The sequence below is a fragment of the Lathamus discolor genome, chromosome 3 (genome assembly GCF_037157495.1).
Source record: "Lathamus discolor isolate bLatDis1 chromosome 3, bLatDis1.hap1, whole genome shotgun sequence".
NCBI lineage: Eukaryota > Metazoa > Chordata > Aves > Psittaciformes > Psittacidae > Lathamus > Lathamus discolor.
This window is the reverse complement of record NC_088886.1, coordinates 60,416,611-60,538,506: the sequence shown is the minus strand read 5'-3', so window position 1 is coordinate 60,538,506 and position 121,896 is coordinate 60,416,611. Positions and strand designations below refer to the sequence as shown.

The window sequence follows — 121,896 nt, the reverse complement described above, 5'->3', positions numbered from 1 at the left end:
CAAAAATTAGATGAACATATAGAATAAATGATCTTGGCCTAGTTCTACAGCCTTGAACCTCCAGTGACAGCCTGTATGAAGCAATGCCTGCTTTCTCACAGGGACAGTTTGGGCTTTTAAGCTCTTCAGTGTATTTTCATCCATGAGACTGCCTCACTGCTAAGTTTTGAGGCTTCCTGGCATAGCAATTATACTGATCTGCAGTCTACATATGCAGATCTACAGACTACATATGCAGATCTACTTCTGTCTTAATACAGGGATTGCCTTTCACAGCTGAATGCAGAATACCAACATTAGCATTTGGTCCCATTCTCTCTCCCTCCAAAGGACACAGGTTCTTTGATGGCAGTTTTGTACATCTGTCTGATCCCTACAGACACATGGAAGAAGAATTTGTGAATCCCAGCACGGGATTTAACATTAAGAGACAAATAGCTTTGTGTGTGCAGAGCAGTGAAAGTTGGCAGCAGGCAATGCCTAAGGAGCCAAGAAAATAAACGTTTCATAGCTACCTGTTCTTCCCCTCCTCATTTGAAAGACTTTCAGAAACTTCAGATACTCTGCAGTGTGATCAGTTAAAAGTTCCAAATCCAGCATCTGAGAGAGAAAACATTTGAATGGCTTACATGCTTTTTCATCACTCAAATAGCTCGTGTTTTCTCTAGAGCCTGAGTGTCTCAAACCAAATCACTTAATAAGCTTATCATACATGACAACACATTTGAAACGCCCAACTGTCAAGAGTCTGTGGCTTAAGAGGTCTCTTTAAATCAATTTCTGCAACTACTTTCTTAATATCTAAGTAGAGGTGGAAGTTCAGAAACTGTTCTAGCCTTTCAAAGTCGTAGCACAGGCTAATAAAACTTGAATAAATCTGCTTATTATAGCTTTTACCCAGAGAGTAGCTACTCTATGCAGTAGCTCTGAAATTCTGGAGGCAAAACAGCTATGGCCAACTGCAAAGTGCTCAAGAGCCTGATGAAGATATGGGAAGTGGTGTTGATATTTTGAGATAATACTCCCTCTCTGTTTGCTCAGTAATGGACCTGTGCTGTTTTGCTGCTATGAAGCTCTCTGACCATTTGTGGTTATTGAAATTACCATAAAGTAACCAGAAGATGCTACAATATCATAAGCAAATTCTAGCTAAGGGAGGTGCACCTGGCACTCTTCCCTTTCCCTTCCTACAGCTCAAAGTATCCATGTTCCTTTGCCTGTTCCATGATACACTGCAGTGCAGAACAGCTGACCACCTCATCCCCAGATAGCTTTTTTAAAACCTACTTCTCCAAAATGACCTTGTGGTGGGTCCACACAGTGTCTGTCACTTACACTCTGAGCCAAAGATCAGATACTGTATAGGTATGTAATTCACATGGCACATGAACTGATTCTGCTTCCTTATAAAAAAATAAGCTAGAAAGAATCACTGACTGATTTAATATTGTTTCAGACATGCTCACTGTTACTGTCAGTTCTTGTCTTGAAAGAGTCCACATTTATCACACTCTCCCAACATTATCTTCGCTTTTTAAATTCATGTTCTCAGAAACTCTTCACTACCCTCATCTTAGCTGGGAAAGATGAGACAGTTGAGCCATGACACTTTGAAAAAGACCTAAATATTCTGGCACCCTTTTCCCCAGCACTCTTGACCGCTCAAACAAGTTGGTCATGGTGTAGAGAGTGATGGGGCTTGCTAACTGAAGCAGGAAGACTGCCTGAAGCATCTGAAGCATCTGAACAGCCTGGAGGCCTGTTCATATATTTTCCCCACAGCTAAAGGCAGAATTTTGCTTTTGGATGGCTTTGACATGTCTCTGATATTTACAAATCACTCTGTGTAGATTGGCTTCTGACTGTTCTAGTGCTCCTACTTCAATGCAATACATCATTTAAATGTATGATCTTGAGCTGAAAGAAATATCTGCCCTTTTTGTACCAGGAGAGCAGTGTGACTGAGAAATGTAAATGCAGGGAACTGCTCTTTACAGTGAGCACACACACAACCACCCCAGCACATTTCACAGGCATCTCTGCTTCTAATGGATCTGAGAAGTCTGGAGTGAAGGCACCTGGGGCATTTGGGGAGCCTATTCTACCAGCTCCTCCCGGTGGTGAAAAGGAAGTAGAGCACAACACAATTCGCTTTTAAAGTCTACATTTTGCTCTGAGGAGAATATAGTTCAACCCAATCTCCACAAGCTTTGCTGGACAGTATCTCAAACTGAGCTTCCCCTGCACCTGACAATTCTGACTGTAGCCTCAGACTAGCAAATAAAATGCTCAAGACAGACATTTGTAAAACCTCAAATATGCATTCCTCCATAACGTGTCAAATCTCCATCAGCAGAGGCACACGTAGCTCACTGTGGTGGTCTCTCTCCTTCACCTGTGATGCTACACATGGGATGGGACCACCCAGCCTGATCATTTACCTACTGAATGTTCTCTGCAGTATTTTGGAATGAGGATGGAAATGAAAATACTACAACTCTTGGATGTTGTGCTGCCCAAGGAATATCAAATTGGAAGAGGCTGTGCTGGAAGGTACCTTCTGCACTTGCAATAGATCCCTTCCATTTTCAAAAGACTACTTCAAAAGTACAGGATAGGCCCCCCTTCACCATGGCAATGAATATATTTAAGAGGTCTGCTGACAGAAGATCCTTCCACTGCAGGCAGAATCTTTGCAGCCAGCAAATTTAGCAGCAATGAAGTGACCACACTGTGCTCCACACATTTTTCCTACGCAAGATCATCCTTTCCATCTCTACAAAGAGCAGTTTTCTCTGCCAGCCATTCAGCCTCATGCTGCTGCAATGCAAAAGTGAAACTACTACTGAATGGAAGAGGTAGGTGATTTATGAGAGGTTTTTCTAAGAAAAAACAATAATCTAATTAAAAAGACCAGTGATGGATGTGTGGTTAAAGATATTCCCAAACTTAGCGTCCTTTAACTTTTCTTGGCTACCACATTTGGCAGCTAAACAACAAAAACAAACCCTTCATCCAGGCTAATGGCTTGAGTGGTCAAAAGCTAAAAAGCATCCACCACCTTTTCCATGGGACTAGCTCCCAGCATAGACCACAAAGGACTGCTCAGTCCAGCCCCACTCACTGGCTTGCAGTCCCAGGTCTCAGAGGCTGAAGAAGAACATGCACAGGGGAATGCTGCAATTAGCAGTAAAAGCAGCTCTTAGAGATGATGGTTCTCAGTGCATTTCACAGTAAATTTAGGAATCACTCTGATTTGAAACCACCAGCAGCCCCATCCACAGTACAAATAACACAAGAGCCTCTCTGCAACCCAGTATCTGAATTTGTTAGGAATCGATGCCATCCAGTTCTCATGGAAGTGACCTTAGAATGGGGTTACAGGTTTACAAGAAATTTTTTCTTTTGTGTAATTATAAAAGATTCCTATTACCTCAACATGCCATGCTTGCAAATGTCTTATCCCATTACTGAGGAGAGGGAAGAAATGCATTAGTAGTAAATCCATATGACAGCACATATAATAAGAGCCAACCTAGTCTTCATACCTGATACAATAATGTCTGTGCAGTCAGGGGAAACCGAACTACTTCATATTTGTGTCTTCCTTGCCTACTAGGGAAATGACTGACATGAATTATTTCCTACTGCACCTTAGTGTAGCTTTGCTGAAACTATTGGTGTTGCACCACTTTGAAGAAGCAATCCTTTTAGTTTAGAGGTGCTGACTTCAATAGTCTACTAAGGGTGCTGGGGCCTGCACTCACCCTTATTATAGCTTTGGTAGGGCCAGATGGAGAAAGAAAATAAGAAGAAAAGGAACGAGGTGAGGTAAGGAAGAAGATGATAGAAGGACATCTTTACTGTGATGCTATATTCATGATAAATAGATTCTCCTTAACAACAAGCTTGTAGTTTTGGTATTAACTCTTGCTCCACCTTCATGGCTCTGTGTACCGTCCTGTTAGCTAATAAAAGCTGGGGACAGTTATTCTAACCAAATGCCTTAAAAATGGAAAAAGGAGTTTGTAGCACTGACCACTAATTGCAGAAAGCATAGAGGTTGTGTGAAAGCTCTGTTCTTCATCACTGAGAGCAAGATCTTCTTAGCACTCACTGTTTCTGACACATTGCCATAAATTCTGCTGGCATTATGTACTTCAGAACTGTACTCAGCAGAGAAATAAGCAGGTCTTTCATGCCATCACAGGGGTATGCTAAATTTCCATAAGGATGTAGGGAAAGGTATTCCAAGCCAAGTATTTAAGAGTCTGGAAAAGACCAAGGTCTGTATAAGACTGAGAAACACCCTGTTCCATTTACCACAGTAGAGCAAAATTTCACAGCCAGTCTGGAGGGCTCTTCTGAGGGAAGGTACAGTATCTATTGTGGGACAGAAGATGCTGGAAACCTTAGGAGAGCAAAGCAAAACAAACACCACATTTACAACAGCTTCACAAAACATCAGACACATTGATAAATGCGGAAAGATGTCAACACTGCAGTAGGACCAGTAAGGTGAGGAAAAGGTGGGGTTTTTCCTTCAGACCTTTCCTATACCTTTCTTTATCTCTTCCTCACTGTTTTTCTACATAGGTTCATAATCCTGGGTTCATAATTCTGCTTGGCATTTCTGCATTCACCCCTGCCTCAGTGAGGGAGTAATTTCCTGCAGTCCTTGAGAGAAGGGAGGCAGCAACTCACCATCAGCATTTCCTCAAGTGTTCATTTAACAGAATAGAGAAATAGAAAGGGACTTCAAGCTATGCTGCTCCATAGGGAACAGTTTTCAGTGATGCCTTTTTTTTCTTCAAGAATGGAAATAGTAATAGTCTGTGGAAGGAAAATCAGGTGTTCCTCGATTCCTGTCTCCAGCAATGCAGCTTGACAATGCTTCTGCCTCAGTTTCCCCCTTATTCAGACTTTCTATCATCTTAAGAAGATGGTACTAAAGGCCCCAGACATCTGTATTCTGCCCATCCTGAGTTCTGGCCTTGGAAAGCTCTTTTATCCTCAACTGGATTAAAAGGTATAGGAAAAGGAAACAGACAACCTCTTAGCAACAAGGCTAAAGTAGGTGCTGGCCGTCAAACCAGTCAGTCATTTCCTGACAGCCCTACTTTGGTGGGAGGAGGGAAAGCTTCAGGAAAAGCAGGATTGCTTGGCCTTAAGTCCTGCCCAGCCTGCTGCTCTCCCCAGTCAGAGCTAAATTGGTTAGCTCCCCCATGAGGAAAGCTCTCCCTTCCTAGAGACTATGAACTGCTGTTCTCAAGAGCTATGTACAGCCTCAGCTGCCACACTAACTCTTTCATGTCCGTACTGTAATGTAAAATATGGCAAGTTTAATTGGTATTCCAAATAGAGTAGCATTACCAGATTATCCCCTGCTAAAGTCAGCAAAAGGGGAAACCACAAATTTATACAAGGATGTTGATCTGAAGGCAAAGCACTCTCAGAGTAATAACTGAAGAAACAGATGTCAGCTTGGACAAGTAGGACCAGGAGTGCAGCACAACTGTACTTCTTGCTAGGGTAAGGCAAATTGGGCAGATACTAAAAAAAAGATGGCAATTTATCTTAATTTGTGCAACACTTTCTGGTAAACTGGAAACATGCTGACTGAAGGTTTGTGTCCAACTTGAAGTGCACTCCTCATGCTGAGAGCGAGCAGATGGAGTAAGGGATAAAAAATGCAGAAAAACAACAACTTAAATCAGGTGGCACAAAACACTTCACTTGCTCCTGCTAAAAAGTGGCTGACTACATGTCAGAGGAGGCGCTTTATTTTTGGCAAGACAATTAAAAAAAGGCTTCCACCTGCACCCGTTTTGTACTTCACATCAGAGTATTTCCTCAGTCTCAGACTCATTTCCAGTTCTAAGTCCATTACTGCAGCCACTGACTCTGAGCTGAACTGAAGGTCTCAGGTATTAAGTTGTACCTACTGCCGCATTTCTACTAATGCTGGGCCTCTTTTTTGTAGACCAATTTCCACTTGATTTCAGAAACATCTGTCTGGAGCTTGAAGGCTGGCTGACTTTCAGCATGCCAGTTAGTGGTAGCCTGGCAGAGATACGTTTTATCATCCTAGTGAAATGGCATCCCTTCATTAAGACACTGGAAGAATTCTATGTGCCAACAAGAAAGGAAAAACAACAGAAAGAAATGGGATGGAAAGAGGAAGTAAAAAAGGAAAGAAAATTACAGCTGGCAGAGGAAAAAGAAGTTGCATTTTCCACATACCATCTGTGTTTTGCTACAAATGGAACTGTAAGTTCAAAGTCAATATCCCAAAGATTGAGGAAGGTGGTCAGAAGAGAATGAGTGCAACTAGAAGGACTTGATCATCACATCTTATCATCAGCAAACCTTCTCGTTCTAGTCACATCTTCATTTAAGGTTCTCTGAGGCACCCTGGAATAGCACCTCCTCCAGGGTTAATTCATTATAATCCAGTGACTACCAAACTCCCAAATTCAGAGCTTCAATTAATTAGATTATCCAGCCTATATCCAAGACTAAACCCTCCCACTGGCAATGATTAGAAAGCACAAACAAAATGCAATTGTTTAAATCTTACAGGAATATCATCCAGTTAGCACTGTAAGCTTTACTAAGAAAGTACTTCAACATGTTTAGAAGATTTTCTGGTACAATAGTTTGTAACAGCACCTCAAGGGCATCTGCTTACAGAGCTTAGTTTTAAACTTAATTACTAACTGGTCAAACTTCGCTTGACCTTCCAATGTAGTTAAGTTCCCACCAAAGAGCCCAACTCTGCCCTTAACAGTCAGGTATAACAAGAGAAAAATGGAGTAAATATTAATCCTGCTCCATTGTCATGCTACTGACTTTGCCTTCTTCTTGCATTAACCAAAACATGACCATTTTAAGGAACCTGAAACAAATCTCAAAATATGACCAGGGTATTCCTTTATATTCTTTGCATCATTAAAGTTGGCTGAGCCTTTCCTACATAAAACATTCTCTGTCCTGTATTATTCTGAAAATTTCAGAGTAACCTTATTCACTTAAAACTGTTTGTTGTTGAATTATAGAATCATCTAAGTTGGAAAAGACAAAACCAAGCTAAAGTTAATAGAGTCCAACCACTAACCCAGCACTGCCAAGTTCACCACTAAACCATGCCCCTAAGCATCACATCTACGCATCTTTTAAATACCTCCTCTGCTTCCCTAGGCCGCCTGTTCCAGTGCTTGACAACACTTTTGATGAAGACATTTTTCCTAATATCCAGTCTAAATCTCTCCTGATGCAATTTTAGGCCATGTCTTCTCACTATTCCTTGTTAACTGGAAGAAGAGACCTACCTCCATCTCATTACATGTTCCTTTCAGGTAGCTGTAGAGCAATAAGGCCCCCCCGAGCCTCCTCTTCTCCAGACTAAATACCCCAAGTTCCCTTAGCTAGTGCTCCAGGCCCTTCACCATAGTAGATCTGATGCTCTTCCATGATTTTTTACCATATGAAAAACATCATCAGTACATTGATATTTGAGCTTCCAAAAAACCTTTACACCAGAAACTCAAGTCATTAAGTTTGACAGGGTCCACAATATTAAAACAGACATTCCAAATGATATCATCTTTCACAGAGTCTGTCATTCATTATATTTATTTACTCATTCCGTCCAACTATTTTATTACCTGATGAATTTAGGACACAACTATCCTCAGCAAGGTCCAGACATGCCACCTATTAGCAGTTTCCATACTAGAGATGTGACAAGAAGAGGGTTAGCAATGTCACCTGCACTGGACGAGGACTCTACTGCTGAACTAACCCATGCCTATGGTTAAACAGATTTCCAGTTTACAAAAGTTTACTGAGAACCAACATACTAGGGAGAACTTCTGCTATTTCAGCTTCTTTATTCTCCTCTCTTACCAGAAGAACATGCAAGAAGTGTTTGAACATGCAAGAAGTGTTTTAACATGCAAGAAGTGTTTTAATACCCAACAGTCCATTTGCCACTTCCCTGTTTTTGTATTCCTGCATTTCATTGAAGTTATTTCAGCTCCTATGATTTCCATGTGCCACTAATAGCATAAGACATAATGGAAGGACTTTAGAAAGAGTACTTTGGTAAAACTGTCCACTATAATTGGGATTTAAAACTATTATGTCACAAAACAAGTAAATTTACAAAGAACATTTAGTTTTGCTCACAAATCATGCTTATGCCCCAAAGCCCTTCTGTGACAAGTGTCACAAAGTAATTGTACACCGGAAGAAAAATATGTGTTCAAGTACAGTAAAACTCCCAAGTATGCTTTTACAGGTACAATGAACTCTCAAGCCAGGGTATGCTAGGATAGAACTCCCAAATGCCTATCCAAGCTGATTAAAAGTTGCCTATACTGACAAAATATCCTATATACCGTGCTAAGAGGATAAATATTGCTGTCATATGTCCTTTGTACTAGCCCAGCTCATTCCATTTTAGCAAGCTAATTCCTATTTTCAAGATAAGCTTCAGCCAGGAAACAAGAACTGGAGCTTCTTTTGACCAACAGACTAAAAGTCAGAAAGAGAAGGAATCAAGGGCAAGCTGATCTTTCCAGCTTTACTATCTGATCTTCTCTCCCACCTAGATGGGACAATCTTTCTATCCATTACCTGCTGCTTGTTTCACTGCTGTTGGATACCCACATTCATTTTGCATCATAATTCTCATGCCACTAGATGTTCCTTATTCCTTGCTGCTAACCTCTTTCTCACAACAGTCTTTTGCTCTCATTTTTCCATTTTCCATTTCTTTTCAGCTGCCTACCCTTGCTTTGCAAAGTAGTTTGAAGGTAAACAAGTTTTTCTCCTAAAGTTGGAGAATTCCCCGAATACAAGCAATTTGGTCAATGTTAGCAATACACAGGACTCAAATCTTATGAATTCTACACAGAGAGGAGGAGGGAGGGAAGTGATTTTGGCTTCTTTCCCAATAACATAGGAAACATCCTGCTTCAGTACCTACAGTAATACTGTTAGCCTCTGCTGCTGGTTCAAGTAAGTGTGCAAGTGTAAATAAACAATTTACAGAGTTACTCTTTGGATATTATTGGGTAATTTGGGTAACTATGATAAAATATTAATAATACATGCTTGTATAAGCCTGCTGTATTCTTGAAATATCCTTGGAAATGTAATTTGTCTGTTTCCTTACATGCTCCAGTGAATATACTGAAAGTGACACATCTTTCAATATACCTGTCTTGTGTGTGTTCCACTTAAGATTTGCTGCCACCATTTACTTAAGCCCCTTAGCCTCGGGCACCAACAAGCAGGTCTCAATCCAGGGTGTAGAAATGCAGCAGTTTCTATCCTATCTCTCAGTACATCATCTCCTCGTGCTGCTATATATAGCTACAGCTACAAAGATTGGTGGAAATTATACTGTCAGCAGCACTAGAGCAGGGTAACCTGAGAGGACACTGGAAATGAGGTTAAGCTCCCTTTTAGGTTCAGCCACGTTAAAACAGCTTTGTTGGTTATTGTCTCGAAGTACCCCTACTCTAATTCTCTCCTAAAACTCTAGATTTCTTAAAATTCAGCTGCATCTCAAATCTCGACGCTCAAGGAAGGCGGGTCAGAGGCGCGCTCCTCCCGCAGCGCGCCAAGAGATGGCAGCAGAGAGCCCCATCGGGGGCCGTAAAAGCCCTCGGGCGCTTCGGCTTATTCTTTTCAGATCGATCTAAGAAGGTCTAAATGCGTTTTGAATTTAAAGCTAATAGGGGAAATAAAGTGATCTGGAAAAAAATCTCACCTCGGTCAGTGGCTTGTAAAGATACCGGCACTCACCCCTGGAATGATCCCCAAGGCTTTTCTCTTTTGTAATTTTTTTTTTAATCTGGCAAGACAGAACTATAGGAATAACCAGGACTAGCTCCTGCAGCAAGCAAAAAATCCTGAACATGCCATAACTGTACAAGGAACTGGGGACAAAATAGCTCCTCCAACACTGTGACTGTGGTCCTGCAGGTAAGAGATCCCTCAGTGCTGCAGCAAGCTCCCCAGCCCGACCATCTCTGCAGGCACAGATTCAGTGCACTCCCCTAATGTTAACACAGGTCCCACATTCCCCTGTTTTGGTTCCTGAATACATTTCTAGTCCTGTTTTTGTTGGGGTTTTTTTGTTTGGGGTTTTTTTTTTTTTTGTGTGTGTTTTTGCTTGGGAAAACAGTTAATTGCCCTGCTTTAATAAGGAAGTCTGATGACTTCTTTATTTTAGTTGCTCAGCAGCCAATAACATCTGTCACATCAAATCATGTGCTTCAGGTCGTTTCTCTCTCTGGATCACATTCACTGTTAGAGCCCATGGGAGGCTGTTCCCAAAATTTTCATTCACATCTTGACATGGTGCTTGTGCTCACATGTTTCCAGCTACAAGGTTTGAAAGGACCACTTGTCCAGTCTTCTACCTGCTTTGGGGTTGCGCACATGCTTCAAGAATTTGGGGAACAAACCCTCTCATTCCAAAGCGCAAAAATGAAGACACAAATGAAGAACTAGGAGGCAGCTTTTGCATGATCAGTTGCCTCCAAGCTCCTGAAGAATCATGTTTATGGAAAATACCCTTTTCTTACATCAGCTTTGGCAGCAGCTGATATAATGGAAAGATACCATGAATGGTATAAATGACATTAGGATATGGAATGTTTCTGCTGTTAAATTACTACTTGTACTTTCCTACACAGTATTGTGAGTTTATGCTCTGACTAAACAGCATGGTATCTCTGTGTTAGCATGGGCTCTTACTGCTCTGATAGCTGTACTTACAGCTATGTTAAGGAACACTTTTATTTGCTATTTAACACAAGAGGTAAAGAAGTAAGCTTTCTATCCTACTCTGCAGGGTCTCTGCAGTGATTTCCTATTCAGTTTCTGTATCACCTCACACAACAGGTTCCCAACATGGTTAAAAGCCAGGATCGACTTCTAATGGGCAAGATTTTTCAGGAGTCATTTCAAAAGTCGTCATGGAAGGGCCTGCTTCACTTATCAGTCTCCTAGACTGATGAATTCCCCGTGTATGCAACACAGGGTAAAGAATTGGGACCAACCCTAAGTAAGAGGCCAAATACGTTACAGAGTGGCTGGAAAGCTCTGAATACAAAAGAACAGTAGCTGAGGCCTTGAGAACTTTCAGCTTCACTAAAGGTCAAAGAAGATGAACATTAACCTGAAAAGCTGTATAAAACTATCAGTCCCACCATCTGAATCTCTACCCATTACCTCTAGACTTGTCCAACTTTGATATTGCAGGCTGTTTTTTCTTTGACGACACACAAATCTCCAGCTGTGTTGGTCTCCAATTCTGACTTGGGTAAAGTAAGGTGAACATCACTATTTATCCCTGCATAAAATAGATACGTACTTTCTCTACAGAGCTGGACTTCTACAGGACAACAGAAAGTGAGTTTGTGTTCTTTTGTTTCCAGGCCAGCATAAATAGTCTCTTCTTTTGAGAAGATCCAACAAAGGGTTAATTCTGTCATGCATTATTCTCATGAATTGGCAAGAGTGAGGCATGACAGACTGCAGAGGTTTCTTCAAGATGCAGATGAGGTGAATATTCTAGTTAAGATAGTACCACATACATTCTTTTCTAACAAGTTTCCCCTCGGGAACTGCAACCCCATTTAGACTTGTAGAGACTTGTCATCGAGACTTTGAAATCTTGTAAAAAGTTAACCTAAAAATAAGGCCTCAAGAGTCATGGATGTAAAAGTAATACAAAGTTAAGAGATGCAAAACCTGTAGAAATCAAGCTGCTACAATGCCAGAATAATTATCAGTCCTTTCTGCAAGTCTTTAAATGGATTATCAAGCACAGCTATTTTTCCTTCTATTACTATCTTCAGCAATCCATTAATATGCTTGACTTGCCCTCAAATATCAAATAAAGGCACTGTTTGATTTATGAGGATTAAAAATATCTTGATTAATGGTATTACTGGGGTTTCACAATAAATGTAACAGCATGTTGCTCAGGAATAAAAACCAGAACCTCATTCACACTTGCAGGTGAGAGTTAGTACAACCTTTTAGCCATCGGACTGGGCAAAGTGGTGAACTTCTGGAACAAACAGGTGAATCAAGGTCAAACCAATTAGCAGATAAGCTTTTATTTAAAAGGGAGCTTTAAAGATTCTTGTGAAAGGGAAGATAAAGCTTTTTCTGTCAGTTACTACAGTCTATTTGAGAGAGGTTTTCATCAAAAGGAACACTGCACTGAGGCTGGGTGGTGTGTACTGTCAGTTTCTACCCCTGGTAACACAAAAGAGGATTTGTTTCTTCATGCAACCCTACCAGGCCACTCTCCACAGCCCTAAAGGGACTGTTACTGTGTAGTAGGATCCTGGTAACTGGACAGAATAAGACTGAGAAGAGACACCGTAACGGCTGGAAACTTAAAGCTAACAGGAGTGTGGACAGATACACAAAGTTGTTCTTTATGAAAAAACACAAACCTTATCTTGTAGCAAAACATCACTGAGAGGTGTATGTACGCATAATTCAATTCATGCTTCCTACCCAGGAGAGCATTGTTGAGAAAGGTACAAGGACAAGAACTGCAAACCATTCTGCACAAACGGCTCACAGTTTCTCACAGCAAATTTGTGTTCTTAGCTTATGTCATGTAGCTTATGATGTAGCTCATTTCTTCTTTAGTGGATGTGCTTTGTTTGCTTTAATTACTTCCACAAATTGTCAAGATGTCAAATTTATTTTTCTAGCCTAGTTACTATAAATTCCTTTGTCTGAGGAATTGTTACAGAGGACTTTGCTTGTTTTGTTTATTTCTGAAACTTTATTGTTGGTTTATTCTGAAAAGCATTGATAGGAAAGCTTAAACACACCTGCAAGACAGTTAGCAGGAGAGCTTTACTTGTAATAAATGCCACAATATATTTAAAATTGAAAATTATCCAGCACACTCAGCAGCCATCCTTCAAAACTTGAAGGATAACCTACCTGAAAACCAGTTACCAACCTAAAACTTATGCAAATTGTAATCCTCTTTGAAAGAGGGATTTAGTAGCCTAAAGCTCTGTATTCCAATTCAGCAATTTCAGAGCGACATTCAAAGGGATTACATAGAAGAACTGAATTATGCTTAAGTGCTCTTAGGACCAGGTCACAAAACTTCACTGTACGTTTTGGGTTTCTGCAGAGACTGATCTATACTCAAGTTTTGGTTATTAGATCTTTCCAGGCTGACTTTCAGAACCATTGTTCTTTTCCACAGGAAAACAGTTTGAATTTTGGAGAATAATATGCAACTATTAAGAGGAAAACAATACATATTGTATGCGGTTTAAATTCACATTTTCACTTACCAGTGTCTCCCATCTTGTGCAGCATTCACACTTCAACATGCACAGCCTTCAGAGTGTCCTCTCTTCTTCCTATTAAGTGACCCAGAACAACAGATTGGTGATCAGCCTGACCCCTGACAAAAATTATCTTGAATCTGTTTCACAGTTTAGTAAAATCACTGCTTCAAAATTATTTCAATTGCATCTTTATCTTTTTAATAATTTCTCATCACAGAAAAAATGTTATTCAAAATATCACCTGAGCTATCCATACAACATTGCTCTCTCATGTCTGAAGATCAGGAACATGGCCAACAACAGCAAGGGCCAACAAAGCCCTTCCTTTGTCTACACTACACGCTTCCAAGTATTTTCACTGCATCTAAGCTTTCTATGGTTATGGAGATGGGAAAAAGAATTAGACTAGCATTGTTACCTCCCAGTTCCATCATGATTCTTGAAATACTTGGGAGATACTTCTTGATGTCAAGAGCTGGGGCATAATCAGACTACATTTTATTTTAGGTACATTTCCGGCATTTGTAGTTTTGGAGAAAAGCTTGAAGTTGTTCACAGGCAGAAAAATATTAGAGTCAGGCAAACAAATTCCCCATTTGGAATCATGAACTTTTAAAACAATCTTAAGATTTTTGCATTAGCTTTCCATGAAATGCAACAAGGACTGTGGTTGAGGATGGCTTTTGGAAAACACTAGGCCTTTGTCAATAATGGTTCCACAGTTGACATATACTCAAAAATTATAGTTGTCTCAGCTCTTTCCACTATAAGAAACCCTCAAAGTGCTTTCAAACATCACATTCAGCATCCCAACTGCACACCTGGAGTCTCAGCTGTCCTCACAAGAACTGCACTCACTCAGCTGCCTATCGTCATATCAGCAGTTTGTGATGCTAATTAAAAGTAAATTTAAATATCTCAAACTATTAACATTTCTGTTTTAAGAGGACGGTAATTCACTCTTATGCATTAATTGAGCATCTTGTCTGTCTGGGTTGTCTTTTTGAACTCTTTTTCCTCAACTATCTGGTCACTTGCAACAGTATCATGAGATATCACGCTACACGCTGGAAAGATTTTCACTGAATAGACAACAGCCTAATCTATTCCTTGCTCAATTTAAATACTATGACTAACTCATTGATAAATTCCCAACTAGAATATCATTAGAAAAGTAATAAAATGAGGAAAACCTATTTTATTTCATCCAGGTTCATTACAAAATATTCATCTTTTATTGATTCATACAGTACGTACAGCACCCTAAAAACTGGCCCTGTTAGAGACTGAGAAATGAAGGGAGTGGTGGTGTTCTCATGCTGCATGCAGTTTTTAGAAGGCCTGGGTCTCATGGCACAGTGAGAAAAGGCTAATGTGAAGTTCACCCTGCTATAGAAGCCTTGAAGTATCTCCACTGGCATAGTGAGATAGTTTTACATGTTTAGGTATCAGGATATTTCTCTGAAGCTCATGTGAAGGGTGCTGACACTTGAATGTAGAAGAACAGTAAATGCTTTTCCAGAATATGCTAGGATGGAATATATGCCAGCTGCAGAGTACCTCAGTTTGTGTCAGTACTGGAAGTTGGATTTGTCTTCACTTATGATCTGTATAACACTGACTTGCTCTCCTTTTAAAAGGAAATTACACTTGCAATATTTCATCCAGTTATTTCATCCAAATACTAACACATCGAAGTTGAAGTGATGACTTATTTTACTCTTAAACATGACAGACACACTGCAAATGCCTGTTGACGTGGTATAGACAAATCTCTACATATACACAGAATTTCATATTAATGCATTTTCAGTTTGTCCCGTTAAATGTTTGGATCTCAAATTGTACAGTCAAGAACAGGTGCTATCTTGGGAATCTAATGCAATAGCAGAATGGAACTGTTGGGAAAGTAACACTCTTCACATACTTCAGGATATTAAAAGTTTACCTCTACCTGCAATTCATTACAAAACAGCACTTCTTAAAAAGAAAAAGTAGAATATTTAATTATAATTCAATACCTTATCCCAGCTTAAGGCTACATGTATCGATGCTCCATTCAACAGTTTGTGCATTGAACAATACTACTGGTTTTCACAATTTTATATTTTGATTTTTTAAGGAATTAGAATGAATATTAGACCATGTGCACACAGGAATGGTCAAGAAGAGCACCAGAAATAGAATAGCAAAAGAGAGACAGAAAGAGTAGATGTGAATCAGCACCACCTATACCAGATACAAGAAACAACTGTGACACCCACAAGATTACACAGCAGATATTCACAGTGAAATTATAGAGAGAATCCAAGATGCACTAACTTTGATCTCCTTCAAAACAGTCTTGCTATAAGGTATTAAAAGGTTAATGATACAGAGATACAGCAGAAACTTAGTTGCTCTGTACAACAAGGACTGTTCACTGACATAATCTTTTACAGCCTAGGTTGCAGTAAAGCCAAGTATGCAGCTATACGTTACTTCCAAGCAAGACATTGTTTCTCATGTTTCTATCCAAATCAAGATTATTGGATTCCTGGAAAAGAAAGGAAACTGCAAAGAAGTACCACTCGCTTTTCTAATGAAGTACTTTATCTAGTAACTTTAAAAGGCCGTATAAGACTAATGATTCTTCTCACAGCAATCATATCTCAATCTGTTTTGGAAAAGGAAATGTTATTAACAGAAGTATCAAAAGGTGTGAATTACTTTCCAGACCATTGTACTGTTATCCCACTGTAACTCCCATTGACCACAAAGAGACTAACAAATTCCATGCTGCCTCTATTGTCTGCCCTTACTTTCACAACACATTTAGAAACCAGTTTCACCACCTCAACCTGGCGCAAGCTGGCAATACTTACAGTAATATTGTACCTCCCTAGCATTCTTTTTGTTCCTTATACTTCAATCTACAGGATATTTTTCTTGCACTCAAAAAAACAAATGACAAAAAGGAATAATTTCATAGTTTTGTTTTGGCTGAATTCCTGCTCTCACTAGCTATGCTGATTTTTCTTAACATTCCCCCCCGCCTTTTAAACAACAAAACATAACAATCTCAGTCTTTCCTGCCTTCCTTTCATCTTTTGCTTCCATTTTAGTTATGCTTAAATACTTCTAACTCCCAATCGGAAACTCATTATTTACCGTAAAGTCATATGAATGTCAATGAGCTTTAGATCAAACTTCTAATGTTAACAAAGCTATTTGAGAGCTAATAGTTTTGCTGCACTTCTTCAATTAAATGTCTATTTTTGCTGATTTAGAAAGTCAAGTGTTTTGTTAGTGCCATTGTCTCCATCCTGTTTAAGTGTCTATAAACCCATGCTTTTAGAGAAAAAAACCCCATGGAGACCCCAACACCAAATCCATAGACTTAAGTGAAAACTTTCACGATCACTTTAATAGGCTTTGGACAAAGGACTTAAAATTTGAGGAGCTCTGTTACGAACAGCTCTGTCCAGGGCAATCTGCCAACATAATCCAGATGTTAAAGAGGCTGCAGCCTGAGAAAACTAACCTCGCTTGTTGGCAAAGATGAGAACTGCCTCAAAGAAGGAAAATAGGAGTGCTTTGTACCTCTGCCCTTGCTTCTTATAGGAAAATGACAAATGGATGTCAGTATGGGGAAATCAGTTTGCCAACATGCAATTAATTAGTTTTATTTTTCATGTATTTGATGTACAATTTAAGTGTAATTTTCTCCCCATTTTGAAAGGCTCAGTAGACCAATGCTTATGTGTACACACTCAAAAATGCCACTCAAAATTATTTCCTATTTATATCTGATAGCAATGCACGACAACCATTAAGAAAAATCAATAGCATGTTTCCAACACTAATAAAGTGCAGGTATTTTCTGCTCAACAGCACTTTTTTGCCTTGAACATTACTTCAACTCACACCTATCTGGACTAGCCATAAACTTCAGCAGTCATGCACTGTTTGCTAGAGACAGTATATTATGACTGCCATCACTATGCTAGGGCCCTGTAAATGACGTAACTGGAAAGAATACCTGATTCAAAGTATTCCCTGAGGACAAGGAGGTGAGAGCAGAAACAGTTTGCTCATTTTACAGATGAGATGGAAATAATTTCCAGTTCAATGAGGCTTCATTTCTTTGTCCAGCACCTTAAAGAACCAGACGATTTCCTTGTAAAATCAGACTGGTGATTCCCTGCCTCCTTTAAGTTATCCTATTAAACTAATTTTGACACAACCTCACAGACATAGGGAATTTAGAGGCATTAGGTGATGACAATGGATACTATGCTATATATGACAAAATAAGCGTTCTTGGTACTTGAGTAACTGGTAGAAGCTCTGATGACGAAACCATAGGTTTTGTTGCCACATGGGAGTTGAAAGCCTGAACGCTTGTTGCCAAAACTATTTGCAACTAGAATTTCTGGCAACAGTGACATCCCTAGGGATATTTCAGTGTGAAAGTATATCTCTAGTTGAAGAGATGGATATGTGACAAGCAAATCACTTCATTACTCTGAAAACACAGTTTCATGCCAGTCATTTTAACACGTTAGCATGCAAGTTGCATTTGGCTTGCAAGGGTCTCATCAGCAAAGAAAAAGACATTCAGTGTGGGCACAGAATACTGGAAACTATTCACACTATTTGCACTATCACTGCCTTCCCTGATGTATTAGATATGCAAAGACAATTTTTTCTAGTTCAAATATGCTCGTCAGACTGGGTCTTCTTGACCCTTCACAGCCAAGAAAGGGGCTTTCGGCCCTTTTGCAGCAACGAAGCATTGAACTAGTCCAGTAGTTTAAAGCTGCCACAGAGAGTTTTTCTGTGGACATTTCCAGTCGGGTCTTTTCTCTTTTGAAAAGGAGGAAAAAAGGAGAAGCTAACATATGCTTCAAGCACATATCTTGTACTTAGCTGATGCAGTGCATTCTTGGGGAGTTCATTGGTAGAGCATTTCAGGGTAGTCCAACACTGGAGCTGCTTGTCATGATGTGGATAAAGTCAGATTTTCACTATTCTCCTCTGGTGAGACCCCATCTAGAGTCCTGCATCCAGCTCTGGAATCCTCAGTACAGGAAAGACAGGGACCAGGAGAGATTCCAAATCGGAGGGATGGAACACCTCTCCTACGAAGAAAAGCTGAGAGAGCTGGGGTTGTTCAGCCTAGAGAAGAGAAGACCCAGGGAAACCTTATTGCAACCTTTCAGTTCTTAAAATGGACCTATAAGATGAGAAGAGACTTTTCAGCAGGGCCTGTTGCAATCAGATGAAGGGTGATGGTTTTAAACTAAAAGAGGGGAGAGTCAGGCTCGATGTGAGAAACTTTTTACACTGAGGGTAGTGAGATCTTGGCACAGACTGCTCAGAGAGGTGGTGGATGTACCATCCCTGGAGACATTCAAGGCCAGGCTGGATGTGGCTCTGGGTAATCTAACCTAGTTGAAGATGTCCCTGTTCATTGCAGGGCATTAGACTAGATGAGCTTTGAAGGTCCCTTCCAACTATTCTAAGATTCACCGATGCAATTGGTAAAATAAAGGGTGACTTAGACGTTATTTAATGCAAAATTGACTAGTTATGTACATCACATGTTTTAAATATAACTGTTCCTTACCTTATGCTTGCTGGTGTTTTGTTCCAGAGTTTGCAGTATGGACAAAGAGTTTATCCTTTCTTTCTGGAAACTCCCAGTTAAAGTCCCCCTTTTGACATTTCCCTGCCTACTATAACAGCCTCACTTTGACCAGCATTTTTAATTTGTTATTTACCATGATAAATTACAATGAATTCATCATGGCCTTTAAAAGCATTAGGAAGTGCAGAATTATTTGAGCTACACGAATTCATACCCCAAACTAGTACCAAAACTTTAGTATTTGACAAAACTCCTGGCATATGGGCCTTTTCTGTAAAAAGAATACAAAGTCTTTAATGTCACCTTAATTATGACAAGTAATTGTTAGCTTTTTACTGCTTTTTACTACTTTTTACTGTTATTGATAACTCAGTTAATAAAGGTCTTATTTCTGAATGCCTCTTTTCATTTTTCCATCCATCTGGATAAAGCCAGAACCTTCAGAAAGGGTGGTAAACAAAAAAACAAGTGTAGTTTCTATCTCCTTCATAGGTACTCTGTCCCCATATATGGCTATATTAAACAAGATTTGTGTCTACTGAAAATATTTTTCAAAGCAAGGTTAAAACAAAACAGTTCATCTCTTAGAATGAAATGTATGTTACAGTTGCAGCAAAGCTCTTTGAGCACACTTTATTGCAGATTACTGTGCTTTTTGGGTGGTTGAAGGCATGAGACCATCGTAACACCCCTGAGGTAGCCCGTTATAGTGGAATAAGGCCCTGTTGTGTTTTAGGACTCAGATGAACCACAAAATTACCAAATTAACACTTCATTCACCTGGTTTTATTGAGCCTAAGCCATACCATATTTTACAATTCTAAAAGACTTGAGCTACTGCAGCTGAAGAGTAAATTATAAAACAGTAGTTTTATGAAGTTCCACCTTGGCTAAGAAAACATATCTTGGTTTTGCTAGCTATAAGATTTGCAGGCTATACAGTTTCATGAATTCAATGTCTGAAGTCAGTGGTGCCTGTTGAGGTAATTTAAGGATTCAGTGTGTAGAGAACAAATTCCCAAAACTGTTTCTGAAGCAGTGAGATGTCACCTTTATGCCTTTCCTTCCCTTTGTATATGAAACCATTGGCTCCTTCACAGCTAACCTTAAAATAGATAAAAGCCTGAAAACATAGTGAACAGCAGAATTTAATGCAAAATTTGAAAGTAGTATAATATGGAATAATCATTATAACTAGGAAAGCTAATAGTGCTAAATATGTTAAATCTGTATTTGGTACTACCTATTTTACCAAAGATTACATAGCTTGAAAGGATGAATTAACTTGTTAAAACCAGCAACAACTGCAAAATTGTCCACAAGTAAACAACACTTTTTAGGAGTATCTCAGTTTTACTTTAAAATTCATGGCCTAGTAGCGAGGACAAGCATTTAAGGAAGGCATCCTTTTTTCACCCTTATGCATATCACACTGAGTCAGGGTTTTAACTGCTACTAGTGGGTTTGCTCAGCTGGAAAATGTGTAATATATTACAAGGTTTATCTCAGTATTTCCATTTATGTTTAGACTCTTCACCTTACTTGAGTCACAAGTTTTGCTGTCAAGGGACAAAGTTGTATCTTGCCAGACACTCCTGTATATGGTTTATTCTCTTCAGGTAAAATTTTAAACAATTACTTGCTAGAACACTTTACTAATACACAGATACTTTTACATTCGTGCCTGGGTATTCATATTAAGCAGAATGACATGTCTTCCTATGAAGCATGGCACACTGGAAATGTGGCAACATATTGTACACGCTACTCAAAATTGGGACTGTCACTTTCCTAGTGTTCCCGAAGGAGTGAATGCCACTGTCCGAAGGCCAGGAATTACATTCTCCCCATGTATGCTATATAGACCCTCTTCCAAAGCATACCCTCCCCCCAAGGATTAGTTGTCTCCTTACACAACTACACAGAAGAAAGCATATATACTTTACAGTAAACACTAATTATGATGATTCTCAGGCAAACACTAGCTAAAGAGAGCAATTTCTCAGCTGAACAAGACTCTATGGAGCTGTGCTGTTACCAGCTGAAGTTTTAGCCTTGAATCCAGAAAGGGGCAAATCTGGAACAAAATATAAAGTGTCTTCATACAGATGTGGTCTACCTTTCAAATATTTACAATTCAGAAAACATTTCCTTTGTGTGCATAAACTCCATGAATAATGATTAACTTAAGTATTTTAAGTCTACTGCAGGATCAAGCAGGTGGTGGGGGGGGAGTGGTGGTGGTGTAGATAATTAATAACTGCAAGGACCTCTTGAAAAATGAAGGATTTTGTCTTTCAGCACAAGGTAAGCAATAATCTACCCTTGACAACAGCATATGCAAAAGTCAATTTTCCTCTGTGGCTAATAGTTACTACTGAGCAGAACATGTAAGGTCACTAGTTGAGTGCATTCAATCTCTGAGGTTTCATCCAGCCTTCGGGCCCTCCTCCTGCACACTAGCTAATTGAAAGATCAGACTGTTTCTCTCTGCAGTTCATTCAGATATGCATCCCTGATGCTCCAGCAGCACCACTGACCATTGGTACAAGTACAGCACAGTTGACACCACACCATTAACCATGCACCCTCAGTAACCACTCAACCTGCCAATGCCAGGTCTGGTGCCTGTATATCCCTGCTGACCTTCCCTGTTTCCTACATTCATGTCCAGTTGTGTCATACCCTACTCGAGAGGCTTTATCCTTTTCTTTTCAGTGTGCAGGCCAGAAAGATTTTTAGGTACGAGTTTTCTAAACTTAACAAAAATGTTGACCTAGAGAAGATTTTATCAACTTTGCCCTAATTGCTAGAAGGGAATAACTAGTGATTGAAATCACGTGCCTTATTAATATATAAATAAATTATGATAGCGGCCTTTCTATCTCTAGGAGCTTGGCTGAAAAACAGCTTGTCATGGCTGGGTGGCATTTACTTTTCTACCTGTCAATATTTGGAAGGTTTTATTACTTTGCAGTGCCCGGTTTAAAAAGGCTAATGGAAATATTAAAATGGAATTAATTTAACTAAAAACTGGTTCTGTGTATTATTCCCTTGGAAGTCACACTTATTGTGCTTTCCAAAGCAAACCTGTAGTGGAGAATTGGGTTATATTTAAGTTTATATGTTGTTCATTTACTTGCTCTCAGAAACCTTCATTTCCAAGCTGAGGCAAGCTGTGGTGTTTTACAATAACTATACCTGAAATATTTACACAGATGACAAGGTTACAAGTAGCCACAGGGCTCCTAGGTCCACTAATTTACCAAAAGTTCTACTTCGGGAGAAAAGCAATATTACAGTGGCAACTAATGGCCGATGCCAGTAACACTACTCCACTGTACTAAGTCAATACTACAAAGTTTCGCCAGTCTAACAATGATGGCTTGACATGGAAAATACACAGAATCACAGAATCACAGAATCCCAAGGGTTGGAAGGGACCTAAAAAGATCATCTAGTCCAACCCCCCTGCAAGAGCAGGGTAACCTACAGTACATCACACAGGAACTTGTCCAGGCGGGCCTTGAATATCTCCAGTGTAGGAGACTCCACAACCCCCCTGGGCAACCTGTTCCAGTGCTCTGTCACTCTTACAAGTAAAGAAGTTCTTCCTGATGTTAACGTGGAACTTCCTATGTTCCAGTTTACACCCATTGCCCCTTGTCCTATCACTGGATATCACTGAAAAAAGCCTAGCTCCATCATCCTGACACCTACCCTTCACATATTTGTAAACATTGATGAGGTCACCCCTCAGTCTCCTCTTCTCCAAGCTAAAGAGACCCAGCTCCCTCAGCCTCACATACCTCTAGCTGATACTGCAGTGTTTAACAAAACCCCATGTATCAACCTTTGTCAAAAGAGAACCCTCTTGTCAAGTTAGATTTGCTGCCTGCAGTGACAGCACAACTTTGTCACCTGTGGAATGGATGCAGCTTGCATTTCCTTTGAGGGACTCCATCATAGCTAGAATAGCTCCTGTTAAGGAGCCACCAGTAACAGGAATATTTCTATGCAATTTATGAAATAATTGTAGAATAAGGTAAGTAATTTCCCTTTACACTTGGCACCACATCATTTTGTAACTTTACACACTGCCTTCTTTTTTTCAAAAGAGTTTAATTAGTTACTTGCAATAAAAAAAAAAAAAATACACAACTCTCCATTTCCACTTTAAAAAGCAGAAAACAAAAGACCTAGGAAATGAAGCAAAACTGACAGCACTACAAGCATTGGCTGCTTGTCCTGGGTTCAGCAGTAGCAGTCAGTTTTTCTCCTTAGTAGCTGATGCAGCACTGTGTTTTGACTTTCAGTCTGGGAACAGCGCTGATAACACCGATTGTTTCTAGTTGTTGCTAAGTAATGTTTATTCTGGCCAAGGACTTTGCGAGTCTCATGCTCTGCCGGGGATGAGGGGAGGCCGGGAGGAAGCAGAGACAGGACACCTGACCCAAGCTAGCCAAAGAGGTGTTCCATACCACAGCATGTCATGCCCAGGGAGGTAACTGGGGTTACCCGGAAGGGTAAGGGCTCTCTTCCGGGGGGGGGGGGGGGGGTGTCGAACTCATTCAGCAAGTGGTATTGTATTCTCTTCCCTTGTTATTTTCTCTTACTATTATTATTGGTGGTAGCAGTTGTGATTTGTGTTATACCTTAGTTACTGGGCTGTTCTTATTTCAACCCACAGGAGTTACATTCTGTCGATTCTCCTCCCCATCCCTCTGGGAGTTGGGGGGGAAGGAAAGAAAGAGGGAGTAAGGGGGGAGAGTGAGTGAACAAGCTGTGTGGCTCGGTTTAAACCGTGACACTGCTGAAAGACAGCCTAACTCAAGAATCAGCAAAGAACCAGAAACTGGGAAACACAAAACATGATCTCATCTTCAAAGCAACAACTAACCTAGCCGGGAAAATGTAGGGACCTGTGGGAGGCAGACAAACATGCATCAGGTATCTGAAATAGATTTCCTGTTCCATACATACTCACACATAGAGGTGTGTCCCTAGTGGATCACATGGTTGTTACCAGCAAATCTCTTCTAGCTGTTATCACAGATGTGAAGTAGTTTCCATTGGGAGCGTAAGCAGAAACAAGTCAAACTAATAATGCACATGAATTTGAAGTTGCTTAATGGCCTTTCCCTTTTAGGCATCAGAATACACAGTAGGTGTTTTACAAGTACATTAAGAGAAGAGGGAGTGGGAAGACAGCATGGCCCAAATTTTGAGTTCACTCATCTTGCCCTTGCATTGCATCATCCACACAGTTAATTCCAATTCCCTGCCATTTAGATGCATTTCACTTGTTTTGTTACACACTCAGGCTCAGTCCTACTGAAAACACACCACACGTGTGTGAGTTTTTAAAATCTTGGAAAGATTCATGACAATTTCTCTCTCCCTTCCAATACCCGATATGAAATCTTAGTCACTTCTTCATTATGATCTTTGAAGATACCACTACCAGCATCTCAAAGTCTTCATTATCACTGCAAGGACCATCCTGCAACTACATAGATACATTATTAGTCCACAAGTGACAGATATAATCCATCTATTTCTAATTTAGTACAGAGAACCACCCAGGACATTCAAGTCACAGAACAGGAATGTGAATGAGGCCAAAGGCAGTTTATATTCTAACTTCTTTACCTGTTTGTTTTTTTTCAAATGCCAATACTTAAAATGTATCAAGAAGATCAATTGGAGTTGTAACTTCATACAGCTCTAAAGGACTGGTACTCCCTGGGCTACATTTTGCTGATTTCCAAGTGGTGGTAAAATCAGAGAGAAATTGAAATAGAACTTCTTGCATTTCTTAATCTGCTTTAACCTGCTTAACTAATGTGCTATTATTATAATTTCATAGATGGGAATATGGACACAGATTAACAGAGATTTATCCAAGGTTCTTTATCACCCACTGGTAAATCTGCCATTGAAACAGCTGTCGCTTTCTGTTGTTTTCTGACTACAGAGCCATGCAGTCTCTTGCCATCACTGTCTTCAATGGAACCCTTTCCACTCTTCCCTCTGAGCACCAGGCCAACAGACACGTGTACTGGAGGAATCCAAGCACCATGACTCATTCCAGAAGAGACTGAACAAAGAGGGTTTACTGGCTCATTATGAGATAACATGACTTTTTTTTTTTCTGGAGACAGTCTCAGTGCTATTACCTTATATGAGAATAAGGCAAAGCCAGTCATTTAGTCACAGGGTGAAGCAATCCTGAATCTTACAGATTTCAAATTGTGGCAAATACCAGTGATGACTTTGAAGACTATATCATGAGTCATCAATTTAACTAAGGCAAGAGAGTTCCAGAACTTGGATACAAGAAGCCAAGATGTTCGTCCCTATCTAAAAGCCTTAAACTTTAAATGCCTATTTGCAGTTTATAAGGTTAATAAGAAAACATGATCCTTAGTCTAATTCTGCTTGGCAATTGCTTGAAAAATATGCAATTCATAAAACAAATTAACATTTTAGCCATAAGCATCCTTGTGAGCAAGTCTCATTGTCAGCAGAATAGTATTAGCTGGGTAATCTGCCAAGACTGGGCTTATTAATGAAACATCAGTCTTGCTCTTAATTCCAGCTTTTTTTTTATACCTTGAATTGGTATGCAAAAGATCTCATGCCTGCACTGTTCAACATAAGACTCAACATTCAAGGCTACATAACACAATCACTCAGAAGCTAAACAAATTCACTTGACCTCAGAATGAAATGCAATGATTAGTGTTAGTTTTTGTCAACACTCTCCCTTGTGCATTTCCTGGCAGCATCAGCTTCTCCTGTCACTCACCTTTCTGGGATATTTGGTTGTCAGCCTACTTGCAGAAACACTTTGCCACAAGACTCAGCTATAACAGAAGGTTATCTCCAGAATTACACATGTAGCTCTAAGAGTAAAAACAAATCCTGGCACTCATATCTAGGACATCGGACTGACACATTACTAAAAGTTTTAACAGCACATAATGCTATACTGTTTGCAATTAAATGGTATTAAGATATGGTCACAGCAAAAGATGTAAAGATCTCAATCATGTTACCAGTGAGCCATACCTCCTCCATTTAGCTGAATACGTTGCACTGAACTGCAGACCTTAAAATTGATTTCACTTTAAGAAAATTCTGGTGCAAAAATAAATTTGTAAGTTTCATACATTTTGGGGGCAGGTAAGATTAATATTAACTGTAGGGCCTGTAAAAGTTGGTGAATTTGCTCCTGGAACTTAAAAGGTCTAGCTTGAAAGTGCATCCTGCTGATGATGTGTCTGCCTATGGTCCATACACTGCATCTTCTTCCAGGAACTATTCTAAATGTTTTTTCAGCATGCAGGTAACATCAGGGTTACATCATGGTGTTCATATTTCTGGGGAATTTGACTCTGCAGCTTATAGCCTGGAACACTTCCTCAAGCTTGTCATTACAAAACTCCAAGTCTCCCATCCTCTAATCACTATAAAGGAGATGGACTGACAGCAGCTCATTCTCATTCCCATGTGCTTTTCTGATCACCTGAAGTGCTGCTTATGCACTTCCGCTATCAAGTCGTCCTTATTCCTCTTATTGCTTTGCCTTCAAATTCAGAATCTTGTCACTGACACTGATGAGCCATCTCTTTGTTTGCCTGGCCATTCCTTGACAGGTATAATATCATTTGCACTTGTTCCTGACAGATGAAGGGGGGAAAAAAAAAGCCTGGTTAGTGCCCTTAAGAACTCATCAGTTTTGTTTTCTGTCTATGTGGTTGCAAGCAATGCCATTGTGTGCCCTTCCCTTTTCTTAGTACTGCGCCACAAAACTTTTTTTGACACTTCCATAGTGTCCTGGGTTCAGCAGTAGCAGTCATTTTCCTCCTTCCGAGTAGCTAGCGCAATGCTATATTTTCATTTTTTTGGCCTGGGAACAGTGCCAACATCACAAATGCTGATATTTTCAGTTGCTGCTCAAATGTTTGGTCTGGCCAAGGACTTCCTGAGCCTCATGCTCTGCCAAGGAGAAGGGAAAGCAGGGAGGAAGTAGAGACAGGACACTTGACCTAAACTAGCCAAAGAGGTATTCCATACCACAGCACATTATGCTCAGGATGTAACGGAGAGTTACCCGGAAGGGCTAGGGACTGCAGGGGTGGAGGAGGTATCGGTCGGTGCTCGGCTGGGGGGAGTGGGGTGACTTAGCGGTCGGCTGGTGTTGAGGTGTTGTATTCTTTCCTCTTGTTATTTCTTTTATCATTATTATTATTGGTGGTAGCAGTAGTGGTTTGTGTTACACTTTAGTTACTAAACTGTTCTTACCTCAACCCGTGGGAGTTGCATTCTTTTCTATTCTCCTCTCTGTCCCTCCGGGTGTAGGGGGAGCGCAAGAAGCGGGGGAGTGAGAGAGTGACTGTGTGATTTATGGATGACTTTTGTTTAAAGCACAACACATAGTTATCATCCCAGCCAAGGAAATATCAAGTGAACTTCACCTTCCAACTATCAAACCATTTTGGTGGACTGGAAGGGAGACGAGGAAGAATGAACAGAAGGCCAATGGAAGGACAACAGAGCAATAAGTGGGATTCTGTGGCAATCTCAGGCTGAGGCAGCACTGCAACATGTTGTAGTGGTTCAGGTACCAGATCAGATCATCTAATTCCAGGCAACTGAAGCAGAACCCTCTATGACAAAAAAAAAAAAAAAATAATCTCTGTACACTCATAAGAAAGTGAGCAAAGACTGAAGATAAAAAACAGTGGGCAAGGGATATTTACCTTATGAAACAATTTCAAGGAGTACTTGAAAATGTTATTGACATCAAGAGATATTCCATTTTTATACTCCAGAAACATAAAAACTATGATTAAAACCAGCTCCTGCATTAGTGGTAGAATACCTTCAGAACAGGTTAGTCTGGCATGGTGGTGAATGTCCTGAAATGCAGTTCTATTATAACTGAGGCTGGGACACTTGAAAGATGCTCTTTTGCATTAATTCCTTAAGCTATCACTTTTACCCTAGAAAACTGATTTCCTACAAGCCAAGATTTTGCTGTTTAACACATGAAAATGGGTAAAGCTGGAAAGACTATGAAGCACATGTGGGAGAAGCACAAACAGTGAACAACGTCAGAGGAACATGTTTACCCGTGTTTCTTCCAGGTCTACCTAAGCGCAAAATTTTAACATCTGTGCCAACAAATATTACCATACTTAAACCAGTAGAAGCCATTAGATATTCTTCATTAAGATACAAGTGTTCACAGATAAAAGCTAGGAAGTAAATCTGCCTTGTCATAATAATCATCTTTTCAATACTATCATTCACATTCAAGTTCTGAAAGTAGCATTACAGACATTCTATCCTACAAAGTTATTTGCGTGTCTAACAAATATTATCTTGACACACATGATCAAAAGCTAATCTCCACTTTCGACACTGATGCTATAAATCTCCCAAGACATTTGCAATGTACTCACCATCCATTCTGAGACACAAACTATATGTAGTCGAGCACATTAAGTGAAAACAAAAACCAAAAAAACCCCACAAACCAACCAGCCTTAACATGTGAATGAGGTGTCCTACATAACCAGTGTTTATTGACAAGAGGTTTTTCTAGAAGGGAGCCCAAATACCTGGAGACTCATGTACGCCCTTGAATTATACTTAGCCATCTTGCTTTGTTTACATACTTCAGATGTTGCCATTGAACTCTCCTCTGGCATGCAAGACATCTTGAAATTTGACCAAAGGCAAAGCAATGTGTGTACAGTTTGCAAAATGATTTAATTACTGTGCAGTTGGTTGGCAAGAGTAATGCTGAAAGCCAGACAACTAAGTTGTAATCACTTGTGTGTGTATGCAAGATTGTTTCAGTGAAAAGAAAATAAAATATGGTTGATGCAAATAGAAGACATTAAAAATGCTCAGACTACTGAAAACTGAGACCAGACTTTCTGAAGCTACTCAGGCAATGAACTGGTCATATATAATCGAGACCATCAATTTCCATCAAGTTCTAAATAGTTTTATTTTATTTTGTTATTTCACTTATGTCCTGAGTGAGTCTTGTGGTAGAACAGCTTATTGGTTTTGTTTGCTTTTTCCTACTTCTTTAAATAGAGAAACAAATGTCAGATTTTGATTTATGGTAAATAGTGGTGAGGAGGATGACTATGAGGATTTAATTGCTGCAAAAACTGGAGCATCAATTATTTGGGAAGATATTTCCTCATCTCATCAGCCATCTTATGTACTAATTACATTGATGCATTATTGGACAGGGAGAAATTTTCCAAGTCGTTTTAGGAATGCTAGAGGCACCTCGTAGAATCAGAAATGCAAACAGCTTGGTAGTTAACAGTATATCATTAAACGCAAAAGTGATGTTACAATACTGCCTGTGGGTTACTACAGACTCTTCTCCCCCCTTTCCACCCTTAAACTAGGTATATTAATGGCAATATATTAAGAACTCTTAAACACTTAACGTCAACATGCAGCTAGCTTGATCTTTAGAAAAGCTCCTTCAACGACATTCACTTGGTTAGCATATTTTACCTTGCATGCAGTGTTGACACTATCTCTCTGCTGTGTACTGCTTGCATATGGAATCACATGTCAAGTCACACATACAGCAACAGGCACACAGGCAGCAATTATTCTCTCCAGAGTTTAAAATAAATTAGCAAAGTCTGATTGAACTTGAAAAGAAAAATCCTAATCAAAATTATTCTATTATTATATGTTTATTATATTTATACATATATATATTTAATTTCTATTCAAGTAAGTGTACAAGCAGCCTGATACCGTGGTGATAAAACCCATGAAAATACTTACAAGTATCAGAACTCATTTAAAGTGTCTGGTAGAATAAAGGCCTGCACATTGTGGCAAGATGTAAGTAATTGCAAAACTGAATCTTCAATTTTCTGCATTCACCTAACTAATGGATTTCAAGTTTGACATGTTGGTCCCTCTTAACAAACCCCATCTTTCTAAAGTGTTCTTCTGAATCATATCACTACCACACAGAACCTCCCTGTAAATTATCACCATTGCAAGAACTTAATACATTTTAGAAGAAGTTATGACAGAAGAGTAAGCACTGTAAGTGGGTTTTTTCACTACTGTAGTTCTTGTAAAGAATAAAGCTCATTGAAAGCAGTTCCTTCTGTTAAGCTGTTAAGTCATAGATAGATCTTGCTAATGTTAAAATAGATGTAAAGCACAAGAAGTCCTCCACCCAGAACCAGACCGTACTTCTAGCACATTTCTGAAGTCTCCGTTTTAGGTGTATTGTGTGAGTTGTGATTCCTTAACCTACCCAATTTGATCCAAGTCGTGCTGCAATGTCCCATATGAGTACAGGCAATTATGCTTCAGCATTCACAGGATCAAGACCCTTCTTGGTACCAACAGAGTGACAGTGGCAATGGAGAACATCTACAGTGCCTAGCATCAATTACACAAGTTGGAACTTGCCATCTGCAGACTGATTTTTCTTGTAGCCACCGATTAATTCAGCTACATCCGTGGCCCAAAACGTATTTTGTACTAAAGTAGTGGTTTCCAGAACCATACCGTGCTGTTAACAGTGTAGTTCCAAGAAAATTCAAAACAGAATTGCTCACACAAACCATGTGTGTGAGCAAGACAAATGCTCTTACACTGTATGTAAACTACCAGGACTTTGTCCCCCATACCGTATGTGACTAGACATACAGTGGTCAAATTCAAACACTGTCTGCATGTTCCTCCCTAATCACACAAAGGTCTGGAAGAGTTACAAGAAGCAATTCCAGCTGTCTAAGTAGACATGACAAAGCCATTTTATTGACTTTCTGATTTTATTCACATTCTTTTTCATAAGGAAATACCAGCACCTGGCCAAATAAGACAAAACTATTGCATTAAATTCACTTTTCGTTGTGCAGTACACAGGGTCAGAAGCTACTACTAGAAGGAAAAAAGCCAAAAGAATAACTGCTTCCCAATGTCTGATCAGCACTACTGACTGGGGAGACCTTGCTACCAGAAAACTAGAGGTCTGCCTGGCTGCTTTAGCAGAGAAAAAGCAAACTGTACCTCAGAGGAAAGGTTCGTATGAGATTATACTGGCAATGGCCCCAGTGGAGAAAGAGTCTACCTGGCAGAAACAGTGCTTAGACAGTAAACTGTGATTTACAGACTGCTTGCTTAGGAATTACTGCTAAAATTTAGCACTGCAAGGGGAAAGGTAGCCTGCTGCTATGCTACTGTGGTCCCGTGTACTGTCTAATTTTGCCCATTTTAGCACAGCACACTGTCTAAAAAAGACTACATTACACAGAACTTACTTCCATCAAAAACTTCTTTGGCTGGCTAGAGAATGGCCCTCCTATGTTAGCTCTAAAGCAAGTGTCTATAACATGCTTAAGAATGTTGCTGAACAAATGCTTAAGAAAGAACTTCTATTACTCTTATTACCTTTATTATTAGGGCATGGAATTTACACATAAAATGGAAAATCAGTACGCACAGCACTGACATGGGTACTCATTAAAGAAATGGGCCTAAGCTGGTATCTTCCTTCATGCTCAGGTTTCTAAAGCCATTTCACAGTCCACAAATCACTGCTGGTATTTTGGCACTTCAGTGATCAGACTAAGAACAGACGACAGGACAGAAGAGGGGCAGGAAAAAAGATCAGGACTATTTATGGACAGGAAAGCATTTAATATTAATCAACAACATTGTTTTCCCTTTTCCCACTTGGTACAAAATAAAATGTTTGTTGAAATAACTCTTTTTGGCATGCCTTCTTTCTTTAGGGCACTAACACATTAGTTTCCCTTCAAAAAGCTGGATTTCTAATTGGAAGCCTTCCTCATGTTCTCTAACAGTAACCAAGAAAACAAGTAGCAGTCCCGGCCATAATCTCAGGGAACTAGGTTATAGAAAGTGATGACAACTTGCTGGAATAGAAGCTTTCAGCAAAAGGCAACATGCAAAATCATTCAGACTTCAGCAGCCAAACAAATGCATTTAACCCTGTCTGAGAAATTTGTACACTAGATACACGTTAATGGACTGATGCCTGGAACAGAACCCAAATACACTCCTTCTGCTTGAACCATAAAATAAATTACAAACAAACATTTCAAAGCAATAATAACATAGTAAGTCATAAAAGGCAAAGAATGTAATCATTCCATTCACAGTGGGGAGCACTGAACTAAAGCACTTTGGGATACTGCTTAGAAAGAACAATGCTGTTTCTTCTGAAGATGTTTTCTTGCATTGCTTAGAGTGTTAGTTTAATGAGGAATATACTTGTAGGAAACCACGTTAGTACTTAAACTCTTAATTTTTAAATACCTGGTTCTAGTTCAGGAAGAAGACAATCTATAAAGACAACCGAATGCCAGTGCTTAACTATAATTCTTAATAACATTTTTATAGGAGCTAACTTTGCATTTACTTTAAGATGAAAACAGTCAAGCCAGTACTGACAAACAGTGAATCCTGTAGCACAAGACACCCAAACTTTGAATACTTGTAATAATTTCTTGTTACTTATCTGTGCCACCTGATGCTTTGGGAAGAATTCAAGTAGCCAACTCCTACACCATTCCTTCTCTTCACTACTCTCTACCAAAGCTTTCTGAAAACCATTTTCCCATTTTTAACAAGTCACTGGTACCAAGAAAGTCAGTATTCCACAAGAAAGTTGGACTAAAGTTTAATTTATCGTTTCTTGATAGGGTTTGCTTATCAGGATTCCCATTTCAGCAACTTCTGCAGTTTATGGCGGCACACACAGTTCTGTATTGTAATAAACCACTCTTCACGGGTTTTAGGGGATATGGAGTTAAAGATTAGCCAGTAAATATTTTTACTGGTACTAGACATCTTTCAGTGCCACAAGACTGACAATTTGGCATAATCTTTTTTCTCCTGTCTGCCTGATTTTCATGGAGATTTTTAATTCACAGGGGAGTCACTTTTCATTAAATTAAGGGATAAACAGGAAAATTGGCTATTTTCATAGTGGTTTTTGTGTGTAGCACTTAGCATGCTTTAACCCATTCTGGCACTTGCTGAACCGAATTCCTCATCTACTGTGCTGCAGGCTAAACTGACCTGTCATTGGTCACAGAAACAAATACTGATTGATGCAGTAGTTTGGCTTTTTCATCAAGCTTTCACCAAGCCATACACAAGTGTGAACCTTCACCCAGTTCCCATGGGCAGTCTCACTGAAATAAAGGGAAGCAGGGCTGGTTTGAGACATAAGGGAACATATCTCAACAGTAAGTGATAGAATTTTTATAGTTTTATTTTATTTCTGATTGCTCAACAATCAGCCTGGAAAATGTTAAAGGCTTTTTCTAGTTACATAGATTTTAGTATGTTCTCTAGAATAGAAGAAGCCCCAGGCGAGCGGAACTGAAAGGAATTAAATAATGAATTGAAACACCTTTTAAAAGCTCCTTTATCAATGCAAGTGTTGATTCAGTTACTCCCACTAACCTATACAAATATGGACTATAGTCTATGATTCTATATATGGGTTAATATATTTTCTAAAACTTTTCTTCAGAACATGATACACTTACTTTTGAAAGTGACTCAGGAACTATACTTGAAGACAACACTGAAGTACTTTCTCCAGAGGATTCTCTTGACATCATGAACCTCCAGTTACTTGAACTCCTGCTCCTCTTGTGGAGCTCATGGCTCCAATTATTTATGACCCTCTACGCTTTTGAGTGGGACTCTACCAAAGGTGCTCTAATCTTTGCCTTTCTGTTCTTTCATACAGAACCTACAGACCACACATCTATCTTCCTAAATTTCCAGGCTTCCCCTTTAATCTCCCCCCGAGTTGTCCTCTTTCTTTTTATATATTCCCAAATGGATTTCTTTTAAGTAGTTCAGCCTCTTAAAGTTATACATGAGACCAAGCAAAAGGAATTACATTTACTTCCCTGAGTCAGTAATGCCTCATTTCCTGGGTATTGTTTAAAAACTCCTCTGCTTTAAGGATACACACATTAAAAGATTCTTAGAGGGATTTTTTGTGTAATATTTTGGGTTGAGTTGTTGCAGTATGAAGTTGTGGGAGAGCCTTCTGTGGTTTCTGAAGAAGCAGAAGGGTTTGGTAGGTATGGCTTATCTGTAATTCAGCTCCCTTGAGTTAACTGATTTGGATTCTCATAACGGATTTGGAAAGGCATGAAAATGAAGCTTTTAAAGCATCAGACATATTTTAATACTTACTGCTTTTCAGAAGAAATGCAGAGGTTTTAATTTTAAAGGTTATTTACCATAAATTTGTATCCGTAATTCTGGTGTAGAGAAGCATTACAATGGGGATACAGGAATGACCCACTGGTCTCTAAATCTAAAAGAAAATACATCAAAATACCATTTACCTTATGGAAGATACTGGATTACTACTAAATATAGCCATGGCTGAAGAATAAATAAGGGGAAAATAGTATTTTTAAAAAATATTTTTCTTATGGCTGATATTTTAGTCTATATTTTAGCTGTACTTCTATATGTTTGCCAAAAACTATTGATTTACTCAAATTCAATATAGTTAAACAGCTACAAGGAACAGAGTAGGCTACTCAACACACTACAGCCTTGAAGTTTTTTTTAACATTGAATAAGGATAACTTGTGATATTTACTGTGTTATTGGAGTATACATTAAGAGTGGTCTTTGTGGACTACAATAATCCTTTTTCTATTAACTATGTACCTTTGAAGTTCACTCTGGCATTTCTCATGCACCTGACAATATAGGGTCAGGCAAGGAGGAATCAACTTCATTAAAGAGTTATGAGAACTGCACAAATTGACCTTCAAAGCAGGGACAGGACAGTTATTCAATTCTTACAGCATTTGAGTTTCACATAGCTAATTTAAAGGAATACAGTTTTTCAGCATCAGTATGGCCTATACAAAAACATTTCTAGATGCTCTTATAACAAACATACCCTCTAGAACAGTCGAAGCTTCTTTCAATATGCCACTACCCTTCCGCCCTATCTGTTGCAAAAATCACTTTGCTCCTGCTTTTATGTCTCAACCCTCAAAAGCAGTAGTAAGCCTTGCAGCTCAAACATTAAGACCTTAATGTAGCTGCAATTAGAGTGCTGATGCTTTAACTGACAGGTCTATTACACAGCTGCAAAGGAGAGAAAACCAAAACCAGCATTTTAAGTTTCCAGGTGACACAGTAGGGTTTTCTCAATTATATAATAGACACTTGGAATTAACTTGCTTTGACCTTTGCACTGCAGAGCTATTATCTTCCTTAAAAAAAAAAAAAACTCAGCCAGACTTTAGAGCTGAAGTTTTTTAGCTACTTTTTTTCCTTCCCTAGTTTTTTTGTTTTGTTTTTTTTTGTTGTTGTTGTTGTTGTTTTGGTTTTTTGTCGGGTTTTTTGTTGTGTTTTTTTTTGTTAATCTGCTCAACCTGAATTGTTTTTACACTTGGGTTGAGCTATTTTCAAGACCGAGCTGGTTCTAAGTTTCTCTGGTATTAAATACTTAACTACTCTTCCCCAAGGCAGCCATAGAGCTTCTTTGTCTTTGAGCAGGCAGTTCTAACCAAAGGGAATCTTCCCCTTCTCATAAAAGCAAATGCATGCCTTTCGCACAGACCCTGCAGGAGGGAATTAAACTACACAGCCCCAGCAGCAGAGAACTGACATGTTGCTTCCTACGTGACAAAGCTTGCATAGAGGTCAGTGGAAATCTGTAAATCATCTCAAGAGCAAGGGTAAGCTGCTGTTCCTATTCAAGGGTCTCTTGGGTGGCTGACCTCCACCACTGTGGCTGCCAAGAGGGTAACAGAGAGGAAGAACAGAGAAGCTAGATCAGCCTAAAGAAACTTTGGCCAAGGAAGTGGAAATAGGAGCCACAAATTTCACAGGAACTTTCCCAAGCTTATAGCTAGAGGTCCCACACTGTGCTCGTTTTGCGTTCCAGAAAGTTTCTGTTCTGAATCAAACAATATCACTTTGCTTCATACAAGCATCTCATTAAATTTTCCAAAAGCCAGAAATTCCACTTCTCCATTTGGCATTGCTCTGACATTTCAGGGTCAACTTCACTTGCTGGAATCTGGTCTGACAGCAATAAGAGTTTTGCTATTTTAAATGCAGCAAGCTTCAAATATTTAATCCAGCTGAAAATATGCATGTAGGACAGATATCTTAACATCCAATTGAATAGTCAGTAGTCTGTAACCTGCAGGACTAGACACTTCACTACCAAAAAGTGGGAAGATTCACAGTTCCCCAGCAAGAAGTACTACACTGTGCTCAACCTGAAAAGAACTGAGAAGCTGTACTTTTTAGAAGTCATCTAACACAGCTCCTTCACAAAGGCAAGTGCCATCACTAAGATTTCTAGTTCTTAAGTTACGTTGCTTTCTGTAAGCCTAGCACAGATGAACTTAAATGTTCATCTTGTATAACCTAAGCCCATCCTACTGAAGTAGGGTAAGTTACACCATCTCACGATCTAACCTACATCACCAATAGCATTTCAGATGCAAAAGCAAACATGACCTCAAGAAGCATCCTAAAAAGTCTGTACACATATTTCACTTGAGGAACCTCACATAAGCCTAACTCAAGATGTTTTTCAGTTTGTTCTTAGCTAACTTAACCCAAATGACTAGCAAACCCCTTATACTGGACACAGTCACTGGGAGCTTGCATTAAACTACTGCCTTTTAAGTATAGTTCCTTGAAAGATTAAGTTTTCTTTGTGGGGTTACATCCTTTGAATTTAATACCTTGGTTAAAGTCTTCTCACGAAAGACCAGATCCCTTGACAGACATGTCTCAGTACATCCCACTTCAAAACTGTATCGGGTTCTACTGACTAGTGGAAAAAGCAGGAGAAAGAATAGAACAGACTTTTCAGCTGAAGAAGGTAAGTGTGAGCCTCCTGAATGATGTGAGAGCAAATAGGCTGGGAATGTAGTAAATCTGCTGTTGTTCAGCTAGGAGTTGAAGACTTACAATTGTGACTAAAAATAAACACTGTTTCCTGAGTCTGCTTTTTTAAATTCTAATTCACTAAGAAGATAGTTCGAAGAATGGAAGAAACTGGAAAATTAATACATCTCACAACAGTAGGTTTAAATAGGAAACATATTCACTCTTCTCCCTTTTCTCAAGCACAGGTAGACAGCAAATGTAGTTGCTTCATTGCATAGAATTACTGGGAACACTCCCCTACTAAGGATTCTCTATTTGTTACAAAAAAAAAAAAATAAATAAATAATATATCTTTCTTGACACTTAGTTGCCCAGGACAGATAGATGCAAGTATTTGCTTATTATGTTGGAATTGGTACATAAAGCATAATTTTCAATACTTCCAGGCAAACAGTATCCCATTTTAAGAATAAAGGATTTATGTGTACATAAACAGGCTGTTTGCTCAATGCCACCACCTTTTTTTTCTGCTTGGTAGTCCACTTCTTTGCAAGTAGATGAGCTCGGGTGATCTCCCTGTCTTTTGGGAATTGTGCTATGTAGTGAAGCGGCAACCAGCCATTCCATATGGTTTTCATCCCCTTCAGTCTAAAGGACCTTCTCTGGCCTATTGTGTGAACATTTGAAAGAACTGCAATAGAAACATGAAATGGTTTCAGATTTAAAGGGACCTTAAAACTCAACCAGTTCCAACCCCCTGTCATGGGCAGGGACACCTTCCACTAGAGCAGTGTAAGGGAAGGGGAAGAATTTGTTAAGAGCCATACAGACCACTATTTTTATTTTAACAATCCATATTGATTTCTTTTAGGTTCCACATAAGACAGTTATGATTATCCCATGACTTGTTTTTGGTCTGATCAGAAGAGCTCCTTGCCAGCCCTCCTGGTTCTCACTCTGTTTGGGTGGCCTCTATAGTCAAGTTCTGCTAACCCATGCATTCATAATAAATATTTAGGCTTTTCCTAGCTGCTTTATAGACAACTTTTCTTCAGTTAGTACAATCCTATAATACTTCTGAAAAATGTTTAACTGTGCCATTTTGCACATTACACATCAACTCAGCTTTCCCTGTTTCCTGATTATTCAGTAGTGTGCTTTATGTATAACAGTTATGGAGGCAACTTCACCGTCAGACATACCACAAACCAGGACTTGTGGCTACTTAATACCACAATGACCAGACATTACAAAAATCCCAAAACAGCCTGCAGCTCTTCCCCACATTTTCCATTACTTAACCAGATTATGTCCTGCATTCCCTGAGGCTAGACTGAACAAAGGTGAAAATACATGCTTGTCTGCATTTGCCACACTGTAAACCTTTAATCTCAGTAGCAGTGCTGAAGAAGCAGTAGCCCTGAAGCAACTCAGTATTACACAAGCAGCATGATATTCCTTCTGTATAAAAGAACTCTTCTGCAAGGCACAGACAATGGTAATAGATAATATGACTCAAATGCAAATTAGATTTTAGTACATTGCCTGATTCTAAGCAATGATGTATACCAAGATCTTAAATGGACAGAATATACATGCTTAGTTTATTTTCCAAATGCCACTTCATCCTGATTTTTTCCATCCTTAGAAGCCTGTTAAAGACACCAAGAGATGTATATTGGTGAAGACTGCTCTATGTAAGCTGCTCCCCAGTTGTCCTGATTTTTGGCTGTCTCCAGTTCAATAAGGCACCCCAACCTGTATCTAAAATGTGATTCTGATATCATCCCATCTGGATGACAAGATCAAGTATATCCTGGCAAAGTTTTTCAGTGATACCAAACTGAGTAGGGAGTGGACACTTTGGAAGGGAGAGCCACCCTGAAGGAAGTCCTGGATAGGCTGAAGAATAGGCTAAGAAGGTTCAACAGGGTTGAACATGATCAAGGTCAACAAGGACAAGTGTAAAGTCTTGCACTTGGGAAAAACTAATCCACGAGTGCAGGACAGGCTGAGATCTACACAGCTGGGGAGCAGCTCTGTGGAAAGCAACCTAGGGGTCCTGTTGAACAACTAGCTCAATATCAGTGAAAAACAAGCTGCAGCAGCAAAGAAAACCAACAGGATGCTGGGCTGCATCTGCAAGGACATCACCAGCAAAGATAAAGAAATCATTATGCCACTCTACCTGGTGCTTGTCAAGCCACACCTGTAATAAAGTTGGCCCCCATGCCACAAAAAAGATGTGGATAGGGTGGAGAGGGACCAGAAAAGGGCCACAATGATGATCAAAAGACTGCAAAGCCCACCATATGAGGAAAGGCTGAGAGAACTGGGTTTCTTCAGCCTGAAGGAAAGAAGGCTTAGGGGAGACCTAATCGCAATGTTCCAGTATTGAAAGGGTGGCTCGAAAGGAGACAAAGACTCCCTTTTTACAAGGAGTCACATGGAAAAGTCAAAGGGTGATAGGCACAGGTTACTCCTGAGGAGATTCTGAATGGACACAAGAGGAAAAATTTCCACAATGAGAACAACTGGCCATTGGAATATTCTCCCCAGGGAAGTGGTGGATTCCCCAACATTGGACACTTTGAAGATTCAGCTGGACAGGATGCTGTGCAGTTTTGTCTTTGATTCTTCAGGCACCTTCCAATCTGGTATTCTGTGTTTCTATGAAAGATGATGTTCCACCTTTCTATGAGTAGTATCTTGAATAAGCTTTCTAAAACATTTTTTGGGCTGTCAGCAGCCTTATACCTGTCATCCAGTGGCTCTACTGCTGTCAGTAGAGGAAGTGCATTGTTTAAACCAACTTCTTAAATCCCATGATCCATCTTTTATTCCAAAGTAGACTCAGAAAATTCAGTTAAGAACTGACTTCACAAAAGAACGCTGAAGACACTCTAACATGCTCTCTATTACCATGAATGAATCCAGTGTTGAAGGTTTTCAACTTCAATAGAAACTGTAGCCTTTCAATTCCAGTGAAGTTGATGGGAAATAGAAGCCCTGTGCAATGAATTGGACATGTCATAACCAAGCCCATATGTTCTGCTGGTAATACTTCAAAATCTAGGGTGAGCATGAGGCAAGTTTTTATTTATAGAAAGTCAATGCATTACCTAAGCAAGGCTTTTTCCCAGCTATATTCTTTGTGATTGTGTAGCAGGCTACCTTTAAGTGAAGGTTTAAGCATCAAAAAAGCCAATCAACTGTGAGAAAGTAAAGCCCTAATTTCCAGGCTGTTAAGGTAACATTCTAAAAATACCTATTTCCTTCGAAGTACTAGTAATAAGAAGATTTCCATGACCTTGTTCTTGTCAGCATGCTATTTAGAAATAAAATACTGATTTGCAAAGTGCCAGATAAACACAGCTGTGCACATGTGCTCACTTGATTGCAGGCTGCATGCACAGCTTTGTTTACATGGGCCAAATCAGCTTGCAATTGCACTTGGAATAGTGCCTCTCAAATCAGCAGTTTTGCAGGGTCTTTTGGCTAAAAACTGTACTGCAGACACATTTAGCATACTTAAGATGACCCTATGCAAGGCTACCTGTTGCATAACTGAGATTTGATGCCAGTTGGGGTCCGTTTATCATTAGGTTTCTGGCCCAGAAAGGTTCCCTTTCCCTATAGTGTCCAATACCAGGGTTTCCTTTCCTTTCTCCAGTATTCATCTTCTCAGAAAGGAAAAAGCTCAGCAGTCAAAGAATTATCTTACTAAGTTTACATACAGCTTCATATCCTACCTGAACTTCAAACTGTTTTAACAGGCTAAGTTTCATACACTTGTGCAGAAGAAACTCAGGGAAGATTAAGAATGTAGACAAAAAGCTAAATAAGCATGCTATATGCTTTAGAGCCAAAAAGTAATCAGAAAGCACAAGTGTTCAGTCTCTCTGCCTCATGCCAGCCGAGATCTGCACTAGTAGCAAGCTGCTTTTTCATTATTTAAAACATAGCCAGAATCTTTATGACAGCTAAGCTTTTCGTATGTAAAAAGTTTTCCCAGAGGGGCTGAATTCCATGGAAGAACACAAGAAATAATTGTGGGACACAATGCTACTTTACCAGGTATTTTTCTAGACTAGCCCTCTCTCTGTGGAAACCCCCTGGCAGCTCCCCAAAAAACGTAACTGAGTATGTCAGTTTGCTAAAACTGGTCCTTGTGTTTTTCTGTACCTGCCAAACTCCCAGATGCCACCAGGAAAGAAGAAAGGCCTTTCCTGGTACCATGTTTATAATCAAGCTGACAGAAGTCACAACATGCAGCAGCCCTGTGTTCTCTACATTTGAAGCCTTACAACAGGGATTTCAGTTAGTGCTGTTTGATTATCTCTTGTCAATCTCTTTGAAATCAACACAAATCAACAGGGATGTTCTAAATTTGGGAAGTGCTTCTTGCTATTCTGAAGTAACCTTTGGTTAAAAATGCACATTGCTCTGCTGCCTGAGTATAGTAAGTATAGTATAGTAAGACTTAAGCATAGTAAGACTTAAGTATAGTAAGACTTAAGCTTCAGTTTTAAATTTCTCCCTGCAGAGCTAGGATTTAACAGTTCCTAAGGAAAGATGAGTACTAAGGAAGTACATTCTTAATGGTGTGAAGGTACTCCTGTTCTTCCAGAAAGTGCAGTAGCAGCAGATATAGCCTAATGATAACAAAAGATTATCTTAGCCTGCCATTTAGAGGCAGTTTGACTCTAGAAGTCATAAATTAACAGGCTGAGAAGGCAATATTAGATGTATTTCCATGTAGAATTTAGAATCAGACATGTGATAGTTTTATATGTTTTAAGGTCAACATGAGCCAATAAATCTACCAATCTGCTGAAGCACAGATCATTAAGATTCTTACACCCATTCCTGCGTTCAGTGGAGGAATTCAGTACATTGAGCCAGTCATCAGTAGACTACCAAGTTTCCACCACAAGGAGAGAAAAAGGGAGGCCAAGGTTGGACAGTGTCCCAGGCAGTGTCTAAATAAGAATGTCCATATCTCTCCAGCAAGTTAGCTCTCCTTACATTTTTATAGGAGAGATCCTCCTACTTTAGTCTTGGGAAAAACTCCTTCCTGAGTGCAAGTTGAATTCAAGCCTTTGTCTTAAAAGAATCACAGAGACAAATCAAGAAGGCATGTAAGGAAGACTAATGTTATGATGCATTTTACTATGTGTAGGTCTTATAGTGTTTACCCATCTTCAAGATTGTTTCCAAGACAATGTACTTCAGCCCTTTAAGTAGAGGAAACCTTGGCTCCCTCATTCAGATGATTATCTAGCATTGCTGTATTATTTGCATAAATAGCTATCTTCTAGTTCTGTTTTACTCTGGGACCACAACAATTGTTCACAAGGGTTTGGAATTAAATGAAAACAGGTTTTACACAAGAATAAAATTGTACAAGACAATTGAATTTATCAGTCGGCAAGGAAAGAATTTACTAGTTGAACCATGATGTTCAAATGCTTCTTTTGAAGGTCTTTAAAGGTTAGGAACTCAGTTTCCAATCTGCTTGATAACTCTGGCAAAGTTATTAGGCTGACACAGATAAAAAATTTTGCTCCCCCAACTGCTGTTCCTACCTGCCTGTCAGCAAGTCTGCATTCAAAAACATATACACAAAACCAATTGCGTCCATAGAAAAGGGCGAGACCACAGCCTTTCTTAATACTGAATCTTAATTTTACATCATGCCTGCATTTGATAGTTTCTGTAAGATTACGCTCCTCACTGAACCATCTTCAGGAAGTTAGCACAAAAAGCTTGTATGTGCCATCAAAAGAGAAACAGATCCTTCAAGGTGTTTCAAATGAAAATATAGTAAATGAAGTTTTTTATATCCCTCCCCAAATTTCTACTTCCGAAAATTGTTTAACAACAGTTGTATCTATAATATGCAGGGCAGCTTGAGAGACTCTTTGATGTTTAGGAAAAAAGGTCTTCGCATAGAAGAAACTCCTACAAAGCTGGGCACCTGATCTCGGTAGATGAAGAAATGTATTGGCTTTATCTTCAAATTCCAGAGACATGAAGAACCCGAAAATGTAGTTTGATTGCTTCGTTTGGGGTTGGTTTTTTTTTCACTCCTAAAGAAAAGGTTATACAAAGGATTTCTTCCTGCAGTGGCCTACACAAGTGACTACCAAGAGCAGCTTCTTTCTTTGCTGTGGGTTTGTGGAAAACTGGCAGGGCCAAATGAGGCTTACTTTACCTGGTTAGCTTCCAGCTGTTTGGATACATTACTTTCCTAGTACTTCTCTTCCATGCACGCAACCAAAAGGCCTTTAAAGGTATCCAGAAACCGCCACTTGAATAAATAGGTCTCAGAGCCAGGGGGTGAGTACTCTGAAGGCAGGAGCAGTTTAATCAGCTCAAGCACAGGCACAGAATGAAGTTTGGCTGCTGTCCCTTTCACAGCTGCATGACCTTTCCTGCTCAGCCCTTCATCACAGAGCCTGGGAATGGAGAGAAACGTTATATTTGAGCAGAACACAATAGAACATTGTTACAGCTCCCATGAGGCAACAACATTTCAGAATATGCTATACCCACAGTCTGGGCAGACACTAATGCTGGCCAGTTGATTTGTTAGCATGCATTCTCAATTTAAGAGATTTTAGGTTAATAATTAGCAAAAATACAGATTTTGCAATTATGTGGCTGTCCTGGGTTCGACAGGCTTTAAACCACAACAGGGGCAGATCTCTCACTTTCCAACAGTCAGTCAGTGAGAGTTCAAACGAAAAATATTTATTTCTACCCAGGCTATTCATTAAACTGCAGAATTAAGTGAGGGCTGAAGTTACTAATAAAATAGCGAGTTTCCAAGATCTTTATTCAACCTGAGGCATAGAAGTTTAAGCCCCTCAGTTACTACTTCAGGAACTGTAAAATCATATATCAATTAAATAACAAACAGGTTCAGAACTCCCTCTCAGCTTGCAGTGCACAAAGGAAGCTGTGTTTGTGGCAGCTAGAAAAGCTATCATTTCTAGATTATTTGGAGCAAAAGCAGAAACCTATTGGTTTGGACAGAGGATCTCTGCCACATACTCTGATGAGATGTACACAGCGGATTACTGCAAGGTGACTCAGTAACCATCTAATTCAGAAATACTTTAATTATGCAGCAGTAATTACTGTAATATGCTAGTCCACTGGTTTTCCAAGTAGACAGGGTTTCAAATAAACAAGGCAACTCTGTTGCCTTCCTTCACGCTTCTCCTTCACAACATTTCAACCCTCTCAAGTTCATTACTCTGTCTCTAGAGGAAAGAGGGTGTAAGTATTGCTCACAGCATGTTCTAGAACAATCTAGCACACCAAAGTCAGCCATAAAGAGAATAAATTCTATAATTGATGTTACAAACCAAGACAAGAAGTACAAAGTAAAACAGACATGGCTGATTTGCTTTTATAGCAAGGTCAACTCTGGCTTTTAGACTGAACATATTCAGAAATCTGTTTCTACAAGAATGTTTAATAGTGCTATTTCTTTCTCACCAAGTTACTGTAAATACTGCACACTGGATTTGGAAACTTGAAATAACATGAACTCTAAAGTTCATTCACTGGACAAGGATCCATAACGAAGTTGCAAAAGCAGAGCCCCAGAGCCAAATATGTGGCTCCTGTGCCATGTAATTCAAATTGATAAAATTCTACTGGTCACTACTGGGATTGTAGCCTATTTAGTATAGTAGCCAGATTTTTAATGTTAAGTACTTTCAGATAAGAATCCTCCCAGACTGCCACGGAGTCCAATTTTATTAAAGCATTAATAAGGGACATTTCAGAAGATAGTCTGATTCAACTTGATTTATCTATAATTAGATTTTCCAAGCTGATCACACTATAGTTGAATTTACACTTTACAACCCTGTCATCACCAGAAATGAAGGGTCTTGATTTTTGCACTACTATATAAATCACTATCACCCAAAACCACACTCGGTACTTCACGCCATAATGTAAGACTATCCTAGGCAGCTGTACTCTTGCTGCACAATAATCTCATGCTACTCCAGTCAAACTTCTGTTGCCCATTTCTGGATATGAGTAAATTCATAATTCATTATTTTGTAAACTGCTGATCAAAATCTGGTTCACAGATCCCAAGTCAATATTCCATAAATGTCTGGCCAAACGCCTTTAATGTTTCCTTGTAGTTGGTTCTTAAACTGTTGATACACACTGGTACAATTCAGGCTGAATTGGAATATCAGGATCAGGAAAGAAATACCTGCTTTACTTGCTTAGCATGATCGAGGAACTGCATAATTCCTGGAAAAGTAGTTGCTGACTTCAAAGCTAGGGGGTGGTTCAGCTATGTAGCTCCTATTAACTTTGTGTCCCTTTGGGAAGATATTAAATCTCCATCCAGGACTTTGGCAGATAGTGGAGCAATATTGTTTCAAGATTAATTTATAAGTGGAATGCTGTGGAGTTTACTTTTGTAGCCCTTTTCTCTAACTGCTTCCAAACTTAGCCACTGTATACTTAGTTAAGGGTATGACAAAAAGTATGCAGCATGTAAAAAGATCAAATGGTTGCAGGTCTTCAGGTAGATCAGAGAAAAGCTGATATAGACTTGAAATTCCTTTTGCATCTAGACAATAAGCAGCCATCAAGAACTGACTCTACCCTCTTAATAATGAAAATTTCAGGAAATGCAGTGAGAGCGATCTGTGACAACGATTTGTACCCCGTTTAAGTAGGTTAAGGGCAAACAATAAATCTCCTTATAAATTCACACAAACTAATTCTCCTGTACCTCTACAGCTTGATCCATGCTGCAGTAGAGCTTAATCTGAGCCCAAAGGGAGAGAGCAGGCAACAACTCAGATACCCTACTGCTAAGAAACAGCTCTAAAACAATGTAAACTGGCAGACTAAAGCTTTTTAAAGGCATTACTGCTGCAAGTGATGTAGGCAGCATCCCTTTATGCCTTAATTTTCTGTGATTATCTTTTTCTGTGCTTCAGACAACTGGTGCACAGCTCAAAGCAGCCTGAGATCAGTGACATAAGGGCCACTGCAGATGAGCTCTGTTGCTCATCTCATCCAAGATCATCATCTTATCTGAGATGCTCTCTCACAGGCATCAGAAAAGGCCTGGAAAGTCATCTTCGTGTCTTTTAGCTATATACTTACTGAGTAGAGACAGCACTGCTTCATTTTCAAAATGGCTATATGATTGCCAGGGTGCAGCTTGCTGGAAGACATGGAAATGCTCAACTAGGGCTCTGACAGTACACAACCAGCATGCACTCCGAACCTCATGGGACAGACTGACTCTCATGTAAGCCTTCTCTGAATGGTATAACACACTTTCTTAACAGAAGATGAAGCTGAAAAACCCAGTAATGGCTATTTATTCAGTCATTTCAAGATATCCAATGTCCATTGCTTTTTTGATAGTCAAACTTACACTGAAAAAAAATTACAAAAAAATATTATGATTTGAGGGATGGAATGAAACATTTGTTTAAGTTTGTCAAGAGTCAATAACTGGTAATATAAATGACATCCAAAGCACATAGAAATTGCTCAGCCATGTTTGTTTTGAAGCTCAGTCAGCTAAACAGACAGTGAATTACATCAAAACTTGGTGTATTTCTGTTCCAAGGCCCTGAACAAATAAAGACCTCTGCTAACACATTTCTTTACTAACCTCTCAATTTCACAGGTCTCCACTTAGGTATCCCATTGCAAAAATGAAATCTCAACTGTCTTAAAATCCATTTCCTTTAAGGGAATGATACTGAGTCACAGCTGTAACACTAGATTCAATTAATCAGCATTTGCTGCCAGGACAAATGTCAAGACAGTTGATACTTAGATTTTCAGCTGTCTGTCCTCCAAGACTATTCAGTAGATAATAAACTTAATTACTTAAAATGCAATTATTCTCTAGAAGAAATGCACAAAATGAATCTGTACGTTGTGACTTACTTTACCCCTTGTTTTGTTACTGCTTGTAAGGATGAAGTATCATTGCAATAGTTGCACAGTGTGCACCTAGCATTTAAAAATATACCTATTCCTGTTAAGAAAATAACCAAGTACACTATGACAACTGTGCATCTGTTTTATTTAGCTTAAATATTTATTTAGACTTAATATTTTGCAAATGTGTATGCAAATCATTACATTTTGCTTCAGTGCTGTAAGGTCAGCTTGGACATCAAAACTGACCATATCACTAAAGAAGTACTAGAATAATTCATTTTAGCATCCCTCAGGAGTTAACAGGTACACAGATGCCAATAACACTATTCCCTAAATATAGCTTTCGCATCCTAAGCATAGTAGTTTAACAACCTAATTCAGGAGGCTATTTCAGACATGTTTTCAAGCATCCCCATTAACACTTCCCAAGTGTTAATGAATATTCCCAGCACTCAGCTGGGCACATCTATAACTGCTTCCCTGAAAAGAGGTCTACTCAGACAACTAGGGCAAAGCCAGCCAAGAAAAAAAGTCTTCAAAGGAAGTGCCATGTTTAACTCAGTATTTTAGGATTGATACTAAAACAAGGCTAAGTGTTGACACTTCACTATTGCTGCTAAAGGGCAAGTGGAAATCAGTTGTGAATATGCAGTTGTGAACATGACACTAACAGGTAAATTATGATAAATCTAAATCCTGATAGCACAAGGTCATAGTTAAAACTGGGGCTGTACTATTCAATACTGCCTACTCATGTGATAAGACAGCCTCTACTACATAATTTACACTTATTTCCTGCCTCAAAATAAAGGACAGAACCCATCTTACATTATCATTTCAAACTAAGGTAAACAGGACAGAGGACTGAAACAGCTGTTCTATGCAAGAAAAAGCAGGTCTTCAGATTTCGAGCATGATACAGCTGTAGAATGGGGTGGAGGAGAAGTGTCGTGATTTAAGCCCAGCCAGTAACTCAGAACCATGCAGGGGCTCACTCACTCACTCACAGTGCCCCGTCCCCACCCCGGGCTCCCAGAAGTATGGGGAGGAGAATAGAAAGAATGCAACTCCCACAGGTTGAGATAAGAAGAGCCCAGTAACTAAGGTATAACACAAATCACTACTGCTACCACCAATAATAATAATGATAAGGGAAATAACAAGGGGAGAGAACACAACTGCTCACTACCTGCCGACCGATACCCAGCCTGACCCGAGCAGTGATCTAACACTCCCAGGTAATTGCCCCCAGTTTATATACTGGGCATGACGTGCTGTGGTATGGAATACCTCTTAGGTTAGTTTGGGTCAGGTGTCCTCTCTCTGCTTCCTCCAGTCTTCTCCTCCTCCCTGGCAGAACATGAGACTCAGAAAGTCCTTGGTCAGAGTAAAAATTAATGAGCAGCAACTAAAAACATCGGTGTTATCAGCGCTGTTCCCAGGCCGAAAGTCAAAACCACAGCACTGCACCAGCTACTAAGAAGGAGAAAAATGACTGCTACTGCTGAACCCAGGACAAGGACTTATTTTTGAGCACTTCAAGTGACATGTCCATTTTGTTTTATTTGTTATAAAGCTAGTCTGAGGCTAGACACACTCAGAAGCCTCATCAGAGAGTTCAATGTCTGATCTGCATGCACCATATGGACCACTTTTTGACATTAAGCTTGCACAGATAAGCAAATGCTTCATTTCAAGTTGGAACATTTTCAGGATTCTTTTGCCTTAACAAATCTTTTATTAAGGTAAAGCCAAATTCCAGCAGCACTTGCTGCTTCATCTTGCTTTCAAAACTCCATTCTCATTTTTCCTGTTCTTACCCCTTCTCCTAACTTTGCATAATGTTAGGTGAAAGAGGGCTGGTGGAGAGAACTAATCTGTAAGTGTCTAGTTAAGGTATTTTAAGGTCCTGTTCGGCTAAATACCACAGTGAAGCTTGATCAGAACTTGACATCTAAGTAAATTCAGAATTTACATCTGCTCAATATCCATGTTAATCACTAGAATTCACCCCAGAATCCAACCCACAAAAAGGCCTCCTCTCCTCTCAATTGAAAAGAGCAGCCTAGGAAAACAGAACAAGTAAGTTTGTGCAGGTAACTTCCATTAATTTTGGTTTTATAATTAAAGCTTTCTGGGAGACTTACGTATTATATACAGTTAAAAATAAATAAGAGCCTCCTGATATCATCTAGATATATGAAATATTCTAAACTGCTTCTACAGGCATCAAAAATAATCTCCAGTATCTCCAATGTTTAATAGTATCTTCAGAATTTAACTTGCACACAAGAACAGTCAGCAAATGAAAGGGTTTTGAGTAAATGACACACACCTAACTTGCCAGAATTAAAATCAAAGAAGCTCCTTTGCTATGAAGTTCTGCTATCAGATGGAGGAGTTTGCCTCTGCTTTTAAATTATTCTACCCCAGGAATGAAGTAGTGAAAAAAAAAAAGTCTCTCTAGTAAATAGCGTTGTTCATATTTTAGTCATAATCATAAATCCCTTCACAGAAAAACACTTCTGTAGTTCTCTTTATAGTTTCACTGCAAGGTAACATTTTAGCTCCCAAATAATACTTTAATCCAGTAACATCCATTTCTATTAAAGCAGTACTTAAATAAGTAGCAGTTCTCTCATTTATACCAATATAAATTACCAACTTCAGTAATCTTACATTACTAGATTGGCCAAGCTTTGCTTGGCCAATTCATTAGTTTTGTACCTTCTGGAATCATCTACACTTGTTTCAAAAGTGAATAGCATATTGTCCTATTAAAATCTCCACATTTTCTCTCCAATATCTTTTTACACATTTATATTCAGAAAGCTATGGAAGTATCAACTACGCGACACAAAATCCCAGGGGATAAGCCATCCTACTGATATATATTAAGCAGTATTTTGGCATGGCTGAATAGCTCATTGCCATTGCTGGATTCTTATCTGACTGACATTTCAAAACACATAGCTACCAGCCAGGTGCTAGGATACTGCATCATTTTAAATTAATAAATGGATTAAGAAGTGGTCCAAAGAAACATCCACATCATGCATGTATTTTAAGCTTCAACTCAGAGGACTCGTCATTAATCTTTCTACAATACCCAGTGCAGTATAAAAGAATTCTCAACAGATCAAAGTTTTTCTTGGATAATACTTAAATATGTAGCCCCCAACACTAGCCACCTTATCTGATTCCTCTAAATATGCTGAATACCCAGCAAATCACAGTGATTACACAGTGAAAAAGACACGGGTGCCAAAAGATTTTTAACTCTTTTTACCACTTACTTTCCCACCCTGGTATTATAACCAGAGATTTCATTCTTATTCTTAGAAACAAATCATCTGACCATATATACCTTCTCATTTAATCCTCTGTGAAAGTTCTAGGTCAAAACTTAGGTAAATACTCACCCAGTAGAAAACTAAGTTGCAATTTAATGCTATCTTGTCTGCATGACCAATCTCATACTGGAAACAAGATATGAAGACCCTCAAAATCACTAAAGTAAATTCTACCTACTGCTGTATGTGATGAGACAACACTGAATAGTAATAGCAATAGCTGTTCCCTTATTTCCTCCTGGGAAACTTTGCACAGGTCAGATTTCTGTAACAACTTTCACTGCAGATATGCTGTGTTATTTTCTGTACTTTAACATCATGCTGTCCATGTTTTTTTGTTTTTTAAGGGTTTTTTGTTGTTGTTGTTTGTGGGCTTTTGGGTTTTTTTGTTTGTTTTTTTTTTTTTTTTTTTACAATATGCACAGTAATCTTCATGTTTATTTCAGCTTTGCAATAAAATTATAAACATAGAGGCTACCAAATCCTGTAGGGTACAACTGTTAAACCTTTTAACACCATTTATGTATCAGACTTTTTTAGTTATACCCTTTAGTCTTCAAAAGCTCCCATCTCCCTAGAAACCACAATATCTAGTGTCAACCTTAAAAAGCATGATAACTTCTTATCTTCCCAAACATTCAGTACCAGACACAGTACTACTGCCTGTGGTTCAGCATCACCGTCTTACAGGAACTGCTTTTCTAATTCAACCTTCAGGCATAAGGTAATTTTTTGGGCTCATTATCATTGATTTTAGGTGCTTAAAGGAAAAATTACTCATGACTCCGATTCCCAGGTGCGTAAGGAAGAGGAAATAATTATGCTAGTAACAACAGTCTTGGCCAGTCCACTGCAACACCACCAGAAATGTGAACCAGTGTGCAAAGAGATAACTTTATGCATAAATATTTAAGGTGGTAGCTGCATCCCACTGTCCTTCAGTTTTTTCACTTTAACCAGTTAATCTGACTTAGGCAGTGACATACATATACTGATGCAACCTGTCTCATTACTACCACAACAACTTATCCCTGCTAAAGCTCTGTCATAGTAACTTTTTCGTGTTGTATGAAAGGAGAGAAGGTTAGCACTCCCCTTGATAAGGATGGAAGAGGCCCTTGTGGCCTATACAACACGCATACGGTTAAGGCACTGCCACCTACTTCGTGGCATCTAACCATGTTTTTTGAGGAGGCTCGGTGTCAGATTCAAACCGGCCATCAAGGGCCACTCTCGATCAGTTGCTGAGGTGAGTAGCTTGCGAGAGGACGCCTGCAACACCGGAGCGGAGAGGGGAGAGATCAGCGTCCAGGAGCCTCACCTCAGAGCGACAAGAGCCACTGAGGAGGGAGCCTCAAGTCCTCAACAGGACTTGCCCAGGACTCGGAAGCTCAGCTCCCGCGAGGGGCTGACTCACAGGGGGCGGAGCCAAGAGGAGTGGCACCAGCTGGGAGTGGCTAAAAAACCTTCCCAGGGAGCGCGGCGAACAGAGCCGGCAAACAGAGAGCGTCGAGGCAGAGGGTCGAGGCAGTTTGCGCGGCAGTTCGCGCGGGCAGGCGAGCGGGCAGGCGAGCGGGCAGGGAAGCGTTCCATCCGCCTCATCGAGAGGACTCGCCTGGAGTACAGGAGGGGGAAGGAGTGCTGAGAGACGTAGACAGATTGATTGACCAGATAGATCATGGTTACAACACGATCGAAAGCTGTAGTGAGTACTAATGTGGGTATCCAGACTGAGCCTTCCTGCAGACATGCAGCTGTGCAGGTCTCTGGCTGCAGCGAATGCCTGAGCCTGGCACTTGTATTGGAGGGAGCCAGTGACACTGCTTGTGTTCGCTGTGAGCAAATAAATGACCTGCTCAGGCAGGTGGCTGAACTGAGGGAGGAGGTAGAAAGGTTGAGAGCCATTAGAGAGTGTGAAAGTGAAATAGATTGGTGGAACCACACCCTAAGGCAAGGGCAGAGGGAAGTGGTTCAACAAGATATGGATCCCCTTCCCTCCTACCATCAGACAGAAGGAGAGAGCTTAATGGACAAGGATGGATGGAGGGAGGTTCCTCCTCGGAGAGGTAAGCGAAAACCCTCACAATCCCTTCCTCCCTCCCAGTTGCCCTTGAATAACAGGTATGAGGTCTTGGAAATTCAGGGCCAGGTGAATGGAGATGGTGAGGCAAATCTATCTAGTGAGTCACCCAGGGCTAGTCACTCACCCACATGCCTCAGAACTTCCCCAACCAAGAAGAAAAGAAGAGTAATTGTGGTGGGTGACTCCCTTCTGAGGGGAACAGAAGGGCCCATTTGTCGACCGGATCCACCCCACAGGGAGGTCTGCTGCCTGCCTGGGGCTCGGATTAGAGATGTTAAAAAGAAGCTCTCTGAACTGGTGCAGCCGTCTGACTACTACCCACTGCTGGTTTTTCAGGTTGGCAGTGACGAAATTATTACGAGGAACGTAAGGGCAATGAAGAGAGACTACAGGGCCCTGGGACGGCTGGTTAAAGGGTCTGGAGCGCAAGTGGTGTTTGCCTCCATACCTGTTGCAAGCGAGGGTGAAGGGATATATAAGAAGACTCTGCAGGTTAATGTATGGCTACGTGACTGGTGCCAAAGGCAGGGGTTTGGGTTTTTCAGTCACGGGTTGCTGTATGGGACACCTGGTTTGCTGGTGACAGGCGGGATACACCAGTCCCAGAGAAAAAAAAGGGTTTTGGGGCAGGAGTTAGCAGGGCTTATTGACAGGGCTTTAAACTAGTTAGGAAGGGGGGAGGGGATTTAACTGGGCCTGTTGGGGACAAGCCCAAGAGGAACATGCTAGGGATTGAAGGGTGGCGGGCTAAGGAGGACTATCAATCTCTTGTTTCACTTGTGGGAAAGGATAGCTCTTTAGACCCTGTCCCGCAGGGGAAAAAGAGTACTAGGACTGGCTCCCTGAAATGCCTGTACACCAATGCACGCAGCATGGGGAATAAACAGGAGGAGTTAGAAGTCTGTGTGCGGGCTAAAGGTTATGATCTAGTGGCGATTACAGAGACATGGTGGGACAGTTCACATGACTGGAATGTGGTCATGGATGGCTATGTCCTTTTTAGGAAAGATAGGTCAGCGAAGCGAGGTGGTGGAGTTGCTCTTTACGTGAGAGAGCAACTAGAATGTATTGAGTTCTGTCCGGGGTCGGATGAGGAGCAAGTGGAATGTCTGTGGGTACGAATCAAGGGGCTGACTGGCACGGGTGATACAGTTGTGGGGGTCTATTACAGACCTCCTGATCAGCACGAAGGAGTTGATGAGGCTTTCTACAGGCAACTGGAAGTAGCCTCGCGATTACATGCCTTAGTCGTCGTGGGGGACTTTAATTACCCCGATATTTGCTGGAAGACTCACACAGCCAGTCATTCACAGTCTAGGAGGTTCCTCGAGTGCATTGATGATAATTTCTTAATGCAAATGGTGGACGTACCAACTAGGGGAGCAGCGCTGCTAGATTTAGTACTCGCCAACAAGGAGGGTTTGGTCGAAGTGGTGACGGTCAATGGCAGCCTTGGCTGCAGTGACCATGAGATGGTGGAGTTTAGGATCCTGTGTGGGAGGAATAGAATACCTAGCAAAGCCACAGTTCTGGATTTCCGAAGGGCCAACTTTGGCCTCTTCAGTCAACTGCTAAGGGAAGTCTCATGGGAAAGTGTACTAGGCGGTAAAGGGGCTCAAGATAGTTGGTTAGCATTCAAGGACCGCTTCTTCCAAGCTCAGGATCGGAGCGTCCCAATGAGTAGGAAGTCAAGTAAGGGATCTAGGAGACCGGCGTGGTTAAACAAGGAGCTGCTGGGCAAACTCAAGTGGAAAAGGAGAATCTATGGATTATGGAAGGAGGGGCTGGCCGCTTGGGAGGAATATAGGACAGTTGTTAGAGGATGTAGGGAGGCAATTAGGACAGCTAAGGCCTCCTTGGAACTCAATCTTGCTAGTCGGGTTAAAGACAATAGAAAGGGCTTCTTCAAATACATAGCAAATAAAACTAAAACAAGAGGCAATATAGGCCCACTGCTGAACGAAGTGGGTACCCTGGAGACAGAGGATATAAAGAAGGCAGAGGTGCTGAATGCCTTCTTTGCCTCTGTCTTTACTCCTGCAGACTCTCCCCGAGGGCCCCGGATTTCTATAGCCCCAGAAGGAGTCAGGACAAAGGAGGAGTTTGCTTTGGTAGATGAGGATTGGGTTAGGGATCAGCTATGCAAACTGGACATCTGTAAATCGATGGGTCTGGATGGAATGCACCCACGGGTGCTGAGGGAGCTGGCGGAGGTCATTGCTAGGCCACTTTCCATCATCTTTGGTAAGTCGTGGGAAACGGGCGAGGTGCCTGAGGATTGGCGGATGGCAAAGGTCACACCAATCTATAAGAAGGGCAAGAAGGAGGACCCGGGTAATTATAGACCGGTCAGCCTTACCTCCATCCCTGGAAAGATGATGGAACAACTTATTCTTGACTCCATCACTAGGCATATCAAGGATGAGGGGGTCATTAAGAACAGCCAACATGGTTTTATGAGGGGGAAGTCATGTATGACCAACCTTATAGCCTTCTATGAGGAAGTGACTAGGTGGAGGGATGATGGTAGAGCGGTAGATGTAGTTTTTCTTGATTTCAGTAAGGCATTTGATACTGTCTCCCACAGCATCCTCATAGATAAGCTGAGGAAGTGTGGGCTTGACGATCAAGTAGTGAGGTGGATCGAGAACTGGTTGAAAGGAAGAAGGCAGAGAGTTGTGGTCAATGGCGCAGAATCTAGCTGGAGGTCTGTGACTAGTGGAGTTCCTCAGGGGTCGGTGCTGGGACCGGTGCTGTTTAATATTTTCATCAATGACCTGGATGAGGGAACTGAGTGCACCCTCAGCAAGTTTGCTGATGACACAAAACTGGGAGGAGTGGCTGACACACCAGAGGACTGTGCTGCCATTCAGCGAGACCTGGACAGGCTGGAGAGTTGGGCGGGGAGAAACTGGATGAAATTTAACAAGGGCAAGTGTAGAGTCTTGCATCTGGGGAAGAACAACCCCATGTACCAGTACAGGTTGGGGGGTGACCTGCTGGAAAATAGTGAAGGGGAAAGGGACCTGGGGGTCCTGGTGGATAGGAGGATGACCATGAGCCAGCAATGTGCTCTTGTGGCCAAGAAGGCAAATGGCATCTTAGGGTGCATTAGAAAGGGAGTGGTTAGTAGGTCAAGAGAGGTTCTCCTCCCCCTCTACTCAGCCTTGGTGAGGCCGCATCTGGAATATTGCGTCCAGTTCTGGGCCCCTCTGTTCAAGAAGGACAGGGAATTGCTTGAAGGAGTCCAGCGCAGAGCCACAAAGATGATTAAGGGAGTGGAACATCTCCCTTATGAGGAGAGGCTGAGGGAGCTGGGTCTCTTTAGCTTGCAAAAGAGGAGACTGAGGGGTGACCTCATCAATGTTTACAAATATGTGAAGGGTAGGTGTCAGGATGATGGAGCTAGGCTTTTTTCAGTGATATCCAGTGATAGGACAAGGGGCAATGGGTGTAAACTGGAGCATAGGAAGTTCCACGTTAACATCAGGAAGAACTTCTTTACTGTAAGAGTGACAGAGCACTGGAACAGGCTGCCCAGGGGGGTTGTGGAGTCTCCTACACTGGAGATATTCAAGGCCCGCCTGGACAAGTTCCTGTGTGATGTACTGTAGGTTACCCTGCTCTTGCAGAGGGGTTGGACTAGATGATCTTTTTAGGTCCCTTCCAACCCTTGGGATTCTGTGATTCTGTGATTCCACTTTAGAAATCAACAATGCACATTTCCTTATCTTGTAATGAATGGAGTATATTGTGATTCACAGTCACAATGAAAATGCTGAGAAGATTTTAACCTGATCATTGCATCCAACTAGGCTACATTCATAACAAAACTAAAAAAGAGTTGAAAAAACACTTAGTCAGCTGCTCCCAGTGACAACAGCTGGTAACAACCCACTAGCATTTCTCTGGAAAGGAAGTAAAACCTAGGACATCATCACAGACAGTTTTCACCATCTGGTACTTCCCTCACATTGGCAGGAATATTTAGGTCTATATTTGAGGTAGTTTTGTAGCCCCCTTGAGCAGCTACAGAGAGAACCAAGTTCCAGAAGTCAGAACAGATCTGTCATGTTTTGGATCCACAGCTTGTTCCCTCAAGTCTGCATGAGCAGTTCCATAACTTAGACTCTACTCCATTAGCTCTTACTCTTTGTTCACCTTCTGTTTTCCTATCACCTGCATTTCCCACCTTTCCTCTGCAACACATTACAGGATTGACAAGTTTAGCCTCAGAAAAAACAAAAAAGCAAACCCCAGACTCAACCATATGCTCACGTACAGAAAACTCAGTTCAAACAGTTACATTTTGGCAAAGATCTTATCTTTAATTGTTCACAATAGGAAGTCTCAGCAGTAATAAGCAGCCTCAAGAATAGTAAGTACATCAGTAGTGCTGTGCATACACACGCATCTATTTTCATACTGTGCACAGACTTCCTGCACAATAGACTAATTTCAGTTTTCCCATGCTTCACAGCTTGGTTTTGATCAGTTACAGAAGTGAATAAAATACCTCTGTTGAATATTTGTCTGCTAGCTTATTTCATTTCAGTGGTTAAGGGGAATAGCATGTGTTTTCCTAGACAATGCTTTCAATCAAATTGCTTCTCAGTTGGTCTGACATCATCCAGAGTTAAGGTGTTTATAAAGAATAATGCATTAGGAAAGGTTATTTTTCACAGATACAATAAGGAAATAATTTTACCTCTATGAGCACTGTTTTAGTATCTTTGCACATAGGGTTGGCTTTTTCTCTGCTGCAAGATGACAGTACACACCTCATTTTTATCAGTCTGAAAATTTGTGGTTTGAAAACTACACACTCACGGTAAGCTTCTAAGAATTGACAGTAGAGGCTTCTAGTCATGGACCGCTATGCATGAAATCCTGTAACTCATAAAACCATTCCCCTAATGCAAATCATGGCTGTGCTTTCTCACTGCTTGAAACCCAGAACACAGATTTGGCCCTCCTGACTCTGAAGCATGCTCTAAAACCAGCTATTTTACTAGTGAAATAATTCATAAGCTGTTTTCAGACACCTCTGTGATAAAGACTTATTGTTATTATGAATGGGGAAACTCACATCATCACAGTTCAGTTTGATCCGAAACTGACACATTGACTGAAATGAAAAAAGATCAAACCCCACATTTCTCAGGTTGTGCTTAGCATTTTTATTCCTACCTGGTTTAGGATCTACTGATGAAGAGCTAGAGAGTCATAATGAGCATTTGACTTTGAACTTCTTTGAATTAAGCATGTTATTCAGACTGGCTTTTTGTCAGTGCAACACATTATAATAAGGAGCATTAGTGTATGCATACAGCAGAAGTTTTAAGCACTAGCTTGACAAAGAGCTCTTTGTTTTTTTCTGCCACAAACTGCAACCGGATGTGTGTCTTATTCACCAAAATGTGTAGAGTGATTGAATCAGGATTCCAAACTTGTTCAGATACAAACCCAGGGAAATGAGGATCTTGTTCATTCTCTGAACAGTCAGACATACTATTTATCAGCTGAAGCGTTACGTAACTACTACCCTAGAAAATGTATTTGAGGCAGGCAAAAAATGCAATACTTCAATATCAAAACAATCAAACCATTTAAGCAAGCAGAAATATCTTAGCCACAGAGGAATAAACTGTATAGAATAGAAAACAGCACCAAGCATGTAATACACTAGAAACCCTAATTTAGATGCTAATTAACCCAGATGAAAGAATCACAGGGTTAATGAAGCAACATATCCCTCCCACAATTTTATCTGTTAACAGGTGAGAAGAGAAAAATCTTACATTTGATCAAATTAACCACAAGCCACAGTGGGAAGTGCTGATAAACATTATTGGAAAGTGTTTAATTTTCTAGGCTAAGTAGGATGGATTTCACATTGAGATTACATCCATTTTTATTATTGAACATTGAAATATCAATGATCAAGAACACATGCACTTCAACAGTTATGCAATAAATGCTTCTCCTGAAGCACAGTTGTTAAATGAAAACATATATTTCTAATCAATTTAATTAGCACACAAGAAACTAAGTTTAAATTAAGCCCTTATTTCAAGCAGAGTGTGACCACTCTATACTTGTTACATCGCAGTTTTCTTTTTAATCTCTGTTCTCAGTTTTTCTGGTCATTGTCTCTGATATCACACCAGCTACCTGAAGAGCAATATCCTCTGCTTGGACTCAGACAACGTTTTTGTTGGTTAATTCTAAGAGAAGCCTATGTGTAGGCAAGATTCTTGGTTACACTGCGTTTATTCCTTGGGAACTGGAACAATTCCATAAAGTTAAGTTTCTTTTAACCTTCTTTATTGAGTTTGCAAGAACCATCAACAGCTGCTGCAACATCTGAAGACCCCACTGCCCTAAGAAGCCACTCTACAAACAGAAGCCTTTGTGCTGGGAACAGACCTTAGGCACATCTTTCCAGCTGACAAGTCTCCATTTTTACCAGCTGAGGATTACAAAGGTAAAGGAGCCAGGCAGAAAACCTTCCACACCTTAACAGCATCCAGTGGCAAAGCAATGTAAAAAAAAAAATTAACTAATTAGAATAACCGTTAGAAAATACCATTTTTAGAGGCATTTAGACCCAACTGATACCAGTGGTAATCAGGTACAACAATATTTTACTAAAATAAGGTCAAAAACCCAAGTTATTTTCTTCAGCTGTTTCATTCAAGTGATTCATCAAGAAAGAGCCCTGGCAGAGAATTCCAAACCCAACTCATGGTTGACAAACAGCACTGTTTTATCAGCACTGAAAGTCCCTAGAGAAAAAAAACCCACAACCAAATCCCATTAAGAACATGCAGAATGCTGCACAGGATTTTCAGATTAGTTGAATTCCACCATCTTAAGTGGTAACTACTGAATTTGGCCTATCCATACTTTACCAAATGACAAAGGCCTAGACTCAGGATGCTTTGGGGATTTAACAGGAAGTCAGAAAAAAAGAAAAGCAAAGCCAGTACAGTGTCTCCAGTGCAAAAGATAACTTAACAGAGGTGGGCCAAAGCCCCAGTTTTAAAAAAAGAAAAAAAAAGGTACACAGAGCCAGTAGTTCATTTTCCAAGTCTCATCCTACAGAAGAGTATAAAGTAGTATTTGTCCTTCTCTGGTTATAAATGCAAACATTCAAGAGGATATTTTTTACCTTCCTGCTATCCCATACCAAGGCAGCCAAGATACAGTAAAATAAATTTCCTTGGCTGAGATAAAACTGGCTCTCACTTGGCACTGCCAGAATTTACACAGCAGTATTTCCTTCAAATGTAAAAATCACTCTTTCATGCTAATTGGGATAAAATATCTCCTTTTTATCTTTCAGTCAGGCATGCTGGAGACATACAAGAAAAGGGATGCAAGGACATAATAGTTAAGCACCACATATGTTTCCAATGACTTGGTGAACTCTGAATGCAACTTCTAACAGAATATACAGGTTGGAAATTCAGCAGCATCCAATATGGACTTGCTCAGAATTAACCTCAGAATGTTGTACATAACTTAAAACTTAAAATTTAATGTTAAACTGTATTAAGTTACTTGTGCTTTTAAGATACTGTGCTAAATACACCATATAGTTGTAGAGCACTATTGCCTGTAACAGCAAATGCCAGACAGACACATAGCAGAAAGTCATAGTAAAATCTTTTAAAATTTCAGAGTTGGATCAGTAACTTGGTGTAGTCAAGTGACAAAGTTTTCAAGTGTTTTTCCAGTGTGGAGTTCTGGTGGCCACATCAGAGAAGCCATGCTGACAAAATGAAGTGTTCAGAATTCCAACGAGACAGGAACATCTACTTTACAGGAGAAGTAAAAACTAAGAATATTGTAAAGTTACTTTGCTGTGGTCCTAGGACAGAACCTGACTCATCTTGTTCACACTGAAAGAGCCAAAGTAAAGGTTAAGTATCCACCAGCCATAAAGTCCTAGAACCGTCTTCCTACAACAAACCCCACCTCTATCAATCCTTTCCTGTTGCACTTGCACAGCTCTACTAAATAAATTTCAAAAGGTTAAAAACTCACATTCCCATGATTTATTCACAAATGTTGTCACTTATTGTGCTCAACCTCTGCACATAGGGGAAGCTAAAATGATCTACGCTCACCACAAATATCCCTGTTACCACTTCAAAATTCAGACAGCTTTATTTCTTAATGACAAAGTAAGTTTGGGGAAAAATGTTTTAATTTCATGAAATTTATACTGTAACCCACCATTAACACTATTGTTTTGCAGCACAGCTGAATTTTGAATAATGCAGTTTCAATTTTTGACAGCCTAATTGTTCCATTATCTATGCATCCCCATTAAAATACTAACATTCTTGATGTTATTAAAAACATATGTGAATTATGTAATGGTTTTAATTTTGAAGACTTACTCTGACCTTTTTGTAAAGTCCAGCCAAGATACCCTTTCAGTTGTGGATTTTGAAAACACTGGCATCTGTAAATTTAGGTTCCATTAGATGAAGTATCACATTAGACTTTATCAAGACTTATTTAACACTATTGCATGTTTCTTAACCAATTCTAACATTATAATTTTTCTTTTATACCTTGTCAACACACACATGCTTAAGGATACATCTTGCACCCTGACATGGGCCAAGTCACAAACTAAGGCAAAGCCAGTCTTGTTTTCACATGGTTCTCTCTTCATACTGCAGGCTGGTAATGTAGTACTGCTTTCTTCACTCATACTTACAATCAGTCTATTAAAAGAGTAAAAGACAGAACTGAGAGACTTTAACTTCTGTATGAGTTGCCTGCAGTATAAAAATAGCCCAACCTAATTGAAGTTGCTCAGAAAGCTCAACAGTCCTTTTTATATACTGCTTCCCATTTTATTTTATTTTCCAAATCCGATAGATATTCTTCTAAGCTGTTTCTTCACCAGTCATTTATCTCAGTTGATTTAAGCCACAAAGTTCATTAGCATAACACCAGAAACTATAGTTTGGTTTCTTGTGCTATCTGCAAATACCATGCTCTGCAGGAACCAATCAATGTTTTCACTGCTGTCCAGTTGAATAGTTGGTTCGATAGTTTGACCTGAACTTAAATCCTAGATCTTTGCTGTCTCTATAGAACACTGTTATTTGAGAGAGTTCATGCTGCACCTATTGGTTCCCAAAGTGACTCAGATTAGTATCTTTACAGTCTAGTGCTCAAACTACTCCAAATTGTCACACTTAAACTCACTTACTTCAAAACAGCTAACGACACAAAAATCCCAAACTGAAAATCCTTATCCTTTTGACAAAAGCACAGGGTAGAGAGATAACTAACACCAGGGGCAAACAGAAAGTCAGGACAGACTAAATGTCTCTGTTCACAAACATTTATCTACCCATTTTATAGGGCTCAGTCACTTGACAGAGCTCTCCCATTAGCCAGCTATTTTAATGTTAACCAAATACTGAACTCCCTGCAAGTCAATAAAAGCTTCTATTGACTAAAAGATTCTGTCTATAAACACACACGATTATAGGACTTCTGTTATAAAAGTGACAGAGTAGAAAGAGAAACCAGCAGTTTATAGATATTTCTGGCATTAAATTAAAAATAGTAAGTAACCCTCTGGTATTACTGTTAGTAGCATCCGCACTTTCTAGAACAGTGTTCCCAGAATATAAGACAGTACTTAATTTTATATTCACTGGAATAAAGCTTATCTGGTATTAAAATATACAAAGGTACACAAGGTTGCACTTTGAAAACATTAGAAAGAAGTGGTCCTCAGGTTTTAGTGGCATCGAGTTGGCTCACCTAAACCTCTTTACAGATTATATTATATAACCAGATGCCTCAGATTAAAACCCCACTCCTCTGCTAGCAGCAAGATTCTGCACCTCTTGAAGTTTAACCTCTAAATACAAAATATAAGATACCAGTGAAGGGTCCTACCTCTACTTAACACGTAAGAAAGATGTAGAAAATCACATAGTCTCTAAGGTCATACAAGGCATGTCTGACAGACACAATACCCATTTATGTTCCATCAGTCACTTGTAAATTGCTTTCCAGTGTTTTTTTTATTTTACATTTCTGGTTCTTTAAGATGAAGTTTGACACATGGTGCTCCCGGGAAAGGATGGCTGCTGCTGCTGGAGTAGAACTTCAGCCCATTAGAAATTTGGGCACAGAACTAACCTCATGTTCCCCTCACTAGGTGCAAAACAATATCATCCTGTAATATAGCAAATATCATACAGACCTGATAATATGCTTCTCCTGACAAAGAAAGTTTGCAACAGAGCACAAAACGGAACCAATGCTTGCCAAACATCAGATAGTTTATTTTTAGCCAAGGGTGAACAAGACTTCTTTCCCTACCATAAAACCCCAAGACCACACACTCCAAACACACCCCCTATATCAGTACTGATTAAAGCAAAAGTTTTTCCCTGCACTTGAAAGAGTCTCTACAAATACACAAACCAGTCTCTCTTAAAAATAAAATAAAAATAAAAACAAAGGTATCCTTCTGTACTAAAGCACCCTTTCTGTGACATGAAATTAATAATTATCAGTAAGTATATCTGATTGTTTCAAGAAGCACAAGATATGTCAGCATGGTTACAAAACTGTAGAGAAGCATTGTCCCTTCAAGTTCTGTAGTCATTAGAAAACATCAGCATAGGGTGGAAATTTAACTATATGCTTTCACTTTATCTACTAATTTCACATTTATTTCTTTCCCAAAGCCACAGATATTCTGGACAGATCATTTTAAGAAATATTTTGCATATTTATAATGGATGTGAACCAACCTTAATAAAGGGGGGACAATAATTGGTGCTTTGCAGTACTAGACAGCATGAATCCTGACACAGAGAACGCAGAAGTCAATTGAGATTTAAAATCTAAGAGCAGTTTAATTCACTTAAGGCTTCTACATAACAGTTACTAATTCTTCATTTGCAATGTAAATTTCCATACCTGCTGAGAAGTTTTATAGATTCTATATGCCAGAACTACAATCAATATAACATTCTGTAATGCATTAGCAGTGAATCAGTTACTCTTCTTGCAAACATAATTCGTCAGGATCCTGACAGCTCCAAGCCACACAATGGATTCCATTAAAATAGAGGCTTATGTTTTTCTTCCTCAGAGCTCTCCAGATCTAGCCAAAACTGGCAACACCCCAACAATTACTCTTGCAGCCTAGGAATGCCTTATTCTTACCAATGAAATGGTCTGCTTTTCATAGAAGTGTCATAAATTATATGGATAATTAAACAATCCATCATGAATATTACATGTGCTAGAGAACCTTCAGTATGAATGTCATATTCTCAATTACATGAAGAACAAATCCTTTCTCTAGTGAAAGGAGTAACTTCTTACAATTTCACAAAACAGCTGCAGAATCTGGATTTAAAACCAAACACCACTAATGACTTAAGTATACAGTAACATCCTAATTTAAGCTTCATATTGTACACATAATATTTAATTTTGAGAAGCAACCTGTACTATGTAAATGAGGACACATTTGTTCACTTGTTCATCCTGGAGAAGACTCAGGGGAGATGTTATAGCAGCCTTCCAGTACCTAAAGGGGCCAATAAGAAATCTGAAGAGGTACTTTATACAAGGGCATGGAGTGACAGGATAAGGGGAAATGGCTTTAAACCAACAGAGAGGAGATTTAGACTAGATATTAGGAAAAAAACCCCTTTACTATGAGGGTGGTGAGGCCCTGGCACAGGTTGCCCAGAGAAGCTGTGGCTGCCCCATCCCTGGCACTGTTCAAGGCCAGGATGGACAGGGCTTTGAGCAATCTGGTCTAGTGGAAGGTGTCCCTGCCTGCAGCAGAGGGTTTCAACTGGATGACCTTTAAGGTTCCTTCTAATATTAACCATTCCATGATACTATGACTCTAGCAACCTAGAGACTAAGTTCAGAGTTCAGGCTGTTCTATAATGCAACTGGCTTCATCTTGGCTATAAAGGTAAAAACAAGCCAGGTATTCTGTGCATAACCCATGCATTAGCTCAACAAAAATTTCAGGTAGATAAAGAATTCTGTGCAGTTTAACACTTATTTAAAGCTTCTTCCTGGCCTCTACAATATCACATCATTTTTACAGCTAAACTTTCACAGGTCTAACACTCAGACTGGAGTATCTCTACTTCTTAACACACCTCCCCACATCTTTCACTGATAGATATGTCATCTCCCAACATTATCTCTAGCCTGCTGAAACTAAATTTTTTATAATCTAATATATAGCTAAATTCTTCTATAGCTAGTCATTATGTCTAGCTACAGAGTCTTTGGGATGCATTACACTTCAACTTGAGGCTGTTAAACTAGGGCCAGAAACCGCACCTGTCAGAGCACAGGTATGAAAATGCACCTGACAAAAAAGCCTGGCCAGAAGGGCCAGGCTGCAACTAGTTACTGCTTCCTCACTGCGAGATTTACAGCAGGCATATTCATATAAGTAAACTATACCAACCTAAATGTTTTGAAGACACGTAACCAGAAGATAGTTGTCTGGGTCAGGAAACATCAGGTGAATTTCTGTATCACTAGGTAGTGAAATCAGAATGGGATCCCTATGACCTTAAAAGGCCATAAAACACAGTCTTTAGTTCTTAAAAAAAAAAAAACCACCAACAACAAACCCAGATTTATTCATCTGCTAAGGTTGTGTTATCAGTGTTTCATACGGAGTCAATGAAGTTTAATGTCAAAAATATCTATATATAATAACTACAGAAGAACTACAGCTTTATATTCATGGTTACAAGTTTCATAATGAATCTTGAAAATTAATTTTGTAAGTTACACACATGATTAAAATAGCTCCAGTGCTATAATCATGATGAGATAATTAAAGTAATTAGAAATTACACCTACTTGAATGCTTAGTCAGTAAAAGCACTTTTAATCACAATCAAAACCTTTTCTTCCCTGAAGAAAGAACCTGTTTTCCATATTACAGCTTTTTTGTAAGCTCCTATTCATTTTCTTCAGACAGGGATCAGAATAAGCCTTGTCAGTGGCTGGAGGGAACAAATTAAGGATGATTTTACATAGATAAGGGGAAAAAAAGAAAAAAAAAATCAATATCCCATTCCTGGCACTCAGAACTCTCTTCAGCTGACCTTTTGTTCTCCAAACCTACTTTCCCTTCTTTCTCAGAAAAGACTTCTTTCCAGAATCATCTGTCTCTAACAAAGCATTTGTTTGTACATTTAGAAAAATGCTATCAATTTTATTATACTACAAGCCAGTTAAACCAAATTTATTTGCTCTGGTACTGTCAAAGACTACCTTAATACAGCTGTAAATGAACATCCTGAACACCTCTTTCTCAAGCATCATCTCCTTTTCTCATCAACATAACAAGCACGCATAGGGAGTACCATTAAGATTCTGATCTTTGGTGAAGTCTTAAAATCACAGAAAAAAACCGCAGCAACTACAATGGATTGGATGCAAGAGCAAACCAGACTTTAACAGAGTTCTCAGTGGGGAAAAAAGTGAATACTTCATGTTCTACTCTGAAAAAAAAGAAAAAAATATAAAAAAGAGAATCCTTTCCCGTTTTTCAATTTAGCTCTTAAGACATAAGCTTCTTGTCCCCCTTGACTTCTCTCCCCCCCCCTTTTTTTCTAATCACAAAAAAGAGTTTGCTAATACTTATACTGTACTTGCATATAGAGGCATCAGCCAAATCACAGCTTTTTTATACTTTGTAGAACCATCCTAGTCCAATATTTAATGAGCAGTTAAGAAAATATACAAGGGGTTATACACTGAGCCTAGCTCTACCACATCCCCAATTCAAAACCATCTCTTTTAGAAAGCTTAAAACTCTGCCAACATTTCTGTGAGTAAAAGCAAATGTCCAGAGAAAGCAGCACCCACCCACAAAGCCACATCAGCACCAGTTTGCTTTTTAATTGCCACAGATAGCTATGGGACTGTGAAGCTGGTTTCCAAGATTAGAATACTGTACTGTATTTGTCCTCCCACAAATCCATAAGAAAAGTCACCACTAAGCCATGCTAGGGTCAAACTGCCCAATCCTCTCAGGCTGGCCCTTGCTTATATCAATATATACTAATTCTTCAGCAAAAGTTTTCCAATAATCAGGACAGGCCCTGAAACAGCTCTACTTCTATCAAGGAACTCTCCCTTGCTTTTCATGAAATTTACAAGGAAAATGGGAAAGCTGCTTTAGCTTTCAGACAAGAGGACATCTGCTGTATGATCTTGCTGGGAAAACTGTTTGCAAGCATAGAATCCTTAAGTAGCTCAGACTTCAAATTAGATTTTGACAACATTACACAAGTTCTGACAGGAATTCTCAAATTATCAAATTATATTTTGCCACCTATTAGTGCCCTCACTTTAGAGGCCTTGACCAGGATCAAGACGGGCACTTATGCTGTCCTATAATATCTCATGGTTTTCTTTAATACTAAATTACAGATACCTTGGAGCTACAGAACTATATGTTAAGTAGTCACATACAAGACAGAGATCACATTGGAGGACCTGGTGGTTCTCTGACAGAATTAGTTAAAACGCTGAAGCAAATATTAGTGACGGCAGATACCTTAATACCCCAGGCTCAGCCAGTGAATATTTCAAAGTATTTTTCTTCAAAATTTCACACTTAAATGCCTAAAACCAGACCCTATATGTGCGCTTTCTAAGCATCTAAGGTTCTTACTAATAAAAGATTAACTCCAACAAATGCATTTTACATGACGTAGAACTCCTAAAAAAAAAAGCTGAAACACTCACTGAGGTTATACACCAATGGATTTGCAGTCTGAAGACAAGTGATTCAGAAGCTCAGATACCATAAAAGATATGAAGTCAGGCTCCTATTCCTGGTATTTTCTGAGTTTAAAATAATCATACCATATGTTCACACAGTAATGGACATATTCTCTACTTAAGGAAACTATTTTAAAGCAGATTTAATGCAGCTTAATATAGGTTCACCAAATCCAGTTTTAGCCTTTGTTTTTGTTTTTGTTTTTTAATCTAGAGAACCCTTTCTGAGAAATACCTTTACAGAGCAAGGCACTTACGACTAGCTTATTATAAACTACTCTAATTTCAATTGCATTGATGTTTCAACAGCTATGAACTTTCAAGCTGAATCTACCAATCTTCAAGTAAGTCAGGAGGTGTTTTTTTCTTCTTCCTAGACTTATGAATAACTTGATCAGCAAAATAGTAGGAAACCTTAACTTCGGGAAGAGTAGCATCAGGGTAGATTATATCAAAGTTCCTGTCTATTATAAAGCCACTGGATACAGCCTTTTACTTCTTCACCACTTTGGGGAAACATTGGTGACGCATAGACCTCTTCAATTCTCCCTTCTTTTCCCAACCACGCTGGCCTTTAGAAATCAAAATAAAATACAATTGCACAGAACACACTGCTTTTTACTCCCTGCAGTCTTATACTTTTATTCCTCATTGAGGGTTTTTTAATATTTTTTTTTGGTGCACAAGGCACGGCAGCCCAGCAATACATACAGAAATACCATCAAACTCAAAATTATGTATCACAGCAGTCACAAAAAAATGCTGTGAAGTTCTAGCTGCAGAGAATCATGGAGGTTATAGTAGTGAGGGCCTAACTAGGCTTGACTTAAAGCAGCTCTTGGTTATTTCTTTAGTTGTGCTGTGGTTGGATGCTAACTTACGAGATTACAAAAAGGCAAGTGAAAAGGAAATGAACAATTTATATACGAGTAAACAGTTATACCAAATAGAAATCTTCATTGAAGTGCTGCTGAAAGTGAGGTCTTTCGCTTATCCAGCTCTCTCTACTAATTTAGAGTTCAAGTTTGAGAATATAATCTTCCTATGTTTCCTTTTCCATGAATGGAAAAAGGGAAAGTTCTCCACAGGATTGCTTTGAACTAATCCCTGCCCCCCCCCCCCGCTTCTTCCCAGCAAGATTCTGCATTTCCCACTGCCTGAAAAGGGCAGATACACATTTTAACATCAGCTGCAAAATGCCAGAGATGAGTTCCAAAAAACAGTGCAGTTGAGGAGACAGACAATAGTCCCCAACTGTTTAGTCATGTACTGTTTGCTGCAGAACAAAGTGGCCATCAGTAAGAAGTCAGCATTTTCCAGACAACCTCTTCCACTCCCTATGTAAGGAATACTTTGATATTAGGATATCTATTTCAACAGAAGTCACTGTTAAGAGGGGTCACTTATTTCTCATGACATTACTTTATTATAAGCAGCATTGAATTTTAGAGTAGAAAACCACTACTGTAAGGCAGATCTCAATGAGAAATTGCACTTAATCATAATGAGGGCAGAATAATTCACACATTTTCCCTTCTACTTAGTTCAAATTCAAAAGAGGGCTGTTGTTTTCCACTCTGAAATAAATAGCCCAACAGGACTAAGCCGTACAGAACAAGCAAAGCAGTTCAGCTGACACTGCCAGAGTAACTTCAACTTCTAAAGTGCAGGGAATTCCAGTACTTAAAATCTTAAAACTTGAATATTAAATTAACTGCTTAATTGTAGGGGTAGGGAGGTACAGAAGAAATCAGCTTCATTATAACAAAGTAGTTACTATCTGGAAAACAAGAAAGACTTTCCCAGAACACAGGTCTAGAACAGTGCACTTCCGCCTTGGCCATCCAGACATATTAATTCCATCTCATTGCAATGACCAGATCAGACTCAAAGGTGCAATTGTTACAGTGTCATTTCATCCTACATGCTTCTGCAGTACCTTTCCAAAGGGCTCCCTTACCTTCTCCACTGGTGACAAAGATGTTTAAGCCAGGAGGACTCCAACCATAAAGTCAACAGGCCTGCTACAACTCATGCAAGATCCACGTAGGGTCTATTTCTATGAGTCTATGGACAGACGACTGCCATACATGCTCTCCTGGAAGACACTTTCTGTACTCCTTCCAGGCTTCCTGTACTATACCCATCAAGTGTATCTCCGATGTCAGAAACAATTACCTTTTGCAAATTTAATACTTGAAAAATACAACGAGAACTACTGAAAAGGGAACTTAACCTGATTAAGCTTACCTAACATTCCTGTGTAGCATGTTTAAATCTCAAAACCAATTAAGCTCTTGAGACATGTACATAATCTCAGATAGGTCCTGCTGTGTTGTTGCTTAAAAATAAGTGGAACATTCTAGGGAACACTCTAGCAAATAAATTTGATCCCTTTAAATGACAAGATCAAGGTGCGTGCATGGGGGAAACAGCATTTTGCCCAACTTGACAAAATCTTACCTAAACCAGTTCCAAGCTCTTATAACCATGCACCACCACAGGAAGCATAAGTGATTTGTCTGACACTCAATAAGGTTAGTCATGTTTTTTCAAAAGTGTTGTAACTACAACTTTATTACTGCCCCAGTACTTCTGCTTCAGTAATCAACACCACTGTGAAGCCAAAGGGAAACTGATTTCTCAAAGCTAGACCCAGTTTGGGGACAGTGCAGCAAAATCAAGAAGATGCTGTGCTCTTCCACACTTACTACACTCAAATCAGCCTTGTTCAGATACATAAACTTGTGTTATAAAGACTAAGTCAGTTAAGTTCAAATGCAGACTGTAATGTTTTAGTGTAACTTCCGCAGGTAAATTTCACAAGACAGAAATTACAAATAAAAATTTAATTCAAACCACCACACTAATAAACTGTAAAGTAATATCAATTTATGCATAAATACCTGTTTCATAACAAAAAAGATGTTTTCATAGTGCTTGCACTACAGACAATGATAGTGAGAAATCTCAAACCCACAACCACCACTATGTATAAGCCAAGTAGTAGGAACTGTGAGCAGAACAAAACTGGAGGATCTTTTCTATGTTCAGACCAACTTTCCCCATCAGGACACAAAGCCTGAAGGCTGCCATGACATCAAATCACACTGAATAGCCACAAACAAAAGATCATTTGAATTACAGATATAATTTCACAATTAAGATACAGCTACTAATAAGACAACAATAATATACAGCAAGCGATGAAAGAAACTTTGATATTAAATGGTATCTGCATTGTAAAAGGTCACTACCATATATCTGCATTAAGAAGGTAAACACAGAAAACACACCTGAGAAAGAAACTATTGTCAACTGCCGTTTTAATTACTCGTGCTCAGCAGAGAATGAAGAGAGACACAATCCATCGCTAGCTTGTGAGCAAAAGAACTACCTTATTTTCAATTAACTAACTTCTGCAACGCAGCCCCAGCACCCCTGGCAGGGTCGCATCTCACCTCAGGCTCTTACACCCACAGAAACAACGACACCAGGCTGAGGAGAAGATCCGAGCTGCCCTCAGGCCCTCAGGCCCTCAGGCCCTCCGGCGGGCGGACGCAGACGATCCCTCGAAGCCATCACCTCACAACCCTCACGCAACCACGTCTCCCCGCCCTTTCAAGGCACGTGCCGGCGGGGGCGGTTACGCTGAGCTCCTCAAGTCGCACGCACGCCCTCGCGAGATTGTTGGCGGTGTTTCCTTCTTGAATGCTGTGATGGCGCCCGGCGCCCCTCCTGGGCGCTGAGGTAAAGCGGCGCTGCGGGTGCGGTGCCGTGTGCGGCTCTCTCGGGTTCGCTCTGCGGCCTCGGGCGGTCCTTTGGTTGTTGTCCTGGGCTGTTGTTGTAGCAGTTATTGTTGTTATCCTGTAGCAGCTGGCTGTTGTCTGGCGGGTGAGGGGCCCATGTCTTCATGTAGGCCATGGCTGTGGAGCTGAAGCTGTTATGTAGCTCTGACTTTCTTTTTTTTGTGTGTGTTATGGCAGAGAAGTTGATGTGCTAAGGTAGTGTCAGCTACACTGGGGCCTCTGTTGAGTTATGGCTCAAAGCCTTGTGAGAGAGGGCAGGGGTTGGGTGTAGAGCAGTCTGTGGCCACAGGTGGATCTCCTGGCAGGCAGTGCTGTGGTTTAACTTGTGCTGGGGCTATGTGCAGTGTTCTCCTGCTTGGATGATGGGAGAGGGCTGGATAGTTCATACTTGCTGTGCCCTGAGCTTTCTTATTGTGGGTAGCGTAACAAGGAGCTGTGGCTGAAGCATTTGTTGATGCTTTCAGAATATGGTGTTGGATACTGTTTCACTAGAGTCTATACTGAAGCAGTCCAGTATTTTACACCTTAGCAATGTGAAACATTCTTACTTACTAGAAGTTTCTTTCCAGATGCACAAATGGAGTAGCAATGATTAAGTGCTACTGTTGCTTTAATTTATTTGCCAGTTTGAGTGTTAAGGCTGTACACGAACCAGAGTGCCTGAGCTTGTCTTGTTCAGATGATGAAGATGCTGTTGTGACTGTGTGGTTCAAAGGTTATGGAACTTGGTGTGGTTCCAATGCCCTCTGGAAAGGGAAGAAATAAAACCTCGAAGTGGTAATCGTAACCAAACCAGTGACAAGAATGTTTTCTTTAGCACTGATCTCAACTCCTTCAGGGCTTCAGGAAGGTTGGACAGTTTGCCGAGGAGCCGCTATTAAACATGTGAGCACATGGATTAAACCACAGTTGCTGCTGCATGATTTGAATGTATTCTAGTATACCACTCAAATAAAAGCTCTTCTAGATTTCCATGTAATGCTGTGGGTTTGTTTTCTGCTTTTCTTGTAACCAGTTGAGCTTTATAAAGCATGTTTATTATCCTACTGTGGTGGTGACTAGGAAGGTAGTGTACACATTTAATTCTTGGTCTTATAAAATGCTGCATTTTCTTGATCTAATAAATCATGTAGTTCACTGATTTATTCATTTGGCTACAGTTACATGTGCACATGAATAGTGTGTGAACCTGAAATCATGTCATGAGTTAATGCCCATATAAACATATTTTTGGGAAGCAGTAGAAAATGTTGACCACTGCTACTTTTCATTCTTTAAGGAGCAAGTGAACAGTTTTAGTGACAACAGTTGTGTGACTTAAATATCAGTGTTAAGGTATTCATATCAAATGATGTAGCTTTGCTTCTGTGAGCAATATGATAATTTAAATTAATGGCAGGGAGATCTTTATTCCCTCCAAAGCAAAATCCATAATAATCATACCTGGAGCTGTGCATCTTGTATATATTCTAGTTCAGGGATATTCTGCCTGGAAAACTGATGGCTATTGGTTTCTGCAGTGCAACTGCATACCTATGGCAAGTTCTAATTTTCCTAATGTGGAAATGTAAAGATAATAGGGTGTGCTCAGTGTGGTTAGAACTGTGTTCGGAATGCACAAATCATGGTCTAAAACAGATTAGGAAAAAAGGGTTGAAGATGTGTGTAGCACTGGAGGAAAAGGAGGGAAAAGGAAAGAGACTTTTTACAAAGGCAAGTAATGGAGCAAGGGCAAGGGGAAAGGTTTTAAGTTGAAAGAGGAGAGATTTAGATTAGACATTAGGAAAAAGCTCTTCCCTGTGAGAGTGGTGAGGCCATAGTACAGGGTGCCCAGAGAAGCTGCGGCTGCCCCATCCCTGGCAATGTTCAAGGCCAGCTTGGATGGGGCTTGGAGCGATGTGGTTTAGTGGAAGGTGTCCCTGCCCATGGCAGAGGATTGGAAAGAGGTGAGCTTCAGGTCCCTTCCAACCCAACCCAACCTATTCTATGAATCTGTGAAAAGTCTCCCATTTCTATGAGTGACATACATCTTGAGATTATCTGTGAGAGGAGAGTGAAAAAGATCAGTGTAAATCAGATAGGAGGAGAGTAGGGGCCAGACATAGGGTTGTGAGCTATATGAAATGAAGATGTAAGCTATGTTTTGGATTTTTTTGAATTATTGAAAGACTACAGAATGCGTAAATGACTACCAAATGTGTCAGGTGTGTATGGTACCTAGAAAGGAGGATATTTTCTATCTTCATTAAAATGCATTCATGCAACTTGAGAAACTCAGTCCTTTACTCTTAAATGTGCAGTTGTATAATCTTAACATACTCCAACTGGTCATTAGGTTGCATCCCTTTGAAAAATGTAGTTGTTGATTTGGACGTTTCAGCATGTAAAAAAATCTTGCAACAGCTATCACATGACATCTATTTGGAGCTGTTGGATGTCAAAGGATTTCTAGAACTGAATTATTCTGATGATATTTGGTCTGTGACTATATTATACTATCCTGTACCAGCAGTGGTTAAAAAAAATTAATTTGAGCACTACCTACAAATACAGAAAGCTAAAAAATTGAGCTTTTTCTAGGTATATTTTGTCCTGATTAAAATTAATAATTTCAGCTTAACATTTAATACAAGGGAAAAGTGCTTAAAGGACATTTGTTGTAGGGCTTTGGTATGAGTGAAGGGTTTCAGTAATGCATAAAGGAATTTCCTTTTATAATGTCACTTTATTAGCTGATTCACTGAAATGTGAGAATTAATGGCAATTCAGCTGCACAGTCATAATGGCCTAATCCATAATTTGTATGGGAGTTACTCTAATAATAATTAGGGAGAATTCATTTGTTATTAATGTGAGGGCAGTGAGCATGTCTTTAAAATAATAATCCAATTAACATGCATTAAGTGCCATTTTTATCGTTAGCCACAGCATGAATGGCTGCTGCTGTAATTTGGAAAGACTATTTTATAGCATCAGGTACCAGATCTCTAACAGCTATTGCCTGTTCAGCCTGGCCTATGTAGAGGATTGCCTCTAAGGCTGGCATCATAGTTTGAGGCTGGGCATGCATTCTGTAGAGATGCTGCCCTTTGTAATCTCCTGATTTGGTGCAAGTAAATGGTTTGCTGCCTTGCAATGGTTGGTGTTGAGCATCTGTATTTGTTATATGACAATGTTTACTATTTTTTGAAAGCTTGTGGTATGCCCTGTATATAAATGACTGATAACCTGAAATCCTGTATGTTTTAAAGCACAAGCCAATATATCGTATCAGATGTCAGAAGCTAAGTGTGCTAAACTGATGGCAGGAAGGAGGAACCAGCACTGTTGGCCTTTGTGGCAGCTTTCTGCAAGTTTCTGCAGTGTTTAATATGCCTCTTGAGAGGCCAGGAAAAGATACTTACATTGAAAGATCGTTTTGTTTCCCTGTGCATCAGACATACGAAGTATTGACCAGGGCAGGAGGGGGAGGGCAACTGGTGCATTAGAAACTTGGTATTGATAATTCTGTTAAGAAATTTGTACCCCACATTAATTAGAGCGAGTTCCTTGATACTGTGAGTGAAGAGGAGTTGTAAGAGGACTCTGCCCTCCCTCAAACAGGCTAGCTATGTAGGGACAAACTCAGGCAAGGAGAAGGTACATAACTCGTTTATATTTGTAACTTTGATATTTAGTGAATGTAGTTAAAAAACCCTACTGTTGTGCTGGGATTATAGGCTTTTCCTCATACTGTGTTTAATATAAGAAACATAAAAACATAGATTTTATTCTGTGTATTCCAAATAAATAAATCACAAAGGGAAGTTTTCTATGAAGGCAGTGAAATCAAAAGCCTGGGTTAGGAGTGTGTCCTGGTGAGCAGATAAGTTTGTTAGCCCCTAGGAGTAGCAAACATACACCTTTAATAGACTGCTCAGTGGGTGGCTGGGTAGGCAGTAAACCGTATCTTCCTATGAACTATTATTCTGTGTCAGGTTTGCTGAAATGATCCAAGTTCGAAGTTGGTTTTAATAAGAGTCTCCCCAGTCACTTAGGGGATTTGGACCTGGCTGTAGACTTGAGTACTGCACTTAATACTTAGGCTGGTTGCCTGAAGTAGGTGTGGACCCTTAAGGAAAAGGTGACTGGTGGTGGCTAGGAAAAGCATAACAGATAATTGATTCATCTGCAAGCAAGAACAAAATGACCTGTTGCCTTTTTTGTTGTTGCTGTTAACTGGCTGATCACATTAAATCCAATAGGAGCTTTTGGGTCAATCATTCAGTGAAATAATGATGTAAAAAGCAGGCATACAACTAGGTTTGCTGGCAGCCCTTTTCTGAGTACCATAGGTGACCACATTATTCAAAAGCCTGTTCTGTTGGTGTAACACTGTTAATTAGATGGGTAAGTTGCCATTATGCTACAGAATGTAGTTGAATTTCTGTTGCATTGTTCCTGATTCTGTTATTTATTTGAAGGGAGAAATACCTTTATTTAAAAGACAAGTCTTTAAAATGAGTTTTCTCTTTAGGAAATTATATTCTGTGGTAGTCATGAGAGCTACTGCAATGAACACTAGTGCTGCCTTATGTGTAGTTACGGATGCTTTCAGCTGCTGTTCAGGGAGGGAAGGTGTGATGTACGTTTTATGTTATGGTAGATAAGACTGTGTGGAGCAGTCATGTAGCTTGTACCTTAACTGAAGACAATCTTTTCTAAATCTAAATGCAAGTGAAAGATAAATGTTATGACCATTAAGATAATTCTAAGTTCTGTTCTGTCATACTCCTGTGACCAGATAGGGGCTGATTGCCTATGGATTTGGTTAGGACACCTATAGGCAAGAAGATTGTAGGTTGAAAAGTAGACAAGGGATGTTAACCTTCCTTTTGGGGGCTAGCAGAGCCTGTCAGGTGCTGCTTGTCCTGATGTTAAGTATGTGCTTTGAGGTAGTACCTTTACAGTGAAACTCAATTTCCCAGTGCCCTACAAACTCCTTGTATACTGGAGGAAGTGATACAGACTCAGGTGAGTTTGTACTGGGTGCCTTGCTAATAGTGTCTGAGCTGAGTTAGCTGTCCTGTAGCACTGATAGTATGATATGATGCATCCTAAATCAGTACTTACTACTTGTACTATTTTGAACTTAGTGTTTTGAATGGCTCAGGATTTTGTGCTAGAGTCAGCTCTCTTGGTTTGACAAGTGCTTGGGAAGCAAAGATGATTACAACTGTTGTTTGCAAGTATTTAAAGAATTACTGCATTTAAGGTCTAGTGCTTCCATGACTTCTGCAAGAGAAATGATAGTTCTTCGGTGTATTGCCATGTATGAACCACAAATAATGATAATTACCCTGGCTACTTTTCATTTCATAATGTCTGGTCAAACATGTTAATAAAGGAAATTTGACATGATTGTACTTAGTAATGTGCAAGGGCCAGCGACACTTCCATTCTGTGGTGTAGTGATTTTGATATAATCTGAAGGATTTTGTGTAAGAAGAGCTTGAACATAAACATGGGTTCTTAGGCTGAAGTGGCAAGTTAATGTGCCTGTAATATAGCAACAAGGTCTGTGAACAGCTTTTTCTGGCTGTATAGGACTTGTAAGAGGAAGGACCCTGGTAGTGAGGCGAAGTAACCATCCCAGAATTCTCCACTAGTACCCCAGGGTACTGCTTGAAATTGGTTATACAACTGCAGTGTGCCTAGGTATAAAAATTAAAACTTGCAGAAAAGCATCTCGGAAAATGGAGTGAAAAGGATGACAAGTTCTATACCGCTGACTTCTTACCTGCTATAGAGATTACATTTATGAACAGAATTCAGCTTTGTTAATAGGGCTGCCTGGCAGTGTTTTGAAGCCAAGTCAAATTTGGTAAGCCTTCTCAACACACTTTGTGCTGAAAAAACATGTTGAACTGTGAATGCTTCACCAAACTCTACATTGCATGAAGGCAGTATGATTACTGCTGAAGAAAGAAGACAATAACTGAACAATAAGAGTCAAGAGGAGAGGTGGTTGCCATGTGGACTCTGAAATGTTTGTAGATCTATGTGTCAAAGCACTTGAGTAGTGCAAAAACCTCAAAAATTGTGACTATTTTCATGTTTCTCGTTCAAAAGCTGGGTGGTGGTATCAAACTACTTTGTTGTCCTAGTGACAGTGTGGCTTTATTACCTGTTTCCTTCTGCCTTTTAGATTTGATAACAAAATAAAGAGGAGGCTTTTCTATTAGAACTACCTCATTTCTGGAGGAAAGTGCTTGAGAGAAGAAGTCCCTCTGCATCAATTGCATGCATGTTTTATTAGACTGAATAGGTACACAGTATTCTGCATAGCTGAGAGAGGTAAGAGCACTGTTCCTTCTGTTATATTTATCATAAATCTCTATAATGCTCCATTAATATTTTAGTGAAAATACTTTTGGTTCCTAGCTTATTAGTATTTGCTGTAGCAGAAGCAAGAACATCTTGGAAGTGTGTAGCACTCCTAGAGGATTTTTAAGTGAAAAAGTTATGAGGATATGCTGTTCTATAGTAACCACCCATAACACCTCCTCAAGCCATGTATTGACTAATTTGAAGCTAGGTCCTGATGTCCTTGCTAGAGATGAAGGGAAAATTGAGAAGGAAAATGGTAGATGTAGGCTTATGTTCTGCCCAGTGAGCCTTTGAAAATTGTGTGTAGCATCCAAAGTCAGAGCAAAGGTGAGTTTTTGAGCAGCCATCCATATCTACCTCCTATGGAAATGCATAGCTTTAAGGTGAGGCTATGGTGTCTTTGTGCCGATCTCTTGGGAAGCTTGTTTGTGAACCTCAGTTTTGACTGCTGGCTTTAACATAGGAACTAGGTTTCCATCTCTAGCCAGTTTATGGATGTTAAGTACAAGACAGCATTGCTTTAAGAATAATTCTGGTGATTCAGGCCAAGCTAGTTAGGACCAGTGTAAAAGACTAGCATCCTTCAACCTGCACATCAGGACTTAATGTGCAGAGGTGGTATTTAGGCAAAGTTATAAGTGGAAAAAAAAAATCATGTAAGCCTTTAATACTCACAACCTTTTATGGCAGTACATTTTAGTGAAGTTATAAGTGGTGTGCATAAGTGCTTTGTGAATTTTTAAACCTTTGTGACAATACAAAAAATGACAGGCATGCAGTAAAACTACGAAATCTAGTTTTGCCCTGTTGAAGCTGTTCATGGTGTGTTGTCGTATTCTTGTCTCCAGGTGATGTGTTCCTAGTCTATAATGCAGCATTATACAGGAATTAGTACATATCTTTCGTCGTTGTTGATTTTCTTGTACTCGATCAGTTATGATTGACCCATTTTGAAATAAGGAGAGCTGGGAGGACTCAATAAGATTTGTTCTATGAATTCATACAGGAAACATATGTGACTTAATTACCCATTGTTGTTTATTCCTTGCATCATTTTTCAGGTCACTTCTGAATACTTTTAATAATGCATGTTCCAACACAAGTCCATCTGGGATCACACTAGTCAACTTCTTTTATCATTGAAAATTGCTTTCCTTCCTGGTTTGTTGTTCATCTTTGAGATGGTTATTAATGCTTGAAGGCTGTTGCCTTTTATCTGCAGCAGCTATTATTATTTAAGAGCCTTTGAGGTATCTTGACACAACTCTTTGAAAATCTGAGTTTGCTTTTCCCCTTGTCCATGTGCTGTATGACTCCTTCAAAGAAACCCAATAAACTTTATTTCCTTAGGCAGAAATATGCCTCTTTGTCAAAGTTAGCTTCAGCAAGATATTGGATATAAAGCAGAATTATTGCACAAAGCTTTATAGAGTGTTATGTTAGCATTCAGACTAGGTGATGGGGTGGGGAATGTTACCCTTAGAACTAGGTAACTATCTGATCAAAGACTGTAGAAAAGCATCCAGAATTGAACTGATCCTCTTTGCTTTTATTCTTTAACATTATTATTTGCAGTTTGGCTCTGCTAGGAGCTTTACTTGGGCCATCTTGCTAGTCATAGCGTATGCTGTTTATTTCCATCTGTGAGGCAGCTGAATACTCTAGGGAGGGATTTTTTGTGGACTTCTCTGTAGTTACTTAGGTTCTTGTCATCTACTAGTTGCCTTGCTGTAAAGTTCCCAGGGTAGCCCCCAAAGAACTTCTGAGAAACACTATAATGAAGAAGAAACACTTGCATTCATAGTAGTATGTTGCATGCAAGCTGAATAATACCCAGAGTTAATTCAGAGAAAGCTATCTCAGGTGCTGTTACCAGAACATGGACCCATGGGTAGTAGTAGTAATAAATCTAACAAAAATCACTGCCTTTGACATACTGATGTTGTCAATCTAGCAGAGTTCCAAGACCTGAAAACTAATCACTCTTAGAAAACAGCACCTAGCTGTGTACCTAACCCTTTATGGCTTGCTGACTTAAGCTGTCTGCTGCAAACTGGATCTGGTCCTCCATAGCATTGGGCTTCAGTTGCAAGTTAAGATTCAGTCAAAATGTCTGGCTGTGTAAGACACCTGAATGCAGAAAATCAAGGCTTTTGAGGTTACTACAATTTGAAAATAACTCTGATTTATCCATATGTGTATTTTTATCTGTTTGTCAGTTTCTGGTGGTACTGATACATAGTATCAGTAGTATACGTAGCTCCTCATCAGATTTGTCATGCAGATAATGTCTTACTATTTTTGACATAATGCACTCTTTCCCTGGAGACTCCAAAGGCTGACTCTGTCCTTTTCTGCTTTGGGTTGGGAAAAACCCATTTTATGGTCAGATTCTCACTAGTTTATGTTAAGTCCTAAGCCACCTTCAGATTCTGAACCTGATCCTTCTTCTCTTAGAGTCAGTGGCCAGAGGACTGAGCTCACCTGCTTGATATATTCCTCAAATGTTCTGTCATATAACTGGCCAGGGCTCTGATCCCTTACTCATCTCATGAGGAGATACCACACTGTGATATCACTTTGTCATGTAAAAAAAAAAAATAAAAAAATAAAAAATGGGCTTCATCACATAACAGACAGCTGGATGCCCCAGTCTTTAAGGTCTTTCAGAGTAAAAAAAATGTCATGTTTGCCCAGTGTCACAAAAAGGAAGTATATTATTATTTCAGATAGAACTTTAGTTGAAAATTAAGTGATAATATTATACCTTCTGGCTAAGGAGGATTTCTTGTATGTGTGTTTTGCAATGAATATTGATATTGGCAGATGTTTATCTGCAGGAGAATTGATGAAATATTTTTCTAGAAGAAAAAACGTATTTGCTTACATGCAAGACCAGCATGTTCCTTTGCCCTTGGAGGCAATTAAGGAACCAACCTCTTTGATAAAGTGCTATTTTTGTCTTCCTTTGAATACTGCTTTTCATGCATTATACATGTTATTTTTTCTAAATGCTGTCAGCAGATACAGCCAGCGATTAACCTTAAGTACTTCCTATTTAAAGATAGCACCTGTAGTCATTCATTCAGTTTTGTGGGACAAAGGCCTTGGGTCACTTGCTGATGATAGCAGAGACCTGATCCTGTAATGGCATGTCAGCATTTTGCATCCTGATCTGATAGGAAGAGTCTAGCTCTATATATCTGTAATCTACTTTGGTAACCTCTTTGTACAATAAGAAGAGGAAGAAGGTACTTGTATACAGTGGACTGGATGAAGTGGTGTATGGACTAGATTTGCAGAGTGCCCTTAGCGGGCAAGGGAGAATGCTCCCAGATAATGTAGCATTATTATCACTGGACAGTGGAAGTATCTTCGTAGCCTAAATGTCTCCACAGACTAGGTGAGACCTATATAGAGGCCTTCTGTCCTGCTGTGTACGGCTGATAGGCTAACGTAGCTGGCTGAATCTATAAGATAGTAAAGTTTAGGTCACTTATTTAGGAAGATTTCTGTAGAGGGCGATATCCACATAACTGACTCTGTGGAGAGGATGATGGTAGAGAGAAGAAAGGGTGAACAGATAGGTAACTTGATCTGCCTGCGTGTTTGTTGCCTAGGTATTGAAAATACCTTTGGTGCCAATTAGAGTGATCTATTCAAATTTGTTCCCAGCATTCTGTTTTACCTTGTGTTAAGCGCATTCATGGTGTAGACTGGGAAGATGTTTAGCAATGCTGGCAGAATTGTGATTGACTGATGTAAATATTTCCTGCCAGTATATGCTGAATAGCTTACATTTGTCAAAGCAATCTATCCTGGTCTCTTCCTCTCTGGATCAGTACTAGGGCAGAGTCTGTACTTGCAGAAACTATCAGCTAGTCAGTTTGTGGGAACTCTATTATTCATGTGTCTCCTGAACTATATTTGCTGCTGTTTTGTTGAAAGTATGCTTCTGTATATTTAGAGGATAAAAAACCCCACCCAACTCTACTGTTATGATTTGCAACAGTTTCATATAATTCTGGTATTTAAAATTCTCTCTTGGTGCTCCTTTCAGCATTTGAGCAGTGTCTGCAGGGAGCTCGCTTTGTGGCTCTGTACCTGGCACCAGCTGGAGATTGACCCCACGATTAACAGACATCTTTTCACAAACGTTTTATTCCAAACTGCTTGTTGTAACAGTTTCAGAGTGGGACGAAACAATTTTGTCTCTACAGATACTGTGCCTATACATAGGAAATATGGACAGACCTTGAATGTGTTTTGGAATGGATGTTTTAGTAAATTCTTTACACTAGGTTTTTAGGCAGTATAACCTGAAAGTCCTAATAACTCAGATCAGAGCTTGCCTGCTTAAAGCTGTCTATAACTCATTTTCAGGGGAAACTCATTCTGAAGTGGCTGGTATCTCATTTCCAGGATAAAATGCTTTGAGTCTTCCCTGTACAAGGTGGGTGTTATTTGCATTCAGCGGTTGCCTTCACTTCCACGATTAACTTAAAATCAGTTCGTGTATATTGTGGACTTAGCAAACTCGGAGCATCCAAACTGAAGAAACAGTCCATAGTCCTGTGGTTCTCTGCCTCATGACTGTGTAGGAACTTCTGAGATCTTCCTGAGACCCTCAGACTTTAAGGACGGGCTGCAGCTAGCCTGTGTTCTGATCAAAGATTAGCAGGATAAGTCTGCGTCAAAAAGAATTGTCTGATGCTATTTGTACTATCACTGCTATGCAAGTGGGTGTGTAGTGGAAACAGTCTCCTTTGTCCCTGTTTATTATCTGCTACATTTTTGCTGCCAAACTGGGTGTATACTGTAATATCTGCATATGAGTTAGCAAAAAAATTGCAAGTTTCTTTAGGAAACTGTATTCCAAATGGTTATGGTCTAGATGGTGTTCTGCCTTCTCCTGAATTTGTTAAAATCTTAAGAGGAAAATTTAAAACCGCCTTGTCTTACAGTGGGAGTTGCTTTTCCTCAATAATGCATAGAGATGTAGCCAGCATTTCCAGATACTGGTAATAAATTAAATCAGAGAAGGGTATTGAGAAACCAAATCTTAAGAGCACATTTCCCCTACTTTTTCCTTCTTTTTGGGCTTAATTTCACTTGCAATTTTCTCTACCTCTTCTGCCCTTGCAGTGGTGCAGGGGTATGGATAATGGAGGAGTTGGCTGGCACTGGTTCTGTTAGACATAGGGTAAGGTTCTTGCAGCTTCTGACAGAAGCCACCACTGTGGCCCCTATTGCTTCTAAAACCTTACCATGCAAACCCAATACAAAAGGAATTCAAAGGTCACTGTCATCATGCCTCTGATGTTTTTTGAAATGCCATTATGCTTCCGGATGACAATGGTCCTGGTCATGGTCTATATCTGATAGAGAGCTAGGAATTAAGTATTGGACTAGTGCGTTGCAAGACAACTTAGCCTATGTGGAAAATGGCCAGATTGAGATCCTAAACTACAGGGCTAATTCCTTGCATATATAATGGGTGGGAATGCTTGTTTCCTTAGTGTGGCACAGCTACATGGGGCAGAGAGAGGGTCTAGTAATATGTTATTTTTTTTCTCTGTGAAACTGAGTTGAAACATGCGAAGCATTTAATAGGAACAGTGGAATTGGCTGTAGGCCTGAAGTCAGATTTATCTATTTCACTTGTGGAAAAAGCTTATTGATTGTGATAAGTTACTGATCTTAAATGAATTAAATAAGCATTTTCCCTGTTGCTGGAGAGCAATGATAATTATTTTCAGGACAGGAAAACTTGACCACGGACAGAAATTAGTGCTGTGTCACTAGCTGTTTATCTTCATCATGAATAATTATCAGGTTCTGTCTGCTTAGGAAAGAAGGCTGTTATTTTCTTCCCACTAGGTCCAACACAATGCGGTTCTCATGGTGTACCATGTCAGCCAGCACATCCTCCTATTCCACAGCACAAAGTGTTGCTGTTGTACTGCCCACTGCATGTGCCAGTTGGCTATGTAGTGAGACGGGGATACCCATGCTTGTGACGAAAGCAACATAGTTCAGCATCAGGGTTACTGTCACTACATATGGGCATATACTAAGGAATATCTCTTGGAGCTGTAGGCATAAATGTAAAGGAATTTGCTAAATGGGCCAAGTGATCCAGTGAATTGTTTGGAATAGGATCATGCAGTTCTTCAATGAAAAATTTGGAGCTTAGGAAAAGTTGCACTGAGTTTGAGGTTTTTTTGCTTCTAAATTGGAGGAGTCTAAGCAGTCAGTGTGATGTAGAACTTGGCTGAGAAGAAGCTGCTTGCTGAATCTAGGTGGTGCTCTTAGAGTGGAAAGAATTAGTATACTCTGTGATTCTCATCTTAAATATGGTATGTGAGTTTTGGTAGACTATTTCCTGGAGTTGAAGTAGAATAAGAGTAAGTGAGGAGAAGAGCTGTTAAGATTTTATAGAGGATAGATCCGATTATTGAAGAGAAGGCTGTCTTGTTTGGGATCATAGAATCATAGAATAGTTAGGGTTGGAAAGGACCTCAAGATCATCTAGTTCCAACCCCCCTGCCATGGGCAGGGACACCTCACACTAAACCATCCCACACAAGGCTTCATCCAACCTGGCCTTGAACACTGCCAGGGATGGAGCACTCACAACCTCCCTGGGCAACCCATTCCAGTGCCTCACCACCCTAACAGGAAAGAATTTCCTCCTTATATCCAATCTAAACTTCCCCTGTTCAAGTTTTAACCCGTTACCCCTTGTCCTGTCACTACAGTCCCTGATGAAGAGTCCCTCCCCAGCATCCTTGTAGGCCCCCTTCAGATACTGGAAGGCTGCTATTAGGTCCCCATGCAGCCTTCTCTTCTCCAGGCTGAACAGCCCCAACTTCCTCAGCCTGTCTTCATATGGGAGGTGCTCCAGTCCCCTGATCATCCTTGTGGCCCTCCTCTGGACTTGTTCCAGCAGTTCCATGTCCTTTTTATGTTGAGGACACCAGAACTGCACACAATATTCCAGGTGAGGTCTCCCAAGAGCAGAGTAGAGGGGCAGGATCACCTCCTTTGACCTGCTGGTCACACTCCTTTTGATGCAGCCCAGGATACGGTTGGCTTTCTGGGCTGCGAGCACACACTGCAGCCGGCTCATGTTCATTTTCTCATCGACCAGCACCCCCAAGTCCTTCTCTGCAGGGCCGCTCCAAATCTCTTCTTTGCCCAGTCTGTAGCTGTGCCTGGGATTGCTCCGACCCAGGTGTAGGACCTTGCACTTGTCATGATTGTTAGCTTAGTGAAATGAATGCCATGTTGTAGACTCTAAACTGCTAGGGCTAGCTCTGAGAATGGAAGAGGTGTAATGAAGGGAATTGGTAAGAGGTGGCCCAAGAGAACGTAGTTGCAAACAAATATAAAGACGCATCTTTTGCCAAGTTAGAAGACTCCTACCTGACAGTTGAATTTGGAACAATTTTTTCATTGTAAAGTTGCGTAAAAACAGCTGATTATAGTGTGGAATATTTAGAGAAGCAGCTATGCTGTGTGGTCACTTGAGAAAACAGAAATAGTATGATCCAGAGGGCTCTCATAGTACAATTTCCCTTTATCAGTGGCTCTTGGCTATGAGTTTTACATCATTAGTTTAAAAATTGTAGCTGTCTGTTGGCTGTATTACATTTACTGTTGCTGTATGAGCAGTAAACTAGAGGGAAGTTTAATGTATCTTCTAACAAGCATAATGTTTAAGATGTAGGATGACTGTCCCCCTTTTGTAGCCAGAGTCAATACATCTCTAATACTGCAGAAAAAGCTACTTGGGTAGTTCTGCTGTACTCATTATTATTCTTGTAAAAGAAAAAGCTTGCAAGTTTTTTGTTTCCTGTAAATTCTTTGCAGTGTAAGAGAAGCTAAGGAGAGGGTGAGCTTCTTCATCTTTTGCTTTCAGGATGCAATTAAGAGCCAGAGAAGGGTGGACTGATAAGAGTATTAGCCTGATTAGCCTGATGTTGTTGACTTGCTTTTGTGAGCGGGAGGAGCTGAAGCCCTGTAGAATCCCGGATCAAGCAACAGCTCTTCCTCTTACTGTAGGGTCTGCCAGATCCTTGAGCATGTTGATGCAGTAATAAAAGATATACTTGATTAACCCTTCCATGCCCAATTACTTTGTGAGTTTATGTGGTTGTCCTTGAGATCTAGGAAACACAGCAGTTCAAGCCTATTCTGTGTATGGTTTTAGTGGTTTTGGCCTCTTCTGCCGACTCAGGCTGCATAGAATTTACAAGCATCTTGCTATTCATTTCCTGTACAGGTAATAGAATTTAAATGTTCCCATGATCCATCATGGCTGTTGCAGAAATTATTCCTCTATTTAGATTCTCTTCCTTTGTTAATCGTTGAAATTGACTTATTTCATATGCTGTCAAATACAGATGCACTATATACCCTCTTTAGCAGTCTGTCAAGGATATTTTTCTAAAACAGCTCTGCTTTCAGTCTGTACACTCTGGTAGCTGTGTCAAAGCTTGCTGCAGAGCAACTAAAACCTGTGAAGGAGGTCAGAAATACAGGTGTAGCCTTAAGATTTCCTCATCACCATGTGCTTTTTTTCAACATCTAGGTCAAACTGTCTCCAGAATTATATTAACATCCTGTGCTTATACCCTGGCACCGTTCTTCAACTTTAATGACTGTTGAACCTGCCACCATTCTCAACTCTGCCTTGCTGTGACCCTAAATCACTGACTGTTAGGTGACTACACATGCATAACTTGCTGATCATTGAAATAATGTTTCCGGAGTCTCCTCTTTCTATTTCTCTTTCTCTTCTTCATTAGTTTTAGTAATTGTGCTCCTATAATATCTGCTCTTAGTCTTATCACTTGTCTTTTAGATAAGCTAGTCTGTTAGTAATATGTTAGGCTGAATGAGTAGAGCACCTTTGAGATCTTACCTGGATCAAAGCCATGGAACGCATTAACTCTTCTGCTTTGATCTCTGCCACATCAGTTCAAACAAGTTAATGAAATTATTTGGCTTTGTAGTCAGCAGCTATTATTGTGTAGTATAGTTTAAGCTTGTCCCAACAACATGTATGTTCACAACATAGAAAATTGCTTAGAAAGTAGCTCTGGCTTCTGCATATGTGAGAACTGTCCAGTATTTCATATTGCCCCCCTCATTCCACCAACCAGTTGATTAGTCCATCTTGTAGTCCAAAGAGCTTGTTACTTTGGTTTTCTTTTTCTGCAAGTACCTCTTCATTCATGACTTTCAGGCAAAATAATTACTCCAGCTGAAAGCTGGAGATGTTTTCATTTAGTGCGAAGCTTAGCTTAGCTTCAAGGAGAAATCTAAAGTTACCTGTGAGTAACCAGACACCATACACAAAAAGTTGCTCCTAGAATATGTATGCGATCCCTCAAGGACCAGTGTATTATGTGTCAGACTACGTGGCTCTGAAGCTGATTAATCTGCTGTGGTTCTGCCATAACTAGATGGGATGAGAAGGGCATCTTGATTAGATTATACATAAACTACAGCAACAAATAATCAAGGAACTGGGATTGCACAGTAGATCAGTGGAAGATGCTCATTTTTGCATCAGACCTTGCACAGAGCAACTTAGATAATGGTAGCAAATGTTCCTAAGGTCCATGTCATTTCTCCTCTTCTTTGGAAAGGTAAGCCTTAGTATGCTTGTTAGGTGTATTTCCCATGTTGCACACTGGTTATATGAAAGCCTGTTTAATATTGGAACATTTGGAAAATGCTGTGATTCATACATAGAGTTGTCTACTGCCATGCTCCTCTAGTTCTCTTCTAGGTATGCAGATCAAATCTTGAACAGATGTCCAAGGAGAGTGATCCTCACAACTGTCTGGGCTATAGGTAGGCCAGGAAAACCTATTTAGTTCCCTCTCTGTTCCTGCTACCATGAGCTAGATTAAGATATGTGAACTTCATTTTCACCTGTGGTGTTTTTGGCAGCAGCTGGAGCAGAGCTCAAATTGTGTTCAAGCATGTGCAAAATTCCATTATTAGCTGTCACATTACTAGTAACACTGCTGTGGAAAATCCAAAAGCAAATCTACTGTGCGACTTCTGTTAGGTCGGCTTCACAGCACAAGGTCTAGATTTCTTCCAGAAAGTACTTGCTACTTGAGGGATGATTCCGGAAACATACTGCACTGTGGTAATTGTATATGGTAAATTGTTTCTGATGCAGTGGACCTAACCAGCTATGCATCAGTGAAAAATCTCAAAAATGTACTTGTTTAGAGTGTTACTCTTTATGTGTATGGAATGTCATTGGGCTGGTTCAGGAGTGCTGTGCCACAGTAAGTAAATTTAGGTCTTCCTGCATAGAACGAAGCAAGGACTTTGAAACCATAGGGTATTTTGTCAAGCACATATCTGTCATGGGATCACTTAGCTTTTATTTAACAATGATTCTGTAAAGCCAGGTGTCTCTTAGGATAGTAGCCTTAGTGAATGTGGGCCTTTGCATGTGCTATTGTCAAGCAAGCACCCAAGCCATCTATGTCTGTCCAGTTAAGGGAAAACTTTGCAAAGTTCAGCTGAATTGTTGGAGCTCTGCACTCAGCACCATGCTGCAGGGTTTACCAGAAGTGGCAATTTCTCTTCCCCTAGCTTATGCTGGGTTGCTACTCCACAGAAGTAAGTCAAGGGTTCACAGCCCCTCCTTCTGTCTACTATTAAAATGGGTCATGTAAATAAAAAGCAGCCTTCAATGGACCTGTGACGATTCTTGTTACTGCTTGCATATGCTTGCTGGAGAAGTTTGTTAATTTGTACATGGGTAAAGTCAAAGTATTTTTTCTGCTTAAAAAAAAAAGGCCTAGGGACAGTGTGTATCATGATTTTTCTATTAACAGTAATTTGCTGGATAAAAGGCAATGTTGTTTGCAATTTCAAAAAATGCTTGTGATATTAAGTCTTCGTCAGCTTCCTCTTAGCAAAACCAGTCTCCTATAAATTCTCAGACCATTCTTTGTATGCAAAAACGTAATATTGACTGTAGTCCAGTTCCATATGCTGAGCTAATAAAGCTGTGTCAAAGGCAAGAGTTAATTTGTATAAATGGGTATCAATACAAGTGAATGATGTGATCTGCTGGGATCTGGCACTGTTCTATCACTCTAATCACAATTTTAGAATAATCACCTGTGCATTAATGCACTTTATTCCTTTATAGGAATACCTTCTCAGGGTATTAGTCCCTTCTTTATGCAGCTAGATAACGGTTGGAGGGTATAGTTTAAATGTGGAATGTAGCTGCTGCTGTTTGAAGTATCTGTTGATCTCTGATTCCTCCAAGGAGACCATATTGCTTTAAGGGTAACCTGTCTGGCTGAAGAAATGCAGCATTTTGATAACAGGGAAACATGCTACACATTCTCGGATCTAATTCTAGCTCTACCCTTCTGTTCCCATAAGATTTAGAAGTCAAAACTAGTTCAGACTTGATCTCTGCATGGGGAGAATTGGTTTTATTCTTTTCACTTCATCTGATTATGGTGTTTTAAGACTCCCTTTCTGATTATCTAGGAAAGCAGCAGCAAAGGGATAAAAACTGGAGTTAGATCTCTTACTTGCTTTAGTCTCTATTGCTATATTTTATATAAACAATTTCAGGGAAACAAATCTGAGAATTTGTGTAGAAATTGTTAACTATTGAGTTTTGGTCTGAAAACATGATTAGTGTTTCTAGTAAGTGTGCAGACCTTGGCTACTGGGAACTTGAGTGCAGCTGCCCATTAGGAATGCTGAAAATTAATTGAGAATGTTGCTCTGAAGGAGGCCACTTAAAACAGCTTCAGGTAATACATGTGCCAAAGGATATCAGTTTGTTGTTAGGGAAAGAACATGGGTAATCACTATCTTTGTAAGACAAAAATCATATTTTATTCCATGATTCTGCCTTTCCTTGTTACTAAGTAGGCAGTGATTTGACCCTGCAATGTCCGCTTCCTTGAGATCAGAGGCCAATAGCGTGGCGCTACTCACTGGTGTGAATTACGTTCTTCGTTGCTGAAGAGCCAGTTAGAGTGGCCAGTCATGTAGATGTAATGGCAAGGGGAGGCTTAGCCTTCTCTTGGTGTTCAGTGCCCTGCTGTGGCATGGTTATCAAAACTGATTGCCTGCAGGCCAACAGCAAGATACCAAGTACTGGACACATGTGAAGATTTTTAATAAGACAGTGTCTATAGCATTGCGATGTATCGGAGCAACAGCATCAGGGTTCTAAATGCTTCTCAATATTTATATAAGTAAATCTATGATAAATGGCTTAAAATGTGTGAATTAAGTCTTTCTCAGGGGATCTTTTATTGATTACCTGAGGAGAGTACTGAAGTCCTAGTTATTCCTATAACTACCTCGTTTACTTTTTAAAGAGAAACAGTTTTGTTAGTGATCTAAGCACTTACTGACAGTCAATGTAAGGCTACAAAGGACTGGTGAAACCATCTGAGGTGAGATGCATGAGAGAGTGAGCTGTTGAAAGAAAATAGTTAACAAGTAAGGATAAGTTGGAAAGATTTATGAGGGGAAAACTATGTAGTACAGTATGTGAGCATTCATCTGTAGCCTTGTTACAGAATTTGTCTTTGGGAGTTGCCTGCTTTAACAGTTAAGAGCTCTGCAACATTCTTTCAGGTTCTGCTCAATTAATGTTAACAAGCTGTTGTCAGCCTTCATGAGAAGACAGAGCAATGCCTGGAAGGCAGGCTTCTTCTGAGGAATTGTGTGTACATATTCTTCTAACTGCAAAACATGGGCAGCAGTAGTGAGTTTTTGTCTATCCCTTTCTCTGATCACTGAAGTCAAATTACCTGTGTTCCTTGGTTTACATCGTTAAAGTTTTAATTGTTTCGTTTCCCTCACCTTGAAACCAACATACACTGATGCATATCAACAGCCCTCATCAGAGCAGCAAGGTTATCCAACAGTACCAGGGGAGGAAAGAGAGGAAAGATGTAAAATAGGAGTGCCTGGTATGTGAAACCCCCGCTGTCCTAAAATACCTTGAAGTTTGAAGATAAAAATGGTAAAGTCAGAAACAGCATATGGGCAACTGATAGAACTGTAAGGGGTAGGCTGTTTATAAATATCAACTGGAAGAGAGATAAGTCAAGTCTAGAGGATATGACTTCACAGGCAAGCAGAGGCTGCTAGAGCTATCAAGTAGGCTTAGTCCCTCTTTTCCTCTACCCCTAATAATTCATTCCTCCTCTCCTACCTCTAAATGGCCTGTAATTGCTGGCCTGGGGATTTGGTGATAGAAAGGCACTTGAGAAAATAAGCAGAAACCACATTTTTTTAATTTACAAATAAATGAATAAACAGAGGTTGAATGCATTTCAGTTTGTCTTCAGTCTACAGCAATGATCCTCAGACATGGAACTATACATGAAAATGAAAGCATTTAATGTCCCATATAAATAGGCTGTTAGGACTTGTGTTTTGAAGCCGTATGGTAGGCTGTGTTTCTGCAACAGTAATGTATGTATGTGTGATTATATTCCTTCATCATTAAAATTGCAGAGTTTTACCTAGTACAGTATTCTTATTGCTGCTGCATTTTTAGCAAGCTTGAAGTTATAACACAGTCATGTTCTGACATGTAAATTGGATGTAATGTGAGTTGTCTTCTCACTAATGGTACGAAACTAATCTGAAACTTCTCAATGTGTGGAAGGGTAGGGGTTCCTGTATCTTGACTTTTGAGGAAGTTCTCAAAACTTCAGTTGTTTCTGAGATAGATGTTTAAGCAATTGTAAAACTGAATAGTGGTTTAGATTTTATCACTTCTTTACAATGCCTGTCCTACCTAGCATTTAATAAGTAGAACTTAATCAAATATTAATGGTAAAGTCCCATTTGATAAGTAGTAGCTGCACTCTGCCTTAAAAATGAGAGAGCATTTACTTTGACTAAACCCAGCCTATGAGTAACTGTTGCTGAAGACTAATCTCTTTCAAGGACTAATTAATGACTTAAGTTGGGCTTTTAGACTTGTTTATTTATTGCCCTTGCATGCCTTTATAGCTATATGGGAAAGGGGCTTTACTTTTGGAGATAAGTTTTCTGCTATAAACCTGCAAATTTTAGCTGCAGTTCTGTTTCACTATTGAATTTTGGTCTATTAGTGAATGGTAATTTTCATAATTTTGAACTTTCTTGATTAATGAAGCATTTGTCTGTTCACTGAGAGAAAAATGCAAGACAGTGAAGTAGGCCTGTTGCTCATAAAAAGAAATAAATCAGCTTTACTACTGTTAGGAAGAGTAGTGATAAATAGATAAAAGGTAATCTGTTAAGTTACTAAAACTGTCCTGCCAAAATGATTTCCAGATTCTGATGTTTCTTTGAATTACCTTCACCACTGAGCTCTAAGCAAAGCTCTGAAACAGCTTCAGGCTTTTTTTTGTGGTCTGGAAGTGGTCTGGAAACTCTTGCTGTAAATGAGGGGTTTCAGTTTTGTTATAATTAACCAAAGAAAGGCACAAAGACCAAACTTGCGTACAAACACAGAACAAAGCAATATGCCTGTCTTTCTAGGGGATGTTTTCTAGCTGACAAACAGGCCCATATATGTCAAAGTTTCAGTATCTTGGAGCTGCTGGGCTCTGACTTAAGATAAACAGGTACAGTTCTTTAAGAGTTGGACTTTGACTCAGGGCATATGGAGGTGGACGAGACTCTTGCTAATTGGCTTCTACCAGGTAATACTGTCCCAGTGAACTGTGAAACTGTTTCAAGTGAGGAGAAAAATTAATCTCTGCGACAAATATAGTTGCTGAAATTCACCAGTTTAATTTCTTTGCCTGTGTCACTGAGGATTTGCTCAATTATGCTGAAATTCAGTAACTTTTTATTTAAATCAAGAACAATGTTGCACTTGTTCAGTGCATGGAGAGGCATGGGAATTTTGCATTGCTGATTATGCCATCACAAGAAAGAAAAGTAGCAGGGCAAATGATTAGGATCTCCATGAGTTCCAAGAACATTACAGAAAGAGATGTATTGCACCTGAAATTTCTTCCCTTGTGTGACCATCACTAACAGTTTGAGGATTTGTGCATTGTGTGTTATTTGAATGTAGTGTGATGAGAGACAAATCACTTGTCTATGTGTGTTTTCTGCTGTGCTGCTTCTCAGCTTCTCTTTTTTTTTGCTACCACCTTGCCCCTTTCTTCTTTCACACAATCTGAGTGGAAATCAAGCTTAATGCTTGAATGTACTTCTTTGAATTAGCACTGCTTTCTGTCAATTGAGCAAAATGAAACAATATTTCTGTCAGTCAAACTGATGGACCAATTATGCTGCTTGTTCCCACTGTATTTGCTGCAGACTGCAGCATGCTTTCTCTGTGCCGTTGTTTTCTTAGATGCATGGAGGGGAGAGCTGGAATGCAAATCCTTCTCTGGGCTGCCTGTAAATCTCTGAGTGATTCTTCAGGGAATAGTTTTTAACACCTAAATTAGTTCTCTGCAGCAGCCTTTTTCTCCTGACTTCATGGAGTCTAACATCCTGGGTTATGGTGTAAAGGCTTCCTGCCCATGTAGTTTTTAAGATATTTCAAGAGTTTTAATGGGAAGTCCTCCAAACTGGAGAAGAGATTGCTTGAAGGTCAGGTTTTCTAGTAGTGCCATCTTTGTCTTAAGACCTGTGATTCTGGAATTAGAGGAGATCCAACTCGAGTTCTTAGAAATATCGTGTGACCTTGAGTAGGTATCTTAAGGCCAGTCCTCCAGTTACTTTGCATTGAAAGTAGTGAAGTTAATGAACAACAAGCTTTTCAAAATGCCATATTGAAGCTGCTGAGCTTGATACTGTGCTTTCAACAGTACCTAACTTAGTACAATTCATGCTTAACTGCAGTCTTTCCAATTTGATCCACTTCCTTCTGAGACAGTAATGCTGGCATGAGTTTGTACACTGTATCTTCCCAGTATCCTTGCTATGTAAATTTTTCCTTTGACTCAGATGTTCTCAGGAATCACCCTAAACTTACGAAGTAATACAATGATTAATAGAATACCTGGAGAAGGTGTGATGGAATTGTTTGGTCTTAGGGTGTTGAATGTCAGAACTAGGAGCATAAAATACCACTGGAGAGGAGGGTGTGTGTGTATATATATATATATATATATATATATATGAATATGTATCACTTCTATATTATGTTAGCTGAAGGCCCTGATTTGCAAATGAAATTTGGCAGGCAGACTCAGGGTCCTGTGCAAATATACTGCTTAAACAGAGGGGCTTTTCCATCCTGTTCAAAGCATTGGAATGGCAGAGCCATTTAAACAGCCATGTAGGTTATTTGCCTCAAAGTCTGTCCCTTAAAACTGGTATAACAGCACTTTTCTACCTCAGAGGGAATTGAGAGAGATACCCAATAAAAGATTAAGGGTCTTTTGACATGACAATATGAGATACCTATAATAACCTATCAAAAGTGCCTGTTGTTCTGGTGGGTTTGTTTGTTGTAGGTAAAATTGCTCCATAAACATGATGGTAAGGGAATAAAAGGAGTAAGTTCTCAGAACAGTTAAATATATTTCTCAATTTACACAAATTTGCACTAGAAGTAATTACATGTGATTGATTAAGGCCTTTTACCTCTATAGAGTAAACATGAAACATTCCAAAGGGATAATAAGAGTTGCTTATTTTTTGTGAACAGTTTATACTGCAACAACGAACAGACAACATACTTAAACATATATAGGAAGGAAAGAAACATCTGATTTTACAATTTTCTGTAGTTTGAGGATTTCTGACCACTTTATGCACAGCTCATAAAACTTCAGGTGTTTCTCAAGAAAGCAAGTTTGCATTTTCTTGCAGTTCAGTAGGTCTCAACAGCCTTCCAGCACTCTTAAACTAGAAGCAATTTTTTATGAGTAACAGTAGTGTTAAGAGTGCCTTAAGGCTCAAGCTGATGCTGGAGCTTCATGATGACCTGATTTTATTGGGACATTGTATATAGGCATGTTAAAAGACACAAATTGTGTCTTAAGAGCATGCCAGCTAAAAAGTGTGTGTGAGGAAGATAAAGATGTGAAAGTGGAGTGATTTGCCCAAGGTTAGGGAATTTATCAGTTGCTATGTCAAGCACAAACTTGACATTTCCTGAGTTCCAATCCAGAAATATCAATCTGATAAATGTACCGAAAATTTCAGTTTTTTTGTTTTTTAACACCTTTTTTTTTTTAATTATTATTTTCAAAAAAGACAAATTGAAGTGTGAAGCTTCTCCATATGTGTGGGTCAATTAACTGATCTTGCTGTCAGTGCAACCATGCATGCTGTCCGGATTTAGCTTGCATTTGTTCTTCTGGGGGTTCCAAGCAGATTTACTGTGGGCCTTGAGTAGTGGAGGAGCATTTTATCTAGTATTTCTGATTACTCTGTAGATAAACTTTCAGGTGGGAGTAAAGAAAGGGGCTTTTATTAGCTTGAAATATTTTGCATATGGGGCCATGAGATTACATGAGTCCAGAACAACAGGGACTGTCTTCTAAGTGGACAACACTGAATTCAGATTCTATTCCTTGGTCTGGCCACAAGCAAGGGCGAGACCTTTTTGTCAACACATAGGTGCACATTTAATCCTCCACATAGTGATGCAAGGCGGGGAATATTTTATTTGTGGATGCTGATCCAGACTGTAGGTTGCACAGGTGTTTGTGTGTATTTTGTGTACCTGCTCATTGTGAATCCATGGGAGAGAGAGAAAAGAAGGTGTGATAGGAAACCGAACTTAGTGAAAGCTCTAAAAGATAACCTTGTAAAACATTTTATTAAAGCACAGGAGGCATTTTGGTTAGCTGAGACAGACGTTTTTTTCATCAGCAGATGTTACTCATTGCAAACAAACTCTGTGCTTAATTATGTGCATTGTTTTTGTGATAGAAGATAACTGCTATCTAGAAGGGGCTGATGTAGTGCTGCTGATCTCATTTCAAAGGAGCTGAAGGCATAGTTCTAGTAGTAAAGTCACAAGTACAGCTGACTTGCAAACATGCTGTTTTTTTGTGTAGGTATTCTACCTGGATTCAGTATTCACAGGGGAATTCCCTAACAGTAAAAAGGAATAAGGCTACTCATATGGTCTCTACTGGGGGGAAAAAAGATTTCTAGCATCTGGAATTCAGGTGTTCAATTTGTCTTTTGTCCTTCCTTCCTTGTGGATTTAGAGGAAATTTTCATTATTACTGTCTGCTGTCTTTTTCTTCCTGAAACTGAAAACTGTGTTCTCAGGACAAGATGTGACTTTAGCCATATTAAGGGTTTGAAGAAGACAAATTTGAGCCTTCAGCTAGAATAAAGTAACTGAACTCTTAAATATTGTTTTTCTGAAGGCTTGCTCTGGAATGATGAAGTGCTGTTACTCTGTTTTACATAATGAGACCTTACTAATTTTGTTAATATATGTGATTAAGCAAGAAGAAACTTGCACATTAGTCATCCTGAATACCCTGTTAAAGGTTGGGGGCCTGGGGGAAAGTGCTGTTATCAACCTAGATATCAACTGAACCTAGATATTAAGGTCTTGTCACAGCATAGTCTTGGACATGAAACAGAGTTATGAGAAAAAGGAGAGGTCAGACAGCTGCTTGGGAAGGGAGCTGTTGGCTTGCCCACAGGTCCTGCTTTTGGTCTGGCAAGGCTTTTCTTGAGAAAGTGACCTGAGAGCCCCTTAGGAAGAGGGATGGTGGTGAAGTGTTTGCTAACTGAACTACTGACACTTTCTAGGTATTTCATGTATTATGCTGGCATCAGTTTTGCTGATGTTGTTTGCAGCTCTGCAGGTAACATAGTCTTCCTCTCTGGGAAGCTTCTGTTTTACTGAGGGTTCTCTATGGTGCCTAATAATGCTCATGAAGAAAAAATCAGTGTAAACCATCATGTACAACACTCTCCTTGGGACATCTAGTTTGTGACAGCAGAAAGGGAAATGTCAGAGAAAAGAAAATGAGGAGTGAGAGCTGATGAGTGGTATTCTGTGTGTGTTCATGTGCAGGCAGGGAGGGCCATGGGCCATGTCTTGCTCAGAGATGCTGGTGGTCCTCCAGAATAAATTGCCCTTGGATTGTCTTCCCTCTTCAAGAGCTTTCTCTGTGGGTAGCCTGACAAAAGTGGCGTATCTTGGAAAAATAGGGCGTGTGGTACTAATTACCTGCTTTTTTCACTCAGGTAGGAGAAGAGGAATTGTGGCCTGTCATAGCCTTAAGCCTGTTTCCTCTCTAGCATCAGCAAATGGAAATCTTGCTGCTTTCAGGGCAGTATCATAGGTTGACACTTATGAACACACTGCACCAACTCAATCAGGTGGGAAGCCTGAAAATGTATTGAGGGTCAAAACCTAGCTGCTAGAAGAAGCTTTAGAAACTGGCAGTGAAATTTGTCATGAGGTCCAGTGAGGTATCAGATGTGCTCAACTCTTAGCAGATGCAGAAAACCAGCTGAATATTAAGTTAAAATGGGGAGAAGCAGCATAGTTTGGAGGGAAGACATTCAAGGCCAGGCTGGATATAGTTCTGGGCAACCTGATGGAGTTGAAGATGTCCCTGCTTATTGTGGGGGTGCGGTTGGGCTAGATGACCTTTGAAGGTCCCTTCCAACCCAAACTGTTCTATGATTCTATGTTATGTATATGTAATGTGAATGTTGTGCTTACTCACTGGCTAGCACAATATCCTGTATTTCAACAAAGCAGAGAACACCACACTTTCAGAATTATGGTCAGTTGAACAACCAGCAACTAACACTTTCCTAACCCCTGTTTAGCAATTTGAATATCTAGCCAGTATTTTCCCTTCCTCTCCTGTAAAAGTAGCTACAGTTTGTATAAATGATTATTTTCCAATGATGCTAACCTGACAGGTTTGCTGAGTGATCATATAATATACACATAAGCTGACAAGAGCTAATTAAAGCAATTGTGTAATTAGAAATGCATATTATTGTAATCAGTAATTCTCGTCCTAAAACTGTGCATGCATGTAGCTGGGTTTAATTGCATGCATTGAAATGAAAGGACTGCTTAATGCTTATTTTGTTGTAGAATTTTATTGCATTTTCAAAGCTATGACATCTGTGTACCAAAACAGTTAAAATAGGTATTTAGAAATCAAGCTGCTTACTTACAGCCTTGTATTGGTGTCCATTGCATAAAGGCAGGAGAGTAACTAACTAAATGCTGTCTCTCTTGGTCTTTGGAGGAATTCTAAGTTATTTGAATGCACAAAGGAATAGGAAGATGCAATTAAGGAAGCTAACTTTGTACTCAGACTCTGATTTATGGTTCGTGAAGTCTGTTGTATGGACTTCAACTTTCTCCTGTGCACAACCAACCAGAACTTTGGTAAGAGCACAGAAGTGCATAAATTCAGTCCTCTTTTCGTTAGTCCAGCTCAATAGGCATCAAAAGTGGCAACTGAGAAAAATGGTACTCAGTCTTGGATTGAAGAATGATCAGGGCAGATGGTAACTTCAGGAAAACAAGCTGCCAGATTCTAACCTGCCAGTTCAGAGCATGGGCAAGCTGCAGCTTTATAGAGGCTTAACACTGCCAAACTTGAAAGATTTTTATAGGGCTGAATAAGAAACATTCCTGACAGCTTGATAATTTCCAGTCTCTGCTCAAAAGCAGATGGATGTAAAAGCTTTTTGACTTAACAGTTGTTTAAAAATGTTGACAAAACAGTCTTTTTTCATTGAGCAAGTAAGTTTTTTCTGCATGGCTTGAAGAAAACCCCGAAGTCTAAGACAGCCTTTGTGGGAAATGTCATCCAAAATCACTTGGGGAAGGGAAAAGTGATTAAAGGAGATCTTAAGCATGGAAAATGTTAGGTTGCTTTGCCTACTGGTGGTGGCAGTTTTAGTTAAGTGAAGGTCATAACATAGGGAACCTGGTGCGGCAAGGACTTGTATGTCCATCTTTATGTAATGCATATTTATGTGAAAGGACAGAGACTGAAATCTCTTAAATCAAGTCCAAGATGAAGCATATGCCTTTGTGGGGACCAGAAAGTAAACAGTTTTATGAGGGCTTTGTTTCGTTGTTTTTTATTTTGTTTTTAATATTATTTTGCTTTTCATGCAAACCCAGGTAGTGTAACCATAAGATAACTATAACTATTGGTGTTGGAAGACATTGGCTGTAATTGTTTCTTAAAACAGCCTAAATTGTGAGGCAGTCTAAAGAAATGTTTGTGAACTGTACAGATATTGCCTTATCTGAGCTCTGTTTTTGTGAGACGAAAAAGAATAAACAACCTATATTCAATGAACTTGATTCAGTGTCTTAAAGTTTCAGCAACTCTTCTGTAGATTCTTGAGGAAACCAGAGGAAAACTGGGATTCTTACTAAAGAAATAGCTGCCACAAACGTGAGGGGAAAAGTTGGGATTAGCTCTCTGAGATTACAGAAAAGGTTAGTCTTTTTATTGGCCCAAGGAAAAGGGTGAAAGTTTAGCTGAACAGTATTTTATCTGAATTGGTTCTCTCAACCCAGCTATAAATCAAAGCTTGAATAGTGTACTAGTGAGTATGAAATACTGAGATATAAATCATGACTTGAACACTGTACCTGTGAGTATAAAACACTTGATGTTGTACAAGTCAAGGCTCAAAAACTGTCTGTATGAAAAGCTTGGAGAGATAAATGGTTGCACTTGAACACTGACTGGAATATAAAACAGGGCTATACGTCTCATTTCAACATTAGCTCTTGAACACATGTGTACATCAATTGCCAACTCAAAATGAAATACTCCACTCTCATACCTGCCTGCTGAGATGGCAAACACTTCAAAACTTATTTTCTGTATGCGGTCTCCTTACAAATGAATTTCTGGTGTGCACTGTACTTCATAGGGAAGAAAGGAGTGTTCTTTTGATACTAGAAGGAGCTTGTATATTTTGGCATCAAATACAATGAGCATTTCTCCCATCATTAAAAAATATATTGAACTGAAGGAGGCAGCTGCTTTTTGTCTACTTGAAAGGTGACATGTTTTCAGGTGGGGAATATGTTGACCTAAGCTTTCTTGACAGTGTATTTTGAAGAAGGATTGTGACTTGTTTGCCAGTCACTTTACTTTGGCTAATGTTGTTTTTTTTAACTTCCCTTTCTATAGGGGGCATTGTTTGCCTACTCTGATGAAGAATACTGATCAGGGATTTTGTTTTGGGGTCCGTTTTATTCATATAAAGGAAGTCAATTGCTTGTAAGGACCTCATATCAATTCAGTGACTCTGAGCCTGATTCATGGCCTTGTGATCCAGGCATTGTTAAAGTTGTCAGTTTCCTTCAGGTGCTGGAAGAGTCAATAGATGAGGTATTGTAATTTGTTTTAATTCATTATTTCTTCCTTTTCTATAAATGGCCCTGGTTTGCTAAGGAAGGCTTGTGTGATCACCTAGGGATTTAGTAAAGAATACTACAGAAAAGATGAAATACCTGTACTGGCAGTCTTCCTGAAAACTTCCTGTATGTTATTAAAACTATGTTTACTTCCATATTGCTGGAAGATAAGTCATGACAAAGTTTTATTAGTTCCTCTCAACATTTTGTTAGTAAGCCAAAGATGTTTGCCATCGTTCTGGTACAAACAAGAGTGAGATTTACTGTGCTGTGCCATCTGTGCAAGGTAGGAGGCATCAACTTGTTTTGCTATAATACCTTGACTCCAAGTTGAATTACACTCCAACTTTGTGTTGCAGAGATGCGTAACAGTCTTTGCTCCGAAGAGTTGTAGTTTGAGCAAGGTAAATAAGTCAGGGTGAGTGTTCTTTGTTTAGGTGCCTAACTTTTTTGATCTAGAGAACAATTTTTACAGTACAAAAATCAGGGAAACCTAAAGAAATTGCTAAGTAGCAGTGTGAAGATCACAGTACCTCTCCACCCATGCGTAATTACATTTCCTACTGTACCTCTTCTCAGTCTTCTTAAAAGCATAAGTACTTTTCTGAAAGAGAAAAGTTTAATCTTTCCTGTAAGTGCAGAATGGAAATTGTGGGGTTAATTGGCAATTTCAGATGATCTCATTGGTTAAGAGTACACAGTTTTGTAATTGCTACACTGAACCCTTTATAGTAGGTAACTTCATGTGCTTTTTTTAATTGTCTCCTGTTGCATGTTCTAATTTCTGGATATCCTAAACTTTTCTGTTTACATAATCTGTCTCAGATCTGAGCTGAATTTAAAGCAGGAGAAAAATGTACGTGCAGATTCTTTCTTGCAGTAAGGCTGCCAAGTTTATGTCATCGGTGTAAAGTCATTCTGACACTGAAAGGTATCTAAAGAGCGTGACTGCAACGCTTCTGCTACCTTTCTCCTTGCCTTTTGCTTTTGCTTATGTGACTGGTACTAGGGATTTGTTAAGGCTACGTAACAAGTTTCTGTGCATCCTGATCACAGTTGTTTGCAACTGGCCTGGAGCAAGGAAACCATGTTTTCAGGCCAGCTGGAATAAACCTAGTATTTTTGCAACTGCGTTTACACAACATTTGTGCTGAAGTGTGGCATCACAGTTTAGGAATCATCCTAGCAAATGAAGGAGTCATCCAGGAAAGATAATTGTATATGTTGTAAGTAATGCAGAATTAAGAAAAGCCCCAAACCTCATAAATGGCAGTAGAAACAACAGTTGTTGAGATGTAAAACTTCATAGACTGAAATATCTTTATGGACCCTTCATCATATGACTTCAGATGAGTATTTTCTTGAAGTACTGAATCCACAAATTGCTTGGCTCTGCCAACAGGTTTGCAAATATGCATTAATGACAGGATTGTGGATCATAAGTTCTTCTCAGTTCCCACCGGGTACGTGATGTGTCCTCTGCTGTGATAACTTAAATGACAGCTTTGAGAATTGGAGTGACAGCATCCAAATGTTCCCCTGGAACAAGGTGAACACTCTGGACTTCCTTTTTCACAACAGGAGGAATCTTTCAAAGACCAAATGAGCTCAGAGGCAATTAATGACCAAAATGGAAGTTTAGATCAAGTGGAGTTCTAAGGAAAGAACTCGTAATGGCTGAGTAAAGGAGGGAAGTCTCTTCAAGGTTTAAGAGATCAGTGTGTACATTTGTGGTAAGTATCACCCTGGAGATCCTAGACTCTTATTATGGACATCACAGAGCAGCAAACAATAGATTTCTTTTTAAGAGGAGGAAAAAGGGCTGAGTTTCAAGTGGTTGCTCTTATTTGAAAAAGGTAGCTTGGAGAAGTGCTTGTACTGTACCTTTCCCAGAGAGGTATCATTTTAGAAGCAGTACTGTGTCACAAATCTTAGGAAGACAGGCTTGGAGGTAAGAAACAAAGAACACTGGTTATTCTTAGATTGAGCAGAGTTGGAATTTTTCTGGTGGTTATTAAAGTTCAATCCTCACCTAGAATTTGTGCCTGAAGAAGGCTGAACTCCAGCTAGCAGCCTTATTCCTGGTAATCTTTTTTCCTTGTCTGGGTTTTTATTTTCCCGGTCAGTATTTTACCAGAGAATTAGCTAGTGCTCATGCACACAAATTACAGCTGGCTCCAAATATAAATGCAGGGTGGGTGTTCTTTCCTGTCTGAATTTCTGAATAGATCTCTGCTCCCCCCAGGCTTTTACAGTGTCTAAATTTGAGTTAGCTCACTAAAAATCTATGCTAATGTCATCCTGTATCATGGACTCGAGTGTATTTGTGCTGTATTGGTTAATTCAGATTATCTCAACTATTCTGGCTATTGGTATTTGCAACTAGGGAAAATCACATTTAGCTGGCACATTTCAGTTCTATTAGTGCAACTACTGAAGCATGAAATAAGTCCCCCAGCCCCAGTTAAAATTAAAACAGCAAGAAAGACTGCAGAATCAGTTTGTTTTCAGTACAGCTTTACCAAATATGCAAAGGCATCACTGGCTTTACCAACCTTATCCCTCCTCTTATGTGGTTATTAATCCAAGCTAGGTAACTATGCAGCTCCATTGATAAAGCTGTCTGAATGCTTTGGGAAGGTAAGGTAGGATTATAACTGCATTATACTTATACATCATCCTAACAGTTGAAGAATAATGAACTTCATGGAGAATCTAGTTTTTAAATTTGACACATTTTATGTTGAGTCCTTAAATGCCCATCATCCAACTACCCATGCACAGGTAAGATGCATCGTAAGAGCTTACAAGTCCATTAAGGTTGAATATTTTTTAGGTAAATGAATCTTTTAACATACTGTTCATTATCACTTGTGATCAGAAAATGGATAAGCTGAATCTCCCATTATTGTGAAAATATTTGATATACTCAGTAAGAGGAAACTAAATGCCCTCTATTGCTCTTGCTGGTTTAAATGTGTCAAGCGGCTCTAGGTCTAGTGAGTGTATCTACCTTATGTGATACAACATTTTCAGGGTGCCTGGAAGTTCCTGGATGTTGCATAGTTGCATACTATTCTACAACTGCATTACTACTCTACCTTTTCTCACATGCAGTTCGAGCTGGGTTGAGTATCTTTCCAGTGGTACTGAGAGATAGCTCATATTGAAGTACTAACCCACGATGAGGGCCAACACCTGAAGTTCATGCCATCTTCCCATATGAGAGCCCCTGTGAAGCATAATACAGTGTGTTTAGCCCAGCTTCTTCTCATACGGAGTTATGAAAGAGTTATTCTTGAGCTTTGTGCTGCAGCAGGTCACTTCAGGAACGTTGAGTGCCTGGTCCTGACCTCACAGAGAGAAGCTTGTACCTTTGTTACACAGTGGAGCTGCTGTTCTCTTTTTTTTTTCCCCTTAAATGTGGCTTGCTTCTTTGGGAAGCCTCATACAACTCTTCTAGTTAGTGAGCAGTAACCTGGACAAAGCTTAATTAACTGTTCTGTGCAGGCATAGGGTCTTTTGGTTAAGAAAGCCTTTTAGGATTGGGATCTGTTTTTCAGATTGAATGGTATGAGTTGAATATTCTGCTGCTTTTATTCTTCAGCCTATTAACTCTGCTGAAAGTGCATGCTATGTTAAATTAAGGGCAATTTAGCTTTACTCTTGCCTTTTTCCTCAGCTAGAAAAAGACTGATTATCTGAATTTGGTAAACAAAATTCATACACTTCAGGACAAGTTTTGCATATGTCTGTATGCCTGTGTCTTCAAGTAAAGATAGGTGTGCATGCTACTGAAGGCAAAATGTTTTCTCTGGGGACTTGTCCTTTATGAAATCAACCTTTGCGTGAGTGTGCAAAGAGCTACAGAAGATATTTTGTCACATGGAAAAGTAAGTTTCTTTTTACAGTACTGGAAGATGGAAAGCAGCAAATTCCAAGCATCAAATAATATGCAATACAATGCAAATGGCGTATAATTTCAACTAAAACTGAGTTGCCTGTAGGGAGTGCTGAGGCAAATAGAAACTGGCCATCTGAGATGAACACTGTGATGCTTCTGTTAATGCAGACTGACCTTGCAAGGAGAAGAATGAAGCTGTATGCATGCCATTTAAATATTTTTGTTCAAAATTCCAAGTAAGCTAGTTTGCATCTGCACGGAAATCATTCTCTCTTTTGTTTCTGTGCAACAGCTTTGCTCAGAGTCAAAGAGGGGAAAAGGGCTTTAAAACCAGTGGGAAGCTACCAGCCTAGGTTTCTTGTGCAAGCATGCCTTTTTGCCTTTGGGTACTGCTCTGGGCATGGCTTTAGGGAGGGGCTGCTAGTGTCCAGAATTTTCAGTTGTTCCCAAAGGAAATGCCAGGTATTTCTGCAAAGGCAGGCAGGCAAGCACAGGGTTCAACCCAGTTGTCTGTACCCGACTGTGCTTAGAGGCAGTAAGAACATGGGATAGGCAAGTTGAAAATCTCATGGCTAAGTTAAACAACTCTAGGGAGTGGGCTGAAAAGCTTTGGAGAGTAAAATCAGGAGAGGGTGGAAGCAGGGAAACTAGTGGCTCTGGAACAATATAGTGTTGGTGCTCAGGGGCAGTTAAGGAGCATGAAGACAGCAGAGTTGGGGAATTCCTTCTCCCCTGACGAGAGCTGTGATGTGAACAGACATGCAGGTGTGCCTTATATACTTTCCCAAGCAGTGGGACTGCTGTTCCTCTCCTTCCTACTGACATTTTTTTTCTTCAGGCTTTATTTATGTATCGAAGGATATGTTTTTTGCTGTGCTGTGACACTACAGTACTCTAAAACCTCTCTAAACTGTTAGTTTCTTATGAAAGGGGGAAAGACATAAGTGCTATACAGAACTTAAATAGACCGGGATGCTTCTGGAACTGCCTTTCATATCTCTGAGCAGGTGTGTTCTCTATGTGTCTTTTCTTACAGTTTATGCCTAAATGCAAAACAAGGCAGGCTGATCATACATGCCTTGTTTTTCTAGCTGTTACACTGTATCACTACAAGGTGAGATAGAAAAAACATAGCAGCCTCATGACAGATTTGTCCTGCTCTTTTCTTTGTTAGAAGTAAGGATTTAATTTAAAACACTGTATTGAAGGCTTTTTTTCCCCCTTTAATTCTTTACCTTGATGTGTTGCAGTCAGCAACACATGGAACAAAGTAAATTGAGAGAAAATGAGAAGATCCAATTGACTTCTCAGATACAGGACTAAATCCAGCTTGCAGTTAACTATTTGTCTGATAATAAAACAGCCACTGTTGTTTTTCTTTTAATGTTTTGGGGTGGAGTTGGCTTTATCAAAATGTTTCAGGCAAAATCCAGTCTCTACTACTCCATTTACCTTGGAGAGGTGACTGATCACTGGGGCATTTGAGCTACCGTATGGCAAAGGCAAAGCTATAAGCTGATTACTGAGAGTGCAGAAAATTAATGTTTTTAAGTTCTGAGCAGAGAGACAAGGGTTTCCTGAAGATATGCTGAGATGTGATGTTTTTTCTTGGCCTTATCAAATTGTTGCTGAAGTTGCCCCTTCTGTACTGAACTATGATGTAATCCTGTTCTGCTGTGAAAGATCTGAGCTATTGATTGTGTTGTTTTTCCTGTAACATATAGCTGTTACTGCTACTGAAAATTCAGCTGGTTACAGGTTGATAGGCCTTTAACAGAGCATCTTTATTACCCCTAGTGAGAGATCTCTCTGCTTTAATAGCATCCATACAAAAGCTGTGTAAGTTGCAGTGCGATGAGGTCTTGGGCAAATGCTATTTTTTGCTGGTCTAGAAGGCTCAGCTAAGACAATGTAAGTATTCTGAGAAGGTGTGGTGGTTGCTCAGTATTTGTAGTCAAAATGGCTGAGGGAGAGAGGAAAGAAGGGAAGTGATGCACTCAAGCACAGATGAGTTTTGACAACAGGAGGAGGTAATTAGTGAAATACCATTTAGACTGAAAAAGACCTTTATTGAGTGCAGCCATTAACCTAACACTGCCAAATCCACCACTACTCATCTGACTTCACTTATATCTCTGGGATAACAATTGATCTAGGCTATTCCATGAAACCACTGAGTCTCAAATTGCAACAAGCTGAGAGAATGTGTAGGGAATTACATACTATCCCAGTCCCTATGTAGGTGTCTGCTGTTGGCTAATGTTGGAGCGAAGGTACTTGCATGGACCTTTGGTCTGACCTTAGGCAACAGAACTTTGTCTGTTAAACTTGATATTTATATACCCAAGCTATAGCCAGGTTTCTGTTTTCTTTTAAATCTGAGACATGGAGTCATAGAAACAGGTTGTCAGACATCTTGGCAGATTAGTATGTTAGGACTACATCCATATATTTTTCTACATGCTTAAAAAAAACCCCAAATACAGCTAAACTATAGTTGATATAAGTTGTGCTTTAAGATCAATCACAACTTGAATTTTACTCTACCCTAGTATCCACACCAAAGCTGATGTACCATGATGGGAATTTTAGTCCCCTCTCAAAAGCTGCCCTAACAAAGTGATTTTTCCAATCAGTTATTTTCAGGGACTTGAGAGTAATAAATACTGTAGAGGAAAGGGAATTGTTCAGGATGACCAAATAGAAATTTTTCTCTTATCTACTGCCAACGGAACTCCTTCAAGAAGTCATGGAGCCTTAACTCAGTGGTGGAAATTCAGTGAAGGTGCAGCATGTTTCTGGGTGGGAATGGTGGATAGAACTAGTCCTGCTTATTACTGAGGTGCAACAACTTATGCATTGGTCTGAAATCTGAATTGCAGCATCTGCTCTCTAAACACAAAAGTCATTTGGTGTTATTTTGACAGCTCCACAGATAATACATGAAACATGAAGAATGTGCAAGATAACTTCTACATGAAAGCACGCAACTGGGGGGCAGGTACCTCAGAACATTTAGCTCAGTGTGAAGTGGGACATACCCAAAACTTGCAATTCAGTTCATGCCTCAGTGTTCTTAATGTCTTATTTCACTATCCTTTAAGGGACATGCAAGTTGTAAAATTGCTTTGTATTAGTTTGGCCTAGGAAACTAGCATTTGTTCATATTAAACTTAACTGACCAGTCTAATGATACTAATGTTCTACTTGGTTCTTTTCTGCAATGAAGGAAGTATTTTTTCATGGAACCTGTGGATCCTGTGGGACAATTGCACTTATGAGGAATGTATAATACTGTGCAACAGATGCTGGTCTTTGTTATGAGTAGTGCTATGTACACCTGATGCCTCTCACCTCTCCTGTTGGGCATACGGACCCAAAGAGTCCCGAGTGTGAGGCTTTTCACTGTGAAAGCAGTCATGCATCTGAGCTTGGCTTTTTAGGGCTCTTGTTGAACTTACTGGAGTGTTAGAGACTGACGGAGATCAGTGTCTGTCACAAGTAGATACGTGTTAATAGGGTACAGAACCAATTAGACTGGTATAAGGGCTGGAAGGAAAAGACACAAAGTTCTTATCCTCTGTGTTCTATGCCTCTAAGCATAAATACCTTCAGAATAGAGATCTAGAGGTTTAATAACTTACAGTTCTGAAGTTGTAATTTGAGTCACTAGGGCTGTCTGCCTGTCGTCTTTCCTGGCCCTCTACTCAAAGCATTCAGTAGGATCAGGCTGTTTAGACACTTGGCAGATTTTGGATATCCCAAAGGATAGAGATCACGCAGCCTCCCTGGGCCCTTGTTTCAATATGTCTCCACTTCTGTAGTTATTGGTTTTTTTTTTTAGGAATAGACTTAATTTATAGCTAAAGTGATGCCAGAGAAATTAATTGCACAAATACTCTTTTAGCTTTATCTAAATCCAGATACTGTGTGTTTCTTGAATGCAAGTAATTCTAATTCTGCAGAAGCTTGAGTTTGGACATAGCTCAGCCAAAAGTAGAATATTCTATCCTGTTCAGAGTTCATGATTTGTTAGCGTAGGATTTAGATATAGAGTTCACAGATCCTACATACACAGGGATGTATCCTTGGGTTTGTTTGGGAGCATTAATCTGTATGGGTTATTTCGTTTGTGGTAATCAATACTGGAACAGGTCACAGTTGCTTTATGGATTGAATTCAAATGTCTAACAATCTGTTATGTGCTTCCTTAACATTGGTCAGAGTAATATGAAAATGAATTGGTTGTAGCTACAGCTATAGCTGCCTCATTGACTCCCAGCCTATTTAGCCAGGGATATTTACAAGGCTCAGGAATTTTTAGTTTGAATTCCTAAATGATAAACCAGAAAGGATTCATGGGAGACATCTTGGACTCATTCTGCTGGATGTGCACTGGGATAAGCCTTGGCACTGGAATGCATTTTCACTTAGCTTAAAAATATACTTAATGGAAGAGGACACAGGTTCTGGCAAAATCAGTTGGCAAACTAGCCTGAGGGCTTACGTAATGTATAAAAAATCCTGTGGTTTGTAATAGCAGAACCAACCTGCAAATTTAGCTCTAAATATCAAAGAAATGATGGAAAAATACCCCACATGTTGGGAGAGGTGTGATGTCTTGCTGGGAGGAAGGCATTTCCATTTGTTGCTGAGTTTTAAGTGACTCATCTTGAAGCACTGGAAGCAAGAGTATGCTGAGGGGTGGACTGCATGGCCAAAGAAAGCCTTTGTGTGTCTGGATGTGTCAAAGGTGGTACACCTGCAGAGCTGCAGTTGATTGGCTGGCCATGATCTGATAAGGGCATAAGTAAGATTCATGTCTTTCTCTTAAAAGCCTGAGTCACTTTGAAGACAAATTTATTGCTTCTACCATATGGGTTAGGACTGATGAAGTGTTTGAAGCTATCATACACATACTCTCTCACCTTTTAATAAAATGTTTCATTAAAGGATTAAAGCAAAAACATGTTTACCATAATGAAGCATCAGTAGCTGGAATAATGAAGCTTGAAAGGTTTGTGTTCTGGTAGCAATAAGCTTTCTGCTTCTGAAAAGATAAGGCAGTTTCTTGCTGAGCAGAATTAGCCGAACGGCAATGTTCATGTGTTTGATAGTGATGGGCCACTGAGCAGTAGCTGCTGTCTTCTGGAAGGGTCAACATCACAAAAAATGCTTCTATTTAAGCATAATAAAAAGCATATGAAAATGGTGAGAGTAGAAAACTTTTATTCCTTTTCCACAGTATCTAATTAGGCTCTAATGTTTTGCTTAAAAGTCAGAATGGGTTTTTGTCATGGCTTAAACCCAACCACAAAGCTCGTTCACTCACTCCCCCCCTCTTTTTTTTTTTCTCTCCCCCCCCCCCCCCCCCCCCCGCTCCTGGAGGGATGGGGAGGAGAATTGAGAGAATGTAACTCCCACGGGTTGAGATAAGAACAGCCCAGTAACTAAGGCATAACACAAATCACTGCTGCTACCACCAATGATAATAATATAAGAGAAAATAACAAGAGAAGAGAATACGATACCACCACCAAACGAGTTCGACCCCCCGAAGAGAGACTGTGCCCTTCCGGCTAACTCCCAGTTACCTCCCTGGGCATGATGTGCTGTGGTATGGAATACCTCTTTGGCTAGTTTGGGGCAGGTGTCCTGTCTCTGCTTCCTCCTGGCCTCCCCTTGTCCCCAGCAGAGCATGAGACTCACAAAGTCCTTGGCCAGAATAAACATTGCTTAACAACAATTAAAAACAATCGGTGTTATCAGCTCTCTGCCCAGGCTGGAAGTCAAAACACAGAGCCTGCATCAGCCACTACGAAAGAGAAAAATGGCTACTGATAAACCCAGGACAGTTTTGCTGTTAAAACCAGCAGTCTTGTGGCACTTTACTGAGAGCAGAAGTCATCTGCCTGTTCTTCACAAGTGCAAGTTTGCTTCAGCAGGGCTTTCTGCAGCCCTTTTGTAAATCCTTCTTTTGGGGTACGTTAGAGCAAGCTGGTGGTATGGAAGCTGAGGGTAGTTTTAACAGGGCCAGGAGTTCAAGAACTAGCTGCAGTGTGTGTTCCAGCTAGCATCTGAACTGAATAAAGGCACAAAAGGCTTGTATATTATCATGAGGAAAACTGTTTAGTGACTTCTGCCCCTGCTGCTCCTTCCTGCTTCTTGTCACAAGAAGTCAGTGGTTGAAAATTACGTTAGATAAGACTGTTGATTTTGGACTGGCTGGCTCATGTCCAGGCCTGGGCAATAGCTGTGTGCAATGACTAAAACTTTCCTTAGGGATAAGTTGAATTTTGGAATAGCTACCGCTGTATGGTGGTGATATGTCTCAAGTGTACTTCCCATTCCAAGCAGGTCAAGGCCTCAACCTTCATTTTACGTTCAGTGCTATCTCTCTCTTCACACTGTTTTGAATCTTTAACCTAATCCCCTGCTTTAGGCTTCATCCTGATCCTAGATATCTGCTCTCAGTCCCACGTGGCTATTTCTTTGCCTTTGTGCTAGGTTTTTTTCTGCCTTTTCAGCTCTTTTTTCTAGAGAGTCTGCTTTCAGTCGGTCTTTACTGTGTCTTATCTTGTCATATTCTTCCAGAAACGCCCTTGCAGTTGGTGGCTACTGTTTGCTACACCCTTCTAAATTCTGGTTCCTTCAGGTTTTGTCGCTTCCCTGTGAATTACATTTTCTGAGTGAGCACATATGCTACCATTCTGGAGATTCCTGCTAACACAGGTCTCATTTCAAATGCAAGTTATGCTTCTCCACTCGGGAGGGCTGTCACTGCCAAAGAGTTGGTGTGGACCTTTACCACTGCTCTGTGTGTGTTACAAGTTTGTATGTGTTGGAATATGCTCTCTACAACTGCCTGAATTTGCTCTCTACAACTGCCTGAGAGAAGGATGGAGAGGGGCTGCTCCCTTCTCCCATGAAACAAGTGATGGGACAAGAGGTAATGGCCTCGAGCTGTGCCAGGGGAGGTTTAAATTGGATATTAGGAAAAAATTCTTCACTAAAAGGGTGCTCATGCGTTGGAACAGGCTGCCCAGGGCAGTGGTGGCATCACCATTCTTGGAAGTGTTCAGAAAATGTGCAGATGGGGCCTTCAGTGACATGGGTTAGTGGTGGCCTTGGCAGTGCTGGGATAAAGGTTGGACTTGATGGTCTTAAAGGACTTGTCCAGACTAGTTGATTCTATGATAACGTAAATCGACTTGTAAATACCTATCAGCTTTCTTGTATAGCTTCTCTACAGCCTAAAGCCTATTTACAAAAGTGGTATAGTTGTAATATTCATATGTTTTGCAGAAACTGTGTGTATCATACAATGTATCAGCATGAATTATGTGGAAGCACTATGTCTAGTAAGCTATCTGATGTAATTTCAGCATGTTGGAAAACATAGAAAATGAGTTTTAAAACCTGTCCCCACTGTGGGTTATGGCTCCACATATATAGAGAATGCTGACAAATTGGGATATCATGGAAGAGATGACAAGGATAGCAAGAATCACAGATTCATAGAATGGTTTGGGTTGGAAGGGACCTTAAAGCTCATCCAGTTCCAACCCTGTGCCACGAGCAGGGACACCTTCCACTAGTGCAGGTTGTTCAAACCCCATCCAATCTGGAATCATCATTTGGAAGCATTTCGGAGTCAAGCATGGAATTCTCAATAGCAAATAATCAAAGACGTGGCAAATGGCATCTTAGGGTGCATTAGAAAGGGAGTGGTTAGTAGGTCAAGAGAGGTTCTCCTCCCCCTCTACTCAGCCTTGGTGAGGTCGCATCTGGAATATTGCGTCCAGTTCTGGGCCCCTCTGTGCAAGAAGGACAGGGAATTGCTTGAAGGAGTCCAGCGCAGAGCCACAAAGATGATTAAGGGAGTGGAACATCTCCCTTATGAGGAGAGGCTGAGGGAGCTGGGTCTCTTTAGCTTGGAGAAGAGGAGACTGAGGGGTGACCTCATCAATGTTTACAAATATGTAAAGGGTAGGTGTCAGGATGATGGAGCTAGGCTTTTTTCAGTGATATCCAGTGATAGGACAAGGGGCAATGGGTGTAAACTGGAACATAGGAAGTTCCACGTTAACATCAGGAAGAACTTCTTTACTGTAAGAGTGACAGAGCACTGGAACAGGTTGCCCAGGGGGGTTGTGGAGTCTCCTACACTGGAGATATTCAAGGCCCGCCTGGACAAGTTCCTGTGTGATGTACTGTAGGTTACCCTGCTCTTGCAGGGGGGTTGGACTAGATGATCTTTTGAGGTCCCTTCCAACCCTTGGGATTCTGTGATTCTGTGATCTGCCAAACCAAAGAGGAAAATAAAAGCCAGTAGAAGAATAACTGATGAGAAAGCAAGCAAGATGGCAACTTGGCTTTAATGTCAGGAAGGTGCAGGCCTCCACCAAGTCTGAAATAAACACATGCTCATTACTGATTTTGAAGGTTTTTATTCAATGGCTTGGCAATCAGTAAGAGCAACAGGATTTCTTATTTTAAACAGCATCAACCTAATCCTAGAAGTGGTTTCAATGAGGCTCAAAAGCATTATACTTGAATGTTTAAAGATTTCCCAAATGTAGTACACAAAATGTTTTATAATAGTAAAATGCTGTTTATAATAGTAAAACATCAGTGATCTTTTGGTTGTTTTTTCTTTTTTCTGTAGTGGATGCCAAAGTACTTCCTGTGAGCTCAAATAAGTCCCAAAAGTGGGACAAGAGTAGTTTATATTCCCATCATACTGAGACACTTGGCCATGTGTTCTGCAAGCATCTGGCTGTAATAGTTTCCTGGGACTGTCCTGAATTTCCCAACCTGAAGAGATGATTTCTAACTATATCAAAATTGTCTACAAGCTCACCGCTTTGTGCTCTTAGTACCTGGCTGATTGCTGTATGTTTCCACCTGTGAGTGCATAAGAATTGTTTGGATAAATGTCGTTTTCTGTTCAACTTGTCTGGTCACTTTGGTATAGAAAAGCTGAGAACTGTGCAGAAACCATCATAATCCCTATTAGGCAGTATTTCTGTATAGGCCTCTGCTCTGTTTTACTCTGTTGCCTTAGGAATATATAAACAAGATTGTTAGAGTGGAAAATTGTTCTTAATTTATGCAGGATTGTTGTGTTTTAATTTCAAAAGAAATGCAAACCAAATAGCATGAAGTCGGATTCATGGCTCTTCATAAAATGCACTTGTACAAATATAATGTGAAGGAATAGCAAGGGACTTCAAACTTGAAGAAAATGTGTTCCTTTTGATTTCTGCAGTACAACAGAGCAAGAGGAGCAAAGTAACATACTGCTTATGCTTGTCTACAGCTTAATGCTGTTCTGTCATATTTTTGTAAGCCAATTGGACTGTAAGTCATTTTCTAAGGTGTTCCTTCCCAAAAGCAGAAGCAATTTTCTCTGGTATATTTTAAAATCTGCTTTTGTGTTTTGAGTTAGCTGAAAAACGCTTCACTGCTAACTTGAACAACAACTGAGTGCAGTTCTCTGTCTTCGGAAGATGCAAACCTACCGTAATACTTGGGTGAAGCTGGGCTAGCTCCTCTCTCATTTCCCTGTAAAGAACTCATGTATTGTGCTTCCCCTAAGCCACTGACTGTTCTTATTTTACCTGCTTGCTGAAGGTCAGGTGAGCAAGATGTATTGCTTGGAAATTCCTGAACTTTGGTAATCCATGCTGCTGGAATGTCTCTGGATGGGTCAGCTGGGAGCTTTTCTGTTTTATATCAGGCCCTGAACATTTAGAATGAGGAAAATTAGCTCTGTTGTAAAGCAACCTTTTGCTGCCACTGGTCTTGTATCAAACTTACTGTTCTGAGAAATTGTTCCATTTTATTCTTTCAAGGGGCTCAGTTTTGAATTCATTTAACAGACCTGGGAGTTTTCTCTGGAGTAAAAATTGAATGCTTAATTTGTCTAGTAATCTGAAAAGCTTGAGAGACCTCTGGGACTCTTCTTAGCCTGCTTGTCTGACTGCCTTTTTAGTCTTATTCTGATGTGGAAGTTTTTAAGGGATTAAAATGAATTGACTGTGCTAAAATTCACTCATACTCTGAGCAGCTTCTTTCACTGTAGAACGCTGTCCAATGTAAAATCAAAGAATACTCAATTTGCTTCAATTTGTTTCCTGGAAAAGGTCAGTCAGTAAAAAGTAACCAGCCACTGCTTTAGCAAAACAACATGTGATGAAAAGCACCAGCCAGAAATATTATCTCAAATATAAATGCATTGATTTTAAGGGAAATGCCTAGGTTTAGTAGACAGCAACCGGAGTTTATGCAAACATTCCTCTTTGAAAGGAAGTCTAATTTACATATAAATATGATGGTTGGAACATACTGCATATTGTTTGCTATAGTAATATAGTTTACTCAATGAAGCTATTGTTTTCCAATACATATATATCTCAGTGAAAGGGAAATATTTTGGGAAATAGAATAGGCGTGAAACCAGTGATGTCCTTCCTCGGCTAACCAGAGGACATTAATATTAATGCTGTAAACTCAGAAAGGACTGTTCTGTGATCAATTTCTGTGGAAGCAGTGTTGGGAAACAGTTGCTGAAGTGGCACCTTTGCGCTTGTGAGCTCTCTGGGGCAACAACTGTCAGGGCAACAGTGCAGTGGAGTTCATCCCTGGGACTAATAGCTAATAATGTAATCCTTGAGACTATATGAAAGTAAGCAAAACAGATATGCCATCTCTGTGTAAGTGGTGGTTGGGATTCTTTTGGCTGAAGTGGTTTGCAGTAGCTACAAATAAAATTATAGTGTGGTGCTTCTGTATCTCAAATTAAGTTTAGTCTTGCTGCCCCTAAATTGAATGCTTTAAATATAAGACATCTCATGGGGTGGCAGCAACTTGTATTGATTCCTTTGAGTATGTACTAGTCTTAAGGGAGGCATGAATTTTGCATATGGACAAGGCTTGTATTTGTCTAAGGATTTTCAGCAGCAAAAAGGGAGAAATAATTTCAGTATGCTAAGAAAAATCATAGAATCCCAGACTGGTTTCAGTTGGAAGGGACCTTAAAGCTCATCCAGGTCCAACCCTCTGCCACCGACAGGGACACCTTCCACTAGGCCAGGTTGTTCCAAGCCCTGTCCAATCTGGCCTTGAACACTGGGAGAGATGGGGCAGCCACAGCTTCTCTGGACACCCTGTGCCAGTGTCTCATTCCACCATAGTAAAGAACTTCTTCCTCATGTCTAATCTAAATCTCCCCTTTGTCAGTTTAAAGCCATTTCCCCTTGTCCTGTCACTACCTGTCCTTGTAAAAAGTCCCTATAAAGAATGAGAATTATTTGTTACCATATTACATAAACTGAAAACCAAGTGATTTCTCTGGGTTGCAGGTCTCACATGGAATCAACAAAGGATAAGTAGAAGACAATTAGCTGATGGTAAACAGCACAGGGTAGATCACTCAGTTTTTAAATGTTTCCCCGAAGTTTAGAAACGCAGGATTTGCTCTGGGAGGCTTTTGTTAGAAATCAGAAAGGAACTTTGTTTAAAAAGTTAACTGGAGAGTCTGAGGCTTCTGTCACTGAGTGGGATGCATTTTGTTTAAGAAGTTGTCATTGAATGACAGCTGCTATTCAATGTGGGTTCCAAATTTCACACTAAAGAAATCAAGTATCAGTGTATAAGACACAGTATGCTACAGGCATCTGTAACTTACTTACGGAGGTTTTGTAGCTGCTTTTCAGTTGGAATAAGGTATTATGGAATGTAACACTGGCAAATAGGGAAATCAGAGTGGTTTGTCTTGTGTTTTTACATACTGAAGCTGAACCACTTTAGCCAATTTAAAATTGTGATTTCTTCTTTCTATTAGTATTAAAAATTACAACTCGGGTAAATCTGAGTTGTAAACTGGTATGTGCAATGATGCCTACAGAAATTTGCTAGCCCTTAGTATTTGAAACATATTAAGAGGCATTTATGCCTAGAAGGTTCAGGAATGTGTAAGACTACACTTGTCGCTTCAATTTTGAGGTGCCTGTATATAGTTTTATTAATCTTCACATTGTAATAAACAAGTTTCCTAAGGTAGCTTATTCTGTGCTTTTCTTCCTTAGTAACAAGGTTCCCTGTGTCCAAGTTGTTTACTAACAATTTTGGAACTGATAGCTTTTGCTAAGGAGTGGAACTCTGAACTATATCATCCTAAATGCAGGTTTAACTTTTTAAAAAGTCTGCACTGCTGAGATCTGAAGGAAATAGAGCTTCATGGGCTCTGATTTTCATTTAAGTTCTGCAGTTCTGTATTGACTTCCCACTATTTACAGTGCTTTGCTGGGGAGCTGTGTTCTGCTGAGCTCCTATTTCTGCCAGCATGGTGATTTGCACATTTGTTTAGGTTTGGGCCAACAAGTTTATCTCCAAGTCAGAGCATATCAAACAAAACTCAATACCTTTCTGAAATCAATTATGCTCTAAGTGAAGCAAATGTAGTTCTAACTCATGCTTTTTCCTTGAAGCCAAGGGGTCTAATAAAATCAATGCATGTAGAGAAGCCCAAAGTTTTATATGTAACTCTGTTTACTTTATATACCCATGCAGAAACAGCATCTTTTCTAGTGTTATAATTTCATAATGAAAAACAATTGCCAAATCAGGTATTCTGGGTTACATTACTAAAAAGGGAAAGTATTTAATATTTTCTGATTGAGTTAGTTTTGCGTATATACTAACAGCTGGTGAGTGGATACATTTATCCACACTATTCTAATTGAACTTAAGTGGAAACTTGATAAACAGACCAGCCTTATACACTGAGAAGCAAGGAACTGTGATTAAAATGAGACAGGACTCCAAGAACTTTTCTTGGAAAATGGCAGCTGTAATACAGACTAAGCCCATTAGATTTGTATGCTAATAGGATAACCAAACAAATCTTATCGTATAATCTATTTTATATCAATTGTAAAATAATTGGCGCCGTATGTGAGGGAGTTGGGCACCTTTTCTCCAAATAAGCTTGCGAAGTTCTCCATGTGGAGAAAGCCTATCTGAAAAAGTGGCAAAATCTCTTCATAATTACACATCATTTTTCTGTTCCCTCTCAATCTGTTAGAAGTGCAGGTCTGATTTTAAAGGAGAAGATAATGCAGCTCTGGCAGCATGGGGTTAAGAGAAACTTCACATTGGTCAAGTTGCAAATTTGCCAGTGCTTACTTCAAGACTTGTAGTTCTCTTACCATTGCTCTTTGCTTTCACCAGAAATGAAATGAGTAAAAAGAAATCTAGTAGCACAGCAGGCCATGTCTTCTAAAGTATATTGAGTTTTCTAAAGTCTGGCAAAACTGGAAGACATTTAATGGCTGAGTTCACCATTGTAAAGTCACAAGTACAGATTTTCTAGGTGACCAAATATCATGGTCCTGTGCCTCAAATGTGACAGAGATGGGATTAAATGTTGAACTATATTACTAATCGGAGTTGCACATCTAACATCCTTGTTACTTTGGTAAATATAAAAAGCTGCTTGAAATACTGATGTAGCTGCATAGGGTGGTTATTTGCCATAAGCTGTGTTCTGACCAAAAATGAACTAGCTTAATGGATCAGCCCATACTAGCATTAGTTATGTTTGTGCTTCTGTGTGTGTGGTGTCTGCAAATGCACAACGTTATCCTAAAATCTATTAGACTGGTAGTGAATCCTGTTCTATCCTGATATGACTACACGACAGCAGGTAAAGGAGCCTGTACTCTGGGATGCCAGTTTCCATGCCCCTTTGTACGCAACAGCTAGTTGGGGCTGGCTGACCTTGTTTATGGGCACCTACATGATACAGAAAAACCGTGCTTGAGATGTTAGGAGAAATTTCTCTAGTACCAGATTATTTGAGCTTCCATTTCTGAGCAACTCCGTTGCACTGCAAGGTCTGCTTGTCCATGGTCAAATCCAGCCTTTTTATGAGGTAGAATATTGGTACTGCTATTTTAAGCTCTGGACCTCCAAATCACCAGGGCTGGCTGGACTCCCGCTGGTAAGCGTAGCAGGGAGTTCAAGTCAATGTGTGTGACATGATTCAACTGAAAGGTGGATACTGCTCTTCATTTGTAACATCCACGTTGCTATCCTGTTTCTCTGTAGCTACTATACTTTAGTGAGGCTTTTGTGATGTGTGTTATGTATTGAACTGTGTCTTAAAGTTCAGGGATGAGGGTTGAGGAGAATTTACTTCAGAATTCCCTCAGCAGAAGCAGAGGATCTGTCAAGGCTCTGGTAGCTGAGGGCCAACTACGCAAGTCCTGTTGGTGTATTCATTCAGTAAATATGGCCAAGGTTAGCCACATCTCCTTAATCAGCCTTCTACCACTTTGCATCCCTTTTAATTCTAATGTGAAAGCTCTCTGGCTTTTAGCAAAAGCTCTTTCTGCATTACTTTCCTTGGCACAGAACTGGGTGGTTTGACAGGGCAGTGTCAGGGCTATTGGACTAAAATTAGAGCTGCCAGCTGTATTTTGGTTTCTGGGCACTGATGAGTTCAAACAGCTTCTACTCTGTTCTGCCAGTATGTTTTGTTCTCATAAGCAGCATAACTACTAAAAGGTAGGGGAAGAATGTATATTGTATTGTCAGAGAACAGGTTTCTTGGCTACCTGGCCAGAAAAATGTTGTTTCCATTCTTCACGTTTGATATTCCCTGTGTTAGCAGTCATCCTTTGTGTAGGAGGAGGGAGCAGATGTCTCCATCTGGAGACATGGCAGTGATGCACTGATGCTATGTGATGAGTTAACTCACCCAGCTTTGTGTGTAACAGCCTCTGGACCACGGGGTCAGCGCACTCTGTGGTAGCAAAAATTGCAGGTAGGGCTCGCATCTGAAATTAAAATGTGCAAAAAGCAGCCGTGCTGACAGATGCGTTGAATGTTTCCACCCAGTATGAGGCTTAGCATTCACAAGTAGTTAAGAATCTGCCTTTATTTTAGCACAGTTTCTACTTAGCAATGCAACATTAGGCAGCAAGCTTCGAAGGGGACTTTGTGTTCAGTACAGCATCTTGGTGCGTTTCCATAAGTTATAAAGGGAGATGATTTGGAAGAGGAAAACAGGGGTGACAGCAGCATTAACCCAGCTGCAAAAAGGATGTGTCCATATGCGTGGCTGTTGTGCATTAGAAACAAAAGGCACCAATTACAATTAAGTTGAAGAGATAAAAAGAGGTATAATCATAAGCCACTGCAGTGGCCTGCTGATGAAATCTATTTGATCAGGTCTCTAAACAAGGAGGGAGTGTGCCAAGAATGTAAAGATCAATGGCACCTGTGCATTCAGACCCCATGTGGTATTTTTTAAACATTGGGTTGATACTGAAAGGATATGTACTGTCTTGATTTAAAATCTGTTTTTCTGCTTGATGTGAATTCTGTGCTTTCAATCTGATGCAAGGCCTGTCTTTGCCAGGAGGAACTGGTTAAGGTGTAGCTGGACACTACCATGTCTCCAAAAACAAAGCCAGCATGAGAAATTCCCTCCTTCTACAAAGCCACTCCTGCCTCCTCTGTTGATTCTCTGCATCAGTGGGCTCTTGAAGGCTTTTGTGGGGTTGTGTTGTACAGTGGTGAAGAGAATTTATGTGGCTGAAGACATCTCCACAAATGGGGACAATTGTGCAGCAAGAGTCTGGTAACCTGTAGCTGAGAGCTTCTGTCTTTGCTTGTAAAGTACTTGAACTCTAGTGTTACTTTCTTAATATGTAGCCTGGAATAAAAAGAACACTGAATAAAGCAGGAATTTGCAAAGTCTTCAGTTTGCTGCTGTTAAGCAGGACTTTGTTATAGTAAAAAATATCCCCTTATTGTATTCAAAAAGTACTGATAAGGTTTGTTGCTAAGGGAACCATTTAATGCCTGTCCTTTGATAGTGTACGTGTGGAAACAATTACACACAGACCATGTCCCTTTTTTTCATAGGGCAGAGGCCACCCAGAGACGGAAGTGGCTGTGTTGCTCTTCTAGAGGGAGAACGCATCATGTCTTTCCGCATACATGGTTGACTGCTAAAATGAGGACATGTCTCTTGCCATTTGCCTTTTTATTTTTTGTATTGGAGAGTATAATTACACTGCCCTAAACTGCATTTTGATAAATACTCAGGAATGGAAACCAGGAGGACATTTAATACAGGCTTATGTGGAAGTGGAATTTCATATGCTGGCTCATTTACACATTGCTGCTTTAAAGAGCAGCAGACTAGAAATTAGCTTTCTGTTCTGTAAAGGAAACTCTCAGGTTGTTACAGGCTACTTCTGGGGTTAGGTGGAATGTGATGAGAATAAGGTGCACTTGTGCTGTAACTAGTATGGGGACTCGACCTGAAGAAAGGAGTGGTATTCTACAGAGAGGGCTGAAGTAAAACTCTTTCCTTTCTTTAGAGGGCTTTGCTTCAGTCAAATGCTGCTCATTGAATTAGGTATCTATTTAAAATCATTATAAAAATGTTCTCTGTATAGCTTTCTGACTTAATGCCTTTAAAACTTGTTCTGAAGGCAGGATTTTCGCCTCAGCCTTTCTGGCACATGTCACTATAGAAGTACTTAAAAAATAATGCTTTAAATCTGTTAAATATCTTTTGCTTCTCTGGAATTATTCACATTTAATACAAGGGGGTACAAGTTGAAGTTTACGTGAATAAAAGCTGATCTTTTATTATCTGTTTTTTTCACTTAAAAAATGAAAACATTTTGTGTAGACTTGAGCATATTAATGAAATTACTAGTATAGACAGAGTTTTACCTTCTGGTGTGTAACTGCTGTCAGTTGAGCATAAAGGTTTCTGCTGACATTATGAAGTCATAATTGCCTTTCTTCAATACTGTATTTTTACTTGCAGAAAACTGAGTATTTGATACAAAAGTTCAGTTGCCAACCTGCATCAAAACATGTTGCCAAATGCTTAATATATGCAAGGACCGTATGTGCATTACAAGACGTCCTTTACTTTCACATGTAATGACTTGTGGGATAGAGATGGACATTTTTGCATCACTTTAATATATAGTTAAAGGCCAATATGAAGAAGTTGATCTAAATAAAGTGACTCAGCATTCAGAAACAGAGTGGTTTGCAGTAGGGAGAGAGCTGTAACATCAGTGATCTCCTTGTTTGCTTGTTTAAAGTGGGCCTTTCCTCAGCTCAGGCAGCCAGGTTGTCAGTGAGTAGCATAGTGCTCTAACATGATGTTGTGTTGAACATATGGAGACTGTTTCCAGGCATTGGTTCAGATGTGGAACTGCAGAGAGTGGGTAAGTCAGATGTTAGGAAATAGAAGAAACTCTACTGCTGTATCTCCTGTGCTGGCTGGTGTTTCTTGATCTATGCAGAGCCAAATACAGGCCTTGGCAAAAAATGCAATACAACTGTTCACGCTAGCAGAATTGGGAGTGCTGCTTCAGATGTCAAAAACCATGAACTGCCAGATGTTTTCTATAGCATCTGTGCAGGATGAAATGACCTTGACTATTCTATCATGAAGTCCTGACACAATTAGCTCATCCTCCTCCAGGGTCTGTGTAATGTAGTGTTTATGGCAGTGGGAACAAATGCTACTATTTCTATTATTCCTGTGGGAATTGATCAGATGGTTCATTTGTGAATGACTCCCATTGTGCAGTGGGAGCTGAAGGATTGGTGCAAAAACTGAGTTTTAAAAGTAACCTGTGAGAAATGCTGTCTTTGGAGCTTTGAATGTTTTAGAATGTAGCACTTCAGGCAATACTTCACAATGAAGAATTGTTATACGCTCAGACGCTGCCTTTGCCATCACTAGCCTTTTATTCTCAGACTTAGGACAGTCTTAATTATCTTTCTAAGTAATGGTAAATAGCAATTTTAGAAGATGTAAAACATAGACTATAACAAGGCTTATTATAAAGCTAATTTCTTTTGCTTTCTGAAGTATCCATGGGGTTCAGTGTTGCTGATGATCTCCATGGTACCCTTGCCAAATAATTTCACGCTCGCGTTCTTGTATGCCTGCAGTAATAGGGAGAAACTTGTGATGAAATGGAAGTTGGTAACTTGGTAGTCTGATATTTCCCTTTTCATGGATTTACTTTGGAAGCTAGACTAGATCTAGCTGTAGGGAGTCATTCATAATCACTGGCTACTAGAGACTTAGTGAATACCAAGACAAACTCAGACAATTGGTATTAATTTCCTGTTCCTCTAAGCAGGATAGCAGCATTTTGCTGTTGCAGATTGATCTACTTGGAAGGAACTGAAGAGATGGT

The 121,896-nt window shown here is 39.8% G+C and overlaps 1 long non-coding RNA gene and 1 other non-coding gene across 2 annotated transcripts; one reads left to right on the top strand and one right to left on the bottom strand.

Annotated features, from left to right (window-relative positions):
* Window positions 1-251: 251 nt before the first annotated feature.
* Window positions 252-70,706, bottom strand: LOC136012349 (uncharacterized). The gene is made up of 5 exons (XR_010611682.1): window positions 70,632-70,706; window positions 43,154-43,397; window positions 13,359-13,427; window positions 516-600; window positions 252-373 (listed from the first exon to the last, which is right to left on the bottom strand). It is a non-coding gene; the product is annotated as an uncharacterized LOC136012349 (long non-coding RNA).
* On the top strand, window positions 51,308-51,435 carry LOC136012431 (U6atac minor spliceosomal RNA). The gene has a single exon (XR_010611730.1). It is a non-coding gene; the product is annotated as a U6atac minor spliceosomal RNA (small nuclear RNA).
* Window positions 70,707-121,896: the final 51,190 nt, after the last annotated feature.